We start from the raw sequence: 144,179 nt of genomic DNA, 5'->3' as shown, positions 1-144,179 counted from the left end.
TTCTTTCTGTGGGGACACTTGAAAGACCAGGTGTATCGCCAGAATCCAGAAACAATTGAACAGCTGAAGCAGTACATCTCATCTGCATGTGAAGCCATTCCGCCAGACACGTTGTCAAAGGTTTCGGGTAATTTCATTCAGAGACTACGCCATATTATTGCTACGCATGGTGGATAAGTGGAAAATATCGTACTATAGAGTTTCCCAGACCGCAGCGCCATCTGTTGTTGAAAATTGTAACTACTGTAATTTCGAAAGTTTGTCTGCCTGAAAATGTACTGTTGTCCCAAGCATATTGCAACAAACGGTGTATTTCTATCGCTGCTCGTTTAGTTTTTATTGCCGTTTCAAATATACCGGTCATTTTTGAAACACCCTGTATAATATTAAGTTAAAGGTTTAACATACTAAGACAATTATTAACGTTAGAAACTGTGTATACGTGTCGAGACAGCGTAACTGACGGTGCGCAGGTCATTCATTTTACACACATCAAAAAAAGTTTTGCATCACCCTGGTTTCCAGAACTCCTGAAGATAGACGTTGACTGTGGATATTGTATCACAGACACAGTCCCTTTGACCGCTCAGAGGCGTCACTAAACCCACTCAAAGATGTAAACAACCATGCTCACAGCAGCGCCTATTAGACGGAGGGGGTCCGACAGGCGATCAGCTGCAGTCATTCCTCCAGGAAGGAGGTACACGGCTCGTGTTGTCTGTAGCTCAACCATGCCTAGATGGTCAATACCGCGGTTTCATCGCGTCCGCATTGTTACTTTGTGCCTGGAAGTACTCTCAGCAAGGGAAGTGTCCAGGCGTCTCGGAGTGAACCAAAGCGATGTTGTTCGGACATGGAGGAGATACAGAGAAAAAGGAACTGTCGATAACATGCCTTGCTCAGGCCGCCCAGGAGCTACTACTGCAGTGCATGACAGCTACCTACAGATTATGGCTCTGAGGAACTCCGAAAGCAACGCCACCATGTTGAATAATGCTTTTCGTGCAGCCGCAGGACGTCATGTTATGGCTCAAACTGTGCGCAATAGGCTGCATGATCCGCAGCTTCACAACCCGACGTCTAAGGCGAGGTCCGTCTTTGCAACCACGACACCATGTAGCATGGTACAGATGGGCCCAACAACATGCCGAATGGACCGCTCAGGATTGGCATCACGTTCTCTTCACCGATGAGTGTCGTATATGCCTTCAACCAAACAATCGTCGGAAACGTGTTTGGAGGCAACCCGGTCAGGCTGAACGCCTTAGACACACTATCCACCGAGTGCAGAAAGATGGAGGTTGCATTACGTAGAGCCGACGTTCGCCGCTTGTGGTCATGGAAGGCGCCGTAATGGCTGTACGATACGTGAATGCCACCCTCCGACCGATAGTGGAGCCACATCGGCAGCATATTGGCGAGGCATTTGTCTTCATGGACGACAAATAGCGCCCCCATCGTCCACATCCTGTGAATGACTTCCTTCAGGATAACGACATCGCTCGAATAGTGTGTCCAGCATGTTCTCTAGACATGGACCCTATCGATAATGCCTGGGATAGATTGAAAAGGGCTGTTTATGGATGACGTGACCCACCAACCACTCTGGGGGATCTACGCCGAATCGCCGTCGAGGAGTGGGAAAATCTGGACCAACAGTGCCTTGATGAACTTGTGGATCGTATGCCACGACGAATACAGGCATGCATCAATGCAAGAGGACGTGCTATTAGGTATTAGATGTACCGGTGTGTACAGAAATCTGAACCACCACCTCTGAAGGTCTCGCTGTATGGTGGTACAACATGCCATTCGTCGTTTTCATGATCAATAAAGAGGGCAGTAATGATGTTTATGTTGATCTCTATTCCAGTTTTCTGTACAGGTTCCGGAACTCTCGGAACCGAGGTGATGCAAAATTTTTGATGTGTGTATATTCAGCCAGTATTGAAATGAAGGCACGTAACGACTTACAACAAAATTTACACATAACTTCAACCTGTTACGGAACTTTTTCTCGTTGATATATTCCACGTTCATGTAGCAAAAATCCCTCCCCAGGCGTAACGGTTTAATTTATTACTTCTTTACTGCGAAAACTATTCGCAATACGTTTTGCAGACAGTGTCTACATGTACCACTTAATCTATCTGCAAAATTGTGTCACTGTGCGACACACAGTTGAGGGATATAAATCATATACACGCGTGTAACGGAAGCAGTTTTTACAAGAGAATCGGGAGGCAGGAGGGATGGCTGGGGGGGGGGGGGGGTTCTGGTAAATGAAGTAATGGGCAGCTCAAACCAACGTTAACTACGTAAATACTACTACACTGCTATAGGATTTGTTTAGTATTATTATTAGTGGCAGTGGTCATACAAAACATAATTGCAACTTGAAGTCATCCAATTTCCGCCAGTTCTGAAGTGAGGAGCCCAGAGATCCAACATGGTGACCGAGAGAGGTGGCGCACTGGTTAGCACACTGGACTCGCATTCGAGAGGACGACGGTTCAAACCCGCGTCCAGGCATCCTGGTTTGGGTTTTCCGTGATTTCCCTAAGTCGCTTCAGGCAAAAGGCGGTATGGCTCCTTTGAAAGAGCACGGCCGATTTCCTTCCCCATCCTTGTACTTGTTCCGGAGGTGGGTGAAGTAAGTGTCAGCAGAGGAGTGGTGCAGAGAAAGAATATTTTCTCACAAGTGTCTTCCCTCAGTGGGATAGTTCGCTTTCTTTTCTGAGAAGGAGTTGTCGGTAGCAATCGTGATGCTCAGAGCTATATATCTATAAAAAATTGGTTGACAAAAATAAGCAGTACAGATTGTCTCATCTAGTCATTAGCTTGTGGTTCAATAAAATATCTACAAACGCTAAATATGATTTATGATTAGTCATTTTAATAGTGGAAGTGTTCAAAGAAAATTCCGTTTCATTAAAAAATTTCGTTAGTTGCTAATATTGCTGGTGGCGGGGGAGCAGGAACGGGGGTTCTACTAATATTTGACTGCAGCCAGGGGTAATGGACTAAAAAAGTTGGGGAATCACTGCTCCAGGAAGATTTACACATGTTTATGACTATATTCTTTGTAACACTGGTTAGCACAAGTTCCGTGGATCGGTATGCAGGATTTGTCACAATTAACAACGACAATTAATGTGGGTGAAAGTATACAACAATATAATCAAGCGTAGACTGATTTCGACTTACGGTATTTGTTTGTCAATGAGCAATTCAGTGACACCGCGAGGGCAGATACTGATTTCGGAATCCTCCCATGCTGCTGTCCGTCGCAGGAGAACGAAACTAATAGGACATGAGCGACAAGATTAAATGATTAGTACTACACCAACACAATTTGACTCGGACAATTGAGTCAACAAAAACAATTGGAAGCATTAGTTTCTGAAATACTCTTGTATTCTGTTTCATTGCACCTCATTATGAACAGTAGCAGCTTGGAATTTTTTAGTAACGCTTTCCCTAACGCGATATGTATTTATTATAACGTCCTTCACGACAGTTTCTTGGCCATTCCTTTGGTATCCTAGTTATGTCTGTAAGAACTTTTTACGAAAGGTGCAAATCAACCGATCCCAGCATGGGTCTCAGATTCTACGGACAATTCTGAAGGACAGAAAGGAAAACTGTTTTGTGGGCGGTGTGAAATACACGAATGAGATAGGCGCGTTGGTCGCCGTCAGTTTGTACACTACTGGCCATTAAAATTGCTACACCACGAAGATGACGTGCTACAGACGCGAAATTTAACCGACAGAAAGAAGATGCTGTGATGTGCAAATGATTAGCTTTTCAGAGCATTCGCACAAGGTTGGCGCCTGTGGCGACACCTACAACGTGCTGACATAAGGCAAGTTTCCAACCGATTTCTCATACACAAACAGCAGTTGACCGGCGTTGCCAGGTGAAACGTTGTTGTGATGCCTCGTGTAAGGAGGAGAAATGAGTGCCATCACGTTTCCGACTTTGATAAAGGTCGGATTGTAGCCTATCGCGATTGCGGTTTATCGTATCGCGACATTGCTGCTCGCGTTCGTCGAGATCCAATGACTGTTAGCAGAATATCGAATCGTTGGGTTCAGGAGGGTAATATGGAACGCCGTACTGGATCCCAACGGCCTCGATCACTATCAGTCGAGATGACAGGCATCTTATCCGCATGGCTGTAACGGATCGTGCACCCACGTCTCGATGCCTGAGTCAACACATGGGGACGTTTACAAGACAACAACCATCTGCGCAAACAGTTCGACGACGTTTGCAGCAGCATGGACTATCAGCTCGGAGACCATGGCTGCGGTTACCCTTGACGCTGCATCACAGACAGGAGCGCCTGCGATGGTGTACTCAACGACGAAGCTGGCTGCACGAATGGCAAAACGTCATTTTTTCGTATGAATCCAGGTCCTGTTTACAGCATCATGATGGTCGCATCCGTGTTTGGCGACATCGCGGCGAACGCACATTGAAAGCGTGTATTCGTCATCGCCATACTGGCGTATCACCCGGCGTGATGGTATGGGGTGCCATTAGTTACACGTCTCGGTCAGCTGTTGTTCGCATTGACGGCACTTTGAGCAGTGGACGTTACATTTCAGATGTGTTACGACCCGTGGCTTTACCCTTCATTTGAGCCCTGCGAAACGCTACATTTCAGCAGGATAACGCACGACCGCATGTTGCAGGTCCTGTACGGGCCTTTCTGGATACAGAAATTGTTCGACTGCTGCCCTGGCCAGCACATTCTCCAGATCTCTCATCAATCGAAAACGTCTGGTCAATGGTGGCCGAGCAACTGGCTCGTCACAATACGCCAGTCACTACTCTTGATGAACTGTGGTATTGTGTTGAAGCTGCATGGGCAGCTGTACCTGTACAGGCAATCCAGGCTCTGTTTGGCTCAATGCCCAAGCGTATCAAGGCCGTTATCACGGCCAGAGGTGATTGGTCTGGGCACTAATTTCTCAGGATCTATGCACCCAAATTGCGTGAAAATGTAATCACATGTCAGTTCTAGTATAGTATATTTGTCCAATGAATACCCATTTATCATCTGAATTTCTTCTTGATGTAGCAATTTTAATGGCCAGTAGTGTAGTTACTCCTCTGATATGCTTCGAATATATGTGGTATATTGTGATACGTTGTTTTACTCTTCCCGGAACGTTCTCTCCTGAAATGTCAGTGGTAAACTTCTCCTTGATGGACAACGCCTGTCTTGTGGCGTTCGCCAGTGGAGTTTGTTGAAAATATCGGTAACGCTCTCGCGCCCACCAGATGATTCCATGACGAAACGCGCAGCTTTTCGTTGGATCTTCTCTATGTCTTCTATCAGTCCTACTTCTTAAAGGTCCCAGATTGATGAATAATGCTCAATATTCGGTCGAACAAAATGGTTCAAATGGCTCTGAGCACTGTGGGACTTAAAATCTTAGGTCATCAGTCCCCTAGAACTTAGAACTACTTAAACCTAACTAACCTAAGGACATCACACACATCCATGCCCGAGGCAGGATTCGAACCTGCGACCGTAGCAGTCGCGCGGCTCCGGACTGAGCGCCTAGAACCGCGAGACCACCGCGGCCGGCGGTCGAACAAGAGCTTTGTAAGCCACTTCTTTCGTGGATGAGTTGCATTTCCCTATGATTCTTCGTATGAATCCCCGCCCTACATCTTATTTCTATTCTATTTGTTTTACGTGAGCAATCCTCTGAAGGTCGCTATGGATAGTTACTCCTAGATACTTTCGACTGGTACTATTTCCAGCAATTTTTCATCAACAGAATATTTGTACAATAGTGGATTTGTTCCCCTATGTATGCACAATGTGTTACTTTTATTTGCCTTCAGGGTCAACTGTCAGAGCCTGCACCACGCATCAATTCCCTACATGTCATTCTCCAAATTGATACTGTCTTCTGACATTGCTACTGTCTTATAGATTACCTCACCGTCTGTGAACAGCCTTAAAAAGATTAAAACTGTGTGCCGGACCGAGACTTGAACTCGGGACCTTTGCCTTTCGCGGGCAAGTGCTCTACCATCTGAGCTACCCAAGCACGACTCACGCCCCGTCCTCACAGCCCCACTTCTGCTAGTACCTCGTCCCCTACCTTCCAGATTTTACAGAATCTCTCCTGCGAAACTTGCAGAACTAGCACTCCTGAAAGAAAGGATATTGCGGAGACATGGCTTAGCCATAGCCTGGGGGATGTTTCCAGAATAAGATTTTCACTCTGCAGCGGAGTGTACGCTGATATGAAACTTCCTGGCAGATTAAAACTGTGTGCCGGGTTCGAGTCACGGTCCGGCACGCAGTTTTAATCTGCCAGGAAGTTTCATATCAACGCACACTCCGCTGCAGAGGGAAAATCTCATTCTGGAGCCTTAAAAAGCTTCCGGCGCTTTCTACTAGATCATTTACATCCACTGTAAATAGTAAGGGTCCTATCAAAATTTCTGGGGATACTCCGGAAGTTACCTTTACATCTGTCGATTTTGTTCCGTTGAGAGCGACGTGTTGAGTTCTATCTGCAAGGAAGTTTTGAATACAGCCGCAAATCTGGTCCGATACTCGATAAGCTCGAATTTTTCTCACTAAACGCCAGTGTGGGAAGGTGTCAATTGCCTTCCAGAAGTCTAGGAACACGGCATAATCCTCAGCGCCGTCGTCTACGACGCTATGCCTGCCATGGGGGAACAGAGCGGACAGAGTTTCGCAAGGTTTCTGTTTGCGAATCCATGGTGCTGTTTATAGAGAAGATTTTCGTTCTTTAACACCTCACAATTCTTAAACATAAAACATGTTCCATAATCCTACAAAAGACGTCAGTCACACAGGCCTATAGTTATGAGCATCTGTTCTGCAACCCTTCTTGCAATCGGGAATGACCTGCGCTTTTTTCCAGTCACTAGGTACCCTTAGTTGCTCCAGTGAATTACGATAAACTGCTGCCAGAAGTGGAGCATGTTCTTTCACATAATCTTTGTAGAATCTTACAGGTACCTCATCTGGTCCTGATGCCTTTCCACTACTTGTGATATGAAATGGACACACTGAGGTGACTTCGTTCTGGATTAGGGTGATATTGTTGGTTGCTTGCACATTTGCTCTGCGTATACGTGATGATACATTACGTGACTTTTCAGATCATGGAGAATTCATAAATTTAGACAACATTGTCTACTGAGTGCAGTGATCTGGTGCTATATTTAGGTTAAAATCAACAGGCGTGATGGCAATAATATTTGTGTACTTATCGGTTTCTGCTTATGTTCAAGCCATCCTCAGAATTTTTGGCCCCAGCCATAGCGGTCCATAAATTCTGAGAACGACTTTAACATAAGCCGAAACCGGTAAATAAACAAATATTATTGCGAGCTCGCCTGTTGATTTTAACCTAAATCGTGGAGAATTAGTGCAGCCGTATTTAGCGTCGGGAATGTTGCATCTTTATTGGCGCTTTAATGTTCTTTAGAACATGTGGAGATCAATATCCATTTCTAATTTAGCGATCCAAGATTTCAGCTGACCTATCTCAAGACACTTCCGCTCGTAAGACACTGTTCCAGGAATTAATAATAATCGGCTGTGATTTTCTTTTGTGAATTGTATTCGGTGGGAGTGTAAATGTGCATTGTCCACTGAATTGCATTTACACATTAAGTGTGTTATCCTGCACATGAATATTAATCATTATGTTACGTGTGACTAAAGATATTGCGAATTCATCCTCCTCCTTAATGAATCTTTTTGTGTGTTCCATACTCCCACATGTGTTCACTCCAGAATAATGTTCTCCTTGCCACTCTGAGACTTTAATCAGATTATTCAGATTGCATTTACTTACATGTGTGTCAGACTTGATGTAGAAAGGGGCAAAAATTCAGGCCATATAGCCATAGTCATAATTTCTTATGTACTCCCAGATTTCCACACGTGAGTCTCAGTATCCAGTCTCGTGACTTTAAACACAATAAAATTTCCTCGTTTACGGAATTCACCACAATTAAGACTCTTCTTTTTCGAACCGCAGAGTCTGTTTTATGCCACAGTCCATTGTGACATCATCGGCAACTGCCAGTATTTCGACAGGTGAACACGCCGTCATATTCAAGGGACAAAACGAAAGAGCGCTGTGCAAGGAAGTTGGAATCTTCGTCAGGAGGGGCTATGATGCCCAAGAATCATAATACGGCATGTGCGGAAAGACAACCACATACCGCACAACCAACGTCAAAAGCTATCGATAGTGAATATTAACTATCTATCAACCAGCAAGTAACATTTAACTATGTGTCTCTGTCGTTTGATCAGGATGAGAGAACAGGATTCCAAACGAAATTTCAGCAGAAACCGCTGTCTCTGTTTATAAGGTCACTTTCTAACTTAATCTCAACTGCTTCCTTAATAACCTTTCCCAGTTACTTTAAGAGTATACCAGAATCTTCATGTTGTTATATTCCATAGGAAGGACTAGTGCCAAAGCCATTTTCTGAAATATCCGATTTACTCAGCTGTTGTATGGGAGTCACCCATGCTCTTTAAAACGGTCCTCTACGGTTCTGATGTTCTGACTAGTGCAGGGCAGGACACAGCTGCAAGAGATACGGTAGACACCCGCCTTATGCAGACTAACAGCACACACTGTCGACACTAAAACAGAGTTTCCCAATCTGTGGTTAATTACCCACAGGGGTGTAAAATGGAAATCTCTTAAGGATGAATATACAACAAGCTGAATGAAGAATTAGTGACTACTCGAAATTAATTCGTTGAAAATAATCTCTATTATCAAAATTTCTGTAGCCTCTAACATATAACACATCACCATTATCATCAACCGTTTCATATTCAATGCTGCAAAAACCCGTTTCCAGGTATTTACATGCGTTGCGATATTTAACAATATGAATCAGTATAGCTCGTGCTTCTTTTCAAATGTCACTTACCTGCCTTCCGTAAGCTTCTCTTCTCAGCCATTTCTTCTTTCTTGGAACCCAGAAAAAACTTGATTTGGCCATCTACCATCAATCTTCCGGAGTACTGCCCAGCCCACCTCTACTTTTTTCATCACTCTAATAGCTACGCTTCCCATAATTTGCAACACGCATCTCTCCCCTAGCCGAAGAGCCACTCTGAAAAATTCTGAATAGCCTTCGACCTAAAAGATCATGTCTCACTATCACGAATAGAAACTGGGGTACGTACTGTTAGTTAGCGTTCAGTTTCACACATTAAGAGCTTCAGTTTGTAAGTTCCTTCAGCTTATTGGCAACATTAAAGGACAGTTTTACTCTTCTGTTTATTGCTTTTGCTGCCCACCCAGTGGTTGTAGTCATTCGACATGAGGAATAAATTCTAGTAGCAACTATTTCTTCAAATTTTGCAAACTGATCTGGGTTCTAAGGCCAGTTTCAGTGGATGAAGGAAAATTTTCAGGTAATGAAATTTGAGCCAAAGTACAATTTTCTGGCCTTGTAAAGGCAACACGCAATGAACAGATTCTCATTCAACATAACTAGCATTTAATTAACTTCTCATGGTTGGGATTCACAGTGATATAATATTTCTTAAAAGACATCATAGTCGCCGTTGACTATATGAAATATTTATTATTACGATTGAAATTTCGGACTTAAGGCCATTTGCAAGTAATACTGCAAAAGTTACCTTCTGTCAGAATATAAGTTATTTTGACGACGACATGTACTCATATCAGATCGTTTTATATTCTGGCAGAATGTAACTTTTGCAGTATTACTTGAAAATGGCCCTAAGGCCGAAATTCCAATTGTAATAATAAATATTTCATACAGTCAACGGCGACTATGATGTCTTTTAAGAAGTGATCAGCATTATTTTAGCGCTCTGTCGTCAGTAGCTATTATTATTGGAGGTACTCTTAAGGATACCGATTCCTCTCGCCAAAACTTTCAGGGAAATGAAAGCAAAGGTGAAGAACTGAAAGAACTTGGTACGCAATTGCTGATGGGCAGTTGCGGACACCAAACCAATCATAAAATAATTATTTTTTGGTTTAATGAACTACGCAGAAAACATCTGACCTGCAGTTTTTGAACATTAACTGTTATAAATAATTTGTCACTTTAAAAATAGGAGTGTTTACTTCTTTAAAGTCTTATGTTTAGCTAGCTTTGTTTGGTCTATTGGATATCATCTGATCTCGCCCAGGTATAATGGCTTTTGGGGAATTTGTGGTAAGAGCTTATGGGACCAAACTGCTGAGATCATCGGTCCCTAAGCTTACAAACTACTTAATCTAACTTAAACTAACTTACGCTAAGGACAACAGACACACCCATGCCCGAGGGAGGACTCAAACCTTCGACGGGGGGAGACGCGCGAACCGTGAAAGGCGCCTCAGACTGCGCGGCTACCCCGCGCGGCGGTATAATGGTCTAGCAAATAATAGTCTAGCAAGGGTTGGGAACCACTGCACTAAAAGGACACTAATCTTAGATGGTGGTCGAGAATCGCAATTTTCTGCGTGTTTCCGCAGAATCTGTTCGATCATGTTGGTCATACTACCTGCATAAGGCAAAAGCGCCACAGACTTAGGTGCCACTTCTCAATTCACTCAGTTCACACGGACACCTGGTCAGAAAAACGAGGGACTTGTTAAAGTTACTTGTTCAGATCTGTAACTCCTGATGTTGTCACGTTTGGTTGTGTACTGGCCCTAGTTGTTCATGCTGTGTGTTATCTTTCTGCATGCGATGTGTTATGGTTCTTGGCCGCCGTATTCTCGCCTACTGAGAATTTAAATTTCCTCGCACAGCACTCTCTCGTTACGTTTGTGCCTTGAAATTGACAGGGTGTTCACTTGTAGGGATATCAGCGGCTGTCGAGTGCTCTACCCTGCTGTATTCCCATAAGTTATTTGAAAATTTTATATGCCAGAATAAACTCAATTTCTTGCAGTTATGTCTCTATATATAAAGCACAGCATATGTATTTGTGTATGTCCGGGATCTCCTCCCAAACCCCCGGACCTACTTCAGCTAAATTTGGTACACTAACAACGCACCATCCGAGTGTCAGCGCTGTGGGGTTTGTAACTTCCTAGCTCCAACAGGAGCTCCAATACGAGCAAAACCATATTTTGCCAGCCACCAGCATGTAGGCTGCCTTGCATGACAGGCATATGGTGTGGGAATAGTATCGGTTGCATGATCGACCCGCTTTTCTGGGCAGCCTACATGTCAGAGGCAAGAAACGGTTTTCCAGCCTCCCATATGTGTGCTACCAAGCCTGACAGGCGTGTTGTGTTGGTGTAGCATCAGCCTAGATGGAAGAACTGATAAAGGGACACAGGAAAGGATGGACAGAGAGAAGAAGAATAGGGGCAGTAACAGGTGGAGGAGGAGAAGGACAGAAAATGAGGGAGGAGAAGACGAAGGGAGAGGAGAAGAAGAGGAAGAGAGAACGGTGAGGAGGGATAGATAGAACAACAAACGAAGAGGTGGAAGCAGAGAGATGGGAAGAATTGTGTGCAGTATTGTATGAAACCCATATATAGGCGAAGCCACAGGGAAAAGGCTAGTTATCAATATGACAAGGTTTTGCTGAAATTATACGTGGATAAAAGATATAGACAAAAAGTAATATAAAAAACGTTTATTCTGAAACGGGAACAAAACAATCGGAGCTAACAAATAGTAAATGCCGCATCTACACTTTACAACTCGCTGCAACATCGTTCGCCGGCGAAAATTCCTTCGGTCACCGCAAGGGTAACTCCGCAGTGCGAACTGCAGTGCACTTGGCAAGCCTTCATGTGTTTCAGACCACAGAGAATGAATGACCGCCAACAAAGAAACAGCTTCGCTGCACCTCCAAACAAACGTCTCCTAATGACCATCGTAAATACATTCACATGTGGGAAAACAATGGTCACGAACAGTAACAGCTTCAGCTGCGGGGAAGTTTATTGACGCTTGCTGCAGTCTTGTAGAGCGCCCGGGAGAGAATTTTGTTCCAATTCAACGACCACCATTCGTCTATATCTGCATCGCGGCCAACAAGCTCGATGAACAAACTGCGTCTCATGTTTTTGTCATAGGTAACAAATAATGGTGTCCAGCCTGACATGGTTCCTGTAGAAACCAGGAATTTCATTTCGTGACTCAAAAGAAATGTCAGATATTTCTTCTACAACGCTGGTGAGGACATGATCCGCCTGCGCTAAACTGGAATACTGCTGCAAAGAATAGGACGGCTCTGTCATCGCTTCCACCCATTTAGCTCGGGCGTGTCAATGCTGTTCTCTTCCAACATGGCTCATAACATGAATATTAACAAACCAATAGTGTATATTATGTACATTACAAGGGGCGTATGAAAAGTCCGTGCAAAACTGAAAACTAATTACATTTTTGGGGTAAACCTTTTTTATTTCTCGACATAGTCTCCTTTTAGACTTTTACACTTCGTCCAATGCTGTATTAATTTGTTGACGGCTTCCGAATAATAGGAATTGTCCAAGTCTGCAAAATAGCTATTAGTTGCTGCAGTCACCTCCTCATTTGAATTAAATATTTGTCCCACCAGCCATTTCTTCAAATTGGGGAACAAACAGCAGTCCGAGGGAGCCAAGACTGGAGAATAGGGGGGGATGTGAAACAAGTTGGAATCCTGTTTCCATTAATTTTGCGACCACAGCTGCTGAGGTGTGTGCTGGTGCATTGTCGTGATGGGAAAGGACTTTTTTGCGGTCCAATCGCCAGCGTTTTTCTTGAAGCTTGGTTTTCATACGGTCCACTGACGATGAATAATATTCACCTGTAATAGTTTTACACTTTTCCAGATAGTTGATGAGGATTATCCCTTGCGAACCCTCAAAAGACAGTCGCCATAACCTTTACGGCCGAAGGAAGCGTCTTCGCATTTTTTGGTTCAGATTATCCCTTGGTAACCCATTGTTTAGATTGTTGTTTGGTCTCAGGAGTATAGTAATGTATCCATGTTTCATCCACAGTGACGAAACGACGCTTAAAGTCCTGCGGATTCTTCCTAAACAGCTGTAAACCATCCTTGCAACACTTCACACGAGGCCGGCCGGAGTGGCCGAGCGGTTAAAGGCGCTACAGTCTGGAACCACACGACCGCTACGGTCGCAGGTTCGAATCCTGCCTCGGGCATGGATGTGTGTGATGTCCTTAGATTAGTTAGGTTTAAGTAGTTCTAAGTTCTAGGGGACTTATGACCACAGCAGTTGAGTCCCATAGTGCTCAGAGCCATTTGAATTTTGAACTTCACACGATTCCGTTTTTGGTCAAGCGTGAGCAATCGCGGTCCAAATGTTTATGCAAAATATTATGTACCTGTTCATTAGAGATGCCCACAGCACTAGCAATCTCACGAACCTTAACTCTTCTTTCATCCATCACCATATCATGGATTTTATCAATGATTTCTGGAGTCGTAACCTGCATAGGGCGTCCAGAACGTTCAGCGTCACTTGTGCCCATATGGCCACTCCGAAAATTTTGAAACCACTTATAAACTGTTCTAATCGAAGGTGCAGAGTCACCGTGATGTTTATCAAGCTTCTCTTTAATCTCCTGAGGCGTTTTGCCTTTCATAAAGTAATGTTTAATCACTACACGAAATTATTTTTCGTCCATTTTTTGACAACCACTCGACTTCCTTGATTCACACGAATGTCAAATACAAAGAAATAGACCAATATGGCTGAAACTTGGTGTGCGTTCTTTCCAAAGGTGCTACTAGCTACACATGACCTCGATACGCGCCTGTGGTGCCATCTCTCGGACTTTGCACGGACTTTTCAAACACCCCTCATATAACTTTTTGTTAACTGCTGTAAGGTCACCACTACGTGTTTCTGTACGGAATTTAGCCCCTATAAAAAGTCTACATATTACCAAAACTATGTACCCGCAATCTGATATCCAACTTAAACTCGTATGCTAACCTCTGAGTAAACAGAACCTAATTTGAACTGAACTGTAACTGGTCTGCATACAGCTTGTCTTTATGTTAAATGCGCAACTGAAGTAAAACAATTATTCCTATCGCCCTCACTCCCACCCTTAAGTACCTTGGCGTCACCCTCGACCGTCGCCTCTCCTGGACTCCTCATCTCCAGACAATCCAAGCCAAGGCACGTTCCCGACTCTGTCTCCTCAAGCTCCTTTCCGGCCGCACGTGGGGTCTGGACCCCTCCACAATCCTCCACACCTATAAATCCCTCATCCGCCCTATCCTTTGTTACGCCCATCCAGCCTGGATCTCCGCCCCCCCTACCTTCTATAAATCCCTCCAAATCCTTGAACGCCATGCTCTCCGCCTTGCCTATCGCATCCGTCTCCCCTCCCCCACGCGGATCCTGTATGATCTCATCCCCTTCCCCCACCTCCTCCTTTTCCTTGAAAGGATACGCATCCTGTACACCTCACGTAAACTTGATCCCCCTCACCCGCTCGTTTCCCCGCTCCTCTCCCACCCCCGCCCGCTGCCGCGCCTGTATTCGCACGTCCCACCCGGTCTCCATCTCTCCACCCTCCATACCCTCTCCCAAGGTGGCTTCCGCCAGCTCCCTCTCCCTGATGATGTCCTCGTCCCCTCCATCTACCCCTCCTATCAACTTTGACCCTGCCCCACCCCCCACTTCCCGTGTCCTTTCCTTTCGGCACCCTCCCTCCCTTCTCTTCTCTTCCCTTCTTTTTCCATCTCCCTGTCCCCTCCCTTCCCCCTCTTCCCCTGGGCTTCCTCTCCCCCTTCCTCCCTCCCCCCTATCTCCCCTGCCCGTGGCATCTCTGCTCTCCCCTCTCGCTCTCCCACTCCCCTTCCTCCTCCTCCTCCTCTCTTGGCAGGTCCCCGGACTCGCACACGTATAGTGAACATTCGCGCGCCGGAGATCGTCGCCTTTTGTGCTTCGTGTGTGTGACGTCATATAGTGTTTTTGGTGTCCGCCGTCCCACTCCTACGTTCACTTGTGCCGTCGGACTCACCAGTGTTTTGTGCGCCGTGCCAACGTGTTTTCAGTGTTGTTATCGTCACATGTGAACGACTCCGTGTTTTTTATGTCTCTGTGACCTCTCTCTTTTGCCCGTCACTCTGTTCATTGTCATTCACCATGTTTTATACTCTTGTAAACCGCTATGGCTGAAGAGCGGCGTAGTGTGCCGCTGCCAGCCTACCTGAATTGTACAGGTTTTAAAATAACAATAAAGTAAAAAAAAAAAAAAAAAAAATAAAACAATTATCTGGCGCTAATCAAAATATCCAGTAACCTCTCGTCTTGATAATATTGTTGCACATCTCTCGAAAGCACAACGGCAGGCAGCAGCTAAGACGGACTTTTATTTCTAAACAAAACTTCCTGACAATATTCAAGCTATTGCATACCACATGGTACAGTGTGGTAATGCTTAATGATAAACCTTCTTTAAACAATGGGACGGGGAGAAATGATGAAATGATGTTCCAAGACAACGATTTTAGAATGAAGCATGTATTCAACAAGAGAGAGTAAAACTTCGCTTGATCTTCACACCTGACTTTGGCCTGAACAATACTGAAAACAAAAATAAATTGAGCAATGATTTAAAAAGGGTACAATGTTAATAAATCATTTCCATAAAAACCAAACAGCTTAATTAGTTGATATTTTAATGCATAACTTAGGGAAGTGGGGTGGTCTTTCTCTCAGCTGGCCGGCCGCTGTGACCGAGCGGTTCTAGACGCTTCAGTCCGGAACAACGCGTCTGCTACGGTCGCAGGTTCGAATCCTGCTTCGGGCATGGGTGTGTGTGATGTCCTTAGCTTAGTTAGGTTCACATAGTTCTAAGTCTAGGGGACTGATGACCTCAGATGTTAAGTCCCGTAGTGCTTAGAGCAATTTTTTTTCTCTCAGCTCTGAGCAAGTGAACAAAGGTAACTAATTGACAATAATTATTCCGACAAACTAGTTGCGCAGTGCTGCAGTCTTACCTAAGACTTCTTCCCTTCAAAAAGTAATAACATTATTCAACATTTATATTCTTTTCGCCTTGCTGTCCTTTACAACAAATCTCTCTGTATCTAACAGATACAATTACAAGTCTGCATAGTGCTACTGAATGTCCACCACCTACCTCACTTCAACTACGAATGTATCAGACTGCGCAGAGGCAAAGCCTGTGCCACAACAAGACTAGAAATTGTTTATCAGTATCATAACTTGCTCCATGACGTCAAAGAATTCGCAGTCAGCGAATTAATTTCGCAAATATTTCGTACATTTGAGGATCGCCAGTGGTGTCTGTTCTTTCAGACATGCATGTAAGTTTTCCGAATCTGTCGGCAGAACAGGATCGTAATGTGTACGTCGGCAGCCATGTAAGAACGTAACGAGTAGGGGCAAGTGCAAGTTTCAATCACATCTACGCGTTAGTTTCCAGTGACGGTCGCCTGGTTGGTGGATGAGACTGCAGCCACGCCTGGCCGTTCATTAGTGGAGACGTCGCTGTGTAATTCTAGCTCTCCTCCTTTCTCTCCACAGGCCTGTAATTAAAACTTTACGCCACACAGACAAGGGGTGCAGACCGCAACGGCGCCAGTCCCCGCTTTGATCCGCCTTCTAACCGCTCCCTAGACTGTCAATAATATTGGACAATAATAATGTGCCATATATTGACGATTGGCTCAAGAGAACATACTTAATGGCAGATCTCGGCGGTGCAAACATGGCGGATATGGAGGTCAACTGTTATTCGACTCTAGGGTGCTCGCGGGAAGAAAGAGATGCAGAATAGATAGATGAAGATTAGATTAGATTAGATTAGTTTTTCGTTCCATAGATCCGTGCTGAGGAGAACCTCGTGGATGTGGAACACGTCAAAAAAAAAAAATTTAAACTGAAATAACAGTACTAATAGTATGAGTATATACAATACATCATGTGAAACAAGGAATGGTGTAAGAAGAGAAAAAATTGAGACCTGAAAATTTACTAAGGAACTGCTGCGAATGTTTACACTTATAATTAATGAAAAGGAAACCCATTTGCGAGACGCTATTCCCGAAACTCAGCACCCCTCAACTGCATTACATTATTTGGCTACAAGAAATTCTTCTGAAGGCCTGAACTCTGTAAGTGCCATACCACCACCGTGATGGAAATATACACAACTATTACAGAAATCTGGAAACATTTCATAAAGACAACGAAAGATGTATATACACATTTAACGCTGAAGCGGTGGTTAATTTGAATTACAGGAGATTTTTTTGCTCCTGAAAAAAGTTCATGATACCGAAAGTATCAGGTTGTTGGTTCTAGGGTCGCCACGTTTGGCAACTCAAAAATCGGGACACTTCCAAGAACAGGTAGCACGTAGTACATTAAACATGCAATTCTTACTAACGTTCATCTCACATCAAAACTAAACTGCAAATACGATACTTGAAGCTTCAAATATATAAAAGTTAACAACGTTCACCTTATAAATTGGTGAAAATCAATTGGTCTGGTGCTGGAACGTATAAGCGTACTTGTTATCGGATTTAGCAGCCACTGGAAGTTTCCTCTCATGTAGAACATGCTGATAGAACTCTGAGCAGCTCATATCAGAATTAATTTTAACAAGAAGTTTATCTTCCACAGACTTCACCCTACGTTTGTTCCGTTCATCAGTCTACAAGTTTCCCATCAGAGAAAATACTCGTTCTACTTGTGCGTTGCTCACAGGAATAGGAAACACAAAGTTCACTATCTTTAATAAGTTTCGGGCTGCAGTTTTACTAGAGAAATGAACCTAACATTTACCTGTTGATAAATCTGAAGTTTTCAAAGTTTCAATAACTCTTATTAACAATGGGACTTCATTGTACAATTCGTCACCGTTTACTTTCTTATTACTTAATTTACAACATCGAGATGGCTATCAAAGGTCATATCATCTTTTATGTTTAGGACAGTGAATTTCTCAAAAGGCGAGGTTTCGAAATTAAACCAATTTTTAGATAGTTTAAGCTTCGCTGATAAACGTTAGCAGCATCTTTCCTAAATTTATCTTGGTCTGATTTGGCCAGTCTCTTCAAATTTTGATTCACTTTAAAACAAAAAAGAAAAACAAATAACCTTTTAATCTACATTCAAGGTTCTTCTTCAAGAATTATGAAATGCCATAAAGATATGGTGCGTTCTGAGCACAAGGGAATCAAGTTGTGATAGGATATCCTATGGGGAACCTTATATGACGTATATGGTACCATGATTCTCTGTATTAGACGATACGCATTTGACAGTATAGCAAATGTTAAAGTACAAATTCTGGTTCTCTGTATTGTATCAAGTAGCACTGTACAAGAGATACCCGTCTAGTCAACTACGGCTCATTTAAATGCAACTAACAGTAATTTTTAATTGGTGGAAAAGCGTGTTATTGTTATCATTGCGAAACTAATTATCTCATTTGTGTAACTGTCAGACAATAATTGTGGAGAAATGTTAGTGTTAAAATCAGTTCAATCATTAAATGGAAAATTAATTGTAAAAATTTGATTATTTCATAAAACGTGATAATTAATGATTTGGGTAGATTTCTGTCTAACTGATACATTGAAAGTTACGTTCACTCTCAAGAGATTATGTTTGTATAAAAACTCAAAATAAGATTCACTGCATTTAATTCTGTAATTGCGAGTACTAGAAGTTTCTGTCATAAACAAATTATTATTTTGATCGTTTGTCAAACCGAGGTTATTATGTAAATTTAAACCTCAAAATTTATTTCCACATTGTGTAAAGTATTCCAAAATATGTTAACAGCAAAATTTCTGTTGTAATTAATGAGGTATTAATTATTTTGTGTCAAGTATTGTTAGTCTCATATTTGAAGCAGAATTTCGATACTAAATTTTTAAATCAATTTTAGAAACCACATTTGTTATAATCAGTCATTTATTGCCTTCAAAACTGTAATTGTAATTTCTTATGAAACAACCGAGATTACTTGTAACTCAGTTAATGTGACTGTTGAATAGTACTTTTAAAGAACTTTTGTTGTTAAGAAACTGTATAAGCAGTGAGGCTAAGCGCAGTGCAGTGGCAGTTGTTTTCAGTCAGCTTGTGTACATGATCTGTAACATCAGTTTGTTTGAACTCTCCATAGTACGAATTTTCTGGAACAATACAGACTTTAACACAAAATTCAAACTGCATGTTGGTGTAAATTACTTAATATCATTGTATTTCCGCATTGACTCCTGGAATTTCTGCATTGAAGCAGTTAATGTTATGCACCCCAATTAACTTTGAATTGGTGGAGAAAAGTCGTCGAAACCAGCAAGATAAGTATATACACCAAGCATTTCATTGAACTCGTGTTCTGGCTTGTTAGATAGAACCTGATGAAAATAGTGTGCTAGAAAGTCCATTTGTGGTCGTTTTGGACTAATTCCACTTTTATGGAGATTCATGTCCAGATACCGGAAATAACTGTGACGGGATTGAAAACACTATTGAGCTAGGAGAGAAACAGTCTTTTATTCGGAGCACAATGGAAACATGTCCGTTGTCACAGTATGCACGGTTTGTTTTGTCGGTTTGTTAGCCCTAATTAAAGCAGATTGATGTTCATGAGTAATTCGTCTGGAGTTATGGAAGGTAACGCATAAGAATATCAGCGTTGTAGCTCAGGTAAGCCAATAACTACTTTCGAAATTTGGTAAGTGAGAATAAAGAAACGAGTTAAAAACCAGAATGAGCAATTGGGGTTAAATATATAACAGTATTTTTTATATATTACTGTTTCGTAACTAAAATAGAAAATGCATATAAATCTACATGGTACTTTCACGGTCTTTGTGTGATATACTTACAAATTTTTCTTTTAATGCAGGTGCTGAGGAAGATGGTACTTGAGTAATACCTGAAAACTAGAATAAAGAGAAAGATGCAAATACAATACTTTCAGTATACCAATGAAGTCCAAAATTTTACTTTCGTAGTCAAGGTAAAATGTAATAGCACTTAAATTTAGACTTATGCAATATTAGAATACGTTATAAAGAATATCTTCTACCATTCAAACATTTTAAAATGGTGTAAACTTTTTCCTGTAACTAATTATTCAGCAAAAACTTTACGCCTATTTTTCTCAAAACTTTCTTATTGTGACTTGATTCCCTTGTGCTCAGAAGACCCTTATATGTAGGATGCGTTTTCCGATTTTCAGTTTCTAAAACATGTAGTTATGTATGAACTGCATAGAGTTATGTATGAACTGCATATAAAGAAAGGGAAATGACCATCCGTCTCGTTTGTCCACGCCCTTTACGAAAGTCTGTACTAATAGGTTAAGCTCTTCTTCTCCTTGAGAGAGACAGAACAGTCGAATAACTTTCCGGTGTTGTAGTAAACGCTTAAGTGCCGGCAACATGGACAACCACTGTACAGGAGAATTCCGTGAAACTGTTGAATATTCTTCTTAAACAAAGTGAAACACTTTTTTGAGTTCATGAGTTTTTTACTAGAAGGTGAGGACTCGTATATTTTCAATACTAGAACCTCGACATGCATTTTTGGCCATATTATGAATAACATGGCAGTTTCATTTAGTTATATGAAGGTAATAAAAGAAATAAAACTGAGTGATGTTTTCCAAAGTTTATTGCTGGATTATCTGCACCGAAAATTGGTATATTAGAACTTCCTCCTTGTGGTCATTTAAAATAAATTTAATTTTTGCGAAAATACCACTAGTTATTACATTATTATCGCCGCGGAAGCTTATTACTGTCTCCTTCGCCCCACATACATCTGAAAAATATTTTATGGACGTTGGAAAGCATTCAGTATTACCTTTGGTAGAGACATCTATCGAAACTGAGAAGAACGTGCCATCTTTTAATTCATTTTCAGCTTATACCGAAGCGGAGTCAACACACTTTGTACCAGCGTTTCACATTCTGTGTTCCCACAATGAAGTTTCGCCCTTAACTTGGATTTGTTTTGAACACTGTACACCGCAGCTCAATACCACAATCAGTAGAAACATAACTATGGTTATGCATAGCTCCATGCTAGGCAAGTGACAATTCGGCTGCTGAAACTTCATTGCCAACAGAAGTATTTTTAACACTAAAAAAAATTGCAATAAATTTACTTTTGGAAGTTAATTCGAGAGAAAGTTGATGTTTCTCTCTCGATAAATGCTTTTTCACTGGCCCAGTACCTTTATTTTTTACTGGTAAGGAAGCAGGATGCACTGTACGCACTGCCGTTACATAAGCAAGTTTTGAACTGTTTATCCTCCAACCATTCATTACGCATTGAACATATTTTTTTCACTTTTTTCTCTCCGGTTTCATTCTGACCGCCATAACTGTTATCACTTCACTGCTGTTTGTACTGATCTACTGAGAATTTTAAATGTGAGTCGGACCTCGGAAAACTCTAAAATCACTATAATATTAATACCATATTGTTCTTACGGAACAGTAGAAGTACGAAACACGTCAGTACTCCTTCAGTCGGTCACTCCATAAATACAACGCCTCTTCAACACCATTAAGAAAACGAGGTGGCGAAACTGCCTACTTTTAAATCCATTGTTTTGTTGCTCCCTCGTGTATTTTACACATATTGGTTTTGGTTAACAAATATAAGATGGTAAACTTAAGAGTATCAAAATAAAGATTATGGAATACGATATAAAAAAAGTGAAACTATAAAAGTAAACCAAAAACGTAGAGACTTCAGGGTATCCTGGCATAGGGACAAGGGACAACTATAGAAAAGTAGGTTTGGTCCCCACAGAATGGGAACTGGTTGCATCCCTAATTGGCTCTAGCTACGTTTTCCTTTGCACTTCACATAATCAGTCCCCAGTGAATTTAACTCCTTTACTAACTGAAGCTTATCTGTTGTATTGTTCAGTTTCTTCAGATGATTACTATACTAGTATGATTTTCGCGCCTTAGGATTGGCAAAACCACTATAGACTTCCAGTAATTCTAAAATGAACGTGCGTTCAACATGTTCCGAAGCTGTTTCCACTATACAACACTCTGGCATACAGGACTGAGCTGACAAAGATTTACAAAATTATCCAGAGACTATGCAATACGGCCAGTCTACTCAATAAAAGTCCAGTTTCAGTAGCTCCCTCCCGTAAAATATATTGAACAACCTTCCATAATATTCAGAAGCGGTCAACAATATTGTGCAATACGAAATAGCGCACGTACTACTGACAGTCTAGAGGCCGCTTTAGCAAAAAGAGCGAGGCTGCTAGGGGTAGATGGACGGGCAGACACTCACCAGCAGGTTCTGCCGCCATGTGGAGAGGTGCTGACGGGAGAGAAGTGCTTTCTCCGGGCAGCATACACTGTGTTCCTGACAGCTGTCTGTCAGCTAATGCAAATACAGTGGGGCTTCATGCAGTCCCTCATCCGTCTCCTCTGCACCTTGCTGGACAAGCAAATTACGCTCTTACGCAAACGGCGTAGGCACAGCACCCTCACTCTTGCAGTCCCAGCTCATCACCACTAAACTCTGAGAAGACTCTCCACATTTTTGTCTACGTCTACATGTACGTGTATACTGCCTGTTGACGTAACAGGGCCTCCTCTTCTTAAATTTATACGACATAATAAATTTTCAGTGAACGCCTTTCTTCATCGGCCACGCTGTCTTTTGCCTCCAAGGTAGCAAAATTCCTTCACTTCGAATACCAAGTGCTTCGAAACTGATACGATAAGTTTATAACGAATCTCATTTCTGCTTCTCCTTATTACTTTCACCTTCCTTTATGTTACTCTTAGTCCATATTCTGAGCATAGTTGACTGCTCAGCGATTTATCCTTATAAGCCCTGTCTGTATCCCTTCAGGTAAATGGAGATTAGCTATTTCATTAGCGAAACATACTCTTTCACCCTGAATTTCAATCTCACGTTAGATGCTTGAGAGCATACTGTCATCCCACCTTACGCAATATTTGAATATTTAATGCAATGTGACGCAGAAAGCTGTTTGTCTTCGGCTGAAGCCTATGAGAAAGGTGCAGAAAGTGGGAAAATGGTTTCCGCATGAACTGAATGAAAGACAGCAAGCAAATCGAAAGACCACTTGTGATATGCTGCTCACCAGATACTAAAGAAAGTCGTTTCTCCATCGAATAGTGACAGGTGATGAAAATGGATATATTATGAGAACCCTAAACGCCGTAAATCATGGGTGAATCCAGACAAACCATCGACATCCACTGCAAGGCCGCTTTGGAAAGGAAACAGTGCTCTGTGCTTGGTGGGATGAAAAGGGTGTCATCTGTTATGAGCTGCTAAAACCTGGTGAAACCGTTGACACTGATCGCTACCAACAGCAAATGGTCGATTTAAATATAGCATTACGTGAAAATCGAGCGGAATATGGAAAAAGGCAATACAAAGTCATACTGCTTCATGATGATGCCCCATCACATACAGCGAAACGGGTCAGGGAAACGATCGAGGCATGTAGTTGGGAAATACTAGTGCATGCGGCTTATGTTGCGGACTTGGCTCTGTCCGATTATCATCTATTTGCATCACTGGGACACGCTCTCGCTGATCAACGCTTCAGTTCGTATGAAAATATACGAAAATGGCTCGTTGACTGGTTTGCTTCAAAAAGAACAACTGTTTTTTGGGCGTGGCATTCATAGGCTGCCGGAGAGGTGAGAGAAATGTATAAACAGCAATGGAGATTATTTTGTATAAAATATTGTTCATCAGTTTCAAACAACAGACGTATAATAATTCTACCAAATTCCGGTTGCATACTTCTACATCTGCTACAGCGCCTCACACATTTCATTTCGTAACACATCATATAAAGTGTGGACAATATGGTCAAACATCATAACAAAAACAGTGCCATTATGCTGATGAAGTATGAGAGGGATTATGGCCTTTATATGTCCTTCATTGCTTATACGACATACAGGTTGAACAGCTGCTGAGAGAGACTGCATTACCGCCATGTCCTATTTTTAATCAAAAAACTTCCCTATTGAGCTTCCATTCACAATGTTCAATCGTGCTTCTTGTACAGCTGTACTGCAACTTAAAGACATTACGTTGTTTAAGGCTGTATACTACAAAACTCTAGAAAAGTTCTTGACTTATTTACTTCAAATTTACACACACACACACAAACACACACACACACACACACACACACACACACAAAGAAATATGTAGCCCATATCTATCTGATCGTTTATTAGACTACTTGACTATCATGTAAAAACAAATGAAATGATCGTGTGGCATTGATGGCCGGGGGGGGCTGCATCCGGGGAAGTTCGGCCGCCGAGTTGCAAGGCTTATGTCAGGTGACGCCACATAAAATTGGGCGACTAGCGTGTCGGTGATGATGAAATGATGATGAGGACAACACAACACCCAGTTCGAACCCGACCGGGAATCGAACCCGGGCCCGTGCATGATACGCAAACACGTTACCACTCAGCTAAGCAGAGAATTTTTCGAGATTTTTGTAAACAACATTAAACAACGTCATTACATACTATGTATTAGTAATTTAATCATAAGCTGATAAGCCATAAAAACAACTTTCCTATTTTCTGTTTAAATTGGAAAAAATGAGAAAAAAACAAAACATCTCACTGGCGTGTATACAGTTTTTGTTTAGAATTGTATACAATGAGAAGGAATATATACACGAGAAACACACAGTTTAACGGTTTACCAACTGCGTAACGAAAGCAAAACCACACATTTTCCCAGCACACCGCAGCATCTTCTTTCTCGCAGTATACACTCTCTTCTATATAATAACTGTAGGTTGCCACTACCCCACCAACCAATCACTGCCTTTTACAATGAGGAGTATGTTATCGTTCCACTTTCATGTTTCTACAACTGTTACGTATGAATGAAATATCAATGAAATCGAGATCATTAGTTGCTTACAGGCGTTGAGAAATATCAACGAGGACTGTAGCAAATGTGTGCGCCGATCGGGACTCGAACCCGGGATCTCCTGCTTACATGGCAGACGCTCTATCCGACTGAGCCATCGAGAACACAGAGGGCAGTGCGACTGCAGGGACTTATCTCTGGCACGCTCCCCGTGAGACCCACACTTCGAACTTAACTGTCCACACACTACATTTGTAGTGCCCCTGACCACTACACTCATTACTCGTGGCAGTCATTCTACCGATTCCCGTAATAGTTTGAGCAATGTAAGTGCACAGCGTATGAAGAGAACGACAGCTATTTCTTTTGATCCAGAACAGAAGGGACCCAATGAACTATAGCGACTGGGGACTATACAAAAGAAGTTAGCGACCTTTCCTGATACCGAAACAAATTGGAACAGTGTATTAGTGTATAAATTACACAGTCATTTGCTGTGAGAGCCATACATTGACTTAGTTTGAAAGTGAAATTTTGAATAAATTGAAGCCACGCCACTCAAATAAATTATCAAGTGATGGTCTATTGTTGAAACCGAAAAACTAACTGTAAACAGACCAGCAAATCCCATTCTGACATCCCTTTTAAATTGTTTGAATGAAATTTTAGGAGCAGGAAAGTGTGGGGAAGCCATAGTCTGAGTCACTATAATTGCTCAACTAATTTATTCATTGTTCATCGCCAGTTGTCAGCTTCCGAGGACAGTGGAGACGTCTGCAGCACGAGAAATCAGCAGTTACCTTTATCTGCCGCCATTGCTACAGTCGCAGGTGAGAGAGAAAAACGTACTGCATGTCTCTGGTGAACCGATTTTCATAAAACAGCACAGTAAGTGTGTATGTGATTGGAATAAGACACCATTGACAGCGTTCCAAAGAGTTAACAGCAGAATACATTAGAACGGTGTTAATCATTCCGAAAGTCAATACGAAAACTCAGTACTTTCCCTAAGTGCGACACAGGAGAATTTAAGATATTTCTCTAAGTTGGACATATGGCATTACTGCACAACCGAAATAGGAGAGTCTTGTATCCTTGAATAAGACGTATAATATCGGTCATTCTGAGTACAGTGTCCTTCTAACATTGTTATGTTTAGAGATTGGCTTAAGTGAGACATAACTTTAATATATTAATGAAAGGTCACGTTTGGCATAGATGATTACGTGTACAGAAATGCAATTTAAGTTAGAACTGATTATATGCAGATTGTTTAATTGAGTTTCAATAAACATTACTGTAATTACGTAATTGTGTCTGTCTCAGTTGCGCGTTGTGTGTGTGTGTGTGTGTGTGTGTGTGTGTGTGTGTCAACTTAGATTTATTTTTACTTGCAAGCATAGACGTGAGACTCGACTCCTCATCAGTCCAGTGCACACATTTGTTCAGTTCTGATTTATTTCGATAAAACAGTGGCAAGTGTGGAGATAGTCATTTGGGTCTTAGCTTATGAATTACAGCAGAGGAATCACGATGCCGTAGTTGAGAACGTTGATAATTAGTCCATTATCCACACATTCATAGTGAAAGAATAGTATTTCAATTAAGTCAGGCACTATCACACTGGCGCATTTAACGGTTTTAACTCCTCTCACTGGACTATTATTCTGTTGAGGTCTAACTGAATGTAACTGCAGTTTGTAACAGATAGAATTTCTTCATAGGCAAACACATCTTCGAAAATCCTGAAATCACAGCTAATAATATCCGCGACTTCATAAAAGTACAACACGAGTGGCATTGGTTCTGTAACCCCCAAAGAGGTGTCTCATATGGTTGGTTGGTATCATATGGTATTATATTTTCAGACCTGTTCTTAAATGAAGTCAAAGTTTTCTGAGTTCACAAAACTTTTTCAGTAACAAGAGGATCTGGCGTAATCATAGATATCTATGTTCTGATCTTGCTTCAAACAAGAATTCGGAATTATTTTTTGAAATATCAATTTAATTATTGTTTTTAGTGTAAATGAACTGGGTGTTACTGCCCAGAGGGACAGTGGTTGAGTCTCAAAGCACCTCCAGGACTTGCCTTTAACCGAAACAGTCCACTGGTGGTGTCCGCAGCTCGTGGTCGTGCGGTAGCGTTCTCGCTTCCCGCGCCCGGGTTCCCGGGTTCCATTCCCGGCGGGGGCAGGGATTTTCTCTGCCTCGTGATGACTGGGTGTTGTGTGAGTTCCTTAGGTTAGTTAGGTTTAAGTAGTTCTAAGTTCTAGGGGACTGATGACTATAGATGTGAAGTCCCATAGTGCTCAGAGCCATTTGAACCATTTTTGATCCACTGGTGGTGTAACAACAACGACTCTGTCCTATTGTACATATAATATTTTTTTCTTCTGATTTTTCGATAAACTTGTGTAATTAATGTTCTGCTTTCATTTCTTTTTTTGTTTCATGCCATTGTGTTAAGAAAACTGTAAACAAGTTTCAATGTGAAAATTAATGTTAATATCAAATGTCAAACAATATTGTAATAGAATTGAAATGTAACAAATGTTGAAACTGTTGTAAGATGTTTAGAATTGTAACTGTGTGTCTGGTCCATACGTAGGCAATGTGTTAGGATATGTAGAATGCAAAACCTCGGATGAATACCCTGTCTGTAAGGGAGCGGTAAAAGGTGGATGGCAGGCGAGCGCGGGAAAATGCGCACGGGAACTGTACGGCACAACAGGCTCAACAGTAGTAGTTGGAGTTTGGCATTGGTTTGAGCAACACCTTCTGGAGCGAGGAGGCTCTCCTGGAAGACGTAATTTCACTGAGCCTCGGGTATGCTGTTCCAACGCCCACACAGCATGGAAAAATTTCATAGGCACTAAATGGAAATGTATTGCGACGCTAAGAAAAATTAAAGTGCCGATACATCAAGAGCCATAGCTGTGGTTGTATGTGTGCTCTGTGCCTCGCCATCTCGCCGCCCGCCAACCGCCGCATCGATACAAGCAGGTTGAAACTTATAGTACTGTATTTGTGTGGACCAGAGAGTGAACTGTGCAATAATAACTTAAATTTTACCAGAACTATCCCATCATTTAATTACCCTCACAACTAACCTAGACAGGGTCCTTTCCAAATGTTGTGCAATCCGAGTGTCTCAAAATGAAAATTAAAATTTGTGTTAATAATAATTATAATTATTTGCAGAACTAACTATGTTAGAATGGTGTTTAAAGAAATGTTTTGTTAATGAACCAGTAAATGAATAACGAAGGTCTAACGAAGTTGAAAGGTAACTGTAATATTGATATAGTAATGAAGTTTAATTATTTCGAGACAGATATAAAGGTATTTAAATGAGAAGTAAATAAGATAAAAAGAGTAGTAACTCATATACTGGAAATTTTGAACGCATGATAATTTCAGTAATCAATTTTTTAAATATAGTGATCATAACAGTTTCAGGGTCCCTCCCCCCCTTTTATTCATTTGAATTCTGTAGTATTCCACATTGGTTTGACGAGCAAAAGTTAAAGTCAATATAAATGTCAAAATTTATCAGTGTTTTATCTTTATCAAAATTGACATTTTGTGTGTGGCTCGAAAGTGCTATTTCTAGGGTAACCTATGCCCGATTTTAATCAGATCAATAGACAGTACGAAGTTTTGTAGTGTACATTATAGTGTAGTGTTATGTATTCATGGTTTTTCCATTCAGTACAGAACGTGAAACTATCAGTTCAATAGATTTTCTGGTTCTAAAATTCTACTATATTATGCAGTGCTACTACTTGTTGTTTTGCATGAATATGCGTCAACTTGAACAGGGAAGAAACTCAGTTAATGCCTAATTAGGCTGGCGACCGTATTATTATCAAATTGGTAGCATCTTCAGTGTTGCTTTTGGTACATACTGACGTGTAATTGCATTTTGAACTTACTTGACGGATCATTGTTAATACAGAGTGGGTGTAAGTCTGATTTGTCACCATTCAGGTACACGCGGTCAATATCTATACGAAAATCCTGCCTCGTAAGGTGAACCTCGCTCACTTACCATAGTACAGGCTTTAATGAGTATAGTGTGCCCCACGCGCACGTTACAGTGGTAAGTACAGACCTCAGTGGAAACTGAAGATTTAGCCGTTCATTCAATACTGTTTTGAGTTAAAAAGGAATTATCAGTCGGCAAAGGCCCTTTAACACGACACACGAAATACTGGTATTTAATGGTCATTAAAATATTCCTTTCATTTTGACGCAGCAGATGGTGAAATTCGGCAGTTAATATTTAGGTGAACAGTTAACAAACAGACAATGTTTCCACCACTGACGACCTCTAATTTTTATTGGACAATAAACGCTACTTTCGAAACGTTTTAACAGAAGCGATTCATATCGTTAACAATTTAAACAAATATAATGTACATGCAAGCCGTTACAGCTAAACTCCATACGAAACTTTATTCTGTAAATTTTGCACGTTAAATACAATAATCAAGCATTTGCAGCACACACGGTACGTATGTGTTTGTGTTAATGTCCTGCTGGCACCGGAAAGCTGGAAATGAAAACAAACAGCAGACTGTGGAAGTTAATTCGGCTGCACTCTCAGCCGCCCCGTTTTAATCGCTTGGGCCAACTCACTGAGGTCAATCAGAGATCAATAATTATAAACGACTTGTGGAGCATAAGAGACACTCACAACAGCAGAGCCAATAGTTTTATTTTCTGACTGACATACGCTTCATTGTAGATAGTAATAGAAAAATAAATGACGGCGGATTTCGCTTTCTCTGTTCCGTTCCCCTATGTACATAGCTTCCTCACTGTGTGAGCTAAATGTTCGAGATCTTGATGAATTATGTTGCGTTTGGCTCCTAAGTTGTTACTCTTATCAAAAACTAAGCGATATCCTACGTTTAGGAAATTTTACGATGTACACTATTGAGAATACAGTCATAATTGCCCTTATGCCATAATGATTCATTGTACTGCCGCAGAATGAAATTATCTTTGGTGATAGATCACAGTCTAACATGTTCTGTTTCTATAATTATTAATTATGTTAATATCTTGATGTAATAAAATACTATGTAAACATTTATAAGCTCTCATACTTCCGTTTGACACTATGACTGTTAATAAAAATGTGCTCTTTATTTATCTCATCTTTTTGAAAAATCATGACTTGCACAATAGTTTCATGCCACATCTTTATCAAGACAAGCGTTTCCACTCAAACATTATACAATCCTTACGAATTAAAAAGATCTCAATTACAGGTCATGAGATCAGACTTGGTCATTTGCATCTGGACCACCGCTATACACTAATTACATCAGTATTATTAAATGCAGTAGGTATGAGACAATGTTGTCAGGACGGTACACAAGGCCAACTCAACTGGCATATTGTCCTGTATCCAACCTTTGTATTCAAGAGATACAAGAGAATATGCTACATCATCGTCCAAGAATTCCAAGACAATAAGCTACTTCAGTATACGCGAGATACAAGAGAATTTGCCACTTCAGTATCCAACACATATAAGAGAATACGGGCCGGCCGCGGTGGTCTCGCGGTTCTAGGCGCGCAGTCCGGAACCGTGCGCCTGCTACGGTCGCAGGTTCGAATCCTGCCTCGGGCATGGATGTGTGTGATGTCCTTAGGTTAGTTAGGTTTAAGTAGTTCTAAGTTCTAGGGGACTGATGACCACAGCTGTTAAGTCCCATAGTGCTCAGAGCCATTTGAACCATTAAGAGAATACGCACCTTCAGTATACAAGAGAACATGCCACTTAAGTATCCAAATACAAATCCACATATAAATCGGGTACTTTCAAGTGTTCTGTAAGTTTTGATGCCTTTAAAGAACAATCGTGGTCTACATACAAACGTTTATGTTTGGACGCAAAACCTGTAATTAAGGTCGTTGTTGAGAACTGGGAGTTGCCTGTTGCTTGAGCAAAATTGGTAATTTTGATAAAGCAGTAACATGAAGTTATTGTGCCAAATGATGACTTTTCAAAAATATTTAAAAGCTCTAAATCATGGTCCTCTCGACACAATTTGTCACCTCTCCGTTGAGAGGACTCATTTGTCCCTTTTATCATGTCTCGTGACATTTAGAATATTTATCCCATAGCATCAGATATTAAGTACCTTCAATTGCCTCTTTTAGTTTCGATAAAAGTTTTTGTCTGGGATAAACAATTTGCAAAAATTAATCTGTAACATAAGCTAATCAGCTTCATTCATGTGGAATCGTTGCTTCAGTGCGTTTGTTTTGCATTCTAGACTAATGCAATAGAAGTAATTGCGTAGCGTGGATAATTTGAAAGGTGGAAGGTTGAGTAATTGTGTGGGAGTGCAGTTGTAGGGAATCAGTAAATATAACTTGAGAAGTAAGTAATTAGGAAAAAACAAGAGTTTGGAATTCGTGTACTTCGATGGAAGTACACGGAGAGGACATTGTGTTGGTAGGAGATGGTTGGGGTATGGAGGTGTCGAGTAGGTGTAACTATAGAAATGCCGAGAGACACTATTATGTTTTGCGTGTGCAACTTACTGAAGCTATGGAGAGTAGCTATGTGTTTGAAGTGTGGGTGGACTTCCTTGCTTAGGAAAAAGTCTGGATATATGACTATTGGTCCGACAGTTTTTAAAACATGTTTGGGTAAACCTAGGGATGGATACGAGTTTCCATATGAGATACACGGTATCAAATCGTATGCCACATGGAAATGTAAGAACCGAGATTATTAGTTTCCGTTACAGGCCAGTGAATCAAAGAGCAAACGCCATTACATTGAGAGACTGCTAAGAAATGATGTGTGTTGAAGGAAATAAATGAAGAAAAAGGGTAGAACTGGAATAAAAAACAAAGAATTTACTGTATTTAGCTACTAACACTTATATGTACGTATGCTGTTATTACTTACTGTTATTTGTGACAGAGAATTGTACTTGTTCATTGTAACCAACATGGAGCTTCATACTCACCTGCAAAGAAACAAAAGCAATTCGTTACAACCTTATAAAAACTTAATTATTCATATTAGTTACACTAAGTTCTGCGTTTTTGCATTGTAGCAGCCCAATAATGAATGTTAAGTCAGTGTTGAATTTCAAGGCTGGCGAAACAGCTTTCAGAAGAGGATGAAAAGTTTTTTCCAGGTTAATGGGCGAAGTCTATATAGAGTGGTACTGTCTGATATTCTGCCTTTGTCTGCGAAGGTGATGATACGTTCTTTAAAGTTTCAGTAGTAATGTTAGCAAATTTACAGTATATATATATTACATTATTAACGAGTTCAATAAATAAGTAGCTGTCTAGAGAAGTAAAACAAAGAGATCAAGACGGAGTTTGAGTTGGTGAAGCGCCTCCGAAGAAGCTATCGTATTTGCTAATAAACACGTCCAGATTAAGAGGTTGGAGTTTTCCAATTTTTGCACGTCGCCTTGCGTTACTGCCCACATTAATAACGCGTGGGTAAACTTCTGCCTGACGCCACACAAACTATGCAAGTCGCCAAAATTTGAGTTCTCGGCCTCCTTCATTAACTGATAAACAAAACTGCGGTTCACCTGCTCTTTCTAAACTTCTATATTGGGACAGCGTTCGATATCCACACCAAATGCTCTGACTGTTCACCATAAAAGTCGTCTGAATAGATATTTGTCTTTCAAATACTGAAATCTATTCCTGAAATTTAACTTAACTGCAATAAATATAGATGTATCTATAGATGTATCACCTAAAGCAGGCTGTTCCAACCGAGCTCCAGGGAGCCGGAGCGCTCCGGAGCGCTCACTGCGGCAGCTCGGAGCTCGCGTGGAGGGGGAAAGCGAACTCACTGCACCCTGGCCGCATGCAGCCGCAACTGACGCAGTAATCCGTGTTCAATGACAGCTATGACTAGCCGCGGGAGCCATATACCTCTATTGGAGGATACTTTTCTATTCATTGGAGAGGGATGGTCGTCCGCAGTGTCTTGTATCTCATAAAATATTTAATTCTGCGAAGAGGTACAATATACAACGACATTATACACGACTTCACGCAGCGCACTACGATGAGGTAGAAGGCGTTGCACGCAGAGAACTGGTAGCCTGGCTTAAGAACGACATACCAGGAGACGTAAGTTTGAAAAGCGGTTTCGTAATACGGAGGGTATCAAAACATGCAACATAGTTCGTGTTCTGTAATGCGTTTATAATTTTCACGTGAATGAGAGCGGAGAAAACACTACTGAATCTGCAATTCGAGCAAGCTACAGGGTCGCTCACATCATTGCGACGAGTGGCAAGCCGTTTTCGGTGGGACCACTCGTAAAATCGCGCATGGTAGCAGTTGCAGAATGTTTGTTTGCAAGGGAGGTGCAGGCGATTGAAGGGGTTTGCCTGTCGAAGCAAACAATGTCTCGTCGAATCCTAGACATGGCAGCGGATCTAGAGACACAGCTCAGGAAAAAGGCGGAGAGCTTTGTTGCATTTTCGCTAGCGCTTAACGAAAGCACCGACATATCGGACTGTGTTCAGCTTGCAGTCTTTGTGCGTGGTGTCGACATGGAGCTGCAAGTAACTGAAGAACTCTTGGATGTGGTACCACTCGATTACACCGCAACAGGACGTGTCATTTTTTAAGCTGTTTATGAATCAGTGGACAATATGAATTTGCCGTGGGATAAGCTCCATTCTGTAGCGACAGACAGTGCACCACAAATGATCGGGCGTCACCATGGTTTTGCTTTTCGTTTGAAAAATAAATTCAGGGACGAATTCGGGAAAGACATTTTGACTCTTCATTGTTTTATTCACCAAGAGGCTCTGTGTGCTGAAACAGTAGAGTTAGGTGGCGTAATGAAAGATGTGCGGCGTCACGGTACGAATCATCGCCAATTCAAAGGATTCCTGAAAGCTATGGAAGCGGAGTATGGGGATATACCTTACCACAGTACAGTTCGTTGGCTGAGTCGGGGAAAAGTTCTTGATGTTTTCTTTGCCATTCGTGAGGAAATATCCCTTTTCCTCGAAATGAAAGTGGAAGAAATGCGTTGTCTGAAAGACATAAAATGGATATCAGCCCTGGCGTTCCTAGCTGACGTAACTACGCATCTGAATAATTTAAATCTGTCATTGCAGGGCAAAGGGCAGCTAATCGTTGACATGCACGACCAGATCAAAGCGTTCATGGAAAAGTTACGTTTATTTGAGAGGCAGATAAGTAATGAACATTTAAAGTTCTTCAACGTCCTGCTTCATTAAAACTACCTGAAGGTACTACTTTCGGCGATTACCAAGCAAATTTAAAGCAGCTCGTCGCGTCGTTTGAAACACGATTCCGAGACCTCACTAGTTTGGAAATGGAACTTATGGTGTTCAGCACTCCTTCAGTTTTTTCCGATGACTTGTCATCGTCACTTCAATTGTAGATTATTGATTTGCAAAATTCAACTTTGTTGAAAGAGAGGTACTACAACACGTTGGATTTGTCACGATGGTATCGTTCGTTACAGCAAAAAACATTTCCCAAGCCTCACAACAATGCCGCTCAGATCGTGTGCATGTTTGGATCTACGTATTGTTGTGAGCAGCTTTTCTCAGCAATGAAAAGAATAAAAAGTAAGGAACGATCGTTTCTTCAGGATGCAACAATGAAGGCCATCCTCCACATTAACGCTGCGAACACTTTGGCACCTGATTATTTCCGACCTTGTAATGAAAAGAAAATGTCACGCTACAGAGGCCCAATAAATGTAGTATGCAATTTCTTGTAAAATAGTTGTTTCTTATTTATTTCCTGAACATCGCATTTCCTGGTGTAGCATGTCACCACGTCTTAGCAGCTAAGAGTATGAGGTTATCGATCTTGTAAGGCGCAGCTGGCACATCAAAACGCTCGCATTGCCGCCTGCCTCAGCCAGCCGTGCCACGTGCCGGCGTGTCGGTCCACTTGAATGGTCGCAGCGAGAGACACGACTCCCTGGAGCAGGGAGGGCTCCGCGGCTCACAACGGAGCCGACGAGCTGGAACATCCTGACCTAAAGCGACATATGAAAATTTGTACGGACTGAGACTTCGACCCGGATTTCTCTGTTATCACGAACGGCCACCTTGTCACTTAAGCTATCCGAGCAAGCTCTCTGGATCGATCAAACTTCCATATTTCATATTCATATGTATTTCTTCTCACAACTTATTAATTCATTTACTCACACTCACACCTCTTGATTCGCGGGCGGTTTTAGAATGAAGACTACCGTTGTCATTTTTGTCATAGGCTCTACTTCATTTTACATATATTTGATGATGAACTACAGATCAAATACTGAAATTTATTCCGGAAATTCAACTTAACCATAACAGGTGTGGATGCATATTGTGTATTCAAACCTGGGACCTAGAAACGACGGAGAGACTTCGTCTCGCCATAGCCCTCAGTGGTCCACAACAACAAGCCACAGCAGTCAACCCACCCCGCCGCCGCCCCACACCGAACCCAGGGTGGTTGTGCTGTAGCCCCAAATGTGTTTGCGTGGTAGAGTAATGTGTGATTAATGGTGTACGCGGATTTGGAGACAGTGTTAGCGCAGCAATCGCCGACATAGTGTAGCTGAGGCGGAATAAGGGGGGGGGGGCACTCAAAAATGGTTCAAATGGCTCTGAGCACTATGGGACTTAACTTCTGAGGTCATCAGTCCCCTAGAACTCAGAACTACTTAAACCTAACTAACCTAAGGACATCATGCACATCCATGCCCGAGGCAGGATTCGAAGCTGCGACTGTGGCGGTCGCGCGGTTCCAGACTGTAGCGCCTAGAACCGCTCGGCCACACCGGCCGGCTAAGGGGGACCACTCCGCATTCGCCTAGGCAGATGGAAAACCGCCTTAAAAACGATCCACAGGCTGGCTGGCACACCGGACCTCGACACTAATCCGTTGGGCTGATTCGTGCCGGGGACCGGCACGCCTTCCCTCTCGGGAAGCAGCCCGGTAGACCGCGCGGCTAGCCGGGCGGGCGGCATGGATGTACTCCCTAAAGCGACATATGAAAATTTGTGCCGGAAGTTTGGGTCGGTCCGGAGTGCGTGCTCGGATGGCCTAAGTGGCAAGATGACCGCTTGCGATAAGCGGGAAATCGAGCTTCGAGTCGGTTCTGGCACAGATTTTCATATGGCGCTTTGTGTAGTACATCTATACCTATTACACTTCACCTGAATCTCTGGAATATGACTTTACTCAACAAGTCCACGCACAGCCGCTTATGAAACACTGAGCGTTTCACAACCCGTATGCAACATCTTAACGCTACAGAACGGCCTCTCCGATGTTCTGCACTGTCCATCTTTCAAAATTTCTCTAAGTGGCATGTGGAACATCTTTCATCACATCAGGTAAAGCACATACACGAATAGAATTTCCTTGAAAATTACTTGGTCATCGTGAGAGAACCGGCAGACAGATCCTAGGCTCTCCCACAGCAAGTGTGAACGGATTATCGTGATGCATTATATCAAGCCTGAAACTATCCAAGGTACGACCAATCCGATCCAGTGGGAAGAGTACCTGTAGCAGCAACTGACCTATAGAACTAGTAATCAGTGGTATATCGAACCGGTGAAGCAATTTTTTTGTCTTTACTGTTGATTTCATCTGCCGTGTAACATTTATCACATAGGGTCGGAACAGGTAGGGAAACGTATTGCTTGTCATGAGCACAATGATATTAAAAAGTAGTCACATTGTTAAAGCGAAAAAAATAATAGCATTATAATTCAAGAGAAGATCATTCCTTTTGATGGTGCAACTATAAAATTCCAAAGAAGGCAGATGCTGGCACAGAGCGTGAACCATGTATTTAATAAGCCATAGTTGCAAATTACTGAGGGTTGGGTTGTGTTGGGGAAGGAGACCAAACTGCGAGGTCATCGGTCTCATCGGATTAGGGAAGGAAGTCGGCCGTGCCCTTTTCAAAGGAACCATCCCGGCATTTGCCTGAAGAGATTTAGGAGAAATCACGGAAAACCTAAATCATGGTGGCCGGACGCGGGATTGAACCGTCGTCCTTCCGAATGCGAGTCCAGTGTGCTAACCACTGCGCCACCTCGCTCGGTGCAAATTACTGACACGATTTATTTGCAGGAGAAGGTAATTTCGTGGAAAATCATTTTGGGTTCTGCCGCGAAATGTAGGAACATCTGAGGCAGAATACTCCCTCTAGCACTTCTCTTAGAAGATAAGTTGAAGGAAAGAAACATGTGAATCTGTGTGTTAATGCATCTCCTTTGTTCCATTTCCCACAATTCGGCTAATCAGTTAGATGAAATGCGTGAAGTTTATTACGTACTGCAATGGTGTCATTGGCGACCTTACGCCAAGTCGAGCTGAAATCTGTGGTGAGACAATGGCCATTAATGTTACGCCGGTTGTGTGGCCGAGCGGTTCTAGGCGCTTCAGTCTGGAAACGCACGACCGCTACGGTCGCAGGTTCAAATCCTGCCTCGGGCATGGATGTCTGTGATGTCCTTAGGTTAGTTAGGTTTAAATAGTTCTAAGTTCTACTAGGGGACTGATGACCTCAGATGTTAAGTCCCATAGTGCTCAGAGCCATTTGAACCATTAATGTTATTCCAGACCTCAACCCAGGTTAAAAGAGGATACTTGTTTTGGATTTCATTTGGAGATGATGTTTTTGCAAAGTGGCCATACCATTTCCTTGCAGTGCACATTTTATCGCTCCGACTTACGTTGCGAGGTGCTGGGGCTAGCAGTGTATTTAACACTAAATTCTTCTAGAATCTACATATGTAAATGATGCACTAAGACCCCCCCCCCCTATTCTAACTCCGACTTTTGCTGTTGCACAAGAATTAAAAAAATACGCGAACTGACTCTAATCAACCCTGCCAGTGGAGTAGAAGAGAGTTTGGCACCTGCAATAATTTAATTTGATAAATAAGTTAAATAAACGAAGGTTTCATTAACATAGTGAGGAATGATGGGGTTGCTCTACCGATTAACAGAATGAAAGTTCTGTCCAAAATAACAATATGATTTATTAAGACTAAACACAAAATAATAAACAAAAACACATGAAACATTTACAATACATCAAATTGGCTCAAATTGGATACTCAAACAAACGCTGTGAATGTGAAGTTGTCCCTAAACTAGATTGTGAGGATTATGATGAAGTGGTATGTGGAGCCAATTCCTTGCAACTCAAATCTTAAGAGAAAACACATAGCCAACCCAACGTTAATTGCTGCTACCCAAGGCAGAACAAAGTTAGAAAAAGACGAACAGGCACGCTCTGCTGAGCTCTGATTATCACCTAGGAAAATCCCTGTCTGCCGGTGCTGTGGACATACATTACCAAACTGTCTTCTTAACTGCAAGAACACGATTTGGCGTACCGGAGGCGATGGCTGGTTGCTTCGACGTCCTCGACCGAAAAGGCGAGAGCCGACTACCTAGAGCACCCGTACAGGCCGAACACACCACATTCCCGCCCCCACGACAGTGGCCGTGGGTAAACGTTCCAATCAGCAACTCGAAAACCGGCGGAAAATTCCACTCTATTGCCGGATCACTACCATTCCACCCATGGAGATTCTTGGCGCCAATTTCTGCGCTGATTTTGCTACGTCGTGGAGCTATGCCCTGAGCAAGCCAATCACAGTTACTATTTTGCAGAAAGCGCGGGAATTTTCCCGCCACAACTGCCTGGGTACACAAGTCATTCCCATGCCTCGCTGGTAGCCCACCAGAAAGTGTTTTCGCTAAGTTTCTGCGAAGTAACGGAACCTCTAGCCCAGCCGCTACTTCAGACCCCTCCGGGCGTGTCTTTTGACAATGTCGGCGTCTGCAAAGCATTCACTCGACTTCCTCACACCCGTCGGCTTAACCCTTTCCAGATCAGCAGAGCCCGCCTGTCACCGGACCACCTGGATGACGAGAGACGCTGCGTGGGAAGTCCGCGTGTGAAAGAATAGCGACTTTTCACTGTATGCAATTAGAGAGGAAAATCGTAAGATAGAAATATGAGAGGGGGCTCATGCCACCTCTCAACGTAACTATCCTTATTTGTTTTGCCGTTTTCATAAAGCTTAGTTTTTGTTGTATTTTTCCAGTTGTAACAGGTGCTGTACCGCTCTCAGGGTAAATAGCATTTGTAAGAATACCCGTCAAATTTGTAGAGTTTTCTTCTGTCCTTTTGATAATATCGTGTACAGTTACTGTATCAATGCTTACCGATATGTACAGTTAGAATAAATAACTTCACATATCCAAATATTTATCAAAAATTTGTTATTTATATTTAAATACTGATATTATACACATCTGAATTAATGTTGAAGTATTTTATTTAAATTTCTGTAAATTCATTTTTATTTTTTCAAAGCTTTACCAGCGATTATTATGTACAAAATTGTAAATCCTTTGGTTTTATATTATATTTCTGTTCTTTTTCGTTGTGTACACAGTTGCCAGAAGAGTAGGTGTAAACGTGAAATGGCAGTCTTGGCGGAAGAACGATGGTAAATGGAGATGACGTGTTTTTGTAATACTGTTGACGGCAGAAGCATCTTTTGTTAACAGTTAATGGTGTGCAAATATTAGTGATTATATTTGTTTGGAAGGTCAGAAACTTGATTTCATTGAATAAAAATTGGATGCCACCTGAGTAACATGGTCTTTTCGGCAGATAATCTTTCTTCGTCTTAGAGACAGGGTCCGAGACCAGTATCATATCCCACAAAAGAAAACGAGGCCACCAACGAAATAATAAGTAATTTTTTGATATGGTATTATAATTCCAGTACGGTTACGGCAAGCTGAAAAAGAGAGAGTGAGAGGGAGAGATTGGTGAAATATACGTGGGTATTATAAACCTTTTCTCGCGAAAATTTCTCTCCTTCAAACCTCCTCTGTGTTGCCACAGATGACGTGTCACTGATCTCATTTGCACTAAGATTGCAGTATACTCGAGTTGCCTACCTGCTTCCACCGCCCTGAGTGGAATGCATAAGTTCTAATAAATGTTCCCCAACCTGCAGTCTTCTACAGTTGTTGTCCCCTGCGCAGAAAACAGCACATAGGCCGTGTATCCGTTATCTTGCGGCTGTAAGAAACTGTTAACGAAGAACTGTTATTTTAGAATAAATTAAATTTTCAAGCAATTTGTTTATGCGGGATACCATTCGCTTTTTAATTAGCAGAACACGAGAAACTGCACAGATACATTCCACTTTAGAGTCACTACTAATTTCCATTCTTCAACAAATTAATGAACTGCGTGTTACAGCTCTCACATTTACAAATTAGCCACTGCAAATTAAGTCTTAATTGATACCGAGGCACACAACATGCCTGTCCTCCGACAGTGCCGAACCAGATCTGATCTTACAGCCGAACCATTTCGCCCGCCGTCCAAGTTAGGTGTGATCCGAACATCACCGAAGTGCTTCGTCTGCCTTTACGTTTAGCAGTTGTTTATTATTCTGCTGGTTATTAACACTTGTGAGCTAATAGAATGATAGTACGCTATGGAGCGACGCTTTAATTTGAAATGCACATAAATATGCTGTTCAGTTTGTCTAATATTAATAACAGAAGATTATCACTTTGGCGCGCAACTTCCGAATGCAGCAGCCAATCTCGGAGAAGGACCACAATTTAGAACAGCTCGTGGTCTTGCGGTAGCGTTCTCGCTTCCCGCGCACTGGGTCCCGGTTTCGATTCCCGGCGGTGTCAGAGATTTTCCCTGCCTCTAGATGACTGTATGTTGTTGTGTCGTCTTCATCATCATCATCATTCATCCCCATTACGGTCTGAGGAAGGCAATAGCAAACCACCTCCGCAAGGACCTTGCCTAGTACAGCGGTGCGGGTCTCCCGCATCGTCCCCTACGCTCCTCGGAGTGTGGGACCTCATCATCTCATGATACCGTCCGCCCCGATAGCTGAGTGGTCAGCGCGGTGGTCTGTCCCGCCAAGCTGCGCGTGATTAGCCGAGCGGTCTGAGGCGCTGCAGTCATGGAATGTGCGGGTGGTCCCGGCGGAGGTTCGAGTCCTCCCTCGGGCATGAGCGTGTGTGTTTGTCCTTAGGATAATTTAGGTTAAGTAGTGTGTAAGCTTAAGGACTGATGACCTTAGCAGTTAAGTCCCATAAGATTTCACACACATTTTTTTTAAAATGTCACGCCAAGGGGCCCGGATTCGATTCCCGGCTGGGTCGGAGTTTTTTTTCATTCAGGAACTGCGTGTTGTGTTGTCCTCTTTATCATTTCATCATCATCAGTGGAAGGCAACGGGAAACCACCACTGGAATCACTTCCCTAGGCGCTCATGCGGTGGACCTCTCTGACGAGGCTTCCCCCATGTCAAGACCTGCCGAAAGGCAGAACACAAAGTTTTTAATTTTTTTGTCTCACTATACACGTACCGATCAAACCATCTGTCATCGGAACCTCACACTACATTGCGTCACCTTGTCTCTGCTGTCTTCTCAACTGCCCTAAAAAGAGCTTGCACCTGAGTATAATGGCTGCAAAGTAAAAAATTGTTCCGGCGTAACGACAAGCGCCAGCACGAAGATTAAGAACGGAAGAGCAGAAAGGGCTGTGAGACGACGTCAGCCGAGAGTACGCTGACTGGGACGACACCAAGACAGGAGCGGCATCTACACGAAGAGAATACAAACACCGCGCCGCGTCGCGTACACGCGGCCGGCAGTGGAAGAAGAGCCGTCATACAAAGGCTACACCACTGACTTACGATCTGAATTTCTTTTGCTTGCATTGAAATGGTATATCTGAGGTCATCAGTCTCCTAGAACTTAGAACTACTTAAACCTAACTATCCTCAGGACATCACACTCATCCATGCCCGAGGCAGATTTAAGTGCCTAGAACCGCTCGGTCACACCAGCCGGCGAAATGGTATATAGCGAAGGACATTGATTACTTGCATGTCGCCATTTGCTTGCGATAAACCTTTGTGTATATGCAAAGTCGAGGACTGTCCATTTAACTTACTGTGACAAACACCATTAATACGATTTGCTTGAAAACTTGTCTAGCGATGCGAGAAAACAGCTTCCTAGGCACCCTATAGACGAGTGGGCATGATACTACAGAAATATTACACGGTAAAAAATTTTCACTCGTCGCCGCTAATTCTGCGTGAGGTCCCGATGGTGCTGACACCAGAAAATGCTTCTTTTTCCTTTCCTTCCTCCCCTCGCCCCCCACCTTCAGTCTACATACAAAGTAATATTTTATTGTTGTAGATGTGAATGAGGGATTCGGTGCAACTTAATTTATGTGACCAACGTCTGTATCGAAGACGTCAGGCATTTATGACTCTGTCAAAGTATCCGAGAGACATCTGCAACCAAACTTAAGCCTGTCCTATGAAGAAGTGTTCCTACTTCGTAAAGTACTTGTTTTTGGAGTCATCTTTCGTCGAACTTGCTTCCTTGCTTTCACGAGCATTGCCACCTCTCAGAAGATTCAGCAGGTTTTTTTACACCCTGTATGCGTCACGACAACGACGCAACGTAACTGCAGGCCCGTTCCTGGCCGTGGAATTCCTTCCAGCTGGCTGCGGGCGCTGTCTCGGTGTAAACAACAACAACACGGCCAGCGGGGAACCGGACGGCGGCGCCGGCAGAGGCGGCCCGGTATGGCGATCACACGAGCGCCGGGACGGCGGCCTTGCTGCGCGCGTCGTAAATCAAGAGGCGGCGAGTGTGCGGCTGGAAGCCGTGACCTTGCGCCGCCTGTGGCGCCAGCGAGCCCTGCCGTGCCGTAACGCAGCGGTCACCTGCCGCAGCCGCTGCCATTGACGCGCAAGGTCACCCGCGGCCGCAGCGGCAGCTAGCCACGTATGTGCTGCGCCTGCCTGCCGGCGCGACGTCGCGGCGCTCTTCGTACACACACTATTCGACTAAAGCTCAGCGGCCGAAGCTTGCGGCTCACACCGTCTCTGCAACTTTTAATTGCTCTAGCCAAAAACTGCCGTCTTGCCCAAAACTGCTCTTTAGGCCAGTACCCGAACTGAAGCGGAAGACTCGACTGTTTCCTTCAAGGATTGGTGGCGGAGAACGCAACCAGCCACAGATACCCTTAAAGAGCTTTACATTAACGCCATGACAGGTTTCGGGTTATCGTCTGACTGCTCCGCCAGCCTTTTCATCTCAGTGTAGTACTGATCATCATTTCTTTGTTGGATGTATCCCAGTCTCCGTCTTCCCGTACAATTTTGACCCTTCAGCCCCTCTAGCACCGTGTAAGTTACCCCGATGCTTTAAAAGATTTTCTATCATCATATCTCTTCTTCTTCTGATCGCCTTCCGTGTATTCCTTTTGTTGTGCCAAACGAAACTACCGGGTGGTTATTACTAAACTTTCTCTACTTAACACGTTATAACACTGAAACCAGTTACCGTACGATGACCAAACATGGTAGCATTAATGTCATGGGGAAGAGAAATAATGCAGAATCAATTCAATTGAAACACATTTAATGTGCTGCCACGGTACTTCATACCATTACATACCGGTACCATTACTGCTACAAAAGGGGCTCAATATGGCGCCCATCAGTGTACAGAAGAGTCTGAAAGCGCAGGATTGCATTCTGCCCAGCGGAACGAAGCATGTCCGCAGGGATGCTGGCTGCGTCTCTTGATATGCTGCGCTTCAGATCGGCACATGTGTGAATGTTCCCCTGGTAAACCCTGTCCTTCAGGTAGCTTCACAACCTGAAATGATAGGGAGTGAGATCAGGTGATCGCGTCGGCCAAGTATTTGGAAACGATCGGCTGATAATACGATCGTGTGTTTCGGAGAACCGGGTGAACTTCACGAGAGGTGTGCGATAGGGCCCCATCCTGCATGAAAACTGTTGAGTTCAATGCGTGTCTCTCCTTTAGGGCGCGTACGATATCCTCGCGAAGCATATTGCACTAACGCTGGCCAGTCACACTGCACGTCTTTGGTCCTGGAGCGCCAGCCTGTTCAAAAAAGAATGGGCCAATGATGAACGTAGTCGTGAAGCCACACCATACGGTGACAAGTTCACCATACAGAGGAACCTCATGCACAGTGACTGGAGGTGAAGATCCCCACACTCGGCAATTATGTGTGCTCACCCCACCTGCAAGAGAAAAATGAGCTTTGTCTATGGGATGGTCCAGGGCCAGCCCTTGTCAAGTTCAGTCCTTGCGAGAAAGTGGAGAGCGAAGTGGACACGTCGTTGTGCGTCCTGTGTTGCAAGCTACTGTATTATATGGATCTTGTACAGATACCGTTGAGAATGGTTCGAAGCACCTTCGCCGGCCGAAGTGGCCGTGCGGTTAAAGGCGCTGCAGTCTGGAACCGCAACACCGCTACTGTCGCAGGTTCGAATCCTGCCTCGGGCATGGATGTTTGTGATGTCCTTAGGTTAGTTAGGTTTAACTAGTTCTAAGTTCTAGGGGACTAATGACCTCAGCAGTTGAGTCCCATAGTGCTCAGAGCCATTTGAACCATTTTTTGAAGCACCTTCCGTTCAGTGGACCACGAGACGATCAATTGTCTTGACACAGCAGGCGCACCGCCTGACGAACGAGAATTACGCGCATTGTTGTCTGCCACAGCAACAGCGATTTCATGAGCCACCTATGGTGCAACCGGTCGTCAGCCTCTTCCGGGAGCGACGCCCAGTTCTCGAGTTCATTCGAACTTCTTCGTCATGCTCCGCACAGCAGGTAGAGAAGGAGGACCCTTTCGTAACCTTTTCAGCCACCCATATTCTCGAAGAGTAGCTGCAGCGTTACTGTTGCTTTGATAATAGAGCTTCACCAACAGTGCCTGCTCCTTTTGTACAAGCTCATGATGACACGTCACCAAGTGCGCTGCGACTGGTCAGGTGTATGAGGCTGTCAATCACGATGACGGATGGTTCAAATGCCTCTAAGCACTATGGGACTTAACATCTGAGGTCATCAGTCCCCTAGACTTAGAACTACTTAAACCTAACGAACCTAGGGACATCACACACATCCACGTCCGAGGCAGGATTCGAACCTGCGACCGTAGCAGCAGCGCGGTTCCGTACTGAAGCCCCTAGAATCGCTCGGCCATAGCGGCCGGCACGATGATGGATCACGGCACCTGGTGGCCATAGTTGGAACTGGTCGGTGGCTTTGTGACACATGTAAATCATGCGTCCCATACTCTGGACGTTAATGCTACCAAGTTTAGTACCCGTACAGTAATTAGTTTTCCTGTTATAATGTGTTAAATAGGTAAAGTTTAAATATAACCACCCAATAAAATCGTCTGGCCACAACTGTGGGAGATGATCCATAGCAACTGTAACGGATGAAATATTAATTCATTTCGTTACACGAACGAATAAAAAGATTTACTTAACTTGAGACACATCTTAGCCACTAGAGAGCGTAGAACATTTACAACTGTCATTGGCTGTGAAAGCATGACATGATGTACACTGTTCTCTTTAAGTACAGCATTCAACTGAAGTACATGTCCCACTGAGACTTTGATTAACACTACCCGACTAAATGATGTTCACTGCTGAAGCTGAGGTAACAAACTGAGGCAACGTTCTTCCAAGCTCATCTCTATATTGACCTCAGTACAATGGCGCTGCAGTGCTGAGATGTGGGATGTGGTCTTGTGGAGCACCTCCCATACATCGTTGTGGATCGCAGCGAGACATCGCTAACATCAGTCATACTGACGTATGTTGTGGACTTTCGTGTAGCATCGTGGTCTCCGGATGACACCACACTTTTCTTCGCTGATTCTGCTGAGAACTTCCTCATACCATTTCAGTCAACATAATTTTTGATGTCCTTCGATAGCAACACAGCTCAAACGCTTCGATTGTCTTCTTTTCCGGTTTTCTGACAGTCCGTGATTCATTACCTTGTAATGCTGTGCCCCAGACATACATTCTCAGAAATATCTCTCTCACATTAAGGCCATTGCTTGATACTAGTAGACTTCTTCTGGCCATGAGTGGCCCCTCTGCCTGTGATAATCCACTTTTCAAGTTGTTGCCTCGTCTGTCATGTGTTATTTTGCTTGCAACGTAGCAGAATTCCTTAACTTCGCCTAATTCATGCCGCTAATTTCGGTGTTAAGATTATCGCTAGTCTCATATCTGCTACTCCTCATCACTTTCGTGTTTCTTATGTTTACTGTCGATCCATATTCTGTACCCATTACGCTTTTCACTCCATTCAACAGGTCCTATAATTCTTCTGCACTTTCACTGAGGACAGCAATGTGTACAGCGAAACTTATCACTCATATGCTCTCACACATGAACATTTTCTTTATTAGAGTCATTGCTTGTTCGATATATAGGGTATATTGTTATTAATGGTGTAAACACAAACAGTTTAAAGTGCACGATACTACAAGCAAAGAAGTCTCAGGAAACATGGGCACCAAAAAGTCTAGTGTCGTGAACTTTCAATTGTATGCGTTTGCGCCAGTAATTATGATACACCCTCTACAGACTGAACAGTAGGGGCAAAAGACTACATCCCTGTCTTAAATATTTTTTAGTCTGAGCAGTTCGTTGATGGACTTTAGCCTTATTGTTCCCTCTTGGTTCATCGACATATTTTATGTTACCAGTCTTTCTTTATATATTAAATTATTCTTTCTCAGAATTTTGAACACTTTATATGATTTTACGTTACTGAATGTTTCTTCTAGCTTGACAAATCCTGTGATCCTTTCTTGAGACGAGTCGGGGTTCGAGTTCTCCCTCGGGCATGGGTGTGTGTGTGTTGTCCTTAGCTTAAGTTACAGTAAGTTCGATTAAGTAGTGTGTAAGCCTAGGGACCGATGACCTCAGAAGTTTGGTCCCATAGTCTTTATCACAAATTTCCATTTTTTTTTTCACTTTACTGGAATTTCCTGCCAGAGGTTCAGCCCTCAGGCGTTTGTTGTAATACACGTGCGTTTCTACAGCGAACAAACACAACTCTTCCCTATTTTCATTAATAGGAACAATATTGGTCTCTTCATCACAAAGCCAAATGGTTAAGTTCAAATGAAACGTTTTTCGCAGTCTCTTTGCTTTATGATTATAACGTCAGGCGTTGGGCGGCGCAGTTAACATTCAAAGAATCTTAGGAGGAAAACTGCGCAACAGGTACACCTAAGACACAAATAATAGACGGAGTGGAAGACCGACATTATGCTCAGAGGCAGGTAGCATGTGAGTTCCCCCGTACTCCCACACTCACCCCCGCAGCAGAGGTCCCTACCGCATGCCTGCTCGGTTGGGAGGTAGCCGATTCTATTCCTGGTGGTGAAGATATTGTCGCTGCCAGTGTTCGGCCGCAACTGCGGGAGAAGTGGTGGCGTACCGTTCCTGATCACCAGACGTTGTTCCGTTGCCCTCAATTAAATTTCAAACCTCTCTGCTTGTCTCTAGGAGTGTGGGCGTGTGGAAATGTTAATGACGGTCTATCCGTCGGATAGGGTCTTCGAACTTAGCAGCCCCCTTGGTGCTACACGAGAGGGGTACATTCCACCCTCTTCCTTCTCACATTACCGTACGACACAAACGTGACACGACAGACACACACACATATCCATTTTAGTCACTTATAACAAACAGACACGCTTAAGACCTCCCAGCCGAAATAACCGTAAGAGTTTTCCTTCATTCAGGTAAGGCTACCTTTATGCAAACTGCTTAGTAATGAGCGGTTCCTACTTACAAGCCGTGAACAAATCTTGGAGGAGAACGTACTCCTGGGGCGCGGGCTTGAAACCGTTTTCTACACGTAATTAGTTGACGTCACTAGAGTGGCGTCACGAAGATTCCTTAGGGAAATACACAGATTCCTGCCGCATCACTCTCAGGCGATGCTGCTTTTTGTCATCTGACGCCACTGAAAGCCGAAACCGTTCTTGCTTTGTGACGCCACTGGCCTTCCCCAACCACTGATTAGCGTTCTTCGACTGACGCCCTGCGGCTGCATTTTTAAACATCATAATTTCATTTCTGTTTCCGCTTCGTACCACAACAAACATGTGAAAAAGCAATGTACACTGAGGTGACAAAAGTCATGGAATAGCGATATGATGTATACGGATGGTGGTGGTATCGCGTACATGAGGTATATAAGGACAGTGCACTGGCGGAGCTGTCGTTTGTACTAAGGTTGTAAGTAGGTTGTGTAGGTTTTTATGTTGGTTAACGTCACGTAGCGCTCTGTATGAAAATCACTGGCTGTGCTGTGTGCAGTCTGTGGCTGGTTGGCATTGTTGGAATATTCGCTATTGTAGGGTTGGGCAGTTGGATGTGAACAGCGCATAGCGTTGTGCAGTTGGAGGTGAGCTGCCAGCAGTGGTGGATGTGGGGAGAGAGATGGCAGAGTTTTGAGAACGGACAGTCTGGATGAGTGTCCGTCAGAAAAACGAAATTCGTAAGACTGGATGTCATGAACTGATATATATATATATATATATATATGATGACTTTTGAACATTGTTAAGATACATTAAATAATAATTATATGATCTACTTTCTTAAAAAAATGGGAGGAGCACAGACAGACATTTCTCTTCACAGAAACTGCATACATAATTTTTCAACGATTTGGTAACTTTTTTGACAGAGTAAGTTTTTGTGCTGTATCACTCTTGTGTTAAGATCTGACTTAGGTATCAGACATTTCCTATCTTTATTGTAATATTCTTTCTGCTTGAGCTTTGCCATGTTTAGGTATAGGTTATTGCATTTGCTGCTGCTGTTTGCCAGGCATAGTTCTACTGAATTGTACATTGTATTAACCCAGTTTTAATACTCATTTATTTTTCTTGTTGCTGTACATGTGCTCATATTAGTTGGAATGTTGCATTTGCTTTGCTAATTTAGATAAACTGCTGCTTGCTTTGCCAATTTGCATTTTTTTGTCATTGCTGTTTGTGTTAATTGTTTTGTACTGCTGCATAGCCTTGTCCCTTAGTTTATGTATCTGAGCTCAATAGATTTAAGTTATCTTAAGAGGGGGGAGGATACTATATAAGAAACTAACTATGGAGAATAGGGAAAGAATGCATTGAGAAGTTACATGAAAAAGATTTGGGCCAAAATAAGTAGTGTACAATGAAGAATAATTATTTTGAAAGCGGATATGAACAAAACAGTAGGGTTTAGGGACAACAGGTATAGATAGGACTTTTTGGGAATAATGAAGAACTAAGGGAGATCTCCAAGACGTAAAGAACGTTTTGTTTGCAAATCAAATACTACAAATACTGCAGTAAAACAAATCCTGTCCTTTCCTTTTGTGTTATTCTGCTATGTGTTTGTGTACCCTTGTGTATTTGTGTTCTTCCTGTCTTTATGTGTTTATCTGATAAGAGTTATGTCGTAGAATTTTTCTAATAATAAGTTATTTACTTTGTAAAGATGTTTAGGGATTATTTATTCTGTTTTGTTTTAATGCTCATGTGTTAAGTTGATGTTTCGAAAGTTATTCTGTTCTTTTATGTATTTACTTATGTCATAATTCCTGTAACGCTGATGTATATGTTATTTCGATTCTTTTGTAAAGCCAGTATTACTACAAATGTTATCTGTATTGTTATGTTCTTTAAGGATGTATTTTGTACCTTTGTAATTGTATTATTATGTTGTAAATTTATAATTGTATAGACACCAGTTCTTCAAATTAAGTTTCATTACACTGCACACGTTTCTGTTGGTCATAGTAAATGCACAATATGTGAAAAAAGGGGACTGTTAGTGCTCGCACATGTGTTGATAATTCATCAAGGGACTGGTTAACAGCATTACTGGTTCTAAGGACATACCACAAAGTTTGCAAGTGCACAAGCGGTGGTTTATTGACTTGCTATACTGTCCGCAAGACTCTTCGATGGTGATTGTGCACCTGCACAGTCGCAACAGATGGCTGCTGGCCGTCTCTACCAGGACTACAGTGGGTCTGCACCTTTGATGGCACACCAATACCATACTCTCTACCAGGACTACAGTGCGTCTGCTCTGTGATGACCTACCTACCAATATTCTTCAAAACTTCGATTGACTCTGCTGTGGATTTGCTCTGTTGTGGCCCATTACTTGTCTGCATGTAAAGAGTCAGCATTGTCTTTCCGTTGGATGGACAACACTACTTCTTCAAGACTGCATGGAAATCCACTACTTCCGTGTGCATTTTTTTTACGGCTCAGACTTTGAGAAAAACACTGCAATTGCTACTGTGATAAATGATCAGGACTGTCTTTATGGACTGTGAGAAAATCTTTGCTTTTGACCAAAAGTGTATCAATAAGTGTGTGCATTTGATATCTTTGTTATTGTAATTATGAAAATTTTTTTCAAATCTGTATTGGCCACTGCCCAAAACAATTTGTAAAATTTTTGTGGGGAGTATGGGGGCTATGTAAGTAGGCTGTTTAGGTTTTTATGTTGGTAACGCCACGTAGCGCTCTGTATGAAAATCACTGGCTGTGCTGTGTGCAGTCTGTGGCTGGTTGGCATTGTCCGAATATTCGCTATTGTAGTGTTGGGCAGTTGGATGTGAACAACGCATAGCGTTGCGCAGTTGGGAGGTGAGCCGCCAGCAGTGGTGGATGTGGGGAGAGAGGTGGCAGAGTTTTGAGAACGGACGATCTGGACGTGTGTCCGTCAGAAAAACGAAATTTGTAAGACTGGATGTCATGAACTGATTATATATATAATGACTTTTGAACACTATTGAGGTAAATACATTGTTTTCTCTCTATCAAAATCTTTCATTTGCGCAGTATGCCTATCAGTAGTTAGTGCCTTCAGTAGTTAGACTCTTTTATTTAGATGGCAGTATAGGCGTTCGCTGTATTGCAGTAGTTCGAGTAACGAACATTTTTGTCACGTAAGTGATCCATGAAAGGTATAGGTTATTGTTAATCAGGGCCATTCTTTTGTAGGGATTATTGAAAGTCAGGTTGCGTTGCGCTAAAAATACTGTGTGTCAGTTTAGTGATGATCATAATAAGTAAAGAGAGAAATGTCCGAGTACGTTCAGTTTTGCTCAGCTGCTTGAAAATCAAATAACAAAAGAGGTTTACCAGCACAGTAATTCATAAATTTTTCTAAGGGGATGTTTCAACTAGAGATGGGTACTTCGCGAACGAACGGGTGCAAAGGAACGGTTTACCAAGATGAACGAAAGGACCGAGGAACGAATTTCAAGGAACGATCGGTTTATAGTTCACTTCGGTCGCGGCGGTCTACTTATAGTTCCCGGGAACGGGGAACGATCGGTTCATAGTTCACTTGTTCACTTCAGTCGCGGCAGTCACTTCGGCTGTTTTCGTTCCAGGTTCGGTCGCGTGCTCGTCTGTCTCGGTCTCCCTCGGCCGCACTCGTCGTTCTTCGCATGACCACCCGTCTCAGTTCCACTGCCGACTGCTCCTAGTTAGTTCAGTATCCAGTTCCTTTCGTTCACTGCGCTCGCCCATTTTACATGTGTTCCAAACTGTTGTTCCACTTGGGTCTTGCTATTCAGGGTCCACGACCGGTAATCAGAAAGTATTTTACAGTTACGTAAATTACATAAAAATCACATCGTATGTAATAGGTACGTCTTTTCAGGTAACAAAAGGCGCATATCAGCTCACTTCATTATATCGATGAACAGCAGAAGACATACTTATAACAAGGCAAGTTTTTTTTGTTGTTGTTCATATATTTTTTGGTTTCATCGACTTGATTTAGCAACCAACTTTCAATAATTCGCTTAATTTCTAGTGTAAGAAAATTCATATAAAACGATTTTCGTGTATCTCTCATATACCAAACATTACATTTAGGAAGGCTCCAATTATTTTTAAGTTTGGTTGTTTCTAATTTGCATTACCTGCTAGTTTGGTTTCTTTGAAAAAAAAAAAGTGGGTTGTGGGTCATTTTGGCTCAGTAGCAAAAGCGGTGCTTCTACATTTGAAAAGACATAGATTGCCATAAAATCGTATTTACTTATTATCTCAAAAACATTTGTTCAGAAGGAGGTTTGAAACCAAAAACTTTATTACTGCGAACTTTATTATTGTTGCTGAATTAAATTTAATAATGCAACATAAAAACCTAATTTTTACTAAGCGTGTGACGCAAGTATGATGAGAAAACCACATTTTATTTTATGCTTCCATAAAGTCTACTTCGCCTACGAACTCAGAGACAACGTGAAGTATATATAGGGTGTAACCGATTATTGCTTACAACGTAGCATAGCTATGTTGTGGAAGTCCAAACGAAGAATTTTATACAAGACATTTGTGATCTATTAAGTTGGGAAACAGCCACCAACAGGTTTACAAGACTACATGTCCTATAGCCCATGCGCGTCGCGTGAGATTTTCATGTGCTCTTCTCCAGCTCTCTACACATCGTCATCGATTGTTTCGCCATTGTTGCTTGCATTAGCTTGTTATTTCTTCACTGCCTAATTATTACATGTTTGCCTGTTATATCTGCTCGTAACGAGCAACACAACGTCCGTAATTGGCGAGCAGTCTGTACTCGGGACCGGTTTTCCGTGCGCCACCCTATATTATTTCCCTGTGATCAACCACTCAACGCCACAGTTGGCTAAACGAGAGGTTCTGCAGAATCACAGAAATTACTTTTAAAAGTGTGTAAGAATTCTGTAATGAATAAAAACTCTATACTCCAAGGGGGAGGCAAGTGCCCCCTCTTGGGACCATCCATCCTTCAGTCACCTACACTACTAGTTTTCTGTTTTTCACAAGAACCATATACCAAGCACAAATGAACGGTGAACGAGTAAAAATGAACGGTTTCCATAAAAGAACTATCAGCAGTGAACTAGTTCCCAAGGATGAACGAGTTTGCCCATCTCTAGTTTCAACACCTCCAGTCGTCATCAGTACACCAAGTAAAGAGTCCTCGGCTCTTCTACTCAGCCTGCAGAGTTTGGAGAGGGGAGATTGGTGTACCTTTTCTCCACCTTTTCTGGGCGCAGATTTCACTGGACGCAATATACAGGACACTACCGCTGCAGGTAGCACACAGGATGCTCGGTAAAAGCAAAGGTCGTTGTATATCTGTAAACAAACACACCGGGTGCGGATGGTCTTATTCACGTTGACGTCGCGCTTGAGAACAGCTGTAGCTACCTTCCGGGGAGGCGGTGCCTGCCCTGCTGCGGCTCTCCCCGGCGGCCTCCGCAGCGCATAGCGCGGCGCCAGCTGGTCGCAGGGTTCACCTCGCGCACGCGCTTAGGGTTACGTCACACGCGGCGCCTGCTCTCCCCCCTCCCCCTCACGCCAAGCAGCAACGGCGCCGGCGCCAAGCGATTGCCTTTCCTTCCTGCGGTAAGGCAAGTCGGAGCACGCCACGCCGGTGATCCGCTCCAGTCACTGGCTCACTCCTCCTTCGCTCCCGTCAGCAACGACCGCCCAGGAAAACAAGTTTTTGCTGCCGGCGCTACGCGGCGCCGCTGGGCAGTCCCCACCCGTCGCCCGTCAAGGCGCCGCAGACGCTGTTGTCCCTGCAACTGTGTACGTGACGTCCGCCACGATATGCCATTTAATTTCTCTTTACTGCGTCTAAAGCCCATTTTACAGGAGTGACTCTCTGATCAAAGTCGACAACTCGCTGTGGGTGCGCGTCACGTGCTTGCGTGTAAAAGATTCGCCAGCCAACTCGCTAGTGTGAGAGCGCTGTCAGTGATCAGCTGACTGTGTCGAGTGCTGAGTTCTAAATACTCGAGGGTGTTGTAGAATGCGCATGCGCAGAAACAGTATCGCCTTTTCGTAACATCGGAAGTTAACCCATTTCCCAGTCACCCCGATCTAATCACAGTAATGGATTTAGTGCGTTCGTAATTTTCGAATGTGTGAATACCTAGGGGACCAAACTGCGTAGGTCATCGGTCCCTAGATTTACACACTACTTAAATTAACTTATGCTAAAAACAACAAATACACCCATGCCCGAGGGAGGACTCGAACCACCGGCGGGAGGGGTCGCGCAATCAGTGACTTGACGCCTCAAACAGCACGGGCACTCCGCGCGGCTTTGTAATTTTCATTTTGTTGTTAGCACACTAAACGCTTGCACCAGGACCTGATATTTTTCTACTAGTATTCTCTCACACGACAGACGAAATATCTGAAAGCCAAAAGGTACCAGCAATTACACTACTGGCCATTAATATAGCTACACCAAGAAGGTGACGTGCTCCAGACGCGACATTTAACCGACAGGAAGAAGATGCTGTGATATGCAAATGATTAGCTTTTCAGGGCATTCACACAAGGTTGGCGCCGGTGGCGACACCTACAACGTGCTGACATGAGGAATATTTCCAACCGATTTCTCATACACAAACAGCAGTTGACCGCCGTTGCCTGGTGAAACGTTGTTGTAATGCCTCGTGTAAGGAGGATAAATGCGTGCCATCACGTTTCCGACTTTGATAAATGTCGGATTGTAGCCTATCGCGATTGCGATTTATCGTATCGCGACATTGCTGCTCGCGTTGGTCGAGATCCAATGACTGTTAGCAGAGTATGGAATCGGTGGGTTCAGGAGGGTAATACGGAACGACGTGTTGGATCCCAACGGCCTCGTATCACTAGCAGTAGAGATGACAGGGACCTTATCCGCATGGCTGTAACGGATCGTGCAGCCACGTCTCGATCCCTGAGTCAACAGATTGGGACGTTTGCAAGACAACAAGTATCTGCACGAACAGTTCGACGACGTTTGCAGCAGCATGGACTATCAGCTCGGAGACCATGGCTGCGGTTACCCTTGACGCTGCATCACAGACAGGAGCGCCTGCGATGGTGTACTCAACGACGAACCTGTGTGCACCAATGGCAAAACGTCATTGTTTCGGATGAATCCAGGTTCTGGTTATAGCATCATGTTGGTTGCATCCGTGTTTAGCGACATCGCGGTGAACGCACATTGGAAGCGTGTATTCGTCATCGCCCTACTGGCGTATCACCCGGCGTGATGGTATGGGGTGCCACTGGTTACACGTCTCGGTCACCTCTTGTTCGTATTGACGGCACTTTGAACAGTGGACACTACATTTCAGATGTGTTACGACCCGTGGCTCTACACTTCATTCGATCCCTGCGAAACCCTACATTTCAGCAGTATAATGCACGACCGCATGTTGCAGGTACTGTACGGGCCTTTCTGGATACAGAAAATGTTCCACTGCTGCCCTGGCCAGCACATTCTCCAGATCTCTCACCAATTGAAAACGTTTGGTCAATGGTGGCCGAGCAACTGGCTCGTCACAATACGCCAGTCACTACTCTTGATGAACTGAGGTATAGTGTTGAAGCTGCATGGGCAGCTGTACCTGTACACGCCATCCAAGCTCTGTTTGACTCAATGCCCAGGCGTACCAAGGCCGTTATTACGGCAAGATGTGGTTGTTCTGGGTACTGATTTCTCAGGATCTATGCACCTAAATTGCGTGAAAATGTAATCACATGCCAATTCAAGTATAATATATTTGTTCAATGAATACCCGTTTATCATCTGCATTTCTTCTTGGTGTAGCAATTTTAAAGGGCAGTAGTGTATTATAAACATTCTGTGTAATTAATCTTTACACGAAATACTGAATATTCTTTTTCAAAAACTTTCTCTTCGTGTAACGTATCCTTCACAAATAGTATTAAACAGTTGAGTAACAGTGATTATTGGTTGGCCCGGTATTGCGCTTGTGGGCAGTGTCGTGAAACAAATCTTAAATGTTGGTCAAATGCTTAATTTGAAATAATGAAAATGAATCTAATTAAATGGCAAAAGACGCTAATTAAGTACTCAGTGAAAAATATTGCCGACCGCTGGTGGCCGACCGGTTCTAGGCGCTTCAGTCTGGAACCGCGCGACTGCTTCGATCGCAGGTTCGAATGCTGCCTCGGGTATGGATGTGTGTGATGTCCTTAGGTTTAAATAGTTCTAAGTTCTAGGGGACTGATGACCTCAGATGTTAAGTCCCATAGTGCTCAGAGCCATTTGAACCATTTTTTTGAAGACTATTTAACTGGAACTCAACAATGAAGTAAGTTATTAAAGTTATGTAACATGAATTGCAATTTCTGAGTTGAAATATCCTCAAAATAAAATACTGCTGAACTCGAAAGAAAATAAATGTTTAACGTTACCTTCGCTGTTTACTGTAAATTAATCTGCTTATTTAGCACAACACCTGAAAATTTTGACAACGTACTGTTTGCCCATAAGTGAGCTCTACCCTGAAAGAAAAGTAACTTCCTCTTGCCGAGCATGCTCTTTTGTGACTCGTGTGGTGGCGTTCTCGAAAGAAAACTGAAATCAGTAAATGCAGCAGCTAAAGAAAAATAATCTACTCACCTTTATATTTTTCGCCGATTGTCAGCGTGTGAGGCATGGTGCAATGCTCTCATGACAAAATATTTATAACTTCGCTGTGGATGATGTATGGGGGTTTTATTTGAAAGAAAAGCATTCTCATAAAACTAAATTCTGATTATTGTCGAAAAAAGACTGTACAACACAAGAAGGTTTTAACAATTACTAAATACAATCATTAAAAAAATTATAGAGATTTAAACCAGTAGCGCTACTTGTGACATAAGGAAAACAAAGAGATGGAATTGACACTAATCATGAATATTATTTATTATTTAAGGGACAAAGAATACCTTCAATTAATAGTTCTGACAAACATATTTCATACTTGCACGTGCATTGGTTACCTTAAAATATTCCTCCAAAAGCCTTCTCCATCCACACAACTTGTGTGTAAAGATATTTTGTCTTCTAGATAATCACTCCCAGATTCACACATGTCAGACCTCCTCCTCTAAAACTCAACTGTTCGCTATTATGCCTTTAATAATAAAGCCCCAGCGCTGCACGGTTGTCTAGTGACCAAGCGCACCACAGGTTAAACTGAACACAGAGTAAAGGACCGTATCACAGAAAGAATCCCTTTGACTGTTTAGAGATGTCACTAAACCCTCCCAAAGATGTAAACAACCATGCATGAGCAGCGCCTATTAGACGAATGGGGTCCGACAGCAGATCAGTTCCAGTCATTCCGCCAGGAAGGAGGTACACGGCTCGTGTTGTCTGTAATTCAACAGTTGCCTAGACGGTCAATGCCGCGGTTCGATCACGTCCGCATTGTTACTCTGTGCCAGGAATTGCTATCAACGAGGGAAGTGTACAGGCATCTCGGAGTGAACCAAAGCGATGTTGTTCGGACATGGAGGAGACACAGAGGGACAGAAACTGTCGATGACATGCCTCGCTCAGGCCACCCAAGGGCTACTACTGCAGTGGATGGCCTCCACCTACGGATTATGGCTCGGAGGAACCCTGACAGCAACGCCAGCATGCTGAGTAATGGTTTTCGTGGAGTCACAGGATGTTGTGTTAAGACTGAAACTGCATGCAAAAGGCTGTGCGCAATAGGTTGCATGATGCGCAACTTCACTCCCGACGTCCATGACGAGGTCCATCTTGAAACCACGACACCATGCAACGCGGTACATGGAGGAGACACAGAGGGACAGAAACTGTCGATGACATGCCTCGCTCAGGCCACCCAAGGGCTACTACTGCAGTGGATGGCCTCCACCTACGGATTTAGGCTCGGAGGAACCCTGACAGCAACGCCAGCATGCTGAGTAATGGTTTTCGTGGAGTCACAGGATGTTGTGTTAAGACTGAAACTGCATGCAACAGGCTGTGCGCAATAGGTTGCATGATGCGCAACTTCACTCCCGACGTCCATGACGAGGTCCATCTTTGAAACCACGACACCATGCAATGCGGTACATATCGGCCCAACAGCAAGCCGAATGGACCGCTCAGGTTTGCCATCAAGTTGTCGTCACCGATCAGTGTCGCAAATGCCTTCAACTAGACAATCGTCGGAGACGTGTTCGGAGTCAACCCGGTCAGGCTGGACGACTTAGACACACTGTCCAGCGAGTGCAGCAAGGTGGCATTATGTGGGGCCGACATACGCCGCTGGTGGCCATGGAAGGCGTCGTAACAGCTGTACGATGCCTGAATGCTATCGTCCGACCGATAGAGCAACCATATCGGCAGCCTATTGGCGAGGCATTCGTCTTCATGGATGACAATTCGTTCCCCTTCGAGCAAATCTTGTGAATGACTTCCTTCAGGATAACGACATCGCTCGACTGGAGTGGCCCGCGTGTTCTCCAAAGATGAATCCTATCGTCCATGCCTGGGATAGATTGAAAAGGGCTGTTTATGGACAACTTGACCCACCAACCACTCTTATGGATCTACGCCGAATCGCCGTTGAGGAATGGGACAATTTGGACCAACAGTGCCTTGATGAACTCGTGGATATATGCCACGACGAATACTGGCATGCATCAATGCAAGAGGACGTACTACTGGGTATCAGAGCACCGTTGTGTACAGCAATCTGGACCACCACCTCTAAAAGTCTCACTGTATAGTGGTACAACATGCGATGTGGGGTTTTCATGAGCAATAAAAAGGGCGGAAGTGATGTTTATGTTGATATCTATTCCAATTTTCTGTACAGGTTACGGAACTCTCGAAAGTGAGGTGATGCAAAACTTTTTTTGATGTGTATATTTACAAAGGCAGCAAACATGTGAAAACTTTACATTCTCTCCACCAGCGTTCAAGCCGTCATAAATGCGAAGGGTGGACACACGCCATATTAACATCCACTAATACGTGTTTGGATACTTTTAAGCATATAGTGTATTTGGGAACTGAAGCAGTAAAGTTCACATTTGTCACACACTACAGCAGTGAGAACTTCAGTAAGCGAAATTGTATTGGTCAATCACTAATATAGCACATTCCCTGTTAATGGCGGTCTTTTACTCGCTACCATTTGACTTGTGTGAACTTGCAACAGTTCAGATTTGCCTTAAGCATGAGTCACCAACACCTATCACTCTACACCCGTCGTCGTCGTTCGTTTTACAGTAAGAATATATGTGATATTACATGCATATTAAACATACCAGACTTGCAATTTCTAGTTATTTCATTGTCGCATGTGGCCATCCATACGAGAATTAAAGTTGATTTAAATCATGCAGTAGGTGAACGTGTTACTGCCCGGCTGCGTAATACAAAACAGGGAAACGTTAATTGTCTGGCGTCTATGCACACTTGTGGCAGGCAAATTTGCACATCGCTGTCGGCTACCGAACGCCAGTGAATAATAACCTCAAATATTTACGCTACCAAAGTTCAAACTTGCGGTCTAACGGCTAATATCTGGTTGGGCCGCTTTAATATTCTGCATGTTGGTAGATGAGATCCTATGATAACGCTGTCAGCTGGCTCATGAGACATTTAAGCGTTAGTTACGTGAGCACTTTTCTTCCTTTCTTATTGTGGCAATGATCTAGACGAATACATCAGGCTTGATCTAACACGCCCACAAGCTATGGCGTTATCATGCCTCTAAGAGTATTTAAGAATCAAGCAAAGCAGTAGAAAAGGTGAAATAAGCTCAAGATTCATATCAAAAAGTCCAGGATGTTCAATAAAGACCCGCACCAACTCCCTCAATCGCGTGCAGTGAGTACGACAGCCATCCATCGCCGTCTAGGAAACAAGATGCTGGATTCCGCATGTATCTGCTTGTCATTCTTCCCGATCTCTCAGCTGAGTTGCAGCAAGTGAATGGAAGTGGGTGTGCTTTTTTTGGAATCTCTACAATATACAGCTTGTCTGAGTTTCAGAAGCAGCGTTACACGATGAAATTTTGCAATCGACTAAACAAAACGCCTCTGTGACCCAAGGCGAATTGAAGACAGTTTTTTGTTAGTATGTTGTGTCCCATCGATACCGTTTTCGTTGCCAGAAGGCTTTACAGGGTAGCCACGACAGTAGCGAATTGCAAGGAGGAGAAGGCAACAGCAGTGACAGAGACAACGACGAATACGTGAACCGATGTTATTAGCAATGAATCGATTCTCATACTCACACTACTTTCACGCACTCTGGACGTAGCAGTTGGAAAAGTTGATGCTCCTTTAAGGAGCTTTCGTACGTGTCCACAGTGCGCACACGCTGGACAGCACACCTGCTTACTTCGGAGCAAAATTAGGCGTTGTTGGAAACAGTGTGTTGAAGAAGAGGGTGATGCATGGTGGCACTGCATGTGAAGCGTGGGTGTATTGCTGTGACCCATAAATGGTACGGAGTAGTGAAGGAGTCGTACAAAATGGGACCAACACGGCCAAATCCCCCCTTTCCAAAAAAGTGTTCGCACAGAAGAAGTCTGTGAGTGAGGCATGGTGTAAATGCACATTGTGACAAGAGTTACTACAATCAGTGCAGCATGCTAGACAGTTACTGATCTAATTGATGAGTACTCACACTCCAGAGAAGCGAAACGTACTTATTGGGATGTGGAAACTTTATTAGAATGATGTCTGCCCTCGCGTTGCCCGAAGTGTGATAGAGGGTTTGACCTCAAAAGTATTTCTACGGTACCCCACCCACCTTGCGGTCTAGACCTGGAACCATGTGGCTATTCCTTAACCACAGTCTCAGAAAGGACCTTAAGGGATGTCGTTTCTACGATGAAATTTTGACCGTGAAAGCTAAGAGATGATTCTGAAGTGTATGATTGAGAGTTGCTTTCAACTTTTGTTTCAAGAGCGAAAAAACAGGTGGGATAAGAGCAGCGCATTTGATGCGTAGCATATTGAAAGTAACCAAGTTTGAATTTGTAAACGTTGTAACCAAAATTTTAGAAAATAATTGCCTATCTTTACTAAATATCCATTATTAAATCGTTGCCGCGCGGAGTGGCCGAGCGGTCTCCGGCGCCATGTCATGGACTGCGCGGCCACTCCCGCCGGAGGTTCGAGTCCTCCCTCGGGGATGGATGTGTGTGTTGTTCTTAACATAAGTTAGTTTAAGTAATGTGTAAGATTAGGGACCGATGATCTCAGCAGTTTGGTCCCTTAGAAATTATCACACATTTGAACATTAAGTACATAAATTTGAATATTAATTTTATGAGTACTCTCGAGGTGACAGATTTCAAAAATAATGTAACCATATACCTTAGGAATACTAATAAGTTTTGTCGATTTTTGTTGCCGAGTATTTTTGGTCAGCAGTCTTCTGATTACTTTGATATCACCTGTCACGAATTCCTATCTTGTGCCTCAGAGTAGCACTTGCACGTCACGTCTTCAATTATTTGCTGGATGTATTCCAGTCTCTGTCTTCCCTTGTAATGTTCACCCATCAGCTCCTTCTAGCACCATAGAAGTCATTCCCTAATGACTTAACAGGTTTTTTATCAACATATCCCTTCTTCTTGTCACTTTTCCGTATGTTACCCTCGTCGTCGATTCTGCTGAGAACTTTATTCCTTATCTTACCGGTCACCCTAATGTTCAACATCCTTCTATAGCACCACACCTCAAACGCTTCGATTCTTTCGTGTTGCGATTTTCCTACAGTCCACGACTTACTACCACACAATGCTGTGCTCCAAACCTAGATTCTCAGAAATTTCCACCTCATATTAAGAGCAGTAGTTAATACTAGTGGACTTCTTATGGCCAGAAGTGTCCGCTTTGCCTGTGCTAATCTGCATTTGTTTTCCTTGACTTGTCTGGCACGTATTATTTTGCTTCCAATATAGCAGAATTCCTTAATTTTGTGTTCTTCGTGCCCCTAATTTTGATGTTAAATTTATCGGTAATCTCATTTCTACTACATCTCTCTACTTTCGCCTTTCTTCGGTTTACTTTCAATCCATATGCTATACTTATTGTGCTGTTCTTTCCATTCAATTTGTCCTCCAATTCTTCTTCACTTTCACAGAGTATAGCGATGTCATCAACGAATCTTATCACTGGTATCTCTTCACTCTCGAAGCTTTATTTCCGTCATTGCTTCTTCACTCTATAGATTTTCTAGAGGCGAAAGACTACATTCCTGTCTTACACCCTTACACTTCGTTCTTGGTCTTTCATTCGTATTTTTTTCTCTTGCTTCTTTCGTACATTATCGTCTTTCCCTATATCTTATTCCTATTTTTCTCAGAATTTCGTACATTAAGCACCATTTTACACTGTCGACAAAACCTATAAACCTGTCCTGATTTTCCTTGTCTCCCTTCCATTACCGATTCAACGACAGAACTGCCTCTCTGGTGCCTTTACCTTTCCGAAAGCGAAAGTGATCATCATCTAACAAATCCTCAGTTTTCTTTACCATAAGTGGTGAAGATTATTACTGTTATCAAGAGGGTATTACTGTGAAAAATGGTTCGATTGGCTCTGAGCACTATGGGACTTAACATCTGAAGTCATCAATCCCCTAGAACTTAGAACTACTTAAACCTAACTAACCTAAGGACATCACACACATCCATGTCCGAGGCAGGATTCGAACCTGCGACCGTAGCGGTCGCGCGGTTCCGGACTGAAACGCCTAGTACAGCTCGGCCACACCGGCCGGCTTATTACTGTGAAGTTCACGGATTTTATTTACAAACGCGCCGTGATGTCATTCCGATTTCTTATTGGTAGATATCCGCTACCCTATGAGGAACCACACCTTTTTTGCTTATAACATGAAAGCGCTAACAACTGCAAGAAAAATTATTGGAGGGGACTCTAACACGCTGTCTACTTGCTTGCTCACGAAAGCAAGGATGGATTAACCTCATCTTGCCATCCTGGGAGACGGAAACTGCAGTAGTCTGCCCATAATAATTTTCTCTGTTTATGTTTTCTAAAATACCTTCCACTGACGAAAAACTTCTCTAATGATCAACACATTCCTCGTACGAAGTTGCTTCTTTTGCTAGGTGAGCTTCAAACGCAGAAATTAATGGTACAGAGCTTTTACGACCCGACCAAGAAGTTACAAGCAGAAGGAATTGTTTCCCACGCAACGGAAGAGAAGCGTGACGCATGAAAAGTACATCGTTTTCATTTCCGATTTGTCCAGACTGCGATGAATCTACCACAAGATTGTCTGTATAAAACATTGGTATATACACATGTGGCGAACATTTCTGGTTGATTCTTGAGAACAAATATGCTGCTCAGACTGACTGCGATGTCTATTACGTGTGAATTCAATCGCCTCAGTATGTTTTTCCCCTTTGAGTTAAAGCGTCCTTCTAGATCGCATTTCTTTTTCAAAATAGGACTGACCTGTGACGTAAACGAAAGATTCACTAAAATTAGCGATATTATGCTTTGCTTTTCAAATGAAATCACCCATCATTAATTATAACCAACCTGTATATTGATCTTGTCAAAAGCCGAGAAGCGTATGCATATGAGTAGGCATATCTTTGCTATATATTTTATCTTTGAAAGTAACTGACCTTTTTTACCTTCACTTCTATTGCAGCCACGCTGGATCTGTTGTGTATGTGTTACGTGTACAACGTAACGATATGGAAGGCGTGAGGGCGGGTGGGTGGGTGAATTTTTTGTAGGGGTGAAAATATCCTCCAATTCCATCGGAAGTATCGCCAGAAACTCCTTTATCGATTTACAAGGCGATTTCTGAAAAAGTGTCTCCAAAAATAGTTCACAGGGGGTAAAAACAGTCGACTTCGCGAACAATGTGGCAGCATGTAATTTCAGCGGCGGCCTAACAGGCATTATGGAAATTATGAACGTGCTCGAACTTGAGATCAAATGGCTCTAAGCACTATGGGACTCAACTGCTGAGGTCATTAGTCCCCTAGAACTTAGAACTAGTTAAACCTAACTAATCTAAGGACATCACAAACATCCATGCCCGAGGCAGGATTCGAACCTGCGACCGTAGCGGTCTTGCGGTTCCAGGCTGCAGCGCCTTTAACCGCACGGCCACTTCGGCCGGCGAACTTGAGATCAGGCCAGCTTGTTGCAACTTCTGCACAAAAGCTTGCGAAAAGCATATCGAGCGAGCAGAGCAGTGGGTGACAGAAGCTGCCAAAGAGGCCCGCAGGACCACAATGGCAACGAAGAAGCTGGAGGAGTACCTCCTTTTGGATCTGAAAGGATTGCTGTATGGTGCAGGGATTGCTGACTGGAGGTGTGCTTGTGGACGAAGAAAATGACGTTTGCTGTAACATTTATTTACATGGATATGGTGTCCGTTCTTTCGGACATGACCGAAAGAACAGACACGATATCCATATAAGTATATAGTTCTGGAAATACCGGCCATGACCTTCTTCTTCTGTGCGGATGCACACATATTCCCCGAACTCATACGGGACTTGGTAAGAATGTCTTCCACGAGTGTTTTGGGGTGGGACACTACGAATGTAGTGTGTGGACATACAGGGTGTTTCAAAAATGACCGGTATATTTGAAACGGCAATACAAACTAAACGAGCAGCGATAGAAATACACCGTTTGTTGCAATATGCTTGGGACAACAGTACATTTTCAGGCAGACAAACTTTCGAAATTACAGTAGTTACAATTTTCAACAACAGATGGCGCTGCGGTCTGGGAAACTCTATAGTACGATGTTTTCCACATATCCACCATGCGTAGCAATAATATGGCGTAGTCTCTGAATGAAATTACCCGAAACCTTTGACAACGTGTCTGGCGGAATGGCTTCACATGCAGATGAGATGTACTGCTTCAGCTGTTCAATTGTTTCTGGATTCTGGCGGTACACCTGGTCTTTCAAGTGTCCCCACAGAAAGAAGTCACAGAGGTTCATGTCTGGCGAATAGGGAGGCCAATCCACGCCGCCTCCTGTATGTTTCGGATAGCCCAAAGCAATCACACGATCATCGAAATATTCATTCAGGAAATTAAAGACGTCGGCCGTGCGATGTGGCCGGGCACCATCTTGCATAAACCACAAGGTGTTCGCAGTGTAGTCTAAGGCAGTTTGTACCGCCACAAATTCACGAAGAATGTCCATACGTGATGCAGTAATCGTTTCGGATCTGAAAAATGGGCCAATGATTCCTTTGGAAGAAATGGCGGCCCAGACCAGTACTTTTTGAGGATGCAGGGACGATGGGACTGCAACATGGGGCTTTTCGGTTCCCCATATGCGCCAGTTCTGTTTATTGACGAAGCCATCCAGGTAAAAATAAGCTTCGTCAGTAAACGAAATGCTGCCCACATGCATATCGCCGTCATCAATCCTGTGTACTATATCGTTAGCGAATGTCTCTCGTGCAGCAATGGTAGCGGCGCTGAGGGGTTGCCGCGTTTGAATTTTGTATGGATAGAGGTGTAAACTCTGGCGCATGAGACGATACGTGGACGTTGGCGTCATTTGGACCGCAGCTGCAACACGGCGAACGGGAACCCGAGGCCGCTGTTGGATCACCTGCTGCACTAGCTGCGCGTTGCCCTCTGTGGTTGCCGTACGCTTTCATCCATCACGTTCCCAGTCCGTTGAAATTTTTCAAACAGATCCTTTATTGTATCGCTTTTCGGTCCTTTGGTTACATTAAACCTCCGTTGAAAACTTCGTCTTGTTGCAACAACACTGTGTTCTAGGCGGTGGAATTCCAACACCAGAAAAATCCTCTGTTCTAAGGAATAAACCATGTTGTCTACAGCACACTTGCACGTTGTGAACAGCACACGCTTACAGCAGAAAGACGACGTACAGAATGGCGCACCCACAGACTGCGTTGTCTTCTATATCTTTCACATCACTTGCAGCGCCATCTGTTGTTGAAAATTGTAACTACTGTAATTTCGAAAGTTTGTCCGCCTGAAAATGTACTGTTGTCCCAAGCATATTGCAACAAACGGTGTATTTCTATCGCTGCTCGTTTAGTTTTTATTGCCGTTTCAAATATACCGGTCATTTTTGAAACACCCTGTACAAAGTGATAATGTGGGTCTCGCGGAAGGGGTGCGCAAGATAGTCCCTGCAGTCGCACTATCCTCTGTGCCCTCGGTAGCTCAGATGGATGCGGGCACGGTAGCTCAGCGTGTTCGGTCAGAGTGTTAGCTGCCCTCTGTAATAATAGAAACTGAGGTAATCGATCAGCAACGAACTTAAACGAGTGTCTTACGACGTCCGCCCATAGCAGATGCAACGAACGAAATCGAAAAAAAAATTTTAAAAAATGGATAGAGCGTCTGCCATGCAAGCAGGAGACCCCAGGTTCGAGTCCCGGTCGGGGCATACATTTTCACCTGTCCCCGTTGATATATATAAACGCCCGTCAGCAGCTGCTGAAGGTAATAATATAATTCTAATTTTGATGTAACACATCACCATTTTGTTGGAAAATAATATTTTTCAGTTATCCTATGAATACTGACAAGAATGTATTGAAAATGACTTACACAGAATTAGTTTGTTACAGATCAAAGTGGGAGGGCTTCGGGAATTCCCGCCGATGACGTATGTTGCGGCTGCAAGGGATCCTTCCACGTGGCGCAGCGGTTACACGGAGTGTCCGATGTGGACACAAAAATGATTTCTTAAAGACAAAAATGGAAGGACTATGTTACTGGATTTAGCATTACTTTCTATTTTATTTGAAAAAAAAAAAAATCACAGAAATCACCCAGTTTTCATGCGGTTAAAGACGGCTACCACCTTAATGTAAGCAAGGACTCAGTATCCCTAAGCTGTAGCCTATATTACGTGACGCAGTACACGTATTCATATGTGACGAAATACACGTACCCGTAGAGAGCATGAACGCATTTGCGTAGCCGGCCGGAACGAAACCCACACGCCGCGTTCCTCGGCAGCTGGAATCACTGCAAAGAATAGCTGGCTGGCATCCGCTTACCTCACGGGCGCCGGTAAGTCACACCACGCCACGGCGCGCCGGCCGTCCAAATGCCTGCAGCAGACAGCCGCGGCGTGGGCGAGCCGCTGGCAGCGCCACCGCCGGCCCTACTAAAGCCGTACCCCGGACCCACCTGCCGCCGCTAGCCGGCGCTAACCGGTCCACAGGTTCCTTCGCTCTACGCTGGTCAGCAATATTGTGAGGCGGGTTTCCTGTTTTTTTTTTTTCTTTATTGTCATTTCGCGCCTCATACAAGGTGGGCTGGCAGCGGAAAATTTTACTCCGCTCTTCAGCCACAAGCAGTACAATAAGAGAGAAAACCAACGAAGACAGAAAAGTAACATAATGGTGGTTAAAAAACGGTAGATACGGTGATTAAGCTGGCCGCGGTGGCCGAGCGGTTCTAGGCGCGTCAGTCTGGAACCGTGCGACTGCTACGGTCGCAGGTTCGAATCCTGCCTCGGGCATGGATGTGTGTGATGTCCTGAGGTTAGTTAGGTTTAATTAGTTCTAGGGGACTGATGACCTCAGATGTTAAGTACCATAGTGCTCAGAGCCATCTGAAGCAGTTTTTTGAACAGTAATTTAAAAAAAAAAAAAACATGAAGCCGTTCACACTCGACGAAAAACAAGAAAACTGGCGGCACTGTGCACAAACACTGATGATTTAGACGACACACGTGAACGAAGGAGCGTGGGCGGCGAAAAACACTGAATCACTAACACGACGGCACACACACTAAACCGATGGCGATGATCTCCACTTAACGTGTGTGAGTCCGGGGACCTGCCAAGAGGGAAAGAAGGTGTCGGGGGAGGGAGAGGGGAGAGTAGAGATGCCAATGGCAGACGAGATGGCGGAGGAATGAGGGTATGGGGGGGGGGGGGGTAGGGAAAGCCCGAGGGAGGAGGGGGGAGGAGGGAGGGAAGGGAGAGAGAAGGGAAAGAGGGTGCCCTGAGGAAAAAACACAGGAAGTGGGAGGGAAGGATCAAAGTTGGTAGGAGGGCTAGATGGAGGGGAGGAGGGCATCATCAGGGAGGGGGAGCTAGCGGAAGCCACCTTGGGAGAGGGTAAGGAGAGTGAAGAGATGGAGAGCAGGTGGAATGTGGAAATACAGGTGCGGCAGTGGACGGGGGTGGGAGAGGATGTGAGAGACAAGCGGGTGAGGGGGATCTAGTTTACAGGAGGTGTAGAGGATCCGTATCCATTCGAGGAAAAGGAGGAGGTGGGGGAATGGAATAAGGTCGTACAGGATCCACGTGGGGGAGGGGAGATGGATGTGATAGGCAAGGTGAAGAGAATGGCGTTTGAGAATTTGAAGGGATTTGTAAAAGGTAGGAGGGGCGGAGATCCAGGCAGGGTGGGCGTAGCAGAGCATAGGGCGGATGAGAGATTAATAGGTGTGGAGGATGGTGGAGGGATCCAGACCCCATGTACGGACAGAAAGGAGCTTGAGGAGACGAAGTCGGGAGCGTGCCTTGGTTTGGATTGTCTGGAGATGGGGGGGGGGGGGGGGTCCAGGAGAGGCGACGGTCAAGGGTGACGCCAAGGTACTTAAGGGTGAGGGTGAGGGTGATGGGACGGCCATAGATGGTGACATAGAAGTCTAGGAGGCGGAAGGAAGGGGTGGTTTTGCCTACAATGATCGCCTGGGATTTGGAAGGATTGACATTAAGCAACCACTGGTTGCACCAAGTGGTGAACCGGTCAAGATGGAATTGGAGAAGGTGTTGGGAGCGCGGCCGAGGGCGAGGAAGGCGGTGTCATCGGCGTACTGGAGAAGGTGGATGCTATCCGTTTAGCATATTCGTTTTAGTACTCGTATTTCAACTTCTTCGTAATAAATTTTGTACTCGTACTTATGCTTCTTCATAGCACAGGATTGTTATAAACCATTAAAGAGATTTCATAAACTCGCTGTAGCTACATTAATTGACATATTGTCACAAAACTCAACACTCGTACAGAAAAACTAAAAAGTGTTTTACTGTTGCAGCCTCGCTTCAGATTTCTGCCACGAGAGCGCAGCAGTGAGCAGTTAGAGAAGACGGTGATGGACGCCAAGGAACACCACCACCTAGATCAGTGGTTCCCAACCTTTCTTAGCCCATTACCCCTGAGTGCAATTAGACGTTAGGTGATAGCCCCCCCCCCCCTGCCGTGTCCTACCCCCTCTCTCCCCTCCACATTATCACCAACATTAGCATCAAACTAAACTGTAGAATGAAATACTTCTCTTGGAACACTTTATTTTTAGTATAATGGAAAATGATTAACATTTACACTACTGCTGAACAACGAAGATGACGTGCTACAGACGCGAAATTTAACCGATAAGAAGAAGATGCTGTGATATGCAAATGATTAGCTTTTCAGAGCATTCACACAAGGTTGGCGCCGGTGGCGACACCGACAACGTGCTGACATGAGGAAAGTTTCCAACCGATTTCTCATACACAAACAGCAGTTGACCGGCGTTGCCTGGTGAAACGTTGTTGTGATGCCTCGTGTAAGGAGAAGAAACGCGTACCATCACGTTTCCGACTTTGATAAAGGTCGGATTGTACCCTATCTCGATTGCGGTTTATCGTATCGCGACATCGCTGCTCGCGTTGGTCGATATCCAATGACTGTTAGCAGAATATCGAATCGGTGGGTTCAGGAGGGTAATACGAAACGCCGTGCTGGATCCCAACGGCCTCGTATCACTAGCAGTCGAGATGACAGGCATCTTATCCACATGGCTGTAATGGATCGTGCAGCCACGTCTCGATCCCTGAGTCAACACATGGGGACGTTTGCAAGACAACAACCATCTGCACGAACAGTTCGACGACGTTTGCAGCATCATGGACTATCAGCTCGCAGACCACGGCTGCTGTTACCCTTGACGTTGCATCACAGACAGGAGCGCCTACGATGTTGTACTCAATGACGAATCTGGGTGCACGAATGGCAAAACGTCATTGTTTCGGATGAATCCAGGTTCTGTTTACAGCATCGTGATGGTCGCGTCCATGTTTGGCGACATCGCGGTGAACGCACATTGGAAGCGTGTATTCGTCATCGCGATACTGGCGTATCACCCGACGTGATGGTATGGGGTGCCATTGGTTACACGTCTCGGTCACCTCTTGTTCACATTGACGGCACTTTGAACAGTGGACGTTACATTTCAGATGTGTTACGACCCGTGGCTCAATCCTTCATTCGATCCCTGTGAAACCCTATATTTCAGCAGATACAGAAAATGTTCGACTGCTGCTCTGGCCAGCACATTCTCCAAATCTCTCACCAATTGAAGACGTTGGGTCAGTGGTGGCCGAGCAACTGGCTCGTCACAATACGCCAGTCATTACCCTTGATGAACTGTGGTATAGTGTTGAAGCTGCATGGGCAGCTGAACCTGTACACGCCAGCCAAGCTCTGTTTGACTCAATGCCCAGGCGTATCAAGGCCGTTATTACGGCTCTGGGTACTGATTTCTCAGTATCTATGCACTCAAATTGCGTGAAAATGTAATCACATGTCAGTTCTAGTATAATATATTTGTCCAATGAATACCCGTTTATCATCTGCATTTCTTCTTAATGTAGCAATTGTAATGGCCAGTAGTTTAGTTTGTGTGTGTGTGTGTGTGTGTGTGTGTGTGTGTGTGTGTGTGTGTGCGCGCGCGCGCGCGCGCGCTCGCGTTAGAATGAATGACGAAGGAAATTATGATACATCGGAAGTGCTACCCACAACTCCTTCTGGAATAGGAAAGCTAACTATTCACAGTGAGGATAGACACTTGTTGCGAAAAGGAATGTCCCCTTCATTACACCTCTCCATTGCGGCACATGCTTGATCTGCACACTGTAACCCCATATAAAACCAATCAAGTTAAAATGTGTGCCCTTACGTTCGTCAATCACTTGGTTGCTGCGCTCCTTACCTCCGAACTGGTAGGAACTGGAAGACTTCAGGCTGTTGTGTGACTGATCCCTACCACTAATAGTAATAGTAATAATCGTAATAATAATAATAATAACGTACTGTGTACAGCTCTGTAGTAGCCCCTATGTAGTTACTGCTGTGGCGTGCTGCCAGTTAATTCATTTGTCTGTTTCGTAGCGATTCACGAAGCAATTCCTGAACTACTGCACGTAGTTTCTTGAGATATTTAGCATTTGTTACGTACTGTACATGTCTCACTTTTACCATCAGCGATGTACGGGAAAATCACAACATGTGTGGATGGACTATGTGAGGAACTTGTAACCTCCACTGCATTAATGCTATTAATTGAGAAAAAGTAATTGTTGATAACGTAAAATAATGAATATTAGAGTCCTACAAAATTATGATAATAGTAATGATTTTTTGAAAATAATTTAGTATCGTGACTGAAACAGAATCGAATCGTTTAGTTTTTACCCCTTAGCAAAGTTCATTTTACACCTCAATGGATAATTATCCGCAGGTTGGAAAGGCCGAACAGCTGCGGGAATTCGAAGTTGTGACGTCAGGGAGAAGAGGCGAAAGACAACAGCTGTGTTGTATCAAAAACGTTTTGGAAACAAAAACTCTTGGTACTATGTGATTGTTACGAGATTGTTATTTAAGTACGCAGAGGTCACACTGTGTGTTACTAAGTTGCCTTTGTGTGAGCCATTGAACTTGTTTTTCATTTTCTGCTGGTAAAATAAAACTGTGTGGATACAACCAACCGTGTTGTGCACGCCCCAGCGTTATGTATGGTATGAAAATATTATTTGGGAGTGTGTGAACGTTTTACTAAATATCGACTGTAGGCTATATTTAAAAGTGCCCCAGATGTTCCTGACAGTTCCTGCGTACGAAAATATTTTTCAGCAGCTTTGTTTACAGATTTCCTAGTCATGTTGCACATGCTACACATGAAATTAATCGTAATTATACGTTCTTAATTCCACATAAACAGTTATATGTCTTTTCTCTGTTAAATAACTATACGAGTTTTCTCTGTTAACGAATCATTCAAGTATCACTTCAAAACTTGCTAATTTTAGGGAGTCACTTAAATCTTTTGGTGTTGCCTGCTTTATAGTACGATCGCCGCTTGTGTGGATATATATCTCCATGGCCGTTTGGCTATTACGTCACGATACTGTTCTATGGTCTTGTATGTATCTGGTGTTGCAAGAAAGCGTACATTGTGCTTGATATGCATCCACATCAGTCTGCAGTAACAATTCAACTATACTTCAGAACGAAGTACACCAATGATCCACCAACTGCCAACTCCTTTCTGCATTTGTATGCGTAGGATGTCTCTTTAAGGGAAATCAACAGGTCAGCCTGCAGCGAGTGAAGAAACTGTTGACCACATAAGGTCGAGTTTCACACGTAATCCACAGAAGCAGAGTTCAGAACATATCACAACCTACAGTTTCGAAAACGATAAGGAAAGGACTGAAACTGAATTCTTACCGGATGCAATTGCTGCAAGCCCTGACTCCCGATTACAAAGTCAGGCACTTGCGTAAATTAACGGGTGCTTCCCAATCACAAAGTGCTGCTCAGTTCTCCTGATATACCTATGTTCCTTTGCGAAATCCAAAGTACCGTCATCCAAAATGGCGGCGATTATGTCATCCAAGATGGTGACTTTTGGCGGGAAGTTTGAATTTTGGCGGGAAAGTACGTCAATTGGGTAGCCTTCACTAACCTAACCCCCCCCCCTCCGCCAGAAAATGGCGGGAAGTTCAAATTACATCAGGATAATGCAACACACTGCGGTTACCTCTACTAACCTAAGAAAATCGCGGGAAGATAGGTCACTTGGGCTACCTCCACTAACCTAAGTCACCCAACTGCCACCTCTTCCTAGGGATTAGTGGGAAAAGGACTCAGCCCGCACTTGGCTGGTGGAGATAGGAAGGAATGCACTTTATTTATTTTGGAATAATTTATTTAGGGATGGAGTATATTTATCACAGTGATACAGAACACACGCTCTGACATGCCACACAGCATACGGACCTGCAAACTACTCCTAAGTAACTCATGTATAATGCTCTACACACGCACTTGCTAATTGTAAACTGTCACAATAACGCATTGCACAGCCTACAGACACGCAAACCACTCGTAAATAATGCAATACATTTACATCCAGACAACTCGTTAATTGTCAAAACAATAATCCATCTAAAAGACTCTGCAAACATGCTTGCTTAATGTCAACTGTCAAAATCATGCACCAGTCTTTATTTAAACAATTAGAGACAGCACCACCATGCAGTGAGGCTGCCAGGAGGTCCGCACTCCAACTGACCTAGTACACACTATCACCAGCAGATGGCTCTGTAGTCCAAGATGGCAGCCATGACGGCAGCTAATGATGCAATTACCATTATCCAAGATGACGGCAAACAGTGTGTTCACCATGAGGTCTAGACCTAGTACACAGTACCACCACTCTAGACCTATTACACAGGACCACCACCAGAGAGTGCTGTCGTCCTGTCCGTGGTGTAATCCAAGATGGTAGGGGAGGGGGGGAAATGGCGGGAAAACGACTCTGCCTGTGATGGACATAAGTTTTTATTTTGCAGGCAATGTCTCCAGCATGAGATCTAGACTCCAACTGACCTAGTGCACAATACTGCCACCAGAGGGTACTGTCATCCCTCCTGTGATGTAAACCTACATGGTGGTCTGGAGGGTGAAAACGGCGCGAAAATGACTCAGCCTGCACTGGGCTGCTGGGAAAAGTAAGGAAGGTGTGAACTTTACTTATTTTGGAACAAGTTATTTAGGGATGGAGTATATTTATCACACTGGTACAAAACACATGCAAAGTCAAGCTCACAGAGTTCTGTGATGGATTTGAAATTCGTGCCTAAAGGCACCACCATAAACTCTGCAAAGCACAGCGAGGGCCTCAGAAAATTGAAAGCACGAACTCTGATAGTTCGTCCACAAATGGAGCACTCTCTTCGTCAGCACGACAATGTCACACCACACACGAGCGCTACGACATCTGCAGCAATCCGACGCCTTGGATTCACTCTATAAAGTCTCTACTTGGCCCCATCCGATTTTCTGCCATTTCCAAAACTTACAGAACACATTCAAGAACTTCACTTCGATAGTGATGAAGTGGTGTGAGGAGATGTGAGGTTGTGGTGCTGTCAAGAAGGTCAGGTTTACTACAGTGACGGTATCAACCAACTGGTCTCTCGTTGAAAGAAATTTGTTCATCACAAGGGTGACTATGTTGAGAAACAAATATGTACACACGAAGAATAAAGACGTAGAATGTAGACGTAGAATTTTTATCAACTCCATTTAATTAAAAAAGTTATAAGAATTTACACATAAACCCTCGTATAACGTCTGGTTAATTTGAGTCGAAATACTTGCTCCTCATAACTGTTAATTCAAATTCCAAATCAGTTTCTGCATGTAACACCACATTCATTGCTCTAGCCACCTGTCAGGACATTACCTGGCTGCTGTTGGCAGTACAGTGGACACTCGGCAGTTTGAAATGCCTGCGTTACGAGCGCCGAGTGAAGTCAGCAGCGGAACCTATAAAACCCGTGTCCTTGGATCGCCGGTGCTGGCTGTCACCGTGACGGGGACGACATAAGCAATGATATGGCATCCCGCTCATGATTCCATCTACATGCCTTTCTGGGAGCGACAGCAGCGGAATACCAATGTATCAGACCTTCTCGTGCCCTCTAAAGAATTTGACATGTGGCAAACAACGCTAACTTTGTCAAAAATTTGAGGCCTCAGATAACATACACCGAATTAAATCAGAATGCGAGACGGAGTAGAAAAAAGCGTAACAGAAATAACTGTTTGAGGTTGGAGAAGGATGGCAAACACGCAGGGGTGAGCTTCGGCAGAAATCTGTCCATGTGAGAGCAATATTTTAAAACTGCCGTTTTCAATGCAGCTGGCCAGGTGAGTTTGAGACCGTATCCTGCGCCAAGAATTAAATCTGGCAGGAAATCCACGAATTGTTTGCATCTGAAACGACTGATAAGCGACGTGTCAACGTTTTAAGGTACCTTGCTCACCAAAATTGTATGCATAGTTCACTGTTGTAAGACAAAACATGCCGGCCGCTGTGGACGAGCGGTTCTAGGCGCTTCCGTCTGGAACGGCGCGACCGCTACGGTCGCAGGTTCGAATCCTGCCTCGGGCTTGGATGTGTGTGATGTCCTTAGGTTAGTTAGGTTTAAGTAGTTCTAAGTTCTATGGGACTGATGACCTCAGTTGCCAAGTCCCATAGTGCTTAGAGCCATTTGAACCATTTGAAGTGAAACATACCTTTTTGTATCATCAGTATGAATATAAATGTCATCATTTTATTTCATTGATGAAAAATTACCTTCTACTTATGATTAAATCCAAGTAATCAAACACCTTATTCACAATAATTTGTTCGTGCACCAACAACATTAATGTAGCACTAAAAATTTAAATCTGAAATTTAAAGAAATCTGCTTGATGGAGAAAACACTGTTCGATAGCGACAATAAGAAGCAATAAAAGAAATGACATAAATACTTCTCGTAGAGTAGAAACAAAAAATGGACTTAAAAACAGTTATTCAAGCTGATGCCATCATAAAAGATATCAACAACACTTTGTTTGCCTAGAAAACTATAGGTCTGGAAATGTTAAGATTTACTGCATTTTTTCCATACTTTCCATTATGTAATGTTGACTCACATGGTCAAAATGGCAAAAGATGTATTCTAGAAGCTACCATACCTTTGGCTATTCGGGTAAAATGAAAAGCAGGGTTAGTATTCGACTAGATGAATGTAGGAAATATCCCAAAACCATCTGCATATTATATGGCAAACTCGCCTATTAACAGACAAGGACTGAACGAAGACTCACTCCCTGGAGACATCTACCTTATTTTGAAATTTCATTCTCTCGTTGTGCTCTTGTGGACTGATAAACCTGGCTCAATAGTTTGTAACTGGAATAAGTGAAGATATTTTTATTGGTGACCAAGGACGTTGTACTTAGAAACATTACATCAGTATTTACGCAATTTCCAAATTAACAATTATAGTTATTACAAACTGTATGTTTTTAGGTTAGTTGGTATCTTCAAGTATATGTTGCAAGAGCAAGCCGTTAATGTTTGTTTTCCCCTGGGCAGTAGGTTAGCCGTTGAAGTGTTAATGTGTGGACATGGAGCGTTTAGTCTATCCTGACAGGCGTAGTCCACTTAGTGGTGCAGCTAAGTCCACGTAGAAAACATCAGCTAGAAAACTATATGAGGCATTTGTGGAAAGATTGTTCAATACAGAGAAAAAACAACCAACACACAGACGTGTGTACACATTAAGGTACCACATATAAAATTATCTGCACTTATACCCATTATACCCTGTAGGTGTAGATGTACCGACCTACAGTACAGCATGACCATGCCATTCAAAGTCCACTACAATAACTATGCTGTGTGAGAGTGAAGAAATTCGTCATGCATCTGTTTTGACGTCAGACAAATGGTAAACTACCATTGTGCAATAGGGGCATCCTTCTGCACTGCAGCTGTACTTGGTGTGCTGGGAATTGAGTCTGTGAGCCACTGTGTTGGAGAGGTCCTTTCTTGTAGCTACACAAAGCCTGTGCGGGTAAACTACAAAGAAAAGACCCTTCTTCGGTTCTGTTCCGTAAAGATGAGCATTCACCTTGGGTGCTATATATCACGGAAAACGCCCCCAAGGCGCAATTTCCCATGAGGAGCAAGATAATAATAATAATAATAATAATAATAATAATAAAAGCAAGTTATGACTGCCAAAGCCGTAGTAATTCACATCGCGCTCTGCAGTGTTAGAACTGTGGTTTAGTAGAGTAGCACACAGTCATTGCCAGAACAAAGTGAGAATTTTGTAAAAGTAATAAGAAGTCCGTACCTCCATATTTCAGGAGGGGGCAAGTGTCCCCACATACCTCCCTTGCTTATAGCTATCCATGCAGGCTGTAACTTCTCTCTCTTTCGTGTGGCTAGAGGAATATCCTAGTTTCTGAAACGGGAATTTCATCCCCTATGGGACATAATATGCCGAGAGGGGCGCGTATGTGGAACCACTGGTACTGGAAGCGATAATCTGGCACAGAATGCAACAGACAGCCATCTTGCCCGCATGGTCGTAATTATCACCGAAAGTAGGATCGTATATACACTGAAGAGCTAAAGACACTTGTACACCTGCTTAACATAGTGTAGGGTCCAGGCGAGCATGCAGAAGTGTCGCAAAACGACGTGGCATGGACTGGACTAATGTTTGAAATGATGCTGGAGGGAACTGACACAATGAATCCTGCAGGCCTGTCCAAAAATCCGGAGATTTCTTCTTAACAGCACGTTGCAAAGCTCATAGACATGGTCAATAATGGTCATGTCTGGGGAGTTTGGTGGCCAGCGGAAATGTTTAAACTCAGAAGAGTGTTCCTGGAGCCACTCTGTAGCAATTCTGGGCGTGTGGGGTGTCTCATTGTCCTACTGGAACTGCTCAAGTCCGTCGGAATGCACAATGGACATGGATGGATGCAAGTGGTCAGACAGGATGCTTACATACGTGTCATCTGTCAGAGTCGTATCTAGACGTATCAGGAGTACCATATAAGTCTAAATGCACACGCATACACCATTACAGAGCCTTCACCAGCTTGAAAATTCCCCTGCTGACATGCAAGGACCATGGATTCATGAGGTTGTCTCCATATCCGTACACACCCATTCGCTCGATACAATTTGAAACGAGACTCGTCCGACCAGGTAACATGTTTCCAGTAATCCACAGTCCATTGTTGGTATTGAAGGTCCCAGGCGAGGCGTAAAGCTTTGTGTTGTGCAATCATCAATTGTACACGAGTGGGCATGCGGCTCCGAAAGCCCCTTACGAGGCAGCAATTTGTGGAAGGATTGCAACTCTGTCAGTTGAACGATTCTCTTCAATCGTCGTTGGTCCCGTTCTTGCAGGAGCTTTTTCCGGCCGCAGCGATATCGAAGATTTGATGTTTTACCGGATTCCTGATATTCACGGTACACTCGTGAAACGGTCGTACGGGTAAATCCCCACTTCATCGTTACCTCAGAGATGCCTTGTCCCATCGCACGTACGCCTGCTATAACACCAGTTCACACTCACTCACATCTTGATAACCTGCCATTGCAGGAGTAACCGTTCAGACAACTGCGCCAGACACTTGTGTTATATAGGTGTTGCCGACCGCATGGCCGTATTCTGCCTGTTTACGTATCCCTGCATTTGAATATGCGTGCCGGCCGTTGTGGCCGAGCGGTTCTAGGCGCTTCAGTCTGGAACCACGCGACCGCTACTGTCGCAGGTTCGAATCCTGCCTCGGGCATGGATGTGTGTGATGTCCTTAGGTTAGTTAGGTTTAAGTAGTTCTCAGTTCTAGGGGACTGATGACATCAGATGTCGAGTCCCATAGTGCTCAGAGCCATTTGAATATGCGTGCCTATACCAGTTTCTTTGGCGCTTCAGAGAAGTTTCAAATGCCGATTGGGATTTGGATCAGCATTTCTTTGTAGGGAGGAAGGAGCAGGCTATCTTAGTTCCAGAGTCATCTTCATGAAGTCTTGCTGTTCAGGTTTTATTATTAGGTTGGTGCATAAGTTGGTTGGGTTTCTCTATAAGTTTAATAAACACAACAGATACACATAACAGAGACTTTAGACAACAATAATATACTCTAATTCACTGCTTAAGAAATACTGCCGACATTGGAGTAACTTTTAAAATTCTGTGACTGTAGAAATCACGTGGTTCAGAGGTGAAGAAGAATTCATCTTGCCATCTTCGGAGCACATGTTCATCCGGAAAGTAAGTTCTTGAAGGTTGTTCGATAGAGAGCGGAAAAGGTGAACACCTGAGTGTGCAAGATCAGGTGAATAAGAGAGTGCGGGATAACTTCCCAGCCCAACTCCTGTTGTAGTGTTTTTTGTCACTCTAATAGAATGCGGGCAGGCGTTATCGTGGTGTAGGATCTCTTCACAAAGTCTTCCAGATCGTTGTTCTTGGACTGTGTCAGCAAGACGTCTCAATTGTCGACATTAAATTTTAGCTGTGATGGTGGCTCCTTGAGGGAGCAATTATTAGTACACCAAACCGTCATTGTTCCACCTGATGCATGACATTATCTTTTGCGGATGCGCACAGGTCTTTATACGGGAGTTGCTGCATTGTTTGGGCTCAACCATTCATTTAATTTCCTTTCGTTTGGATAAAGACAGTATTTCTTGTCACCGGTGACGATAGAGTATAGGAATGGTCGGTGTTGTTCACGAGCCAATTGATGACGAGCAAGCGGAAAGGGACATATGGCCACCATCTCATTTTTGTGTTTTTGGTTTAGAATATTCGGTACCTGGACACCACATTTCTGAACTTTCCCCATTGCATGTAAATGGAGCACGATGGTGGAATGATCACAGTTAATCAGATCTGCCAGTCCTCGAATACAGTGACGTATATCATTATGGATTAATGCGTTTAAACGATCTTCATAAAACACCGAAGGTCCTCCAGAACGTGGAGAGTCACTAATGTCAAAACGACCCTCCTTAAAACGAGGAAACCATTTCCTTCCCGTGCTCTGTCCAATGGCATTATCCCCATACACGGCGCAAATGTTTCTATCCGCCTCCGCTGCTGTCACACTCCACTGAACTGAAATCAGAAGAGTATGTCGGAAATGTTACGATTTCTCTACTTGGACCTCTATTTTCTAGCGCCCACTGCTCCACTCGCTGTCTCCAAATGGCAAAATTACTGTATGTAAACTCAAATAGCATCAGGAAAGTACAAATAAGAAACGACAATCGATAAATTAACCCATAGTTATCGGATTACCGACGTGCAAAACAAAAACGCTACGAACTCACGCACCAACCTAATATATACGAGTCTGCTACTTGATGGAATAAGGACGGCAAATGGAGGACAGTGCTGTTTTTAATTGGTTCTGGAAAAGCTATTACACGCTGAGTTTACGAGCCGCCACGCAATATTTCAAACTGGTGGACGGAGTACTCGGACGGATAATGAGCGAGCGGTGGAAGCGAGGAAACAATGGGTCCGACGGGACGGAGTCTACAGGTCCTGTTGCAGAGCTAAAACAAGACTTCAACCAAACTTTTTAAACGCCAATTTTTGTCTTGTGTTCGTCTTAACACATGAGAATTATTTACTGCCTCATCTCCAATCCCGAACGAAATTCCTTAAAGGTTAGTTAGATATTAAGAGTGCATTTTTTGTATTTTGTTCTGGAAGAATATTTGCAACTTGTTGAGTTCAACAATAGGACTTATTTTTACTGAGAGATATGATTAATATGGTGATGACTGTTTTCTGTTAATTAGAGTGTTCTGCACGGTCACTTTTTGTTGGTGACTGCTACGTGCGGTGGGGAGAACTGTTTATTCCTTGGGAATCGTTTACACATGGAGCAGCGTACGAAGCTGAACATCTAATGCAGTCAGATCTCATAATTTTAGACCCCAGTAATACTTTGTGTCTACTGGCGTGCAAAGCTTAAGGATAAACATAACTTTCACATGATGTGTCACTGCGAAGTAAGATAGCTCGATGAAACTTGGACATACGTATATAGAACTGTTATTTTATAGTACAGAAGATAACTGAAACAAATGTGCAATGTGACGAACAGAAATTACTTTTATTCAACGGTAATAATTACACAGAACTCACCGCGATTCATGATGGTCCCCTGGACATTACAAAAGGCGGGACATTGTTCTTAATAGGTTGTGTGAACACCACGGTCGGCGATGCGTGCTCTGCAATGTGCTCCATATGGGCGACAATGTTGGTAAGGAGTTCTTGTGGTAGGGCGTTCCGTTACTCCACCAGCGCTGCTAACAAATGCTCGATGGCCTATGGTACATGTGGATGTGCTACAATATGTCGCCCCAACGGATCCCAGAAGTGCACTCTGGAATTTAAGTCGGGGGAATGGGTAAGCAAGTCCCTGCTAGTTCTGATCCGTACTACCTCTTCCCAAAATACAGATCTGTTTCCCAGTATCGAAGATGAAGTAGTCAAGTGGCTCTGAGTACTATGAGACTCAACTGCTGAGGTCATTAGTCCCCTAGAACTTAGAACCTAACTAACCTAAGGACATCACAAACATCCATGCCCGAGGCAGGATTCGAACCTGCGACCGTAACGGTCTTGCGGTTCCAGACTGCAGCGCCTTTAACCGCACGGCCGATGAAGTAGTCCTCATAGGTCTTAAAGAATGCATTTTAGAGCCAACATCTACCAGAGATTTTTGCTTAGAATGATGGTGCCTATCGTATCCCTGAATATTGACCTTTCCTTCTGGGACACGCAATATATAGGATGATTCAGCTGCCCCTACCGATGCTGTTTTATGCAACCCACGTTACATTTGTGTCAGGAATGATATCCTGACAGGCTACAGCCACATAATCTATCCAAGTTCCCTCTCAGAGCTTTTGGCGACAGTTAGGAAATGAAATCACACTTAAAAATATATCAGTGAAGATTGGCCAAGAGTTACGAGAGTTATTCGGAAAGTAAGGAACGATCGGTTGCGAAGTGGAAAATACAGTGAAAATCTGATGAAGCTTTGCGCAGATGCGTTGGGCACTGTGTCTGTTACACCTGTCGATCGCATCATGTCGCTCTTTTCAGTTCTGAGCTCACAGTCAGAACATAAAGATGACTATAAATTAGCGCCTCCCATCAAGTATGAGAGCCTGGCGAAACATTTCGCCTGAAGCTATGCAATCCACATAACATAACTGTCATGCAGTTCGTTCTACACGACAATTCTCTGCCGCACTCTGCAGGGGCAATGAAGATGCTCCTGCAGTGTTTTCGATGGGAAGTATTTGATCATCCACAATGTAGCCCGTATTTGGCTACCCCTGAGGTTCTTCTCTGTTCAAATGAACCGCTGCCTATGAAGACAATATTTTGACACAGACAACGAGCTGCAATCCAGAGCAGAAAATTGTCGAAAAGCACAATCCGCTGTCTTCTATAACGAGAGAATTGAAAAGCTGGTACAACGCTACGACAAATGTCTAGGTCTGAGCGGCGACTGTGTAGAGAAGTAGCTAGAAGGTGTAGCTAACGTTGCAAATAAAACAGTTGTGGTTTTCACTGTGGTTTCCATTTCGCGACCTATCTTTCCTTGCTTTCCGAATAGCCCTCGTATACGGAATCTTTGGACCAAGATAAATTATTTCTGCCCCACTTGTTCAAGTGTCTCCAGTCTTCCTTTGCGTAATTAGCAGTACAGTCATACAAGTTTTGGATGTCTCTTTAAATTTATTCCTTTTATAGTGCTTAATCTTTCGTAAGTGGTTCATAAAGGTTGCCATATAATGTGTGTTTCACCATCGGAAACAACAAAATTAACAAGAGATATCAAAATGGGAAGCATGGAAGCAACAACTTTCCGGTTCTAGGGCAATGAGAAGATTAACACATGAGTGGCTGCGTTAATGTGCTAAAAAAGTTTCATAAATAAAATTTGTACAACAGGTGTAAGATATCTTTGTATACTTGACCAGTTATTCTGCGACATTGTGACAATGTGCTTTACATCTCCAGAGCAAACTGGCCAACAACATTCTTCTGCCATGTAGGTAAGCGGAAAACGAAATCGGTAGAGCCAACTGAATCACCCTGTATGTTTGTCTTTTCATTGGGTTATAAAACCCACGAGAGTGCTTCTGCTGTCATACGAAATCGCATCCCAGACCATAACTCCAGGTGTAGTTCCATTGTATCTAGCACGCAGACAAGGTGGTTGCAGGCTCTCGACTGACCTCCTCCTAACGAACACACGGGCACTACTGGGACCGAGACAGAACCAGCTTTCATCAGCAAACACAACAAACCTCCACCCTGCCAACCAATGAACTATCGCTTGACGCCACTGAATTTGCAAATGGTGGCGGTTGGGGATCAATGGAATGCACGCTGGCCGGACGGGGCGGCCGAGTGGTTCTAGGCGCTACAGTTTGGAACCGCGCGACCGCTACGGTCGCAGGTTCGAATCCTGCCTCAGGCATGGATGTGTGTGATGTCCTTAGGTTATTTAGGTTTAAGTAGTTCTAATTGCTACGGGAACTGATGACCTCAGCAGTTAAGTCCCATAGTGCTCAGAGCCATTTGAACCATTTTTTTGAATGCACGCTGCAGGGCGTCTGGCTCGGAGCTGTCGCTGAAGTAACCGATTTGTAACATTTCGTTGTGTCACTGTGGTGGCAACTGCTGCTCATATTGTTGCTGCAGGTGCAGTACGATGCGCCAGAACCGTAAGCTGAACACTATGGTCCTCCCTCTCGGTAATGCCATGTGGCCGTCCGGAGCCCGGTCGTCTTGCGACCGTACATTCTCGTGGCCACCTCTGTCAGCAATCATGTGCACTGGCTACATTCCTGTTAAGTCTTTCTGCAGTGTCGTAGAAGGAACCTCCAGATTCTTGTAGCCCTATTACACGACGTCATTAGAACTCTGAGGTGTCGATAATGGTGTGTTTGCCGCCTTAAAGGCATTCTTGACCAACATTTACTCACCATGACTGTTACAGCGTGTGTTTAAAGCAAACGCGATTTGTATACTCATACAGGCGCTACTCTTACGCGACTGACGCGAAATATGAACACAAATCATATGTCGGATGTAGAGACACAACTTCCGTTTATGCCGCACAACTCCTTCTTGGTGTGTGATTTTTTTATGCTGCCACCGTCAATGAGACAGGAAGTTCTTCAGGCGAGCTATAATTTTCTGCATATAGTGGAAGCAGTTGCAGCTTGGTCAGCATGCCTGATGCTCACAAAAAAACTGGTGTCATACTTGTTTATACACGGAGGAAAATTATTCCTACTTTACACAGAGGACAATTTTAGTTCAATATTGATAACTCCATTATGTATACGAGGAGTGGACCTTTAATAGTGGCAACACTGCCACAAAAATGCAACGCAACGGAATCAAATAATATCGCTTATACCACTGTTTAGTCATACACGACTGCCTTATTACAGCTCAAATGAACTTTCCCTCCACACACCGTGTAAGGTGGTGTGGTCTCCTGACCATCATTTCTTACTTATTCCGGCCTCACAATCGTATTCTGCACATCAAGACGCATCATTCGAACCCAAACTCGATAAAGTAGAGTCAATTTTGTGTGAATTCATGTAAGCGAGGTTAAAAAAGTCGAGACTGGCGAACACAACATGACGGCCACAGGAAACCAGCCCACTGGGAAGACCGTCTCCTCAGAGGACTCGGTCAACAACATACCTACTTCGGCCGAAGCGACCGCCCAGATCGAAGACAGCTTTTGCCAGAGCGAAGGTATAACGACCCCCGTGTTCGACTTAAAAGCAAATTCCGCTACATTGTGTGGGAGCACCCAGAAGACGCATTTTTTGACGGACCGACTGCGTAGTTACGGAGTTCTCACAGGAGAACAGTATACGCCTAACAGAGATACTACAGATTTCCGCATTGGTCGACTTAAATGAAACATCATTCTCCTGTTTAAAAGAGCAACGCTGATTGGCGGAATATTTCTGACACAAAGAGTCAGAGGAGTGAGGGAAGGTGATATACCCTTGCAACTCTTCCAGAAAATGGGGCCGTTCCGTTGTCGCGCTTGGAGTGGGAACACATAACGAGAGCGAGTGCGCTGGTACTTCACTGGGAGAGCGCCTCAGTCGGTAGCGAATCGGAGTGACATAGAGTTGATCGCGATTAAGCGTTGTTCACTGTGTTGGCCGCCACACGTATTGTGCGGAGTGAACACGGGCAGAGTACTAGTTAAACGCCTGCGAGCGAGTATTGAGTGGTATCGCGGTGGACTGGTTATCTGGCCGATGTACCACTCCAATAGTTAGACTAGGGGCGGGTAGGAGTCCTTGACTTCATCAAGGCGTAGGGAGAGTTTGATTGGCGAAGGTCAATCCAGATATAAAGAGATAGTTGTGTTATTTGTCAGCAGCGAGCGACGCAGGCAGCAGTCGTCGCAGCTCACGGTACTGTGCGCTACAGCGTATGCGAGCCACATCTGTCCTCTCTAACAGTACATTCCACTACATTTCTCACACGACAGCTTTGACCGTACCTAGAAAAGTTATTCAAGTTAAGTAGGCGCCGCTCTCAGCCATTCTGCCGAGTAAATAACATTCTTAACGAAAAGGGAGAAAAGAACCTTTCCATACTTTGTAAAATAATAGCATTCCTATTCATAAGAGGCAATCTGCTGTTCCGAAAAGAGCCCAGAAATTTATTATCATTTTATAAGAAAAAGTTTCACTTGATTTCTCAGAATGTTTTGTAATAAATTATATTTTTCGTTCGTTTAATGTTTTTCTTACACTAACTAGCAATACTCCCGTACCCAAGCATTCCACTAGTTGCGTAAGAATATATAGAATACTTGTGTGTCTTTTCCTTACAGCGGACGACTCCAGAAGATATTTGTTGCTGAATGTTTTTCAAGCAGTTCTTGTTGGTACATTAGGAGCGTCTGTCTGACTTCTGTGGTAGCGTGAGGTGGAAACTGTTTCTTGCAGGAGCCAAAGGGTACTTGTTGGATCAATCCATTGCGCAACTTGACAAAAATAAAACCCACACACTCACAACCGCTCGCATGCGCATTTGCGAGAACACAGCCCCACTTAGCGGACTTTCTAATGTAGTGTCGTCACGTTTTTTTAGAAACCAGAACCATATCGTTGGATTAAAATTGAAAGTACCAGAGGACGTGCAGCACGACAAGTATCATCAGGATTTTCTAGAGGATTGCGGGATAGCTACATTGCTTGCATATAAATGGCAAGATGGCTGAAAGTTTTAAAAGCGGGACGTCAAAGAGTGAGAGAAATTCGTGAGCCAGGTCGTCCCTCTGTCGAAGTGTCCGCTCTTATCGCGTTACGGACAGTGGCCGACGCCAAATGGTTTTTTTTTAAATTCTTTATTTTCAAAAGCTTATTAATTATACAATGTAGCCCACTACCTTATGTGATTAGTGGGCCGTAAATACTTATACATTTATACTTTTTATTGCAGCTATTCCAAGTATGATTTAGTAACTAGTTAGTAAGAACACTATATGGGAGCTACAATGGGCAAAGCAATATGTTATTTAAGTACTAAGTGGTAACCTAACTAACTACAGACTAGTCATTAAAGCCTGCAGCGTTACAAATGTGTCAGCTGAAAATATAAACCTACTATAGGGCCTTGCTCATTGAGCTAACCCCAATGAGCGTGCCCCTGACACTGGGCAGGCCATGGTGTTGGTCGCTGCAGGTTCCTAAGATTAGTATCTATAAACTAGGTCCTACAACTAACTTATCCTAAGGTAAAAATACGCCAAATGGTTTGCGAGCTGACCCGAGAGACAGGTTTAGAGCACAAGATCGCGTTCCACATTCTGAACAAACATCGGGGCGTGAGGAAAATTGCATCGCGATCGGTTCCTCATTATTTGACGGACATGCGGAAATGGCTACGATACGACGTTGTTCGCATCCACTTGCAACGCTAAGATCGTGAATGAGACGCTTTCTTATGCCGTATCATTACCCAGTATGAGACATGGGTCAAATCATATGAGCCAATCAAACGAATTCGTCATTGTCCCAGTTATGGTATTTCTCACGCACAACCGTATCAGGGTCATTGTAACACACACTGTTCCATCAACGGCAGACCGTCGGTGCACACTATTGGTGATCAATTTTAGAACGCAATCTACGACTAGCTATGAGAAAGAAGCGGCGATACTTTCTGGAGAGCCAACCCGTCGTTTTGCAGAGACAATATGGGGGTGCGTACAGCGCGAGTTGCGAATGTGTTCTTCGGTCGAGGGCACTGGGAAGCGCTCTACCATCCACCACATTCACATGTCTTCGACTTGATTCCCAAGATAAAGGAAGCACTTCGTGGCATACGCTTCAGAACTGTTCCAGACATTCATCGGACCATAGACAGCTCCGTTCGAGCTATTCTCTTCAAAGTTTCCTACGAGTTCCACATTGCTGGCAAAAAAAGCCAGTTTCAATAGGTGATACACTGATTTTGTTATTTTGTGAGGCCGTAAGGGAGAAATGGACTAGAAAGGATTTGTAATTACACTTACAGTGCTCTCATTCTCAAAAACTATATGAATATAAACTGGGTAATCTGCGCGCCGTGATTTACGGTGCATCAAGACATAAACAGTTTCCAACTTCAGTAACTGAGTTATTATGTTAGACTTTTAACGTAAAGTAATACCTCTTAATGAGTAAGGAATGACAGCATTTTTAATTTCTACATTTGGCCAATAATTACGCAAACATCTGAGAATAAAATTTTTGTTGCCTCTGGAAGCCGTTAAATAGGCAACCCGAAACTCAGACTGTGTGGTCGTTTTATCAATTTAGTGTCCGTCCCTATAGCTGAATGGCCAGCGTGACGGACTGCTGCTGGGTCGGGGATTTTCTCCGCTCAGGGACTGGCTGTTGTGTTGTCTTCATTATCATTTCATCCCCATTCGGCGCGCAGGTCGCCCAATGTGGCGTCCAATGTAACAAGACCTGCACCAAGGCGGCCGGACCTGCCCCGTAAGATCCCCAGGCCAATGACGCCAAACGCTCATTTCCATTTCATCCAATTAGTAATATACAAAGGGCGTTCAATAAGTGATGGAACACATTTCTTTTCTGAAAGCAGGTTGGTTTTATTCAGTTTACCATATCATTCCCCATTGTTTTAGCTACAAAACCCTGTTTTTCAACATAATCTCCGTTCAATATGACGGCTTTACGCCACGACACTGGAAGGGGTTGTAGGCCAGCATGGTACCGCTATTCTGGTCGATATCGGAGCCAACGTCTTGTTGCATCAAGAATCTGCCCATCATCCACGTAAAGCTTCTCAAGAGTGCATCCTTCGTCGAGTCAAGCGGACGGAAAGTGCGAGAACTCGGTTGTGGAGTGCATAAGAAAGAACAGTCCAATGAAATTTTGTGAGCTCCTCTAGGGTGCATAGACTTGTGCGAGTCTTTGCATTGTCATGAAGAAGGAGGAGATTGTCTGCATTTTTATGGAGACGAGCGCTCTCTCAATTGGTTTCTTCAATTTCCTGATGGATCACAATACACTTCAGAGTTGACTGCTGCATCGTGAGGGTGGACATAAAACAGAATAACCCCTTCAGAGTTACAGAAGACAGTCGCCATGACTTTACCGGCTGAGGGTGTGGCTTTGAACTTTCCCTTTCGGAGGAGAGGTGGTGTGGCACCACTCCATGGATTGCTGTTGTGTTCCCGGTTCGAAATGGTGAACCCATGTCCCATCGCCCGGGATGATGTTCGACAAAAAATGGTCGCGGTCAGCCTTGTAACGCACAAGCAGCTCTGCACATATGATCCTTCGTTGCGCTTTATGGTTTTCTGTTAGGTGGTGAGTATCCAGCGGGCATTCGCCTTCGAGTAACCCAGCTGGTGGACAGGTGTGTCGGCACTACCAACACTGACGTCCAGTTCGCAGCAAAATGAGAGTGTCCGCACGTTCCAACATTGCAGCAGTCACATCTGTGTGCGGCAGAACGGCAAGGGCGGCCTTGTTGCGATGATGACAGACGCCTCGCCCAACGACTCACCGTGCTTTTTTTCACTGTCAGGTCTCCACAGACTACGTGCAAGCGCCTATGAACATCGGCGATGCTCTGCTTTTCTGACAAAAAAAAGCCCTTTCGTTGGCTACGTATAGCGCCGCCACCTATCGGAACTTCATGAACCTGTAGGAACTGAAACCGGAATATTGCACAATGTTCCACAGTAAATTACGCACCCGAAAGGATAGCCGAGAACGCTAACGCGCTGCTTCCTGGACTTCGGTAGGCGTTCCGGCCCCGGATCGAATCCGCCCGGCGGATTAACGACGAGTGCCGGTGTGCCAGCCAGCCTGGATGTGATTTTTAGGCGGTTTTCCACATCCCGCTAGGTGAATATCGGGCTGCTCCCCACGTCCCGCCTTAGTTACACCACTCACCCACATCTGAATACGTTCGCACTATTCCATGAATTAACACTAGACATAGATAGCTGGGGTACACTAATTTCGTCCCGGGGGGTATGGGGTGGCAGCAGGAGGGGCCAAATCCGTTCCTAACAATGCCGACCCTGCGTCAGTGCGGGACATGGCACTAGTGAAAGAAAGAAAGAAAGTTCCACAGTAAATTCCTCATTTTTACAACCGAAAATGGCTGAGAAAAAAATTTGATGCAGTAGTTGCTGAACGCCCTGCGTAGGTTGTATCAGTTGCAAATACGAGTAAGTAGTGTCCAGCATTAAAGATCCAGCCCTCGTATTAGTCGGTTCACTTATCACAATGACAGTGGAATGTAAATCAGTGTATGAAACGCTGCTAGCCTGTTCGAGCAGTAGTTTAGCAAGTATGTCAGAGCAGATTAGACATAAATTTTCGGCGCTATGTGCGAACGGCGCGGTTAATTTACTGCTGGAGAGGCACAGCCTTGCTAATTAGCCGTCCTGTCGCCTTGCGTTCCGCTCCATTGGGTCCCTGCTGGCAGGTGGTCGTTGGACGTAATTTACCTGAGCGAGGCCTGCGCGAGAAGTAACACGCGTCTAGCGACTAAGAAACTCGGGTGCGCGCCTCGTCATGGGCGCCACGCCGCTTTTTGCTGCACCAGCTGAGGAACGCCGGAATAGGAGGTGCCTCATTTTCTCGCACCCTGGACACGTTTTGCTGCCTCACAGTATAACCTTCAAGAAATCAACAACATTTATTGTAGTTAAGTATTCGACAATGTCGATGTTGCCAGGGGCCAAACCTACATTATCTGCTCTGTTACAACTACAAATATTAGAATGAGCGAAGTCTAAAATTTAAGTGATAAATGAACGAATTCGAAGACGGACGGTCTCTCTAGGTAGCACCAGCGAAGGCTGAAAAAAAAAAAAAGGATAGTGGTTGTATATAATTTTGCTACAATCATCTGGCAGCAAGTCTTTTTATCCAAAATTCGAACAGAAACTACGACCAAGTAAGTCAGTTGACACCAGAAATCATCAGCTTTTTTTAAACATCCTGGCACATTAAAACTGTGTGCCGGACCGAGACTCGAACTCGGGATCTTTGCCTTTCGCGGGCAAGTGCTCTACCAACTGAGCTACCCAAGTACTACTGACGCCCCGTCCTCACAGCTTTACTTCTGCCAGTGCCTCCTACCCTCCAAACTTTACAGAAGCTCTCCTGCGAACCCTGCACAACTAGCACTGCTGAAAGAAAGGATATTGTGGAGACATGGATTAGCCACAGCCTGGGGGATGTTTCCAGAATGAGATTTTCACTCTGCAGCGGAGTGTGCGCTGATATGAAACTTCCTGGCAGATTAAAACTGTGTGCCGGACCGAGACTCGCACTCGGCACCTTTGCCTTTCGCGGGCAAGCGCTCTACCATCTGAGCTACCGAAGCACGACTCACGTCCGGTACTCACAGCTTCGGTAGCTCAGATGGTAGAGCACTTGCCCGCGAAAGGCAAAGGTCCCGAGTTCGAGTCTCGGTCGGGCACACAGTTTTAATCTGCCAGGAAGTTTCATATCAGCGGACATTCCGCTGCTGAGTGAAAATCTCATTTTGGCATCAGCTTTTTTATTGTTCTTCAAAACTAGTGATGTATGTAAATAATGTTTTTACGTGAATATTGTAAAACTTGATAATGAAATTTAACTTATGCTGAATGTCTAAAGCGTGGAAATATGTTTATAGACTGGACGTCGCTATGACACAGAATTCGAAAGTAACGCTAACAGGATGGGTAGTCTCGCAAAGAACCTTCGCAGCAGAACAAAAAGACTATGAGAGATGTCTTCCAACGTTCTTCTGTTGACCGAGAGGGAAAAGGGTGAGGGGAGAAGAAACAGGCTTGAGACAGCTAGCAAGTACCCCTCACGGTTGGAAGCGATGTGTGCTAGAGTAACTGCGGATCAGCCAGTAATCACGATACTCTCTCATGAACCAAGAACATTAACACACTGCCACCACTCACATCGACTGACTTCCACCTGGAGCCGTTGCAGGCACATAGCATGGTAAGGACAATATGTATGCACTGATCAACTATAACTTTATGACCACTGATCTGCTATCGATGTAAACCCGTCCAGACGAGAGCAGCGTCACCTGGCGAGGAATGACTGCTAGTCAGACACACGCACGGTGCATGTAGTATCGATGAGCGTGCTGGGCGTGAGCAGAATGGGCGCTGTATCTGAGATTGATCGAGGGCAGATTGTGATGGCCCGGAGGCTAGGCACAAACATTTCTGAAACTGCTCGACTCGTAGGGTGTTCGAGGAGTGCGAAACCAAGGTGGACGGGCGCTGTGGCCGAGCGGTTCTAGGCGGCTCAGCCGGAACCGCGCTGCTGCTACGGTCGCAGGTTTGAATCCTCCCTCGGGCATGGATGTGTGTGATGTCTTTAATTAGGTGTAACTAGTTGTAAGTCTGGGGGACTGATGACCTCAGATGTTAAGTCCCGTAGTGCCTAGAGCCATTTGAACCATTTGAACCATTTTTGAAACGAACGTGAAACCAGGCGTCGTGTGGTTGGGCGGCCACCCCTCATTACAGGTGTCGGACGGCATAGGCTGGGAAGACTGTTAAAACATGACAGGCGGCGAACTGTGACGGAACTAACATCAGACTTTAATGCAGTGCAGAGTACATGCGTCTTCGAACTCACAGTGCACTGAACACTCCTAACGGCGCATCAAACGTCTAGGGATGATAGATAACATCATGGGGTATATACTTTGTTAGGGGCATGTTTTATACATGATTATGCCCTGAGAGGCGGGGCAAGGCATCGGCACTCTGCAGCGTTCATATGCAATGTGGGTTGCCTATAAGCCAGTCATCTGCTCCACTTGAAAGTGGGCAGGATGAGCAAAAGATTCGGTTCTAAAATGTCTCTCTTCTTAGAGACACATATTCTTAAGGTTTCTCTTCCAAAAATCACTGTTAGCAATTTGCTGGGGTAGGTAGAATGCAAACACAACACACGCATTAGTAGACCCTGTAAGTTAGGTGAAAGCTCGTCGTCCTAGGGCCAGCGAATTCAATAAAAAAATCTTGCGTCGCTGGCAATCGACAGCGAGTACCTTTATCTCCCACGAAAGTTGTCCCCCATGATATGTTCTATCACCCCTAGACGGCTGATGTGAAGACTCTGAAACGCCCTGCGGCTGTACCAGTCATAGCAGGCGAATAACAATTATGCAACAGCAGACCACAGTCATTAATGCAATAAGGCGCTGAGTAATCTACTGCTATGGACCATCATAAAATACAGACTAAATGTCATAAAAGAAAGAGGAATTTGGAAGTGGAAGCGAGAAACGAAAATTCTTTCTCTTGTCAATCTTATGACTTGATTAAGTCAAAAATTATACGCCAAAATATAAAACAATTAAATACTAAACTTTAAATGCTACGTTATGGGCTTGTAATTCGAAAATTGGTCTGAATTGTTGTTTATGTTAATTACTTGTCATGAAATTTCCCCTGGTCGGTCTGCACCTAGAGGTCTGCACATACTAAACACTGGCCTTAGTAGACGTACATTTCCCCATAGGTTTGGGACTTAATTCGGAACCGAACGCCATATTTTCGAACTGCTACGCTTACGATAACTCAGTCATCCACCGTGTATGACCAATCTGGCTGTGGGAGAGGGTGGTGAAGGGTTAAAACCAACGAATCAGTGCGGTGGAACTCCAGAGAAGAAATAAATATGTGCGCACTGGTTGGATTGTCTGCGGGATGAGACCAGACAGCGAGGTCATCGGTCTCATCGGATTAGGGAAGGACGGGGAAGGCGGCCGTGCCCTTTCAAAGGAACCATCAAGGCATTTGTCTGGAGCGATTCGTGGAAATCACGGAAAACCTAAATCAGGATGGCCTGACGCGGGATTTAACCGTCGTCCTCCCGAATGCGAGTCCAGTGTGCTAGCCACTGCGCCACCTCGCTCGGTATATGTGAGCAGTGTCATCCAGCTTATGTATGGACAAGAACTGTACACTGAGCTTCGCTTCACAGTTAGGGGACGTCCATTAAGTACGTGAGGTATTTTTTTTAAATTTTAACCCCCTCTCTCCCCTTGGTGAAATGTAGTAGTGGTTATCGAAGAGCCCTTCATTTCTGTGGTTACCAAAAATGCTTCTTTTGTCTGTTGCGTCTGCTCAAAAGAAACCAGCGGTTTCCTAGGTATTAAAAGTGTTTATATGAAGATAGTAACTGTTCTCGAAAGAACAGATACCACTGATGACCGTGCAGCTTCTCTAGAATTAGTGATAATTAACTGAAACCCTCAGCTGAGACAGGTGGTATTGAAATTTCTCGATGGGGACAGCTGGAAACGTGTGCTCCGACGTATGTAGATTGTGGACAGTTGGGTCTCACGGGAAGCGTGCAAGGGATAAGTCCCTGTAGTCGCGCTGTTCACCAATGTCCTCGGTGGCTCAGATGGATAGAGCGTCTACCATGTAAGCAGGAGTTCCCGGGTTCGAGTCCCATTCGGGGCACGTATTTTCAGCTGTCCCCATCGAGGTATATCAACAACACCTGTCGGCAGCTGAGGGTTGCAATTAAATATCATTAAAAGTGTTGCCGAAATGTTCATGCCATCAGTGGACATTCTCCTGAAGACTATGACGACGAGGACGAAGTAGGTTATGGGTTTAGCATTTTGTGCAGTGTTTGCTTCAATATTGAGAAAGGTATTCAAAGTGAAACGGAATCGAAATTGAACCTTAAGATTCAGGCCGAAAACATGAAAATGGATTCTGACAAAAAATTTCTCCTGTGCCTTTGGATACCACTGTGCGAGTTTCGATTCGTGTCGTTGACAAAGGGAGGGACGACTGTTGGCAGTTGTTATGAACATAACGGAAGATGGCTTCTACCGAACTGCAGAAGGAATCTTGAAGCAGCTTTACGTGAGATCAGAATTTGCCGAATGTCCAAATAACTTAACGAGAACTGAAGACGTTCCTGACCACGAAATGTCTCTTCTTAGTCCTCAGGAATCGGCCAAAGATTCGTCAGCTATATGTGCAACACGAAATGCCAAAGTTTCTAAAATAAAGTGCAACTCAAAACGTCGATCTAGCCTCCCCGCTGCAACAAGTAGGTCATGCCTGCTCTGCTTTGTGTTTTATCGGTAAAAATATTCTGTTTGCATTTTTCTTTAAGTCGTGAAATTTATGTACCAGATCAAATTGCCGAAATGTGTTTTTTTGTGAAGCAGAAAAGTGAGTACTTACTGTAAGAAATAGTTCAATCTCATTTCTGTTTTCATTGTTTCCCGGTAAGGATATCCTGTGCTTCATTTTCTAGTTTTGTTCTTTCAGTTTCATATGCGTATCTATATATCAAGTCTGCTCAGTTTTGCACCCTTCTAACACTTCGCGTAAATGGTACTGGCGATTATGTATAATGCCTAGGAACTGTGTATGATGCCTATGAAAAGGATGTAACATTTTTACAAAAAACTTATATTTCACAGTTTGTCTAAAGCCATCAGGAATGCTATACCTTTCCCAGGCATTCTATAGAATACCGGAATTCCACACAACGCCGGAAACATAAAAATTAATTGTCAGTGATTCTTTACTTACTTTGTAGATGAAAGATATAATTGTTTGTACCTTTGTTTGTGCCGTATCATTACGAAGCTTTGCAGTATCCGGATTTACATGGTCACTAAGAGAGTTCTTGTTGGTGTAGTTCATCCTAGGTTCCTTCTACAAGAGATTAAGAGAAAGAGCTCGCGCGTGGTTTTTGACTTGTCGGCATGCCACTTAATATACGCATTGCATTAAAGGTTTGATACAAATCCATGTTGAACACTGTAAGATCGACTTCATATGCGTTGCAGAGTATCACGATGACGCACTTCCTGACACGCAGTGTTTTCGACGGGAGAGGCAGGGAACCCCCCGAACGAAATCTGACATCTGTGACGCTCTTGTTTCAGATCTGGGAATCCCCGACATACTTACTGTGGTGTCACCGCCAGACACCACACTTGCTAGGTGGTAGCCTTTAAATCGGCCGCGGTCCATTAGTACATGTCGGACCCGCGTGTCGCCACTTTCAGTGATAGCAGACCGAGCGCCACCACACGGCAGGTCTAGAGAGACGTACTAGCACTCGCCCCAGTTGTACGGACGACGTAGCTAGCGATGCACCCTGACGGAGCCTCGCTCATTTGCAGAGCAGATAGTTAGAATAGCCTTCAGCTAAGTCAATGGCTACGACCTAGCAAGGCGCCATTAGTAACATTGCATGTATCTAAAGAGTCTCACTTGTATCGCCACAATCTCCAAATGTACCACAAGGATGGATTAAAGTTAAGTATTCCAGCAGCTACGTACTTTTCTTTATAGCATTCATTATGTATCCTGTTTCAGACCTCACGCCATCCTGCTTTAGCTTAGCGCGTGCCTTTCGGCTTCCTCGCATTGTGTCTAGGCTGTCTTGCCTAGACACAACACTTACGTGTAAAGCATTGAGTTAAGTTAAGAGAGGCCATGAAGATTGGTGGGCACTTTAATATTGTCTGCGCTCGGCGTAAACAACTGCATAAAACAAAATTTTATCCGTTATAACAATGTACACTGAGTTGACGTAAGTCATGTGATACCTCCTATAATCGGACCGGACCTCCTTTTGCCCGGAGTAGTTAAGCACCTCAACGTGGCATGTCCTCAACAAGTCTTTAGACGCCCCCTGCAGAAATACTGAGTCACGTTGCCTCTATAGCCGTCCATAATTACTAAAGTATTGTTGGTGCAGAATTTTGTGCACGGACTGACCCCTCGATTGTGTACTATAACTGGGTGCCTGAATCATATGCTCGAATTGTCCAGAATGTTCTTCCAACCAGTCGCGAACAACTGTGATCCCGTGACATTGCGCATTGTTATCCGTAAAAATTCCAACGTTGTTTGAGAACATGAAGCCCATGAATGGCTGCAAATGGTCTTCAAGTAGCCGAACATAACCATTTCCAATCAGTGATCGGTTCATTTGGACCAGAGGACCCAGTCCATTCCATGTAAACACAGCATACACCATTAAGGAGCCAATCACCTGCATGCACAGTGATTTGTTGACAACTTGGGTGCATGGCTTCATGGAGTCTGCGCCACAGGCCGGCCGCGGTGGTCTAGCGGTTCCGGCGCTGCAGTCCGGAACCGCGGGACTGCTACGGTCGCAGGTTCGAATCCTGCCTCGGGCATGGATGTGTGTGATGTCCTTAGGATAGATAGGTTTAAGTAGTTCTAAGTTCTAGGGGACTTATGACCTAAGATGTTGAGTCCCATAGTGCTCAGAGCCATTTTTTCTGCGCCACACTCGAACCCTGCCATTAGCTCTTCGGGACTGAAATCGGGACTCATCTGACCAGACCGCTGTTTTCCAGTCGTCTAGGGTCCAAGAGATACGGTCACGAGCCCAGGAGAGGTGCTGCAGGCGACGTCGTGCTGTTAGTAAAGGTACACGCGTCGGTCGTCTGCTGCCGTAGACCATTAACGCCAGATTTCGCCGTAACGCCCTAACGGATACGTTTGTCTTATGTCCCATATTGATTATTGCTGTTATTTCACGCAGCGTTGCTTGTCTGTTAGCACCGACAACTCTATGCAAACACCGCTGTTTTCGGTCGTTAAGTGAAGGCCATAGGCCACTGCCGTGTGCGTAGTGAGAGGTAATGCCAGGAATTTGGTATTCTCAACATACTCTTGATACTGGTACTGAAATCCTTATCGATTTCCGAAATGGAATGTCCCATGCGTCTAGCTCCAACTACCACTCTGCGTTCACAGTCTGTTAACTCCCGTCGTGAAGCCATAATCACGTCGGAAACCTCGAGCACGAATGACAGCTCCGCTAATGCACTGTCCTTTTATACGCGATACTGCACTATCGGTCTAGGTGTAGCGTCTTTGATTAGTAACCAAAGTGGACTTGGTCCCGGTTTAGAAAACCGACACCGCTTAAATTTTGATTAATAATCAGCATTGGCAGCCGAAGACTTTCGGCATAAGAAGTCACCCCCATTCTGCCAATGGTCTTGTCAAAGAAAAGGAGTGGACAGAAATTCAGGGTACCCTCTTGTCCTTGGGTTGGGAAACTGCCCCTAAAGTCGGAAGATTCAGTGATGATCAACGGCATGAGGATGCAGAAGGCAATGGAAACCAATGAACTAAAGACACATAACGTGTATCCACAAGACAGTAATTGAAAAAGTGCCTTAATGATCCCTCCATTGGCGAAATAGTCGGAATAGTCCCCCATTCGGATCTCTGGGAGGGGACTGCCAAGGGGACTTGACCACTAGAAAAAGACTGAATAACCAATGAAAGAATAACGTTCTACGAGTCGGGGAGTGGAATGTCAGAAGCTTGAATGTGGTAGGGAATCTAGTAAATCTGAAGAGGGAAATGTAAAGGGTCAAAGTAGATAGACACATCAAAAAAAGGTTTAAATCACCCCGGTTCCTAGAACTCCTGAAGATACACGTTGACTATTCAGAGATGTCACTAAACCCGCCCAAAGATGTAAGCAGAGAGGTACAGTTGGGACCAACAACGTGCCGAATGGACCGTTCAGGATTGGTATCAGCGATGAGTGTCGCATATGCCTTCAACCAGACAATCGTCGGGGACGTTTTTGGAAGCAACCCGGTCAGGCTACACGCCTTAGACACACTGTCCAGCGAGTGCAGCAAGGTGGAGGTTACGTGCTGTTTTGGGCTGGCATTATGTGGTGCCGACGTATGCCGCTGGTGGTCATGGGAGGCGCCGTAATAGCTGTACGATACGTGAATGCCATCCTTTGACCGAATTTTTTTGTTTTTGTCGTCAGTCTACTGACTGGTTTGATGCGGCCCGCCACGAATTCCTTTCCTGTGCTAACCTCTTCATCTCAGAGTAGCACTTGCAACCTACGTCCTCAATTATTTGCTTGACGTATTCCAATCTCTGTCTTATTTTACTGCCTAGGTAGCAGAATTCCTTAACTTCATTGACTTCGTGACCATCAATCCTGATGTTAAGTTTCTCGCTGTTCTCATTTCTACTACTTCTCATTATCTTCGTCTTTCTCCGATTTACTCTCAAACCATACTGTGTACCCATTAGACTGTTCATTCCGTTCAGCAGATCATTTAATTCTTCTTCACTTTCACTCAGGATAGCAATGTCATCAGCGAATCGTATCATTGATATCCTTTCACCTTGTATTTTAATTCCACTCCTGAACCTTTCTTTTATTTCCATCATTGCTTTCTCGATGTACAGATTGAACAGTAGGGGCGAAAGGCTACAGCCTTGTCTTACACCCTTCTTAATACGAGCACTTCGTTCTTGATCGTCCACTCTTATTATTCCCTCTTGGTTGTTGTACGTATTGTATATGACCCGTCTCTCCCTATAGCTTACCCCTACTTTTTTCAGAATCTCGAACAGCTTGCCCCATTTTTCTTTAGCCTTGCTTCCATTATTAGCCGTAACGTCAGAATTGCCTCTCTCGTCCCTTTACTTTTCCTAAAGCCAAACTGATCGTCACCTAGCGCATTCTCAATTTTCTTTTCCATTCTTCTGTAAATTATTCTTGTAAGCAGCTTCGATGCATGAGCTGTTAAGCTGATTGTGCGATAATTCTCGCACTTGTCAGCTCTTGCCGTCTTCGGAATTGTATGGATGATGCTTTTCCGAAATTCAGATGGTATTTCGCCAGACTCATATATTCTACACACCAACGTGAATAGTCGTTTTGTTGCCACTTCCCCCAATGATTTTAGAAATTCTGATGGAATGTTATCTATCCCTTCTGCCTTATTTGACCGTAAATTCCGATTCTAATACCGGATCCCTTGTCTCTTCTAAATCGACTCCTGTTTCTCCTTCTATCACATCAGACAAATCTTCACCCTCATAGAGGCTTTCAGTGTATTCTTTCCACCTATCTGCTCTCTCCTCTGCATTTAACAGTGGAATTCCCGTTGCACTCTTAATGTTACCACCGTTGCTTTTAATGTCACCAAAGGTTGTTTTGACTTTCCTGTATGCTGAGTCTGTGCTTGCGACAATTATATCTTTTTCGATGTCTTCACATTTTTCCTGCAGCCATTTCGTCTTAGCTTCCCTGCACTTCCTATTTATTTCATTCGTCAGCGACTTGTATTTCTGTATTCCTGATTTTGTCGGAACATGTTTGTACTTCCTCCTTTCATCAATCAACTGAAGTATTTCTTCTGTTACCCATGGTTTCTTCGCAGCTACCTTCTTTGTACCTATGTTTTCCTTCCCAACTTCTGTGATGGCCTTTTTTAGAGATGTCCATTCCTCTTCAACTGTACTGCCTACTGCGCTATTCCTTATTGCTGTATCTATAGCGTTAGAGAACTTCAAACGTATCTCGTCATTCCTTAGTACTTCCGTATCCCACTTCTTTGCGTATTGATTCTTCCGACCGATAGTGCAACCATATCGGGAGCATATTGGCGAGGCATTCGTCTTAGTGCACATCTTGTGAATGACTTCCTTCAGGATAACGACAGGAATGGCCAGTATGTTTTCTAGACATGAACCGTATCGAACATGCCTGGGATGGATTAAAAAGGGCTGTTTATGGACTACGTGACCCACCAACCACTCTGAGGGATCTACGCCAAATCGCCGTAGACGAGTGGGACAATCTGGACTTGAGGAGCTAGTGGATAGTATGTCCCGACGAATACAGGCGTGCATCAATGCAAGAGGACGTGCTACTGGGTATTAGAGGTACCGGTGTGTACAGCAATCTGGACTACCACCTGTGAAGGTCTCGCCGTATGGTGGTACAACATGCATTGTGTGATTTTCATGGGCAATAAAAAGGGCGGAAATGATGTTTATGTTGATATCTACTTCAATTTCCTGTACAGGTTCCGGAACTTTCGGAACCGAGGTGATGCAAAACTGTTTTGGTATAATGGAATACGATTTACTATGAATAGAAAAGTAGGGTAAATAGTGTGTTACTGTGAACAGTTGAGTGATATGGTTGTTCTTATCAGAGTCGACAGCAAACTATCGCCAACAACGGAAGTTCAGGTATACATGCCGACGTCGCAAGATGACAATGAAGAGACAGAGAAAGTACATAATGTAACGGTAGCACATTACATAAAGGGAGATGAAAATCTAACAGTCATGGGCGACTGTAATGCAGTGTAGGGGAAAGAGTAGAAGAAAAGGTTACAGGTGAATATAGGCTTGGGACAAGGAATGAGAGAGGAGAAAGACTGTTCTGTAATAAAATTCAGCTAATATTAGCGAATACTCTGTTTAAGAATCGCACGAGGAGGAGGTATACTCAGAAAAGATTTCAGTTAGATTACATCATGGTCAGACAGAGATTCCAAAATCAGGTATAGGATTGTGAGGCGCACTCAGGAGCAGATATAGACACAATCACAATGTAGTAGCGAGGAAGAGTAGGCTGAATTTTAAGAGATTAGTCAGGAAGTATCGATAAGCAAATAACCTGGATACGGAAGTACTACGGAAAGACGATGTACGCTCGAAATTCTGTAAGGCTACAGAAACAGCAATAAGGAATAGCTCAGTAGGTAGTACAGTTGGAGAGGAATGGCCATCTCTAAAAAGGCAATCACAGATTTGGAAAGGAGAACATACGCACAAAGAAGGTAACTGCGGAGAAACCACGGATAACAGAAGAAATACTTCAGCTGATCGATGAAAGAAGGAATAACAAAAATGTTCAGGGAAATTCAGGAATACAGAAATACAAGTAGCTGAGAAATAAAATGAATAGCAAGTAGAGGGAATCTAAAACGAAATGGCTGCATGAAAAATGTGAAGAAATCGCAAAAGAAAGGACTGTCGGAAGGACTGACTCAGCATAAAATAAAGTCAAAATGACCTTCGGCGCAACGGAAATTCCACTGCTAAATGTTGAGGAGAGAGCGGGTAGCTTGAAAGAGTACACTGAAGGGCTGTATGAGGGGGAAGTTTCGTCTAGTGTGATAGAAGAGGGAACAGGAGTCGATTTAGAAGAGATGGGGGATCCTGAATTAGAATCAGAATTTAAGAGAGCTTTGGAGCACTTGAGATCAAATAAGGGAGAAGGGATAGATAACATTCCATCAGAATTTCTAAACTCATTGGGCGAAGTGGCAACAAAACGGCTATTTACGTTGGTGTATAAAACGTATGAGTCTGGCGACAAACCATCTGACTTTCGGGAAAAAATCATTCACACAATTCCGAAGACTGCACGAGCTGACAAGTGCGAGAATTATCGCACGATTAGCTTAACAGCTCATACATCCAAATAGCTGACATAAATAATATACAGAGGAATGGAAAAGAAAACTGAGGATGTGTTAGATGACGATCAGTTTGCCTTTAGGAAAGGTAAAGGCACCATACAGGGAGTTCTGACTTTGCGGGTGATAATGGAAGCAAGGGTAAAGAAAAATCAAGGCACTTTCATAGGATTTGTCGACTTGGAAAACGCGTTTAACAATGAAAGTGGTCCAAGATGTTGGAAATTCTGGGAAAAATTGAGGTGAGCTACAGGGTGAGAAGGACAATATATAATATGTACAAGTTCCAAGAGGGAATAATAACAGTGGACGACCAGGAACGAAGTGCTCGGATTAAAAAGGTTGTAAGACAGGGATGTAGTCTTTCGCCTGTACCGTTAAATCTATACATCGAAGAAACAATTACGGAAATGAAAGAAAGGTTCAAGACAGGGAACAAACTTCAAGGTGAAAGGGTATCAATGGTAAGATTCGCTGCTGACATTGCTATCCTGAGTGAAAGTGAAGAAGAATTACATGATCTTCTGAATAGAATGAACAGTCTAACGAGTACAAAATACGGACTAAGAGTAAATCGAAGAAAGACGAAAGTAATGAGAAGTAGCAGAAATGAGAACAGCGAGAAACTTAACATTAGAACTGATGACCACAAAGTAGATGAAGGATTTATTCTATCTAGGCAGCAAAAGAACCTATGACGGATGGAGCAAGGAGGACATTAAAAGCAGACTAGCACTGACAAAACGGGCATTCCTGGCCAAAAGAAGTCTACTAGTATCAAACACAGACCCTAATTTGAGGAAGGAATTTCTGAAATTGTACGTTTGGAGCACAGCATTGTATGGTAGTGAAACATTGACTGTGGGAAAACCGATCAAGGGAGAATCGAAGCATTTGAGATGTAGTGCTACAGACAGATGTTGAAAATTGGGTGGACTGGTAAGGTAAGGAATGAAAAGGTTCTGCGCAGAATCGGAGAGGAAAGGAATATGTGGAAAACACTGACAAGGATGATGGGACATCAGGGAATGACTGCCATGGTACTAGAGGGAGCTGTACAGGGCAAAAACAGTAGAGGAAGACAGAGATTGGAATATATGTAGCAAATAATTGAGGATGTAGGTTGCAAGTGTTACTTTGAGATGAAGAGGTCGTCACAGGAGAGGAATTCGTAGCGGGCCGCGTCAAAGCAGTCTGTTGGCTGATAACAAAAATAAAACTGCGATACTACTGTATATGGGCGTAGCACTATTCCAAGGTATTTGCCTTCTGTGCATATTCCTTGAATTAAAAAGTTTGTGAGATTTTGACCCCCCTTTTTTTAAATGAAATTTGTTGGTATTTTGCCGGACCCCTCCCCCGTTCTAAATTTGAGCTCACGTTATTAATGGACGTCTTCTCACAAAAAATGGTGACTCTCCGCGTATGATGCTACACAGAGTACGCGAAACAACTTGCCCCCCTTCTAACAGCCGTGTACCGCAAGTCTCTAGAGGAACGGAAGGTTCCAAATGATTGGAAAAGAGTACAGGTAGTCCCAGTTTTCAAGAAGGGTCGTCGAGCAGATGCGCGAAACTATAGGCCTATATCTCTGACATCGATCTGTTGTAGAATTTTAGAACATGTTTTTTCTCGCGTATCATGTCATTTCTGGAAACCCAGAATCTACTCTGTAGGAATCAACATGGATTCCGGAAACAGCGATCGTGTGAGACCCAACTCGCTTTATTTGTTCATGAGACCCAGAAAATATTAGATACAGGCTCCCAGGCAGATGCCATTTTCCTAGACTTCCGGAAGGCGTTCGATACAGTTCCCCACTGTCGCCTGATAAACAATGTAAGAGCCTACGGAATATCAGGCCAGCTGTGTGGCTGGATTGAATAGTTTCTGTCAAACAGAACACGGCATGTTATTCTCAGTGGAGAGACGTCTATAAAAGTTAAAGTAACCTCTGGCGTGCCACAGGGGAGTGTTATGGGACCATTGCTTTTCACAATATTTATAAATGACCTAGTAGATAGTGTCGGAAGTTCCATGCGGTTTTTCCCGGATGATGCTGTAGTATACAGAGAAGTTGCAGCATTAGAAAATTGTAGCGAAATGCAGGAAGATCTGCAGCGGATAGGCACTTGGTGCAGGGAGTGGCAACTGACCCTTAACATAGACAAATGTAATGTATGGCGAATACATAGAAAGAAGGATCCTTTATTGTATGATTATATGAAAGCCGAACGAACACTGGTAGCACTTACTTCTGTAAAATATCTGGGAGTATACGTACAGAATGATTTGAAGTGGAAAGATCATACAAAATTTATTGTTGGTAAGGCGGGTACCAGGTTGAGATTTATTGGGAGAGTCCTTAGAAAATGTAGTCCATCAACAAAGGAGGTGGCTTACAAAACACTCGTTCGACCTATACTTGAGTATTGCTCATCAGTGTGGGATCCGTACCAGATCGGGTTGACGGAGGACATAGAGAAGATCCAAAGAAGAGCGGCGCGTTTCGTCACAGGGTTATTTGGTAACCGTGATAGCGTTACGCAGATGTTTAACAAACTCAAGTGGCAGACTCTGCAAGAGAGGCGCTCTGCATCGCGGTGTAGCTTGCTCGCCAGGTTTCGAGAGGGTGCGTTTCGGGATGAGGTATCGAATATATTGCTTCCCCCTACTTATACCTCCCGAGGAGATCACGAATGTAAAATTAGAGAGATTAGAGCGCGCACGGAGGCTTTCAGACAGTCGTTCTTCCCGCGAACCATACGCGACTGGAACAGGAAAGGGAGGTAATGACAGTGGCACGTAAAGTGCCCTCCGCCACACACCGTTTGGTAGCTTGCGGAGTATAAATGTAGATGTAGATGTAGATGTTCGCGCCTCTACGGATCGCAACACCAGGCCGGGCTTACGTCAGGCCAACTGACGCACTTCTCGCACGGATGGAGAGAAAGTTCGGCACGTCTGGGCAGTGACGAAACGGCAGGTGCGCGCCCGCCTGCTGCACAGTACCTTGCTATGTGTGTGTGTGTGTGTGTGTGTGTGTGTGTGAAGCTTTATTCAGCAGACGGCCGGTGGACGCGAGTAAAGTCACGTGCCACGCAGGTGCGAACAGGGCGACCACGAACATGCGTGGCATGCGTCGCGCTGCGTAGCTACGCAACAGCAGGGCCAACGGGCAACTCCGTCCTGCCCTGTGAAATGAAATTTTTTGTCGCATACGGGCTTCACCCCACTCGTTCGCGAAAAACTCTGCTTTGATGTGTTGTCCACTTTTGTGAATGTCATCGCCGATGGACGAAATGGCATTTTCAAATGTAAAATTGATATCTCGTGCTATGTGCGTGGAGGAACTGTTTAGCACTTGCTACATGTAAGTGGTTAGGATTCTAGTGTACGGAAAAGTCACGTTGAGAAGATACTGCACGTGACTGAAAAACATGAACCACGAGATTCAGCTATTATTCAACAAAAACTAATCAAATGATGTTTTTTCCGTTAAACCGTGTTTTTCTGTATTGAAAATGCTGTGATGATTCTATTTTATTTCCTATGCTGCAATAATTATTTTGAATTCACCCTTGTGTTTCTGTACTAAATTCAGAGGAGATATTTAGCTTTTACGAACTTCCAGACCAAAATATGTACTGTTAATCTCCTACGCATTCATTGTGAACGATTTGCCTTCTTATTAACGGCTGCAATGGAATGAGAGGTAGCTGAAGCTTGTGATGCACTTCATGAGCGTAGTATTCTCCCAGCGTGGAGATCGAAAAATAACTTCAGATTTGTTGTTCGGCACACGCATTGGAGGCCGGCCGCTGTGGCCGAGCGGTTCTAGGTGCTTCAGTCCGGAACCGCGTGACTACTACGGTCGCAGGTTCGAATCCTGCCTCGGGCCTGGATGTGTGTGATGTCCTTAGGTTAGTTAGGTTTACTTAGTTCTAAGTTCTAGGGAACTGATGACCTCAGATGTCAAGTCCCATAGTGCTCAGAGTCATCTGAAACATTTGAACACATTGGAGTCCTCCTTTTTACAATTTAATTAGCTATCAGTATTCTTTAAAGATGTCATTTCCCCGCAAGAAGCTCTAATTATTGAAACGAACACACTATTTCCCTGTCGATTAGCTAATTTCGATCTGTTCGTCCATTATCAGGCAATATTAGACAAATAACACGGTCGGAGGAAGGCAATGGCAAACCACGTCCACTATGACGTTACCTAGTACGGCGGTGCGGATCTCCCGCATCGTTCGCCTACGCTCTGTGAAGGAGTGTGGGACTTCATCATCATCATCATCATCATAAAACACGCCATATACTTTAAATGTTCAATATGAGGAGGTCCACAGCGCTGTGGGAAGATCAACGCGTGATAGCATTCCATATTCCCGTAGAATCACATGTAAGGTGAACCTGAACTCCACGACAAATTTTCATAAGTTGTTGAAAGATATCCAATGAGTTCTCTGGCATAAGGGGGCCGACGGTCTCCGGCGGTTGATTACAGAGTTGTTGCATTTCCTTCGGTTTCTTGCCCCAATTAGTTTCGTATCTTTTGTATCTGCATTGCGCTGAAAATAGTGTACAACAGTGGAAATGTCGAAGGAATGCGATGTGTGTCTTCTTTATGTTCGCTCACGGCACCTGCTGTTGAGAATACTACCCATTCTTCTCTTCGAATTCAAGCATTCAATACGGCTGGGTTCTGTCTTGGGTTTATTCTTCCGGGAGCGTTAGTTGTACGTTACCAATGATACACAGTTGCATGGATAGGTTTACTGGTGAGAAGTTGTCCGATATGAACCTCGTACATGCGGGTTCCTTATACAAAAATACGAGATGTTTTAAAATGAATTTACGGCTTTTAAGGCTTTGTAGCATTTGATACATCCAACTTACAATTAAAAATAATACATGAAATGAAAGAGCGACTTAAACAGTTTTTCTTATAAGTGTTCAATGTGAGTACTATTCGTCATGTATCGAGTCGACAGGCGTGTTCTTCTCAAACCTTGACCATGGAGTAGTTGTTTCAACAGCGACGTTTCTAAAGTCGAGTAGGTCAGCTGGTAACGGAGTCACATACACACTATCGTTTATGAACCCTCAATGGTAAAAACTGTTGTAGCCTCGTTGCCACTGTAGAGTCTTGTACCATAGGAATGAAAGGAGAGGATGTTGTTTGGTGGTTGGTATCCTCTTTCTACAACTGCACACATGTATTAACAACGTTATTTATTTACTTGACTAATAACTGCTACTTAACTTTAACAGCGTCCATGTGTTGTAGTGCAAGCTCTTCATTATTAGTCCACGTTAGCCTCACTGCTGGTGAAGTACCAGTCCCGCTAAGCGATGAATGTCAGACGCCGACTTGGAGTGCCGGTTAGTATGCCAGTAACAGACTGACGTAGTGACGGAGACTGAGCCCTCCGGTCCGTGGCGGTGATCTACATGTTTGCGGCCGAGAAGGTGTTGGCAGCACGTGCTTGCTAGCGTATCTTTGGCCTCTCTCCCGACTGGAGCGCTTGATGCATCGCCTGCTATCGATCTTCTAGCTACATCTTTGCCGACCGGTGTGCTGGCGACAGCTTACGCCACTACAAAATTTGCAAGGCGTCAGTGTCGGAAGTTCCATGCAGCTTTTCGCGGATGATGCTGTAGTATACAGAGAAGTTGCAGCATTAGAAAATTGTAGCGAAATGCAGGAAGATCTGCAGCGGATAGGCACTTGGTGGAGGGAGTGGCAACTGACCCTTAACATAGACAAATGTAATGTATTGCGAATACATAGAAAGAAGGATCCTTTATTGTATGAATATATGATAGTGGAACAAACACTGGTAGCAGTTACTTCTGTAAAATATCTGGGAGTATGTGTGCGGAACGATTTGAAGTGGAATGATCATATAAAATTAATTGTTGGTAAGGCGGGTACCAGGTTGAGATTCATTGGGAGAGTCCTTAGAAAATGTAGTCTATCAACAAAGGAGGTGGCTTACAAAACACTCGTTCGACCTATACTTGAGTATTGCTCATCAGTGTGGGATCCGTACCAGATCGGGTTGACGGAGGAGATAGAGAAGATCCAAAGAAGAACGGCGCGTTTCGTCACAGGGTTATTTGGTAACCGTGATAGCGTTACGGAGATGTTTAACAAACTCAAGTGGCAGACTCTGCAAGAGAGGCGCTCTGCATCGCGGTGTAGCTTGCTCGCCAGGTTTCGAGAGGGTGCGTTTCGGGATGAGGTATCGAATATACTGCTTCCCCCAACTTATACCTCCCGAGGAGATCACGAATGTAAAATCAGAGAGATTAGAGCGCGCACGGAGGCTTTCAGACAGTCGTTCTTCCCGCGAACCACACGCGACTGGAACAGGAAAGGGAGGTAATGACAGTGGCACGTAAAGTGCCCTCCGCCACACACCGTTGGGTGGCTTGCGGAGTATAAATGTAGATGTAGATGTAGATGTAGATCGTGTGTGAATGTGGAGGTCAAACAAAACAAGCTCTGTCATCCGATCTCTTGCAGGCCAATCCAACGGTGAAGTACAATGTCGTTTAACCAGTCACGTACTGAATTATGCCAGGGAGGCGGCGCACCATCTAACGCGGATTTGCTGACACCCAGAAGCGCACATTGTGTGTGTTGACATTTGTGCTTAGGAGAAATGTCGAGTCATCACTGAAGATGACGCGATCCAGAATATCTTCGTCGTCATGCAGCAACAAAATTTAGTTTGTTAAGTCGACACGTAAACCGTAGTCTGCAGGCTTTAGAGCTTGTGAAAACTGCAAGCTATAACAAATGACGATGATGACATTCGGTTTGTGGGGCGCTCAACTGCGCGGCTACGAGAGCCCGAACAAATTCCCAATCTTTACGCAGTCCAATCTCGTCACAACGATGATATGATGAAGACAACACAAACACCCAGCCCTCGGGCTAACTTTACTGATTTCTTGAAGCTACGTGTGAAAGACTCTCTCACTCACATATTGTTCAGTCACTCTTGATAGTTTCATACTCTTCCCTTTACACACAGGTATACAAATAAAACTGTTCGAGTTCCTATTTTATTTTACGTATTATTTATAATCCGAAATTGAATGTAATAAATGCTATAAAGCACTAAAACCCATATATTCATTTGAACATCGTTTACTCCTCAGTTATCACTAATATTGAAAGTTTGTCAGTGGAGCTCTGGTTAACCGTGTACATGGCTACCATATTTGCAAAGCAACAAGTGCAGTCCATGCGTGTTTAGTCAACGTACCGGCACATTAAGATACTTCATTCATCATACTCGTGGCTGGCCGAAGTGGCCGTGCGGTTCTAGGCGCTACAGTCTGGAACCGAGCGACCGCTACGGTCGCAGGTTCGAATCCTGCCTCGGGCATGGATGTGTGCCATGTCCTTAGGTTAGTTAGGTTTAATTAGTTCTACGTTCTAGGCGACTGATGACCTCAGAAGTTAAGTCGCATAGTGCTCAGAGCCATTTGAACCATCATACTCGTCTATCTTGAAATGAAAACGCAGATGACGTGGTAAATGTTTTGAAATCAAGTAGGTATTTTATTGTAATCCCGCGCTTCGTGACCGAGCGAGGTGGCGCAGTGGTTAGACACTGGACTCGCATTCGGGAAGACGACGGATCAATCCCGCGTCCGGCCATCCTGATTTAGGTTTTCCGTGATTTCCCTAAATCACTCCAGGCACATGCCGGGATGGTTCCTCTGAAAGGGCACGGCCGACTTCCTCCCCCATCCTTCCCTAATCCGATGAGACCCATGACCACGCTGTCTGGTCTCCTTCCCCAAAAACAACCAACCAACCACGCTTCGTGTGTATGCATATTATTTTTAATTTTATTATTGAAGAAAAAAGTCTGTTCATTTAATGTGATTGAGGAGAGGAGATAAAAGAACTACTAATTATTAAAAAAAAGCAATGACATTTACTTATATGCAAAGTAACTATGATATCTGCTGTAACCGCGCTGCTAAAAGATAAGCATCAAATAGCGTTCGGTGTGTTTTGTCGCCCAACAGTTCGGGGAAAACCACTTCGTAACGGCAGAAGTGCGGTAGAGTCGAAAGAAACGCTTCAACCTACAGTCCGATAGCAGGAGCATCTCATCGCGTAACAGAGGGGCTAACCTTGTCAGGTCCACGTTTGTAGCGTGACATAACAAAGTTCAAGATATAGCGGATCGTCCGCAACTTGTACTAATATTTACAAAACACGACTCTGTTACACCAGATAACGGAAAGAGCGGCTGTTGAAACACTATTATCTTTCTCAGTCTAGATAAGGCCGTACCGGTCTCCTTGCGAAGCGGAGTGCGATATTTCAGTTACGTAACAAAGGCGGTTACCTCGCAGTACCTCCCCGAACTGCGCTGAGCAGCGATAACACCTTACCTCGATATCGTTACGCGAAGGCCACAGAATACCGAAAACCGAGACGATGCTGCATACACGGTGTTTTCGTGATGATGATAAAGCTCTCAGGAACAATATACAAGTGTTATTGTGTGAATCTGAAATGAGAAGCCTTGGTCCGTAAAAGTCTGAACCGGAAGTTAAAAGACGAAACGTAAGATACGAAAACCTACCAAGTCGTTGTTTGTACAATGTAACAAATTGATTGATTATGTTTGGGCCGGTCGCGGTGACCGAGCGGTTCTAGGCGCTTCAGTCCGGAACCGCGTGACTGCTACGGTCGCAGGTTCGAATCCTGCCTCGGGCATGGATGTGTGTGATGTCCTTAGGTTAGTTAGGTTTAAGTAGTTCTAAGTTCTAGGGGACTGACCTAAGATGTTAAGTCCCATAGTGCTCAGAGCCATTTGAACCATTTGATTATGTTTATAGTTTATACGCACTTCGAAATACTGAAGTTCTCAGGGATACAATATAGCAAGCGAAAGGCTATCTGCAACTTTTACACCAGACAAGAGTTCTAAGATGTGTTGAAGAACATGAAACAGAAACATTCGTTGAGAAGGAGTGAGACAAATGGTAGCCTCTCCCTTACATTATTCAATCAGTTCAAAAAGCAAACTGTAAGAGAAATTTGGGAGCAAAATTAACGTTTGGAGAGAAGAAATGGAAATTTTAAGCACTGACAATGACAGTGTAACTTCGTCAGCGACGTCAATGTCCTTGCAAGAACATCTGAACAGAATGGACAGTGTCTTTAAATGAGGTTATAAGATGAACATAAAAAAGTAAAACTATGGTAATGGAATGTAATCGTATTAAGTAGGGCAATGCTGAGGGCATTAGATTAGGAAATGAGGCACTAAACGGAGTAGATGAGTTTGCTATTTAGGTAGCAAAGTAACTGATGATGGCCGAAGTAGAGAGACTATAAATGAATGAAAAGCGTTTCAGAGAAAGAGAAATCTGTTAACATTGAATATAGATTTAAGTGTCAGGGTTTCTTTTCCGAAAATATTTATTTGGAATGCAACCATATGTGGACGTTAAACGTGGTTAATAAATAGTACAGATATGGAGACAACAGGAGTTTCTGAAATGTGGTGTTACAGACGAATGTTGAAATTTAGATTCGTAGACCGAATAGCTACTGAGGAGGTACTGAATCGTATTGGGGAAAGAAAGAAATCTTTGGCGCAACTTGAATAAAAGAAGGGATCTGCTGATGCAAGATTAACTTGAGGCGTCATAGAATCTTGAATACAGCAAGCAAGTTCGAATTTGTGGAAGTAGTTGTGCAGAGAACAAGAGGCTAGCTCAGGAAAGATTAGCGTGGAGAGCCGCATCAAACCAATCTTCGGGATACAACACAATACCGGAGCAGGACATGGGACTGTATGGACTCTCGATTTGGCTGAACCAGTGCTTACATGCGTAAATGAAGAACAATCAGCACGCCATCAATTGCACAGGAAATAAGTTTTGCGTGGTAAGTAATATAGCAATATCAGCTACATCGATAGTTCACAGCTTTCACTCACGCCTTAGAATCTGACATTTGTGTAGCCAGTGAGATTTGCAATGCTTTATGCTTGATCCCAAGCGTGTTGCGTATGTACTCTGCTTAGATGAAGCCCTGAAGAAGGGATGCCCAATTCTTACAATTATTAGTCATGTATGGGCCGTTGGGTGTGTGTACGCTACAGTCGCAAAGAGCAATCAACACACATATGCTGTCAGTTTATGGCTGGGGACAGTCAATGATTGGTTAAGACATTCGTATTTGCCTAACCCCCAGTTACCTACACCGGTATACGCTGTGTTTCATCTGAGACTTGGTCACGCGTTGTCGAATGATGTTTCAACTGATCTACGCTTCAAATTTCGAATTAAACCTCAGCTCACTTATCATATCCAGCTCGTGAACACCAAAGCCCGATGGTCTCTTACACATGTAAAGGAAACTGAGTTCCTTTTTTGTGACTTACTCGATCACCTCATCTGATCTGAAGTAATTTCTCCTTCTGTCATTGCCCGAAAAGCCTTCAGTAAAAGACACGTGCTCTGCGTGAAGAGGGTCACCTGGTAATAATTTTTGTGGATGTGACATTGTTTCGTGTGTGTGTGATTTTTGGGCGCACAACGACGAGGTTGTCGCACCCTGAGATACCGTTCCAACAACACCTCTGTTGTTGGAACGGTTACGACAGAAGATGCTGCGACGAAGTCACGCTTAAGAGCTGGGGGAAGCCACTTTGAAGAGCAGCTACGAATTCACTCTGTTCGAGTTTCGTAGGTAAATAAAACTGTTGTGACAAGGCGTTTACTTGGATTTTCATCGCCTTAACGGTAAATGCTGTATGCAGATTTCTTATTTTCGTTACCAATTTTTAACTGAGTCTCTACAGACTAAGATAACTATGTCAGATTTACGCATTTTCAGTTCTCCTTCATCGCTTTAACTTTAATCATCATCGCGAAAACACACAGCAGAGAGTGACACCAAGAATATCGCTGAATTTTTAAGCCCCAATATGATGGGAGGGCCGAACTAGGTAGAGTCACATGTTCTTATGCAATGAGAGATAACTAGCATTTTGGAGAGCAGAACCCTAATGTTAGTTTACACTAGGGTGGTTGTGAACTGACGGTTGCACCTCTTTTCTTTACTCACAACAGTCTCTTGATGGCAGTTCACCTTTACGCGTGCTAATGGAAGAAAGACTTCAGAAAAATCAAGACACTTTCATAAGGGTTTCTCCATTACGAAAGAAAAAGATACACAGTTAAAATGATACGATGTGAACCCCTTGTAAAGATGGATGTAGAGTCTTAGACAAACAAATTGATTGCCTGCCGTTCACTTAAGGTGGCCAATAAAGTAGATCGCCCCATCAGAATTCTAAGACCGGCGGTATGCACGACCTGGCAGCACTGTAGAGTGCGGAAATATCTGCAGGTAGTATTGTCCTTTCCTCGAGTGGCTGTAAGGCTGTAACAGCTCGTGGTCTACTGGAAAACGTCGCGCAATGTGACCACGAAGTCGCGAGATCAGATGCACTCCATTCCTCTTTTTTTTATTATTATTTTTTAATCGTATTTCGGTTGACTGCGAAAGCAGTCAGTCTGATGGAGATAAAAATACTTCCCTTCACTTTTTAACCCCTCTGTAATACCAGAAATCTCCACAACAATTCCACCACACAGGTCGCGGCTGTGTAGAGACCAAGTTTACGCGCGACAGCTTCCTCGCCCTACAGCGGCCCCGGGCAGCCGGCTACCAGCAGCACACCACTCGCCAGCTTCGTCAGGCGTCGTGCTACCTGGTGAATGCGGCGCTATGATTGTTTTCATCAACTGTCATTTTCTAATCTGAAGTTCTTTTATTTTGCAGTTACATATTGGATTCTGCATGCTTGAATCCTATGAACATTGTTCAAGAGCTGTAAAATAGAGCTGCAAGTGGAAAAAAGTTTAAAATTTGTAACATATTGTTTTCTCTGGGTTAAAATGGTTCTAATGGCTCTAAGGACTATGGGACTTAACATCTGAGGTCATCAGTCCCCTAGAACTTAGAACTACTTAAACCTAACTAATCTAAGGACATCACACACATCCAGGCCCTAGGCAGGATTCGAACCTGCGACAGGAGCGATACCGTGGTTCCAGACTGAAGCGCCTAGAACCGCTCGGCCACAAGGGCCGGCCTCTGGGTTCAACAGAGGTGTGAAGGCAGCAAGGCAGCCCAGAACACTAGCCCTGTGTGTGGAACAAGTGTTTTTGGGCAAAACACTTCAACAAAGGATATTACTCATTAATGAAAACTTCCAGGCTGAACTGCCATGGTACACAACAACAACAACCGTCGGCTGGAAAAGTTTTTCTTCCATTTATTCGTAACATCACGGACCATATTGGGAAAGTTTTGGCCAAGTTTCAAGTGGAGACAATCTTTCGACCTACCAAGAAAATTGGTGAAAGTTTAAGAACAGTGAAAGATGCACAACACCCCTTAGCTACCCCAGGTGTGTATAAAATTCCGTGTAGCTGTGGCATGGTTTATATTGGAACAACTAAAAGGAGTGTTAATACTCACCTAAAGGAACACAAAAGGAACTGTAGAGTGGGACAAATTGACAAATCAGCTGTAGCGGAACACGTTTTCAAAGACGGTGATCAAGAAATAAAATTTAGTGAGACAAACGTTACAGCTAGGACCTCACATTATTATACCCGCATGTATAGAGAAGCTATAGAGGTCCACAAGCACGAAAATAATTTTAATAAAAAAGAAGAAGGATTAAAACCAGATAAGATATGGCGGTCGACTTTGTACCAACGAAGTGACAATCGATTAGCTGTAATCGAGAGAGATGGCACTAGCCAGAGATAGTTTTAAAGTCGAAAGCACGTGATAAGTGGTGGCGCCATCTAAGCGCTCTATATAAGCGGGATCTCCAGCGCCTAACAGCCAGTCGCCGACTCACCTCAAAAGATGTTGCCCGAAGTAGGAAACGAAACGTCAGGAAGCAGAAGAAGTTTTATATATGGACCACGGCAATTCAGCCCGGTAGTTATAATTAATGAAGACGCTGGCCGTGAAAACTTAAATGTTATGAAAGGATATTACTGTTTCAAGAACTGTCTTTCATTCAGTCATGGCTCATTTTATACATGATGGACCGCGACGATTTTACCGTAGTACGCCATTTGTATTCACTAAACAAGGTTCAGAAGTCTGGTGCAGAAGTAAAACAGGCTCTAAATGAAAGCAACAAACATCATTTCGCTCATTGAGAATTCTATGCAATATTGTAATTGATGTCTGGTTATGACATCTTTATGTTAACTCCTTAACATGAAACTGATAGAAAAGATATCTCCTCCAGAAAGGGGAGGTGAGAACATAATATTTTGCAGCTGGTGACTCAATAAGGGTGCTGTGCACTACGACGGCCTCCACAGGGCTGTGTCTACTGCAGCTGGTATTTGTTGTCAACAACTAAGAACTGCAATTAAGCTTACCATGGTAACTTCACGACGAAAGTCTGTTTTAATAAAACCGAAAGTACTGTAACTCAAAGGTGCCCATGACAGCGCGAATGAATAAGATACTACTCAATCTGGACTTCGAAATGGTCTGTGTTTACTTGCTGTCCTATGTAAAACTGAAACAGTATGCAAATTTGGCTTTTCATAGTTATAAATTATTTATTGGTTTCGGATCTGACTGCCTGTAGCTCTCTATCCGGAACGGGCTTAAAAAATCTGGACTTCAGCGAAACTGGAAATGTGACCCACTGCAGCCCGCTCTTCGGAAGCAAACATGTTGTCTCAGTCCCGCTCGTTCGGGAGGACGACGGTTCAATCCCGCGTCCGGCCATCCTGATTTAGGTTTTCCGTGATTTCCCTAAATCACTCCAGGCAAATGCCGGGATGGTTCCTCGACTTCCTTCCCCGTCCTTCCCTAATCCGATGAGACCGATGACCTCGCTGTTTGGTCTCTTCCCCCCCCCCCCCCCCCCCCAAACAATCCAATCCAAATCAGTACCGCTGAAGTGCTTCCTTATAGTGCCAGTGGTGGCTAGAACTGATAAACTGCAACGTAAAAGACGAGATTAGTTGCAATTTCAGCGTGGAATAACCTCCCTGCACTCAAAAGAAAAAGGTCATAAGCCGATGTCATACTTTTGAAGTAAATAACTCAGATTATTCAATCAAACTGACAGGGATATATCATGTGAATTTGTCAGTATGTTTATATGTCATCCAGAAAGTAACTCGGCAGTCACACCATTGCCAAATGTATTCTACTTTGTTACCAAGTTTCAGTTATACTACGATCAGGAAGAATTCATTTCACCAGACGATGTGAAGCCTGGCGCTTAAGCGAGCACGTCTTGTTTCGGAAAGACACGGCGAATACGGGCTTGTATACCAAAAATATATTGCAATCAATTTTATTCGCGTTTCTGAACTACAGCGTAGTTATTAAATATTCAGATACTCCGTCTGCAGATCAAAGATCATAAATCAGTAACTGTCACCATTCGCAACCGTCTCCATGAAGCTGGGCTACGGTCCCGCACACCGTTAGGCCGTCTTCCGCTCACGCCCCAACATCGTGCAGCCCGCCCCCAGTGGTGTCGCGACAGGCGTGAATGGAGGGACGAATGGAGACGTGTCGTCTTCAGCGATGAGAGTCGCTTCTGCCTTGGTGCCAATGATGGTCGTATGCGTGTTTGGCGCCGTGCAGGTGAGCGCCACAATCAGGACTGCATACGACCGAGGCACACAGGGCCAACACCCGGCATCATGGTGTGGGGAGCGATCTCCTACACTGGCCGTACACCACTGGTGATCGTCGAGGGGACACTGAATAGTGCACGGTACATCCAAACCGTCATCGAACCCATCGTTCTACCATTCCTAGACCGGCAAGGGAACTTGCTGTTCCAACAGGACAATGCACGTCCGCATGTATCCCGTGCCACCCAACGTGCTCTAGAAGGTGTAAGTCAACTGCCCTGGCCAGCAAGATCTCCGGATCTGTCCCCCATTGAGCATGTTTGGGACTGGATGAAGCGTCGTCTCACGCGGTCTGCACGTCCAGCACGAACGCTGGTCCAACTGAGGCGCCAGGTGGAAATGGCATGGCAAGCCGTTCCACAGGACTACATCCAGCATCTCTACGATCGTCTCCATGGGAGAACAGCAGCCTGCATTGCTGCGAAAGGTGGATATACACTGTACTAGTGCCGACATTGTGCATGCTCTGTTGCCTGTGTCTATGTGCCTGTGGTTCTGTCAGTGTGATCATGTGATGTATCTGACCCCAGGAATGTGTCAATAAAGTTTCCCCTTCCTGGGACAATGAATTCACGGTGTTCTTATTTCAATTTCCAGGAGTGTATATGCTGTTGATTCATGACGTTAAACTACCACTACATGTATCCAGAATAAGATTTTCACTCTGCAGCGGAGTGTGCGTTGATATGAAACTTGAGACCTTTGCCTTTCGCGGGCAAGTGCTCTACCATCTGAGCTACCGAAGCACGACTCACGCCCGGTAGCTCAGAGATACTGGCAGAAGTAAAGCTGTGAGGACGGGGCGTGAGTCGTGCTTGGGTAGCTCAGTTGGTAGAGCACTTGCCCGCGAAAGGCAAAGGTCCCGAGTTCGAGTCTCGGTCGGGCACACAGTTTTAATCTGCCAGGAAGTTTCATATCAGCGCACACTCCGCTGCAGAGTGAAAATCTCATTCTGGAAACATCCCCCAGGCTGTGGCTAAGCCATGTCTCCGCAATATCCTTTCTTTCAGGAGTGCTAGTTCTGCAAGGTTCGCAGGAGAGCTTCTGTAAAGTTTGGAAGGTAGGAGACGAGGTACTGGCAGAAGTAAAGCTGTGAGTACCGGGCGTGAGTCGTGCTTCGGTAGCTCAGATGGTAAAGCACTTGCCCGCGAAAGGCAAAGGTCCCGAGTTCGAGTCTCGGTCGGGCACACAGTTTTAATCTGCCAGGAAGTTTCATACCACTACATGTCATCGTAACTCAGACTTATTTTCGGCTCATGAAACATCTGCCCACCAGGGGATGAATAGCATCCACACCCTGGTATCCCACACATCACACAGACCCATAATACGCCAGTTGGTCGCAGTGAAATGCCGTACACTCGCAACTTTCCGGCTGCGAATTTTTTTTCTTTTTTATGGTTTGGCAGTAGTCACCTCGTTTTATAGGCAATAAACAATTGTTACAGTTACCTCAACATAACACACACCCATCCCTCCCCGCCCAACCACATCAACGAGCGTGGATGTTTCTTAAAATATGACACTGGATGTAGTTTCATACCTAGCTTATCGGCTTCTTGTTGTCAGCTTTTTTTGGGTGGTTATTCTGTTGTTACTCTGACGAGGTATATGTAAGGGAAATACGAATATTGTGTTGTGGTGAACATCCAGTGACTCCAAGCTTCGAGCTCCACCATTCACAATGCAGTGAAAATGAGAGGCATAAATGAGCTTATTACTGATAAACAATATTATAGTACTGACTGGCAATTTGAAGCGAACTCCATCATTCATTTGACGAATACGAACTCATGTGTTTCATAGGACTTCTTTAGTTTGATTTCGTAGCGATCGCTTTGAATGAAAACAGAGGAGGAAGAAAAACATCAGACTTTAGAAATACGTTTGTAGTGGGATCTCAATGCATGGCTACAGTTGCAGCAGAACAGAGCTAGTGAGACATCGTCGAGAAAGTGACCACTCTCTCATTCCTTTAGTACAGGCTAAGGCAGAGCTTAGCCGTTATATTTATTTTATGTTTCGTTTAACAAATTACAACCTATTTCAGGCATGTTTTGCTCATCATCAGGCGCTTATGCGTACTGATGATTGTTAGCTGAAGATAAATTGTGTAGGTATAGAAATATTTTGTTCACTGTTCGCCGCTTGAGTGGCAGGGCTTCTACCTGGTGGTGCTGGTATAGTGGGGGGCGGCTACACACCATGCCAGAGAATGGCAGTCGCCACAGATATGATATGTGAGTCGGATCAGTAATCAGCAGTTTCTCGTTGTGGGACGCAACAGCTTAGAACATATTGTTTTACTGGATGAAACAATGCTTACAAGAAATGTAGTTTATGACATAATGCTATATAAGATTTTCACGATAATTTAGCGATGTGAAAACACTTGTTTCCTCAGTTGCTACGAATATGGGGCGGTGGTCAGTGGACAGGTATTTTCCTGTCGTTCACAAGACCGGCTCGGGTCAGTTTGCAGACAGCATTTCCCTCAGCGTTCAGGGATGTCTTTGTTGCCAGAATACTAACGGGTTGCGAGATGTTCTGCACAGGAATTTTGTTTATGACGAACTGATTTCGACAGGTTTTACCTCTCTCTGCTGCACATGTTGAGATAGCTTTTAGCGTTAATGGCACAATACTCTGGAAACAGGAGTATTACTGGAGGGTGCTGCTGAAAGTTTTGACAATGGGGAGGTTAGACAGCAGTATCTCAGGAAGGACTTCGTGAAAATGGTTGACAGTGCATTATTTATGAATGGAGAGGACCACTGCCCCCATATATATATATATATATATATATATATATATATATATATAGGTGTTTCAAAATTATGCTATTATTCTAGGCCAGTGACAGTTTCTGTTTGGTTTCGTCCATCTGTACACATGAGGCCTTGTGCATTCTTTTTTTTTTGGATCCTGCAAAATAGTCCATGTCACTCTTGTAAAATTAAAATCATAACAGGACTCTGCATGCCGTCTCACGTGGCAGATGCTTGGAATGGTACTCCAAGTGCCTTGTCATAGTTCCACCGGTGGCCCTCAGATGCCACGAGAGTCGGCAGTGCGTGCTGCAGCCCTGTGAGAAGCTGCAGTCATCAGCAGAGCACAGAGTACGCCGCACCATCACACCAGCGTGTTGTCTCAGCCCCCCCCCCCCCCCCCATGCTGTGTGTTAAATATACGATTACAAGTGTTGTGAATGGTAGTTTTTAACCTCCGCTGTGCTAGCGCCCGGTAATTTACCAGGTTTTTTGTGTTGTTTTTATTTCCCACGTATACGGCTGTAATTTGCAGCTGAAGTGGTGTTACTCACTGCATAGTCGTTCTTAGAACACTGTTATTATCAGTAGCAGGTATGTACAGTCTGAATTTTTAGATCACTACAGTTCTTGTTTTTTTTAAAAAAAACTCCATAATTTCTATTCATTTACCAGTTTAAGAGGCTGCCTCGGCTATCGTTTTAGACTGAGTCACTTCCCCCCCCCCCCCCCCCCACCCTCCCCAATTCACAAGTGCATCCTACATAGAGTTACTATTTATTTTGAGTCCGCCTGCTACTAATTTCAAGTCGTATTATAAATTTTTGTCCAGCAGAATAACACCATCTGTGTGACATCGTCAATTTTGAACAGTTTTGCGATTTTAGGCACTCATTGTGTAGCACTATGCATATGAATGTGTAATTTGGAGCAATCTTTACTTCAGTTTTCCACCAAAAATTAAGTACACTAACCTAACCTTTCACTCTGGCAGCTGACAGAGACTGACTGTCTCCCATATTTCCAGGGTGGTGGTGGTAGCGGATGGGTGATGCAGAGGAACTGGGGGACAGTGTGGGGGAAGGTGTGTGTTTGGGGGGGGAGGGGAGAGTCAGGTTAATGGAGGTATCCCAGCTGCCCTATTTTCCAAATGGCTCTGAGCACTATGGGACTTAACTTCTGAGGTCATCAGTCCCCTAGAACTTAGAACTACTTAAACCTAACTAACCTAAGGACATCACACATATCCATGCCCGAGGCAGGATTCGAACCTGCGACCGTAGCGGTCGCGCGGTTGCAGACTGTAGCGCCTAGAACCGCTCGGCCACTCCGGCCGGCCCTATTTTCCACCAAAATTTTAATTTCCTGCTGTGACGTCAGTGCAACATTGCCACATCTATGGCCACGATCTCGGATCCGTGATCTTGTATTAATTTGGCAACAATGCCAGCTGTCCCAGAAACTACCCAGCTCAATACTCTTAACGTGTTTCGTACCAGTCTCACTGCAATTGCAAACCGATTTCGTTGTTGTTTTCTGTGCGGTTCTTGGCCCCAGGACAATTAGCACCCAATTTCATTGTTGTTTTTTATATGGTTTTTGGCCTCAGGACAATTAAATCCCGCTTTTCATTGTTTCTTTTTATACGGTTTTTGGCCTTGGGAATTAAAAACCGATTGTTCCAATCCAATGTGATACGACCCGGCCATGGTGGGCTTACCTAATTAACAGTGCCACATCTGTTGAATGCCAAACTTGTGCAGTCACGCACATTTGACAGTATAGTAGGTTTAATGCGTAATGCACACCATATCTGTTGTAATGCGCTTCATCTGCCATTTGTCGCCAAACCCATTTACGTTATGACTCCCACTGTGCGATCTAGTCTAAAAGATGTCGTTCTGATCAGCGGCTCTTCTTATTTTTCAGCGTTTTGAAAGTAGGACTTTGCTTATAATCACCCTCTATTTCTCTTTGGCGTATTAAATATTGAGCAGTGTGTTGACGCGAACGTATAGTTCTGTGCAGTACGCGTACACACTAACATATATGACAAATGACATGATACCTTCACTACACGTCCATGTACAATGGATCCCGATATATCAGACGGCAGGCCAAGTCTCCATGGATCTGCACAGGGAGTATCAGGCTGACAGACGATAAAAACAACGTATAATACTGCGGCATAACTTACACAGGGTGAACAGTAATGAAACCAACAAACAGCACAGACGGATTCCTGACTGGAAATGGAGGAAGAAATGGCCTACGAAAATATGTTCGCAAATGCATCACTACGACGGGAGATGGTGCTGACGAATAACAGTTCCTCTGACCATGTGCCATGTGTTCCTTGCGTGCTGTAGGCTCTGTGATAGATGGAGCATAATGTAAGTAGCAGAATGATCCGGTACTCATGTCGGGAACAAGCCGAGATGGTGTTTGTGTATGGAGAAGCAGATGGAAACGGTCGAGAGACAGCACAGCTATGCCAAAACAAGTACTGTTGCAGACACCAGTCACATCAGAGAAATTTCAACTCCCCACACGTTCGTCTGAAAGGACCCATGAGCACACAAACACCCAAAAAGGGCTTGAAATGTTGTGTAAAGTTGTTGCTGTCTGTGAGGGTACTTGTTTTGTCATTGCCGTGCTGCCCCTGTACTTTTTCCACCCGCTTGACCGTACGCTAGCAACACCATCTCGGCTTGTTCCCAACGTAAGTACCAGACCATTCTGCTGCTTGCAGTACGCTGCATCAATCACACATCCTGCAACACACAAGGAGCTCTGACGTGCTCAGAGAAACTGTCATTCGACAGCGCCCGATACTATGGCAACAATGCATTTCCAGACACATCGGACATGGGACATTTTTCCTCCATTTCCAGTCGCGAATCCACCCTTACTGTTTCTCAGTTTTATTAATGTTTAACTTGTATAGACACTAGCATTGTATTGTATCGTATGTTAACTGGGGACCTAGAAACGACGGAGAGGCTCCGTCCCCGCCGCAGCCGCAGAGGTCCACAACCCCACGACGACTACCGCAGTCCGCTTCACCCCTCCGCCACCCCACACCGAACCCAGGGTTATTGTGCGGTTCGGCCCCCGGTGGACCCCCCAGGGAACGTCTTACACCAGACGAGTGTAGCTCCTATGTTAGCGTGGTAGAGTAATGGTGGTGTACGCGTACGTGGAGAACTTGTTTGCGCAGCAGTCGCTGACATAGTGTAACTGAGGCGGAATAAGGGGAACCAGCCCGCATTCGCCGCGGCAGATGGAAAACCGCCTAAAAACCATCCACAGACTGGCCGGCTCACCGGACCTCGATATAAATCCGTCGGGCGGATTCGTGCCGGGGACCAGGCGCTCCTTCCCGCACGGCCAACTGGACGGGCTGACACTAGCATACTGACAATTCTGGTGAAGCAAGTGAAAGTGGTAGTAAAGTCAGTGTCGATATACACTTTCTTATCAAAAGCATACAGAAGTGTATTGTGGACACTGATTTGGGGTGCGTCCATCCTTCGCCATTATGACGGCTTGAACTCTGCTGGGGACTCTTTCAATGAGATGGAGGAATGGCATCCCACTTTTTCTTAACAGCCGAAACTGGAGTAGCTTGTGATATTCGACGCTGAGGTCATGTGGGAAGTCTATATTTTTAGCTCGTCCCAAAGATGTTCTATCGGGTACAGCTCATGTCCCTTGGCAGGCCAGTCACTTTCAGGGACGTTATTGTCCATAAACCTTTGTCTCAGATATGGTGTTTTGTGATAAGGTGCACTGTCATGGCGATATGTAGTTTCCGAACCGCTCCTCTACGGTAGGCAGTACATAGTCCTGTAAAATTTGTTCATATTCTTCTGAATGTATGGTTTTGTTAACCGCAGTGAGAAAAACACATACTAACCACGAAAAACACCACCATAAAGTAGTACGACCTCCTCAACACTTCACTCTTGGCACTGCACATGATAACAGGTGACACCCAATCCAAACCTTATAGTCGAACTGCCACAGGATATAGCGTGGTTAATCTCTCCAAATCACTAATTTCCATTCACCCACTGTTCAGTTACGTCGCTCTTTGCACTGCCTCCAGCGTCGCTTAACTTCGACTACAGTAACGTGTGGTTTATGAGGAGCCGCCCAACCCTTGTACCTCATTCACCTCAATTCCCTATGCACCGGGGCTGTGGTAGCTGGACTGCTAGTAGTACTCTGAAATCCTCGAGTGATTCCTTCCTCTGAATTTACACAGTTTCTTTTCAAACACCGTCCATAGTGCACGACGGTCACTATTGATCTTGGTATACCAGTGGTTGCTCCTTCGCATTTCCATTTCATAGTCACATCCAAACAGTCGACTTGGGGAGCTATAATAGGGGTGAAATTTCCCTGATGGGTCTCTTATTGGTTGACATCCAGTGACTAGTCTACGTTAGAAGTCACTGAACTCTCTTGACTGACTCACTTTGCTGTTACTGCCTCTCTGCTAACAACGTACTACTCTCCGCCTCATCCTATACTGACGGATCTACCTCTCGCGACATCTAGTAGTCAATTCTACATTGCATAGGGCTGTCCTGATACTTTTGATCAGGTACTAACGGTGGTACTTAGTTTACGTTCACGACAGTATGCTACAAGTGGATACTACCATACCTTGAATAACGACTACAGTAACCCAACACACATTATGGGAGGCACATATATCATGAAAACAGATACATACAGAGAATAAAGACACAAATCTAACTTATCAATACAGGCTCACACACAATAGCACACAGATACTGCGAGATGAACAATGATTAAATCTCACTCGGCAATTGCATCCATAAGGACCGGTTAAAAGTGTTAGAAAGGAATAAATTATAGATTAAATTTTGTCAGGACGTTAACATGTGAACAGTTTAGAAAAAAACTGCCGTGCTACCCCTCTACCTTTTCCACCCGCTTGACCGTGCACTAACACCATGTTCCTAACATAAATACCAGACCAGTCTGATGTTTGCAGTACGCTGCATCAATCACACAGCCTGCAACACTCAAGGAGCTCACAGCAAGTGGTCAGAGAAAATTTCCAATTAATCTAGGTCATAGATATACTACATCAGGCACGGCGATACCTTCCTCACTAATACCAACAGAAAAAGGAAGAAGATTTTGGTTTAAGTTCTTGGGCAACAAAAAAGATCCACCCTACATTTATGTTACAGCCAACCTATTGGAACAGTTCAAGAAGTTCCACTGTTTAACGAACTTCAAGATGCATTTTCTGAACAGTTACCTTATTTTTTTTCTTTTTTTTTATTGAAACGGTGGACGATGCCCGTGGGGCACTAGGTGAGCGCTTTCGCCCAGATAACTAAGTGGTTGAAAGACGGTACCAACAACGCTCAACTATAAATATGGCTGGACTAGTATAGGTCTCTTTACGCACACCCACAACACACACATTTCAGTGGTGGTGATGGTACGTTAGATGCATTAAGGAGAAGGAAAGAAGAAATGCTAGGATACAAAATACCTGTGTAATAAACTGGCGACTTGGTGGTTGCTACTGTGGTCTTCAGTACTTAGACTGGTTTGATCCAGCTCTCCTGCTAGTCTACGCTGTGCACGCCTCGTCATCTGTGACTAAGTACTGGAACCAGCAGTCAAGTAGCCCTGCTTACTGTATTCAGTCTTGGTCTCCCTTTATTATTTTTACCCTCCTCACCTCCTTCCATTATTAAACTGATAATTGCTTCACGCCTCAGAACGTGTCCTATCAAATGACCCTTTATTTTAGGTAAGTTATGCCATTTGTTTCTTTTTTCCCAAATTCGATTCAGTGCCTTCTTATTAGCTACTCCCACTACCCATTTTATTCCGTTTTGTTTAGGCTGCTTGTCGTTCAAGTTTACCAAATACCTTCAAAGAAGACTTCCTAGCACTTAAATTTATTATATGAATGCGTGTGACAGAAGAACAGACATCATGCGGGATCTGCAGCTATAATACAGTATATGTAAATTGAAAGTGAGGGGGGGGGGCAGAGGTGGAGGGGGAGACATGAAACGTAAGGGAATAATTTACTAATTTCAACTGCGTGGGGATATTCCGCGGAATTAGCGGCGACAAGTGGAAATGTATACCAGACCGGGATTCGAGCTCAGGGTCTAATGCTTACTAGGCAGGTGTGTTAACTACTGCGTCATCCAGGACACTGTAGTATCGTAATTACGCGGACTATCTCGGCATGACCGACCCAGCAGCACCTATCCGCAGATGCTAACCATTTCGTCCTGCGGGAATGTCAGTGTAGCAAGGCTGGAGGAATTGGAGACAGATTGCGGGTAGGTGGCGCTCGGTAAGAATGTGAGTCGGTTGTGAGATGTCGCCACTGATTCCGCGTAATGTCCCGATGTAGCTGCCATCAGTAATATCTTCCCTTTCGTCCCCCCGACCCCCCCCCCCCCTCCACCATCAATTTCCATATAACTTAAATCTATATTAGATGTTACCAAATTTATTCATCTATGTCTTTGTTTATATCCGATATATACCATTCATGAAGAAATTGGTTAAATATTTACTGTGTTTTAAAAAGCACAGAGACATTAGGCTACTGGCCTACCTTTTGTTGCTATTCCTTTGATATATGTTTATTTAATTTGTTTATGTATTTTATAATGTGTGTCAGAGCGTGTTTGTGGTCCAGCCGTAGGAATATTTATTTAATTTCAAGTTATTTAAATGTAAATCCAGTATTTCGAATGTGTTTCAAAATGCTTATGAGTGTCCATTGGCTTGGAGACATGACGGGAGCGTTATCGTCAATTACAGCGCTCGTTACTAAGGGAGGCGACTACTGAAGTGAATGGAGGGGCAGTTCTGAACAGTGTGGCGCTAGGGACAGTCGCAGAGGACGTGGGAGAGTTCTGGACAGCACGGGAGTGGGCGAGTACGGCGCGACGGACGCACAGTCGCGAGAAAGACTTGGAGAGTGGAGCAGTTTGCGCGTGGTGGCGGGAGATAGAAATATTTCGTAGTGGCGACTTCTGCACTTGTGAGATTTCCGTGGCTTCTGCAGTGAAGACGTAGTTATGCATTTACAAGTGAATATCTCGCGAGCTATGTTCTTGCCCATAACTAATCACGTGAAGTACGAATCTAAGGTTACCCTGTTATTCAATTTATATTTTATTTTGTTGGTGAACCAGCGACACCAATAAGTGTTTTACAGTAATAAAGGGCATTCTTAAAGGTACTTCTGCTATCGTATCCATGATTTAAAGTCATTACAATAGTACCTGCAGAATTTATTTAATTGCAATCTTTCATTTATACATTTCTGTATAACATTCAAAATTCGCAATTGCCGAGTGATAGGAACCTTCGACCATTCGATTCCTGTGTATATTCACATTGTACACTGCAGATTCAGCAGTATTTGGATTGTAATGCTGCAACTACGTATCCTAGCCCCTAGACAACGAAACCAGCCAAAACTTTTAATATATCAACTTTGAGTCAGAGGGTACGTAGCTGAGGACCACCACACCACATCATTTACTTTCGTGAAAGCCCACACACAGATTTTTCAAAAATATCGATTACGATGAATGAAATTAAGAGAAACCTGCACGTCGTAGAAGAAAATCTGATATTGAGATATGGGTTCAGAGTCCCAAAAACGATAATATTAAGCTATTATTTAAGAAGAAATTGGCGAAGTATGTGCAGAACTCGACACACTGATGGTTCAAACTTAACTGTAGATACTGGCACGGTATCTGTCTCGAGAATTCCAAGACCGTAGCAAAATCTCTAGAATAGTTCTTCAGACTAGCACAGATATATAAAAAGAAATTAGTAAGCGACTTCACTTCATATATATATAGATATAGAAGATTTCATAGAATATTTTTCATTTATTTGCTAAAACATCATTGCAGCTTACGTTCTACGTTTTCATGCAATAATGTTCATCTATTATGCTTTTGAAAGACGATGAATGCACTGTATGCAATGTATAAAAGAGCAGCGCATCGGCGGAGCTATCAATTGTACTCAGGTGATACATGTGACGGGGTTTCCGAAGTGATTATGGCCGAAAGTTGCGAACTAACAGACTGAACACGGTAGTTGGAGCTACACGTATGAGACATTCTACACTGCTGGCCACCGTAAATGCAACACCAAGAAAGACAAGAGGTAGCACAACAAAATTTATTTTGTAGATAACATGTTGACCAAGTATCAAATGATTACGTTTACAGACGTCTGTGACATGTGGTTCCTGCCAGAATCAGTAGCCAGAGTAGCCGCCATTGTTGGAGATCACCGCTGCCACACGTCTCAGCATTGAGTCAAAGAGACGTTGGATATGTTCCTGGGGTACAGCAGCCCAAGCAGCTTCCACACGTTGCCAAAGATGATCTGGTGTGGCAGCTGGGGATGTAATCTGGGTCACTCGTTGAGCAACCATGGACCACATGTTTTCTATCGGCGAAAGATCCGGAGAGCGAGCCGGTCAGGGAAGCACTTCAATCTGGTTATTGACGAAGAACCTTTGGACAATGCGTGCCACGTGTGGTCGCTCATTATCCTGTTGAAATATGGCTGTGGCCGAGCCCTGAAGGTAAGGAAGGACAACTGGCTCCATCACCTCGGATATGTAGCGCCGGCTATTTAAAGTACCGGCAATGCGTACTGGAGGCGTGCGAGAGTAATATCCAATACCGCCCCATACCATAATACCCGGTGCAAGACCAGTGTGGCGGTGCATAATGCAGCTGTCCAGCATCCTCTCTCCACGGTGTCTCCACAGTCGAATCCGACCATCGTGGTGCTGCAGACAGAAGCGTGCCTCGTCAGTAAAGACAACGTCATTCCATTCTGCCGTCCACATCCGTCTGTCATCACACCATTGGCGACGGAGACGTCTGTGGTTCTGCGCCAATGGTAGACGAAGCAATGGACGTCTTGCGGACAGACCACTCTGCTGTAAACGACATCGAATGGTACGCGCAGACACTGGATGATGCGTTACAGACGCAATGTGCTGTGTTATGGTTCGGGATGTCACTGAGCGATCCGTCACTGCCATGCCCACAATTTGCCTATCAGCACGTGCAGTGGTGCACCGAGGTGAATGCGATCGACCACGTCGGTCCGCCGTACCCTCCTGCATCCAACGGTCACATATCCGCATTACAGTTGTTTGGTTTCGTCCAACACGACTAGCGATTTCTCTGTATGATAATCCACAATCTCGGTAAGCCACTATCCTCCCTCTGTCGAACACGGATACTTGATCAAACGATGTTCGCTGTTGTCTACGAGGCATAACTGATCGTCTTGTGAAACAACCGCCAGGTAAACACACGTGCCGAACGTACACTCGTCGAAATCGCCAAGCCTTAAATGGCGCTATGAGGTGGCGCCACAGGCGCGCGTGAAGTGCGTCTGCGCTGAAATTCTAATCAGTTGCATATCTCATCGCTGCTGCACCCATGGTGTAAATTTCACTTGATTCGGATGCTTCCTTCAGGGTGTTGCATTGACGGTGGCCAGCAGTGTATGTCGGAAATCGTTAAGGAATTCAATATTCTGCTATCCACAGCGTCAAGAATGTGCTGAGCATTACCTCTCACCACCGACTACACAGTTACCGACAGGCTTCTATAACGACCGTGGGCTGCGGCGTTTGCGTAGAGTTGTCAGTGCTAACAGATAAGCAACACTGTGTGAAATAACCACAGAAATCAATGTGGGACGTATGACGAACGTATCCATAAGGACAGGTCTGAGAAATCTGGCGTTAAGGGGCTGTGGAAGCAGATGACCGACAAGAGTTCCTTTGCTAACAGCACGACATCGCATGCAGCACTTTTCCTGGCATCATGACCAAATCGGTTGGACCCTAGACGACTGGAAAACCGTGGCCTGGTCAGATGAGTCCCTATTGCAGTTGGTAAGAGCTGATGGTAGTGTTCGAGTGAGGCGAAGACCCCACAAAGCCATGGACCCAAGTCGTCAACAAAGCACTGTGCAAGCTGATGGTGGCCCCATAATTGCGTGGGCTGTGCTTACATGGAATGGACCGGATCCTCTGGTAGAACTGAACTGATCATTGACTGTAAATGATAATGTTCAGCTACTTGGATACCATTTGCAGTCATTCATGGACTTCATGTTCCTAAATAAAGATTGAAGTTTTGTGGATGACAATGCGCGATCTCACGGGGCCACAGTCGTTCCGATTGGTTTGAAGAACATTCTGGAGAATTAAAGCGAATAATTTGGCCACCCAGACACCACTTCATGAATCCCATCTAACTTTTATGGGAAATAATCGAGAGATCAGTTCGTGCACAAAATCCTGCAACGCCAGCTAAAGTACTCTAAAGCTTTCCATGAGTGCGTTTTCCAGTGTCAAAATATGTGACTGAAATGGCCGTATACTTTGACTGAACTGACTTAGAAGCTTAAAATTTTTACGCTGCCAAGGGACCATAGACCTTAGAAGGGAAAATCCACACATCGCACCCCCCCCCCCCCTCCCCCCCCCCCACCCCCCACACACACACAGATTTAGTGGTAAGATGGCCCAGTGGAGAACCCGTCAAAAACAGAACACAGATCAAGCATGAAAACAGGAAGAGGGCGCGCTGAACTGTGAAGAAAGAAGCAAGATAGAATTAATGAACGACCCAAGCTCAAGATGAGCAACATCAAACGAACTTGAAGAGCTACACCGTCGTCGTTATACGGTCACGTTGCTGGACTGGCACGGGGATGATCTGTGTTCGAATCTCCTTCCTGCCTCACTTTTTTATCACAAAATTATGAACTGTGTGACCGGTCAATGATGTGACTGTTCGCTGTATTCACATTTGTGTCTGCGTCATGGTGTAACGTCAGTCTGCAACAGCGACGGTAAGGAAGGGACTTCCAGACGTCCGTAGCTCCTTTCTTGCTACACAAGTACCATATGTTATGACTCTTGCGTTCAGTGACGGAAGTTCTGACTCTTGAAGTCCTTTGTTGTAACATAGCCCACATCCGTTCATTTGCTGTTTTTATGTGAGAGGTCTATACGGCATCTCGCCTGCCCTCCCTAGTCATCACATTTACTTAAGACAGTAATATATTCTTACCACATGTCTCATACTCTGTAACCAATGTACAGTATGACAATTGCGAAGACTACAGTAGGAAAACAGACACGTTAGTCACCGGATCGACAGTTCATAATTACGTGAAGAAAAGGGGAACGAGGGAGCTTTGAACATGGACCTCCCACTTTGCTGTCCAACACGGTGAGCATATCTTGGTCCTTTCACTGTTTCTATTTTGCTTCTTTCTTCGCATTTCAGTACAACTCCTTCCTGTTTTCACGCTTGATCTGTGTTCAGGTTTTGACGGGCTACCCACTCGACCATCTTACCACTAAATCTGAGGGGGGTACGATGTAGAGTTTCCCTTGTTAGTATGTGACATAAATTTTAACTTGATACGCCGATCTTTTCAACATAAGAAAGGGGTTGTAGCAGACGGAGAGAGAAACGGACAGACTGATGAAAAATGACAAAAGTATTTTTTCCTTTTATATAATTATAAATTAACAACTTTCGAATTTTTTCCTTTAGAAGTACTGTGAAACCTTGAGTCTTGCCAAATTTCATGATTCTAGGTCAACGCAAAGGACCATACAGGTTTTAATGTTTGAGTTTTCGAGTGTAAAAATACGAGGGTCACTCCAGAAGAAATGCACACTATTTTTGTAAAAATATAGTTTTCATTCTGCAAGTGTGAAAGTTTTACAGTGTGTTGATACATCCATCCCGCTTGTTTTCAAACTTAATTCAACCCGATACCGTGAGTGGCGCCGTCACAGCTTGTCTTCAAAATGGCTGCTACACTTGACGTTCGTCAGAAGCAATGTGCTGTCATAGAATTCCTGTGCTGTGAAAACGCGACAGTGGGAAACATCCACAAGAGGTTGAAAAAGGTGTATGGAGATGATGCTGTCGATCGCAGTGCAGTTAGTCGGTGGACAAGTAGGTTACGTGATGAAAGCGGGCACGGCAATATTGAGGATTGTCCTCGCGGCGGCAGACCTCGTACTGCACACACTCCAGACAATGTGCAGAGAGTTAACGCATCACAGTGAACGAATTGTCACGCTACGTTGGGATAGGGGAAGGACGTGTTTGCAGAATACTGAAAGTGTTGGCGTTAAAAAAGATTTGTGCCAGATGGGTTCCCAGAATGTTGACAGTGGCTCACAAGGAAACAAGAGAAACGGGTATGCAGCGAACTTTTGGAGCAGTGCGAGAATGGTGGAGATGAATTTCTTGGAAGAATTGAGAGAGGTGATGAAACATGGCTCCATCATTTTTCACCAGAGACGAAGAGGCAATCAATGGAGTGGCATGATGCAAATGCACCCAAGTAAAAAAAATTAAAACCACACTTTCTGCTGGAAAAGTTATGGCTACGTTGTTATTCGATTCCGAAGGACTCTTTGTTATGGACATCATGTCAAGTGGAACTACCATAAATTCTGAGGCATATATGACGACACTGAAGAAACTTCAAGCTCGATTGAGTCGTGTTCGACCACATCGGCAAAAGCAGGATGTTTTGCTGTTGCACGGCAATGCACGGCCACATGTCACTCAAAAAACCATGGATGCGATCACAATACTCGGATGGACAACACTGAAACACCCGCCTTACAGTCCTGACCTGGCTTCATGTGACTATCATCTCTTTGGGAAACTGAAAGACACTCTTCGTGGAATAAGGTTTGAAGATGATGACTCCCTTGTGCACGCTGCCAAACAGTGGCTCCAACAGGTTGGTCCAGAATTTTACCGTGTGGGTATACAGGCGCTGGTTCCAAGATGCCATAAGGCAGTTGAGAGAGATGGAAATTATGTGGAGAAATGAAGATATTGGATGTATCTACACACTGTAAAACTTTCTAACATGTAGAATAAAAGATGGATTAAAAAAAAATAGTGTGCATTTCTTTTGGAGTGACCCTCGTATGTGACTTGCTGCTGTTGAACAAGTCACATGAATAGACAACGTTTACGTGATAGTTCTATTGAAAGAGTGCTTGAAGAAGTCGTGAACGATTAATATATAGATGAACGTGAAGTGGATGATGATGTGGAAGAAACTGGAAGTGATTCACCGTCTGAGAATGAAATGGCTCTGAGCACTATGGGGTTTAACTTCTGAGGTCATCTGTCCCCTAGAACTTAGAACTGCTTAAACCTAACTAACCTAAGGACATCACACACATCCATGCCCTAGGCAGGATTCGAATCTGCGACCGTAGCGGTCACGCGGTTCCAAACTGAAGCGCTTAGAACCGCACGGCCACACCGGCCGGCCTCTCAGAAAGAAGATGAGCTCCAGCCCAACCCACAAGATGCTAATGTCACCATCTGCTGTAAATTCATTGTCAAAAGGGGACTAGAGTAAGTTACGGAACCATCTCGAGAATATCGCAGTTCTGTACAAAATATACTGCGGAAAATAACGGGGCTAAAAAAATAAGGAAAAACTGAGTCTACGAAAGTGGCTATGCATCTCTTTTTTTACATCTCATGTTATGAATCTAATAAAACTACACTCAAATGAAGAGGCTTCAACACCGATGAAGATGAGTTGTTATATAGGGCTCTTACTAGTCTAATAATGGGTTAAAATCGTGACAGTAACATACTTGTCCAATATTTATGCTCTATGCTTCAGGGTCGACAATTTTTTGAACTGACTAAAATATTGAGGTTTAATGATAAGAACACAAGAGAAATTCGTCGCCAGACTGAGAAGTTTGCTCCAGTGACAGAAATCTTTGAAAGGTTGAATGCTTCATCTCCATTGTATTACGTTTCCGGTCTACACAACACAGTGCATGTGATGTTGTCTTTGTTCCGTGTTGGCTGCCCATTCAAGGTATTTATAAAAGAAAAACCTGAAAAATACGGCATTCTAATTAGAATGCTGTCTGATTCTGAGACTAGGTATGTGATCAGCTTGGACGTCTATATAGGAATGTCTGGAAATGCACAGCATCTAAATGAACCAAAGGATATTTTAAAGAAACTAATAAAACCCACTGACAAATCAGATCGTGATGTTACCATGGATGAGTACTACAATTCAGTTGAGCTTGCTGAGACTCTATGGAATGATTTTCACCTCACACTTGTTGGCACCGTGCTTCGAACAGACGACACATACCTGAAGAGCTGAAGACTACAACTGGCCGCAATGTACGCGCATCAGTCTTTGCGTATACTGATCCTCAGAAACAGAGGCCACCACCTACTCTCGCATCAACTCTACGAGTAGTCCGTGAGAAACCAAAGCGACTGCTGTTGATGCGTCCGACTTACAACTCAGATAGGGTGATTAGTGAAGACTCAAAAATAAATAAATAAATAAATATAAATAAAAAAATAAAAAATAAAAGAAATAAAAAAGCTAACATAAATCTTTTTTGCTGATTCTACAAAGGGAGGCTTGGCTCCATAGATCAGATGTCAAGACATTATAGCACGAAGGGAGGAACAAGAAGATGGCCTATGTCCCTCTTCTAGACACCCATCTATATAGCAGCAATAAACGCGTATTCAGTCTTCCTTATCAGCTATTCAAATTGGAAAAATAATTTGCTAAATCTCAAAAGAGTTTTCCTCACCAACTTAGGTCTTGAACTAATGGGGCCACATGTAGACAAACAGACCTGAAATTTGTAAGGGGATCTGAAAGCCAGTAATAATGGCACTGGAAAGCACCACACAATGGAGACTTAGCTGCACAATGGAACCTTCACCATCAACAGCAGGACCAGTAACGCATGGACGGTGCCACCTACGCTGCAAAGAAACTGCATCTAAAAAGATCAAGTACAACAAGTTGGGAAGGGAGGAGCGGGAGGGGGATTGTCCTATATATACATGGCTCCGGCCCACCGACGGTCAGTACTTCAGCGCACATGATGATGGCAACGAGGTCGATTGCCGAAATATTGTGTCCTATGCACACTCATACCAGGCTGTTCACCCAAGATTCATTTCGTCGTAAAATACGCCTGGAGAAATAGAAGAATCTCTCAGTGCCGCAAACCCCTCAGTGGAAAACACAGCAAGAAGACTGTGTTGTGTGAAAAATTTGTTTCAAATGTTCAAATGTGTGTGAAATCTTATGGGACTAAACTGCTAAGGTCATCAGTCCCTATGCTTGCACAGTACTTAAACTAAATTATCCTAAGGACAAACACACACATCCATGCCCGAGGGAGGACTCGAACCTCCGCCGGGACTAGCCGCACCGTCCATGACTGCAGCGCCTCAGACCGCTCTGCTAGCCGGCCGGAGTGGCCGTGCGGTTCTAGGCGCTACAGTCTGGAGCCGAGCGACAGCTACGGTCGCAGGTTCGAATCCTGCCTCGGGCATGGATGTTTGTGTTGTCCTTAGGTTAGTTAGGTTTAATTAGTTCTAAGTTCTAGGCGACTGATGATCTCAGAAGTTAAGTTGCATAGTGCTAAAAAAAAAAAAAAAAAAAAAAAAAAAAAAAAAAAAAAAAAAAAAAAAAAAGACCGACCGCTCGGCTAATCCTGCGCGACAAAATGTGTTTCAGAATGAGTCAGTAAATTCTGGTTGCTTCATGTAGTGGACTGAAATTAAAAAAGTTTTTTTTTTATAGATAAGAGAACAAAACTATGAACATTACTGGAAAAAAAATATACAAAGTGAATTTTATGATTTGTTGAATTTGTTCCTACTACAGTTGAATGTGTTATTATCCAGCATACAAAAATAAGGTCTAAAGAGTTCTAAGTGTTCTCAGTGGTAGCGAAGTAAATAAATTTTCATTATGACCGATTAAATTGCCACCTTCATCCTGTCTGAGCCCCCCCCCCCCCCCGCCGTTGGTATTGCAAGTAACAGAAATTACCATGGTAATGTTAGGGTCAAATAAATGGAGCTGCCCATTACAAATAGCCGACTGGGTTGAGACCCAGTGCGCAGCCCTGTTAGTTATATAAGGTGTTTGTCCCTCGACACTGGCTCTCGTGTCCCAGTTGGGCGGCCAATTACGGCGTCGACGGCACCCCTGCCGCTGGCGCTCTCAATTAGCTGCTCCACTGTGCGGCCTGCACCAGCTGCCGCGCCCTAATGAAGGGCACTCTTCGCAGCGTGGCGCCTGTTTACCAACAGCAGGTCGGCTGGCGAGGCGCGGCGGCGCTGCCCGCTCTTCCTGGAAACCGCGCAATTGCCGGCGCGTTGCGGTGGCTGCCGCAAGGCCGATGACGAATGACTGACTGACTTCCCCGTCCGGCGTTCACGGACGAGAGACGAACTAGCCGGCATTCAGGACGCCTCTGACGAGGACATCCAAATCGAGAATATCGATGTGCACTTGGATGGCGTACAGCCCAGGATCTACGATATTTACAAACCGCGGCAAAGACTTGATAGTGGCGACCCGTCTCCCCCTCGAGCGATTGAACAGGGCGTCAAAAATTAGAAAAATCCATTTTTCAAAAACATGTTCATTTTGTAGCTCACATGTTTCTGAAGAGTTTGATACATAAAATATATACACTACTGGTCATTAATTATGCTACACCAAGAAGAAATGCAGATGATTAACGGGTATTCAAATGGTGCAAATGGCTCTGAGCACTATGGGACTTAACATCTATGGTCATCAGTCCCCTAGAACTTAGAACTACTTAAACCTAACTAACCTAAGGACATCACACACATCCATGCCCGAGGCAGGATTCGAACCTGCGACCGTAGCAATCGCGCGGCTCCGGACTGAGCGCCTAGAACCGCTAGACCACCGCGGCCGGCACGGGTATTAATTGGACAAATATATTATAGGTACTAGAACTGACATGTGATTACATTTTCACGCGATTTGGGTGCATAAATCCTGAGAAATCAGTACGCAGAACAACCACCTCTGGCCGCAATAAGTGCCTTGATATGCCTGGGCATTGAGTCAAACAGAGCTTGGATGGCGTGTACAGGTACAGCTGCCCATGCAGCTTCGACACGATACCACAGTTCATCAAGAGTAGTGACTGGCGTATTGTGACGAGCCAGTTGCTCGGCCACCATTGACCAGACGCTTCCAATTGGTGAGAGATCTGGAGAATCTGCTGGCCAGGGCAGCAGTCAATCGTTTTCTGTGTCCAGAAAGGCCCGTACAGGACCTGCAACATGCGGTCGTGCATTATCCTGCTGAAATGTAGGGTTTCGCAGGGATCGAATGAAGTGTAGAGCCATGGGTCGTAACACATCTGAAATGTAACGTCCACTGTTGAAAGTGTCGTCAATACGAACAAGAGGTGACCGAGACGTGTAACCAATGGCACCCCATACCATCACGCCGGGTGATACGCCAGTACGGCGATGACGAATACACGCTTCACATGTGCGTTCACCGCGATATCGCCAAACACGGATGCGACCATCATGATGCTGTAAACAGAACCTGGGTTCATCCGAAAAAATGACGTTTTGCCTTTCGTGCACCCAGATTCGTCGTTGAGTACACCATCACTCCTGTCTGAAATGCAGCGTCAAGGGTAACCGCAGTCATGGTCTCCGAGCTGATAGTCCATGCTGCTGCAAACGTCGTCGAACTGTTCGTACAGATGGTTGTTGTCTTGGAAACGTCCCCATCTGTTGACTCAGGAATCGAGACGTGGCTGCACGATCCGTTAGAGCCATGCGGATAAGATGCCTGTCATCTCGACTGCTAGTCATACGAGGCCGTTGGGATCAAGCACGGCGTTCCGTATTACCCTCCTGAACCCACCGATTCCATATTCTGCTAACAGTCATTGGATCTCGACCAACGCGAGCAGCAACGTCGCGATACGATAAACCGCAATCGCGATAGGCTGCAATCGACGTTTATCAAAGTCGGAAACGTGATGGTACGCATTTCTCCTCCTTACACGAGGCATCACAACAACGTTTCACCAGGCAACGCCGGGCAACTGCTTTTTGTGTACTAGAAATCGGTTGGAAACTTTCCTCATGTCAGCACGTTGTAGGAGTCGCCACCGGCGCCAACCTTGTGTGAATGCTCTGAAAAGCTAATCATTTGCATATCACAGCATCTTTTTCCTGTCGGTTAAAATTCACGTCTTTAGCATGTCATCTTCGTGGTGTAGCAATTTTAATGGCCATTAGTGTATATTCGAGGAGATTTAAGACATATCATTTGGTCTTAAAGTGCACCAAAGTGCAGTGCCACCCCTCCTCACACAGCATTCCTTTATCGCACCTCACTGTATTTCGCTCTGTGGAATTCAAACGTATATATTTTGTAATGGAAGCCATCATAACTATGTTCGGGTCAATGGAAATTAAAACGTCCTACGGTGCCTCTCCTACTCCCAGTCGGCCGGTTTGACATCCCAAACTCAAAAAAAAAAAAGAAGAGAAAATTATCACTTGTGGGTGGGATTATTTGTGACCAGGAGAATAAGAGATCTGCAGAAAATTTGCACCCTTTATTGACTATTAGCTAATAACTTTCTCTTTTGTATGACGTAAAATTAAATATAGGAAACATACAACGAGTAAAGACGAGACAAGCAAGGCAGTACACATTTCTTCAATCCTTAGGTCCCAGCATTTTTTCCTCTCTAATCTTGCTACAGCTTTACACGGTGTGCTTTTCTTTCTGCGAAAGAATCTATTACCTCATCAAAATTCTTCAAACGTTTTGCTATAAGAAAAATCAAAATGACGTTGCTTAATACTGAAAAAGCTGTTAATACGAATAGTACCCAAGAGTGGCGCGGTTTATCCGTGTGATTACGTCTATTTTGTCACTGTCTGCCAGATAAAACCAAATAGGCCTTTCAAATATTGCAGCAATTGTAGCACACGCCAAGTAAGCGAGACTGTTTTGGTCCAAATAGTCATTTTTATGTACCTCATTTACATGAATAACACGACAGAATATAATTCATGAAGTACCAGTATCAAATGCCTGTTAGGCCTACTACAAGCAAAAAGTTTGATTCAAATGGTTCAAATGGCTCTAACCACGATGGGACTTAACATCTGAGGTCATCACTCCCCTAGAACTTAGAACTACTTAAAACTAACTCACCTAAGGACATCACACACATCCATACCCGAGGCAGGGTTCGAACCTGCTACCGTAGCAGCAGCGCGGTTCCAAACTGAAGCGCCTAGAACCGCTCGGCCACAGTGGCCGGCGCAAAAAGTTTCATATTAGGAAATAGTTTCACATTTCAAAGTAGTAGTAGTACGAAATTTTTATACAAATTTGGAATCGTCATGTTCCTCCACATAATTTGTGTGATGTCCCTGTTTCTTCTCCTGCCTAGTTCTAACTACCTTGTGATCACTAATTCTGTAGCTATTCCAACCATTGTCAAAACTTATTCTAAGGTGAACTTCGTTAATCCTGTCAGAATCGCCAGTTCAGTTTTCCCACATTTATTCTCCGGTTAGGAGTTCTTACGTGTTTGTACAACGCGTTTTCCGCACTACTCCGAGAGCAGAACCTAAGTGGCTGCTAACTGGGGACTGTAAAACTGGACTTTAATAGTGTAGCGATCTGGCGAAAATTTTCTGTCAAAATTTCATTTTGTTGGATACACCGAGAAGATAATATGTAATCTTTGTTACCTGTTATTCCTGTTAGTCATTTATTTCCATTCTGGTAGTCTGTATCTATGGATTTTGAGCCGTGGTCGGCTCGCGCTGATGCCGTTTTTCTTTTTTTGGCATTTTGTCACCATCGAGTGGCGTCTCATTGCTCCCTCAGTTACTACCTGAACGAGTTGCTTAGTTGCCTCTGTCAGTGGCAGCAGCAGCGTTTACCTATACCAGTACTGTTGTACCTTCTTTGGTGTGGCCGCTATATTTCCGTGTCGTGGTGTGTGTGAGGCAGTTGGTCGTTCGCGACGGAGCAGCGAGGAAGTCTCTGTGGCGTGAGGTCAGGCTGGGGCCGCTAGCGGCGTGCACGTGTGGTCGGAGTTGTGTGGCACTAGATGGGAGAGCTGCAAAGTTTGTCGCCCACCGAACCTGCATACTGGAGTTGAATAATCAGTGAACCTGTTATGAAACCTCAACTGCTGTGACATCTCTTCGTTGATTGCTGGTTGTTGCTTCCTCGGCTGTTCTCGCAAGCAGCAACGTGATTGTGTGCTGGAGTTGTCAAAATTTTGCAGCTGTCTTCATATATTGTGTTTAACTTCTGAAATGATTATAATTTATTTGTGAAGTGCACCAGCGGCATCTTCTGCCTTCTGGCTGTTAACGTTCTGGTTACCTGCCCTGGGTGTTAGCGTAATTTTACGGCAGTGTGTTTTCCTCGCTGTGTTGATGCTGTCAGACACGGCATGTAGTTCCACAGTCGTTGTTCTCCCTTTCTCTTTGAGTGGTTGTTGTGCTTTGACTGTGTTTAGGCGCCAATTATTAAGACATAGTCCTGCTGCGATCTTCGTCCTAGCTGATATTTTTGGTTGTCATGCCACTGTTCAGGTAGAACGTAATTGACTAGGTTGTTGGTTGGTTCTTCACCCATCCCTAGGTCGTGCTGCCACCCGATTATTTAGTGTTACGTTTGGCTGCCTGTCTCACTTAAACTGTTGTTAGTGTTTCCTCCCTAGGCCGATCCTGGGAACACTTCTGAGCACCAGTGTTCTGTTCTTCGTGATTGTGATTTTCTTTTGTCAGAAGTACAGCCTTCAGCCGTGCATTAATTTTGTCTGCTCTATGTTAAGTATATGGCTTTCAGCCAAACCTTACGTGAATTATTTTAAGATTAGGCCTTCAGTCATGTTTTATTGAAAATTCTTGTTTGCTCTGTATTTAGGCCTTCAGCCGCATTTATTTTAAAATGTCTGGCTTTCGGCTGTAATGTGTAAATTCCTGCCTGTAAGGTTTCTCTTTAATTATCTTGAATTCTTAAAATGGCCTTCAGCCGTACTGTGTAAATGCTTATCTTAGGGTTTCCATTTAATTATTTTGAATAATTTTTTGGGCCTTCAGCCATCAAGATATTTAAAAAAAATGGTTCAAATGGCTATGAGCACTATGGGACTCAACTTCTGAGGTCATTAGTCCCCTAGAACTTAGAACTAGTTAAACCTAACTAACCTAAGGACATCACACACATCCATGCCCGAGGCAGGATTCGAACCTGCGACCGTAGCGGCCTCGCGGTTCCAGACTGCAGCGCCTAGAACCGCACGGCCACTTCGGCCGGCCAAGATATTCTTAAGATGGTTTTCTGTTGTACTGTGTAAATGCTTGTCTTTAAAGGTTTCCTTTTATTATGTTGAAGTATTATTGGGCTTTCAGCCAAGGAATTAATTTAAATTTTCCTTAATATGGCTTTTAGCCGAAATTGGTAAATACTTGCCTCTTAAAGAATTTTCTTTGCTGATCTGAAATATTATTTGGGCCTTTAGCTGAGAAGACATTTTAATTTTGCTTAAGTAAGGTCTTCAGCCGTTTGTCTAAATTCTTGTGCCTTAAAAGGAATTATTTAAGGATATTTTAATTTTACTTAAGTAAGGCATTCAGCCGTTTCTCTAACTCCTTGTGTTTTAAAAGGAATTATTTAAACTTTATTATTGAGAAGTTACTTGGGCCCACAGCCAAGAATTGTCCCTTGTTGTTTTAAAGAGAAAACTGTGCATTGGTTTCCGAGGAATAAAGTTGTGTGCTCTTGTGTAACTAACAGTAACTGATCTTGGCCCCTTTCCACAACCTGACCCGCTCTGTCCTGCGAAACCAGATTTCAGATTTGGCTAATAATTATAACAACCTTTATTGTTTGCACACCCAATCAACCACATAAACAAACAACAATTTTTGTTCACCCATTCGGGTTTATTCGGCTTAGCTCGTATAGCTCTGTCCCCCTTTGTCTACGTGAAAGTTTTTTATGGCAGAGACATCACGTGCGCTATACACGCATTCAAAAATCAACTTATGCTTCTTTCAGAAGTCGACTCATAACATGTTCAAAAATAAAGTGAGCAGGATGCTAGGAGCTTTGCGAAACAAGGTTTTTTTTTTTTTTTTATTCAAGAATATGAATTTGGCGCCTCCTGAAATTCCTGCCCTGGGCACATAACCCAGTTTGCCGCCCCCGCCCCTCCTGCCCCTCTCCCTCCCCCCTCCATATCTACAATGACTTGAACATCAGAATTGATCAATCAGAATTGATGGAGGGCAGTGCTGACAGAAGACCGTTATATGAACAAAGAAATAAGAAAAATTCCAAATCAAATGGAACAAAAGACAATGATTATTCTGTCTTCTTTCTTCAATGATGGTGGACTACGTCCGTACAAATTCACCTGTTTGTGACACATAAAAGAAATATCTTTTATAGTTGAATATCTCATCTTTGTTCTTCTGGCCACTGTCCCGCAGACAGCTTTCATCCAGCTCTCCATGCTAGTCTATGCTGTGCCAGTCTCTTTCCCTCCGCAACCTCAATCGGTTTGAAAGTACAGGACGGGTTTAAAAGAATCGTCCGATTTGGCACGTCTATATTTCTCAAACTAATAAACATATACAACAAAATTTGTTTTTTGATGAATGGCAAATTCAAAAAGTTTTTTTTTAATACTTTTTCGTAGGTGTCCAATATGCCCCCGATGAGATGCACAGAATATGTCAATGCGGTGTTCAAACTGTTCCTACACTGCAGCGAACATGTCTTGAGTCACAACTTCCACAGCTACGGTTAAGCGATGCCTCATTTCATTTATTGTTGTTGGTAAAGGTGGCACAAACACAAAATCTCTTATAAATCCCCACAAGAAATAATCATATACAGTCAGGTCCGGTGACCTTGGAGGCCAGTAGTGTAAGGCTGAATCATTTGGTCTGTTGCGACAAATCGTTCAGTAATCCATTGATTTAAAAATTCCCGCACTTCCAGATGCCAGTGTGGCGGTGCCCCATCCTGTTGGTTAATGAACTCGTTCGAATCAGTATCCAACTGTGGGAAAGGAGAGTTCTCAAGCATGTCGAGACATGTGCTTCCTGTAACATTGCTCTCGGCAAAGAAAAATGGACCATACACCTTTTCCCGTGAAATTACACAAAACACATTAAATTTAGGCGAGTACCTCTCATGTTGTACAACTTCATGTGGTTGTTCCGAACCCCATATTCTCATATTCTGACGGTTCACTTTTCCATTTAAATGGAATTTTGCCTCGCCACTAAACACAAAGCGTGGAAGAAAACTGTCATCCTCCATCTCGCCAAGAACGAAATTACAGAACTCCACACACTGTTGTATGTCACCTTCACGAAGAGCTTGCTGTGAGACCCTGGCCACTGGTGTCTTGTAGGGTGCCTAGGAAGCTGTTTTCTCGGATAGCTAGGCAACATACAAGCGAGTCATATTAATGCAGTTTATTACAGTAATTGAATTGACAATACTTAACTTTGATTTACAAGGACGTGTCGCAAGCAATCGGTGACATGCAATATCCTTCGCTGTATACAATTTCCGTGCTAGCTAATGCACACAAGTTCATAAGTCACTGCTATCGTTTTGTATCACTGTAGATGCCGCTCCTGTCGTGGTGACGTCCTAAAAAAAATTATAGTCAGCGTGCTATTGGCTGACGTCGTCTCACAGCCCTCTATGCTGTATCGTTCTTGATATTCGTGCCGTTCCGCCGGAAAACTGGCAGCAGGTGAATTTTGTATGGTTTCATGTGTAAACGTCGACGCAACACACGCCAGAAGGTCATCGGGGGCATGTTGAGCTGCATGGCGAACGGATTTCTGCGGACACCTTGTGAAACTATGGCGGATGCGTTTGACGGGTGTGTTGAAAATTTTCCCAAAAATTTTTTCATATGAGCATAATCGAGCTGTTTTTAACATGCAACTCACAACTCTCTCACACACACTCCCCTATTGTAAGTTGCCCGCACCCAATAGTCGTCCGCAGCTCGTGGTCTCGCGGTAGCGTTCTCGCTTCCCGAGCACGGGGTCCCGGGTTCGATTCCCGGCGGGGTCAGGGATTTTCTCTGCCTCGTGATGACTGGGTGTTGTGTGACGTCCTTAGGTTGGTTAGGTTGAAGTAGTTCTAAGTTCTAGGGGACTGATGACCATAGATGTTAAGTCCCATAGTGCTCAGAGCCATTTGAACCCAATAGTCCATCACTGTAAGTCGCATACCCACTCATTCCCTCCCGCCCAGTCAACCCAAGTCACTGGCATTATCTCTAACTTCCATTGCCTCCTGTATCACAGCCAAAGTTTCCGTTGTTCTTTCCTACTACCAGTCTCTCCTCCCACTCTCACTGTGTCCCTCTTGCTATCTCTCGCTTACTGCACCTATCTCACTGATTCCTTACCACTGCTGCTGTTTCTTCTCTCTCTCATAATCCCTGTCTTCCTCGTTGTCACTGTCAAAGACACTGTCTCTCATTATTACTGGCTCTCACCCACTCTACTTTCTAATTTTCTTTATTCCTCTCTCACTGGCACTCCTTCACGGCTTTCTTAGACTGTTATGTCACTGTCAAGTAGTGTTGCCAACTTAGTGGATTTTCCACTGAAACTGGTGGTTTCTACCTTCTGAAAATGCGATCTCTCAACCACTTAGCTATTTGTGTTTCCAAATATGTTATTTCTACTTTATTTGATTTCAGGAGTATTTAACTTTTTCTGCGAGGACAACACTGATGCATTACTATGTGACATCAAACGAACCATCACACTATAGAGACTACTTGCGGGGATTCCCTGTAGAATGAACACTGTTTAGTAGCTAGCACCTAGTTATAGCCCATTTTACGAGCGAAGGCGAATTGGGCAGGTGGAGAGACTGCAGCAACCGGTTTCAAGCGGAGGGTGCTCACTTACTTCGTTGTCGCTTCGAATAACCTCTGAGCGCTTGTTGGCTCACGCAGGATGCGTCACGTCAGATGCACAGAAAAGGTAACTCGACTGTCGTCGTTCGTTGTGTGCATTACACGATTGTGATTCTCAGTGTATGGTATCATTTCACGACTTCATACATGTATAACTATGCAGAAGCCACAATATACGCAAAAGTTTCGGGATTTTTGGCTTCAAGACCCACAATTAGAAGATTGGCTTCAACTTACTGAAAATACTACGGGTCAGGTAGCGAGGTGCAAATTTTGTAGTATAGTTTTAAGGAATCACTATGGAGATTTGAAGTCTCATGGGACGTCAAAGAAACATTTACAAAATAAAAAGGTGAGCGACCTGTTTTTAATTTGATTTGTGATTCATTGATCGGTTTTACATCTTTGACCATGCTCTGATTAAGTAAATTGTTGCAGGTTGTAACTATGCAGCCTAAAATTGCTTTTAAGTCAG

This window comes from Schistocerca americana, chromosome 2 (genome assembly GCF_021461395.2).
Source record: "Schistocerca americana isolate TAMUIC-IGC-003095 chromosome 2, iqSchAmer2.1, whole genome shotgun sequence".
NCBI lineage: Eukaryota > Metazoa > Arthropoda > Insecta > Orthoptera > Acrididae > Schistocerca > Schistocerca americana.
Note: the sequence above shows the minus strand (reverse complement) of the source record.